The sequence below is a fragment of the Terrapene carolina genome, unplaced genomic scaffold, assembly GCF_002925995.2.
Source record: "Terrapene carolina triunguis isolate 2854851 unplaced genomic scaffold, T_m_triunguis-2.0 Scaffold228, whole genome shotgun sequence".
Taxonomy (NCBI): domain Eukaryota; kingdom Metazoa; phylum Chordata; order Testudines; family Emydidae; genus Terrapene; species Terrapene triunguis.
The window spans coordinates 2,135,708-2,274,694 of record NW_020664579.1 but is presented as its reverse complement, the minus strand read 5'-3'; the positions used below and the strand labels follow the sequence as shown (position 1 = coordinate 2,274,694).

The 138,987-nt window shown below is 44.8% G+C and overlaps 1 protein-coding gene across 2 annotated transcripts; it reads left to right on the top strand.

Annotated features, from left to right (window-relative positions):
* The first annotated feature begins 38,620 nt into the window (after positions 1–38,620).
* Positions 38,621–121,341, top strand: INTS9 (integrator complex subunit 9). 2 transcript variants are annotated; one of them, XM_024203525.2, is made up of 17 exons: positions 38,621–38,687; positions 46,953–47,080; positions 51,940–52,000; positions 54,610–54,672; positions 62,641–62,780; positions 64,482–64,568; positions 70,080–70,200; positions 72,259–72,393; positions 80,221–80,332; positions 86,728–86,908; positions 89,005–89,065; positions 100,911–101,082; positions 103,462–103,586; positions 105,090–105,257; positions 117,270–117,368; positions 119,067–119,204; positions 120,787–121,341. In XM_024203525.2, exons 1-17 carry the CDS (start codon positions 38,679–38,681, stop codon positions 120,961–120,963), a joined length of 1,977 nt encoding a protein of 658 aa, XP_024059293.1. In that variant the 5' UTR covers positions 38,621–38,678; the 3' UTR covers positions 120,964–121,341. The 2 variants fall into 2 exon arrangements, with proteins under 2 accessions (XP_024059293.1, XP_024059294.1); XM_024203526.2 differs by lacking the exon at positions 38,621–38,687 and adding an exon at positions 39,360–39,397.
* Positions 121,342–138,987: the final 17,646 nt, after the last annotated feature.

The following is a 138,987-nucleotide window of genomic DNA, read 5'->3' as shown; positions in this document are numbered from 1 at the left end:
CCAGGGCCGGCGCTTCCATTTAGGCGATCTAGGAGGTCGCCTAGGGCGCCAGGATTTGGGGGGGCGGCATTTTGCCGTCCTTGGCGGCAATTCGGCGGCGGGGGATCCTTCCGCGCTCCGGGTCTTCAGCTGCAATTCGGCGGCGGGTCCTTCACTCGCTCCGGGACCCGCCACCGAAGTGCCCCGAAGACTGGGAGCACGGAAGGACACCCCCCCCGCCGCAGAATTGCCGACGACGACCGGAAGCGTGGAAGGACCCCCGCCTAGGGCGCCAAAAACCCCGGCGCTGCTCCTGCTTCCAACCCTAATATTCTATGATTCTATGATCCAGCAAATTTTATCTAATAAAGATAATAGAAAATAAGTGCAGACTTGTTGCCTCCTGCCCATTCTTGTTCCATAGTTGACTGTACCTGCCCCAAAGTTCTCATTTAAAAACCCCACCACACCCAAAACTGGCAGCTCTTCAACAGGACCTTTTGTACAATGATCTCTAGAGACACTCAATGGCAGAATCTTTAAAAGTGTTTTGTTGTTTTTATTACAGGAACATAATGTCCCCTTTAGTCTAGCATCTGGATTTAAAAATAAAATTGACCAAGTCAGTTCAATTGCAGTCTTAAAAAGGGACATGCGGTGTAACTTTTTGCATGTTTTTTACCTTTGCTGCTAACATATTTTAGAAAACAAAGCTTTAATGATATTTCTCCATGTATAAACTGGCTTACTTGTTGCATTTCCCTCAGCTTGGACATTGAAACTAGACTGAGATCAACATCCACTGAAAGGATAAGTATAAACTAAAAAATTAAGAAATTATTCCTAGTAGGTTTTGCATAGCCTTTACACCCTCTCATTCCCCAAGATACAAACCTGGGGACAAAGTTAGTTGCCAATCCCTTCATGGGTCAACATAAAATCACATTTCAGTGGTATGAATTTATATTGCAAAGTTTGCAAAATACTTTCTTTTAATAAAAATCTTCCTTCACTGATGCTTGTAATCACACTTGGGCTGCTAAAATATTTATACATTGTGCATTCTGCAGTAAACTTTTCATTTAGGTAAAACTACAGCTATATTTACAGCTGACAGTGGCTCTTACAGTGATATCTTCTAGCAAACAAGAAAATACACTGATCAAGCAAACAAGTGTTTACAGGATTCCTCCACCTCATCAGTTGTCCTAATACAGGAGGGGGCCCTTGATCTAAACTGGACTGATGCAGCTTTCATGGCAAGCGGTTTCTCTGCACTGATCACTGAGCAGCAGACTGAAGTGGCAGTTAAGAAAGTTTCTCTTTAATGAAAACAAAGCCCCGACTGCCTTTACCAGAAGAAAACAAAAAGTTGCCTGAAGCCAACTGATCTGTACTTCATGCTCTTTGAAAGTATGATCCTCCCATCAGTGTTCCTTGGGCCACTTCAACCTCCTCTATAAAAGAGGTAGTTTTCTGGTTCACAGATCTCTCTTCATCCCCACCCTCAATAAGCACAATCTTCCCAGTCCTTAGGCTCTTTACTTGAACTCTTTCAAACCACCCTATTACTGCCGCCAGTTCTTCTGTGACACCTTCTAAATTGTTCACTGAATTCTTCCAGGACATTTCTAATCTGAGGCCACGTCTACACTAGAGACCTCACAGCAGCACAGCTGTACCGATGCAGCTGTGAGATTTCCCACGTAGCTGCTCTGTGCTGATGAGAGAGAGCTCTCCCATCCATCGAATTAAACCATGAGCAACAAATGGCGGTAACTATGTCGGCAGGAGAGCGTCCACACTGGCGCTTTTGTCGGTGTAACTTATGTCACTCCGGGGGATTTTTTTTCACACCCCTGAGCAACATAAATTATGCCAACAAAAAGTACTAGTGTAGACATAGTCTTAGTTTCCCTGTGATCTCATTCTACTCCATCATCTATCTTTTCCCCCATCCATAAAAACACATCATAAAAAGTATAACACAGCAATATTTGAGAAGGGGGGAAAAGGGGTGAAAAATGTTAGGGAAAATAATGTCTTACTGAGAACTTGTAAAAGAAATTTAAAAATTAATGAGGGGAGGAATTATCCAGGATTTATATAGTGCTTGACATGTGTAACAATAACAGACTCATGAAAGTGAAAATAGAGTAAAAATTTACACTCTTCACTTAGTATACAAAGAGGAAGATAGAGTGCAAGCTAGATTTTAAAAATGCCAACACTGAGGCAACAATGCGAAGTTAAGAATATAATGGCCATTTTGGTTTAACTATAAAAGTTTTAAGCTTAAAAAAGCCATAACTTCAAGGCTGATAAAGTGTTACGATTACAGATGTAAAGATGCCATTCTGTAAAGCTCTCGGTTGCAATGCTAGCGATGCTTCAGACACTTACATGTGAGAGTAGTCCCATTGGATTCAACATGACTACCCATGCACTTCAATGTTTGCAGGATCAGAGCCTAGAATTGCATCTCTCAGGCAGAAAGGGGGGGGGGGGGGGGGTGGAGAGAAATCAATTCCTTAGGAAGCTTCTAATAAGCCGTAACTCCTCTGATTTAGATTAAAGTCAAATGGTGGAAACCAAAGTGGGGGATTAGAACCAAAACTCTGTTTTCCAACTCAATATACTAAAATGTAAATGATGAATTACACCAAATAATCTATGAATTTATAATTTATTGTTGTTAAACAGAACTGGACAGAGCACGTGCAGGAGCAGGAGAAAAAGACAAACCAAGTAAACCAAATAAAAAACTCGGATCATATTAAATCCACTGTTGGTTTCCTCCAATTCTACTCCTGTTCTTTACTGAATCAAACATCTTGGCCCAAATAAACAGGACATTGTGATGATTTGGGGAACCTGTCTAGGCACAGCTTATGAATTATAGTTTGACATCCTGTATACTGTTAACTGCATTTTGACTGTAAGACTAGTCTGGCTTTTCTGCTACCTTTTTACCTCTATCCTGGGATGGAATTCCAACAGGTGAGGACAGAAGGCTAACAATGGAGGGGCATTAAACTTTGATAGTCTTCTATTCAAATGCATGCCGCCTTGGGCAAAGAAGGTCACCAGACCAAGAAAACCAGTATGGCCAAGTAGGCTGGTAACTAGGGCTATGTCTACACTACGGACCTTACAGTGGTACAGCTGTACCACTGCAGCTGCACCACTGTAAGGTCTCCTGGGTAGCCGCACTATACTGGCAGGAGAGAGTTTTCCCACCGGCATAATTAAACTACCCGCAACGAGCAGTGGTAGCTATGTCGGTGGGAGACACTCTTTTGTCGGTGAAACTTACGTTGGTCAGGGTGTGTGTTTTTTTCCCAACCCTGACTGACAAAAGTTTTGCTCACAAAAGTGCTAGTCTAGACAAAGCCTAAGCAACAGATCATCTAGTGGGGGATTTTGAACACCTGATGAGGCTCACATAAGAAAGGAGACCTCCCTCTCACCTACCTCACCAGCCATTTTTAGAGAGAGAAAGAAACCAGAAGCAGAAGGCAAGGCTGTGCAGGTGGCTCCTACACACTCTGGAAGACTCTGAACTAAGCCCAAAGAACACTCTAGAGTGGTAAGGAAATTGAGGCAGGGAAGGGAGTTGTTGGTGTTTTTTGTTTTTACCTCTATTTGAATAAGTCTTCTGCTATATAAAGAATAGTTTGAAAAACCCCTGTGTGTCATGTACCTCAACTATCATGTGTCCCTGCAGAGATAAACCAGAGATCCTACAAGGTTGGAACTCTGGGAAAGGATGTGCTTACGCTGCAGAGGTGTCCAGGTAGCAGCACTGGTCCTGGGGGCCTAAAGCAGCTGAACCACAAGGTCTCACTTCAGGGAAGGGGTAAGAAACAGAGTCTGTGGCTAGGAAGCATGACAGGGAGACCAGAGAAAGACAGTGCTAGAGTCTTCCCAGCCCAAGGGATGCTTAGGAGCACATGGGTCCAGTGTGGTGGGACCCTGGTGAGTGTCCAGCTGGAAGAGTTTGCCCGACAGCCACATTCTAGATGTAAAACCACTGCAGCAGTCAGTCCTTAAGTATGGCAAATCTCCTTGTCCACAGCAAAGTGCTCAGTTCTCTCTATCAATGAGTATGAACAGGACAGACCCCCTGGGAACATCCATATTCAAGCTTAATTATCCAAGAAAGGAGCTGCTGTTCTTACAATCTTGTTTTCAAATCGTTTCAGCAGAGTTGTTTTAGGGGTAAACAAAACTAATATTCTGAGAGCAGGAAAACTGAGGTAGATGGGACAGTGCAGATCGTTTACTCATCTCTCATGCCTTGAGAAATTCATTCCTCAATATACTTAGGAAACCCAAGCAGCCATAAATCGGAGCCTAGATTTGTTTCAAACAATTTTTTTTCCTCTGAAGCATTATTTTTTTTTGCCACCAATGGGGAAGGAATTGCATTCTGCTCAGTTGCTACGCTTTCAAGATCTGTACCCTGAGTTTTTACTGCCAGAAATGTGGAAAAAACTTTCTACCTTGGCTTCAGTAATGTTCAAAGAATCCCTTACCACATCACAATTTCTATGCACCACGTCCAATTCTGGGGCAACTGCAGACTTTCAAACCGGCAGCCCTACAATCCAGCCAAGATCTACTGTGTCGGCAATAAGGGGATGTAGTGCTGCCATCCTTAGCATGTCCCAGGTGAGGTTTAAAGAAGGAGAAGGTGGTCGGTGTTTAATTTACAAGCTTAAAGTAGCAGGCAGGACCCAGCTGAACACTGTTCGTCTCCTGCCCATGCATGCATGTCCTTCAACAGTATTTCTGAACAGAAAGGATTTAAATAGCTCCTTTCCTAGTAGCTTTCTGCAGTGCTGAATGCCCAGTGGAACCAGAAAATCAAACCATTAAAAATGTGGGTTTTGTGTGCCTGCAAAACAGGCACATTCTACTACTGTCTGCTTGTGAAGTATTCAAATAAAATTTACACAAGGAGTGCATTTTTCAAACAAACAAACAAACAAACAAACAAACAAACAAACAAACAAACAAACAAACAAACAAACAAACAAACAAAATCACATGCACCATGTCTGATCTTTAGGTGCAAATTTTAAAGGCGGGGTATGTTACCAAGTATGCCCAATTGGCGTATGCCTACACCATGATTTCGCAAGGACAGCAACATACGCGCATGTAGCTTGTTGCCTCTAACTATGCGTTTTTACAGCAGAGCGGATAGAAATTAATGTAAAAAAATCAAAATCTGATTAAAATTGGAGTTAAATACTTTTAAAAAAATGAAACTACTTAAAATTAAATATGAAATTATGACAATCTATATTAAGGGCTAAATTTATTATAATCTGTTAATCATTTAAATAAAAAATATTCAAGCAAGAAGTTTGCTGCTCAAGTTTTAAAGTAAGTCAGACGCTGCAAACCACTAAACTGGCAGATGTCACTGGCTAAGCATCAGCAACCAGAGTCTGTTGAACTGCTAATCATCTTTGGAAAGCTGTAGCCTCTTTTGTAGGGGCAGAGAATATTTTCTTCATTTCAGTTTATTCATCTATTGTAGTTCAATGATCTCAGCCTCTCCTTACTTACGAGGAGAGGCTGAGGGAACTGGGCTTATTTAGTCTGCAGAAGAGAAGAGTGAGGAGGGATTTGATAGCAGCCTTCAACTACCTGAAGGGGGGTTCCAAAGAGGATGGAGCTTAGCTGTTCTTAGTGGTGTCAGATGACAGAACAAGAACCAACGGTCCCAAATTGCAGGGGGGGGGTGGAGGGAGGGTGTCAAGGTTGGATATTAGGAAACATTATTTCACTACAAGGGTGGTGAAGCACTGGAATGCGTTACCTAGGGAGGTGGTGGAATCTCCATCCTTAGAGGTTTTTAAGGCCCGGCTTGACAAAGCCCTGGCTGGGATGATTTAGTTGGTGTTGGTCCTGCTTTGAGCAGGGGATTGGACTAAATGACCTCCTGAGGTCTCTTCCAACCCTAATATTCTATGATTCTATGACTGGTTGATTCAAAGCTGAGAAACAAATTGTTTTCCTCTGCCAATCGATCAATAAAAACAGGTGTGTGGAAGAGATCAACTAGTTCTAAAATCTTGAGGAACATGGTGAACAGAAACATTCAATTCACAAACTACAGGAAATACTTCCTTTGTTTAATAAATGAGTTAGTTTTAAATGCAAAACATGTTTTGAAATACTTATTGTTATGTATCCAGCACATTTAAGGCTGTTTTACTGAATAAGAAAACAAATTTTAAAATGCTGTTTTGTGCATTTTAATTTAATTCCAGTTTCCATCAAAATCTACTCAGACACAAATCCCAAGTAAAAAAACAAAATAATCTTGTAAATAAAAAGTGTCATTCACCATTTTCTAACATATTAAAGTAAAAGTTAGGAATCTCCAGGGGCAGGGCACTGCACAGCGCAGTTTCAGCTCTGGAGCTCTGCAGCAGGCTGAAGACATTTGCCTCCTTCCATGGCTCCGGCCCAACTGAGCTACAGAACCTGCCTTTTATACTTCCTCCACGCCAACTCTGCTTCCAGCGTGGGCACAGGCAGGGCTGACTGGGCTCCACCCACCAGGGGAGTGTAGTGGTCCCTTGGGCTCACTACAATGGGCTACCAGCCTGAGTCTAACCAGCACTGGGCTTTTAGACTGTAACCCAGGATGGGCCAGCTATCCGAGGTGTAAGACGCCCCCACACTTGGGTCAAAGATTTGTGTGGATGGGAGCCAGGTTATAGTCAACACCCAAGTAAGTGCCAAGTTCACTCCACACTGAAGACATTCCCTAACCGGCCATACGTACATGTAATGGTCTTCCATAAGGACCAATCTTGTATTCCTTACTCAGGTAGAATGTCCATTATTTTTGACAACAAAGCCTTTTTGACCAGCACAAACATGTTTCACAGAAAAATTTCCTTTTTGTAAAATTTTTCAAATGTTTATGAAAAATGATTAAAATTTCATTTTTCCAGTTCACATTTTGGTTAAAAAAAAAAAAGGCAGTTTTTGAAAACCAAAATTCACTGATCAAAAAAAGTAGAAAGTGTTCATGGGAAATTTAGAAAGATAACCTACTTTTAAAAAAAAAGTTTCCCAAGAAAGTTATTTAGTCTTTTTTTTTTTTTTTTTTGACCAGCTAAACTTCCAAAAGTCTGGATTAAAACTCTTGTGGCAGGGACTGTATTTGCCTCTCTTTTGTAGAGAACTGCGCACAGACTGGGCATTCAGCAAGTAGATGTAAGCAGTTTTGGGCAAACTACCAATTCTGCCCTGGACATTGCAAAACTGGTTGTCCCTATATTGGGAGGAGACAAATGGAACACGTAAGTGGTCTGGCAAAAAGAGCTCCAAGAAGGAGCAGATGTCAATATAAATTGTGTTTCAAATTAACTAATGTTTTAATTAGAATGAAGGGTAAGACAAGACAGTAAACAGTATTTTACATTGCATCTAGTGCTACGTCAGGACAAGAAGAGTAACAGTCAGCATGAATTACTGAAGGTCTTTATGAACCTTAAGCTTCCAAAAACCTACCCAGCAATCATCCAGACAAGCAGAACTAGTCGATGAATAACCTGAACTTTGGCCAAATAGGCAGGCACGCATTTGAGAAAGCGGTTTTAAAACAAATAAAGGGCCAGTGACATGTAGCCATTTCATTCATATGTGGTGTTAAATATAGAGCTGATTATACTGTAAAGTCCTACAGTTTGTACTCATTAGGAGTGAGCCCTGTTTGACAACATGGGACACCCAACCGGTTTTGAAGATGGCTGTCCTGCTGGCATGCACAGGGCCAGTGGCGTTTAGCAGAGCATGTTAATTATACAACAGCACAAGTGTACTTGGGACTCTAAAGAGCAGAGACTATTATAAACTTGTCTACACAACAGTTGCAAGGATTAAACTAAACCAGTTAAACGATTCAGTTCAAATCTGTGCAGCCTTCTGTGAACGCTCTGAAATCACTTTAAGAGCACCTTACCTTGATTTAGCTTAAGATAACTCCTTACTGATTTAATCAAACGTGTCTCCCCCTAGGAAGGTATAGCCCTGATTACGATCAAAGTACAAAGTACTATCTCCCCAGTGTTCCTAGACACTGCAAGGATCATATCCATTCCCAAAGAAATATGCTATTCAGCTAGACCAATTCAGTGCAGTTTCTTTCTGCTTGTATCAGTTTCTTCTCCTCCTCTCTGTCCCCCCACTACACATCCCACCGTCTTCTTGCCTCTCCCCTTCTGTTTGGTTATTGGTGGAGGGAGGAGAAGGGATTTTCTCATCCCCCATCAACTGAAAAACTTTTAGATAAGAATTTGATATGGGATCAAAGTCAACAGAAGGACATATTTAAACATATATATACACACACACACATATATATGTTAATCACTTTCCATCTCCAAAGCACTTTGCAAACACCACTAAGGGTATGTCTACACTACGAGAGTAGTTCGATTTTAGTTAAATCGAATATGTGCAATCGATATTAGAAAGTCGAACGTGTGTGTCTACACTAAGGACAGTAATTCGACTTTGTCAGTCCACACTACCAGGGAAAGCGTCGACATTGGAAGCAGTGCACTGTGGGCAGCTATCCCACAGTTCCCGCAGTCCCCGCTGCCCATTGGAATTCTGGGTCGAGCCCCCAATGCCTTCTGGGTAAAAAAATGTGGCGAGGGTGCTTTTGGGTAACTGTCGTCATCCGTCAGTCACTACCGCCCTGCCTCCCTCCCTGAAAGCGCCGGCGGGAAATCAGTTCGCGCACTTTTTGATCAGTGACAGCGCGGACGCCACAGCACTGCGATCATGGATCCCGCTGCGACCATCGCTGCAGTTGTGGCCGTTCTCAACACCTCGCAGCTTATCATACACCTTTCCCTGAGGCAGATGCAGAGAAATCAGGCGAGGAGGCTACGGCACCGCCGTGAGGGCCTGAAGTCGGAGAGTAGCACAGAGCTGTCAGAAACCACGAGCCCCAGCGCCCAGGACATCACGGTGGCAATGGGGCATGTGGATTTTGTTGAACGGCGATTCTGGGCCCGGGAAACAAGCACGGACTGGTGGGACCGCATAGTGCTTCAGGTCTGGGATGAATCCCAGTGGCTGCGAAACTTTCGCATGCGGAAGGGGACTTTCCTCGAACTTTGTGAGTTGCTGTCCCCTGCCCTGAAGCGCAAGGACACCCGCATGCGAGCAGCCCTGACTGTCCAGAAGCGAGTGGCCATAGCCCTCTGGAAGCTTGCAACGCCGGACAGCTACCGGTCAGTCGCGAACCACTTTGGCGTGGGCAAATCTACCGTGGGGGTTGTTGTCATGCAAGTAGCCAAGGCAATCGTCAAGGTACTGCTGTCAAAGGTAGTGACCCTGGGAAACGCGCAGGCCATCATAGATGGCTTCGCTGCGATGGGATTCCCAAACTGCGGTGGGGCTATAGATGGGACTCACATCCCTATCCTGGGACCGGGCCACCAGGCCAGCCAGTACATCAATAGAAAGGGCTACTTTTCAATGGTGCTGCAAGCACTGGTGGACCATCGGGGACGGTTTACAAACATCTACGTCGGATGGCCGGGCAAGGTTCATGACGCTCGCGTGTTCAGGAACTCTGGTCTGTTTAGACGGCTGCAGGAAGGTATTTACTTCCCGGACCACAAGATAACTGTTGGGGATGTGGAGATGCCTACAGTGATCCTCGGGGACCCAGCCTACCCGCTAATGCCCTGGCTCATGAAGCCCTATACTGGCGCCCTGGACACTGAAAAAGAACTCTTCAACTACCGGCTGAGCAAGTGCAGAATGGTGGTGGAGTGTGCTTTTGGCCGTCTCAAGGGGAGATGGAGAAGCTTACTCACTCGCTGTGATCTCAGCGAAACCAATATCCCCATCGTTATTGCAGCTTGCTGTGTGCTCCACAATCTCTGTGAGAGCAAGGGGGAGACCTTTATGGCGGGGTGGGAGGTTGAGGCAAATAGCCTGGCTGCTGATTACGCCCAGCCAGACAGCCGGGCGATTAGAAGAGCCCAGCGGGACGCGCTGTGCATCCGGGAGGCTTTGAAAGCCAGTTTCAAGGCTGAGCAGGGTACCCAGTGACTTTTAAGTTTGTGGACACAGAGGCAGAACTTGCCCCCCTTTCTTTACCCAGTTGCCGTCGACTATCCTCTCCACTTACATACCCCCTTCACCCCCTTCCCAAAAAATAAAGTCTGTTCTGTTTTGTTAATGGACACCGTTGTCTTTATTACTGTTTTCGCGGGAATGTTTTAAACCTGGGACACAGACTGTGGCGGGGGGCGGGTTTAGGGTTGTGATGCAAATGATGCCTCTAAACTCCAGGAATGACAGGCTCCGCGGTGGTGGACTGGTTGTTTCAACGGAGCCTGCTAGCCCTCCTGGCCGGGACTGCGTGTATGTGTCGGCTATGTGACTGTCTTGCAGGGGGAGGAGGGTTACAGATCCCCTGCTGCGCGGCTCTGTGATCCAGGGTAAGGACCGCTGCATAAGATCTGTAACTGCCCTCCCCCGCCACCAAGTCACAGAGCAACACCACCGCCCCCACCACACAAAACATGAAAACCACCTCCCAGACTGACCAGGATAACTAGTCACTGCACTGTATATGTGCCCTGCTGCTGCACCTGCCCCCTGCTAAAGGTGACTGTCCTGTCCAATGACCAAGCCCCTTCCCCCCCCTTCAGACAGACTCCCCTCCAAAAGAAGAGGATGGAAACAGAAATGAACAGAAACGTATTCTTTATTAACAACCGCACATGGAACGGGGGGGTGAAACTTGGACGGGGTCTTGTGTGAGGCGGGTAGGAAAGGACTTTTCAAATTTTGGGGAATGAGAGCCTTCTAGTGGTAGAGCAGTCCGCAGGGGTGGAGTGAAATTTTTCACGGCCCCTTCCACCCCTCCGTGTTTGGACTTTGGGTGAGGGGGGTATGGGACTTGGTGGCGGGGCAGGGCAGTTACAGAGAGACTGCAGCGGGGCTCTCTCCTCCTGCCTCCGGTCCTGCAGAACATCCACAAGGCGGCGGAGCGTGTCCGTTTGCTCCCTCCTTAGTCCAAGCAGCGTTTGAGTAGCCTGCCTGTCCTCCTGTCGCCACCTCTCCTCCCGTTCAATGTTTGCCCGGTGCATTTGGGACAAGTTCTCCCTCCACTGTGTCTGCTGGGCTGCCTGTGCTCGGGAGCATCCCATTAGTTCAGCAAACATGTCTTCCCGTGTCCTCTTCTTCCTCCTCCTAATGTGCGCTAGCCTCTGGGCAGATGTGGCTGTGGGAATTGGAAAAAGGGAGTGAATTCCTGAGACAGATCAATGTATCTGTGAACAGAGAACATAGTCTTTCTCTGTGAACAAGACCATGCAGAGCACCTATCACACGCGCACTGAGGACAAGGTCGAATTTTCGGCCCTCGCCTACAGTGCCTGCGGTCTTGCTGTGGCGAGCTGAGGAGCAGGGCAGGACACCGGACTTTGTCTAGATGGCAAACATGGTAAGCCGTAGACTTGTGGCCGCTTAAAACTTTAAGAGTGGCACTGGCCTCCTTTCAAATAGAAAGCAATGCGAGTCTCTGCTGGCAGCAATCCTGCAAGCATGAACTCTGCCCCTGTCCCACCCCCTCGCGGCTGTAAACCGCGTGGCTGTAAACCGGCGGTTGCAGTTCTATAAAGGGACGGGCAAGCAGTCCCAATACTAACTTTCCCATACCTAATTCACAGCAGGGAGCCATGCCAGACATCACCCTCCTGAAGGTCTCCGAGAGCCAGAAGGAGAAGATGCTCCGGGACAGCCTGCAGAAACCGGGGCCATTTGCTGCACTGCTGTGCAAGGCCATGATCCCGGAGTACCTGCTGGCGTTGTGGCAGGGAAACGTGTCCTACCACGGGGGGCCTAATAAGCTCTCCCTGCCCAGGAACCTGCTGATGAGGCTGGAAAAACACCTGCAGGAGGTGTATGAGGAGTTCTCCCCGGAGGATCTCGCCTCTATCCCCGGTTACATTGACCAGTTCCTGGCTTAGGTGCCCTTGGAGGGACAAATGACTGCAGGGTTTTGGGCATTATAATCATGAAGCGGACATTGTGCAATTTTTTGAAAATGGTTCGGACTATATATTGAGGCGCCCAAAAAAAGACAAATCATGATACACTTTGCACTGATTCCCCTTTTGTTTGACTTTACTGTTTACATGTTTTGAAGCACTTTACCCACTGTTCATATTTTCAATCTTCCTGTTTTGTTGCAAATAAATGTTTACATGTTTTAAAGCACTTTAGCTAATGTTAATATTTTAAATACGCCAGTTATGTTGTAAATAAATGTTTAGATATTTAAAACACTTACTGCTTGATCCGTCCCCTGAATCTGTGTCTGGGGTAACGGCTGGGGAGGGTTGGTAGGGGATCTCTGTCAGGGTGATGAAGAGCTCCTGGCTGTCGGGCAAATCAGCGTTGTAAGCGCTGTCTACTGCCTCGTCCTCCTCATCTCCTTCCTCCTCTTCCCCGTCCGCTGAGGAACCGGCCGCGGACAATATCCCATCCTCAGAGTCCACGGTCAGGGGTGGGGTGGTGGTGGCGGCCGCACCTAGGATGGAATGCAGTGCCTCGTAGAAACGGGATGTGTGGGGCTGGGATCCAGAGCGTCCGTTTGCCTCTTTGGTCTTCTGGTAGCCTTGTCTCAGCTCCTTGATTTTCACGCGGCACTGCGTTGCATCCCGGCTGTAGCCTCTCTCTGCCATGGCTTTAGAGATCTTCTCATAGATCTTTGCATTCCGTCTTTTGGAGCGCAGCTCCGAAAGCACGGACTCATCGCCCCACACTGCGATGAGATCCAAGACTTCCCGATCCGTCCATGCTGGGGCCCTCTTTCTATTGGATTGCACGGCCATCTCTGCTGGAGAGCTCTGCATCGTTGCCACTGCTGCTGAGCTCACCACGGTGTCCAAACAGAAACTGCGATTCAAACTGCCCAGACAGGAAAAGGAATTCAAATTTTCCCGGGGGAGTGGCTGGTCAGAGCATCCGAGCTCGGACTGCTGTCCAGAGCGTCAACAGAGTGGTGCACTGTGGGATAGCTCCCGGAGCTATTAGCGTCGATTTCCATCCACACCTAGCCTAATTCGACATGGCCATGTCGAATTTAGCGCTACTCCTCTCGTTGGGGAGGATTACAGAAATCGATTTAAAGAGAGCTCTATGTCGAACTAAATGGCTTCCTGGTGTGGACGGGTGCAGGGTTAATTCGATATAACGGCGCTAAATTCGACATAAAAGCCTAGTGTAGACCAGGCCTAAGAGGCAGACAAAATATCTTATAGATGGGGGAGCCTGATGCAGAGAGAGTCAGCTAATTTACAAACTACTCTGGGTGGGGAGAGAGCTGTCCAGGCCTAAAGATCATATACACTGGGGTTCTCAACCTTTTTCTTTCTGAGGCCCCCCCAAACATTCTATAAAAACTCCATGGCCCACCAGTGCCACAATAACTGGTTTTCTGCATATAAAAGCCAGGGCCGGTGTTAAGGGGTAGCAAGCAGGGCAATTGCCCAGTGCCCCATGACACAGGGGGCACCGTGAAGCTAAGTTGCCCAGGCTTCTGCTTCAGCCCTAAGTAGCGGGACTCAGGGTCCCACGCTTCAGCCGCATGCAGTGGGACTTCGGCTTTCTGCCCTGGTCCCCACCAAGTCTAACACTGGTCCTGCTCGCCGCCCCCCAGGGAGCCCCGGACTCCTGGTTGAGAACCACTAATATACACCAGTGTCAGTGTACAAATAAAGTGTCTTGTCCAAGGTTATATAGAGTGTCATGGTCAGAGATGAATTAGATTCCAGGGCTTTCTAATTCCTGGACCTGTGATCTGACCATACCTCCTTAACTCTTGTGTAAATACTTACACAGTTTTCACAGCAGTGAGTTTAACTAGTTTTGCCATCTACACAATGTGTACAGGGCCGGCTTTAGGCCAATTCCCCCGAATCGGGCCCCGCTCCCTAAAGAAGAGTGCCTAACTTAGGCGCCTTTTTAATTTTTACTCACCTGGTGGCGGTCCAGGTCTTCAGCGGCACTTCGGGGGCGGGTCCTTCACTCGCTCCGGGTCTTCGGCAGCATTTCGGCGGCAAGTCCTTCAGTGCCGCGGAAGACCCGGAGCAAGTGAAGGATCCACCGCCGAAGTGCCGCCGAAGACCCGGACCGCCGCTGGGTATTCGAATTGGGCCCTGCACTTCCTAAAGCCGGCCCTGAATATGTATGAAGTCCATTGCATTTACAGTCACGCTTGCTTTGCTTAGGATGGAAACTCCTGCACATGAGTTGGTAAATACAGATAAAGATACATTTAAACAAAGTAATAGATAAGCAATCATGCAATATAAGGCCATCATTCCACTGAGTGAAAAAGCATGAGAGTATCCTCAGGTAATGTAATTATTATAGAGTGTCACAAAAATAGTCTTAGCTTGTGTCCTGACGCTAACACAAAGAGCACAGCCTTACGGAGCTCACAATTTCCCCTGGTGAAACAACTTTACAAGAGGGGAATAAACAGAAAACATACTAATGTGCAGAAACTAATGGTTTTAGTTTCAAGTGATTGGAACTTATCCTTAAACCAGGCTGATTAATCTTTTCTAAGGGCTTGTCTTCACTACCGGGGTAAGTCGACCTAAGTTATGCTACTCCAGCTACGTGAATAACACAGCCGGAGTTGACATAGCTGAGGTCGATTTACCCACGGTGTCTTCACGGCACTGAGTCGATGGGAGACACTCTCCGATCTACTTCCCTTACTCTTCTCGGAGAGCTCGAGTACCAGGGTCAACCGGAGAGCGCTCTGCCATCAATTGAGTGGGTCTTCACTAGGCCCGCTAAATTGATCCCTGCTGCATCGATTGCAGCAGCGTCAATCTCCTTGTAGTGGAGACCAATCCTAACATCTAGCAGATTTTGGGAATGTGTCTGTCTATTTTTTTTCTTTGTGACAGAACGTAACATCAAACCTCAGCATTGTTGGAATGCTCAGCGCTCTATGATAATGAAGTTCCTACCTGAAGGAACTTATGATCCAAGGGCCAAATTATACTTGTATGCACAACTCCTGCCAATTGCAAAGGGAACTGCTCACATATCTGAGGGCAGGAATTGGCCCTTAGTTGGAGAGAGAATACAGTTCAGAAGTGGAATACACAGGATGAACAAGAATTGACAAGTACAACCTGAATCTGCTGCAGATACCTCAATATTGAAACCCCAACCATGCAAAAATCATGAGATTGGCAGGGCTATCTCCCTCCCCCTTGTGTTGGAACAGTTAGGGTTCATATTTTCAAGCTATTCTATGCAACGAGGGCTAGAAACTTTTTTCAAATGAAAGTTGAGATTCTCTGTAATATCCTGAGACTCCAACAGTTGGAGTTTTGAGACCACAAATATCACGTGACTCATGACAAAATCAAAAGTACCTTTACTTTTTTGTTACTGTTTAAGTTTCTTTGGGGAAGGTCAGAGGCTGGGGCCATAATCAAAAAGACTTTATGGGAGAAATTTATCTCTAGGAGAGTTTTGACTAGAGGGGGTTTTAGTGGGTGTTGTGATGAGGGGCCCCATTCAGGGATCAGGGATGTATTGTTCTAGGCACTGAACAAAACGACTGTCCCTTCTCTGGAGAGCTTACAGTCAAAAGCCCTGATCATGGGACTACTCATGGTGGTAAAGTTAAGCACGTGTGTAAGTGTTTGTAGGATTCAGGCCTAAGGTGGCCAATCCTTCAATGCACAAGAAGTGGGAAATCCAGTATATGGGGAAACACAGAAGAACACACAAAGACCAAAATGAAATATAGTTAAGAGAGCTCATAGGATTATAACAAGGAAACAGGTAAGTACTGGACCTCAGGAGGGCTGCTACTTCTCATAAAACTTAGTTCAGAGATAAGGAAAGGCTACAGCAGGCCACACCATTAAAATCAATTTATAAGAACAAAAGCCTGATTTTGCAGGATCTTGGTTCCACCTATACAAAGCAAGAGCCGACCTCTAGTTCCTCAAACAAGAATTCACACACAAGAACATGGAAGCCACAATTTTGTATCCTGCAAAGCCCAATATACATGGTAAAAAATATTTGGGTTTGTTTTTAATCATAAGTTATCCAGCAAGCTACTGATACTACAATGATAGGAAAGAAATCCTTAGACAGAGACATCAGCAATGAACTTGCAGACATGCTATTAGGGATACAGGAAGAGTGGAAAGGACCTACTGGGTCGAGACCAGTCCCCTCTTATCACAGGCAATCCACACATATAATCCTGTTAATAAATTTATTACACTCAATCTTAAAATCTGATAGACTTCTTGCTTCCACTAGTCCTATCAGGAAGTTGTTCCAGAGCCTCACTCCTCTGATGATTAGAAACCTGATTTCCAGCCTAAGTTTATTCATGGCCAGTTTATATCCATTTGTGCCAACACTGTCTTTCAGTTTAGACAGCTCTTCTTCCTTTGCGGTGTTTCTCCCCCACCCCCACCCCTGATATATTTATAAAAAGCAATCATATCCCCTCTTAGCCTCTCTTTTGCGATGCTAAACAAGCCACATTCTTTTAGGGTAAGTCTACAATGCAATTAAAACCTGCAGTGGGCCCATGCCAGTTGACTTGGGCTCAAGAGGCTTGAGCTAAGGGGCTGTCTAACTCCAGTGTAGACATTCAGGCTTGGGCTGAAGTCCAGGCTCTAGGACCCTGCGAGGTGGGAGGGTCCCAGAGCTTGAGTTGCAGTTGGAGCCTGAATTAAGCAGCCCCTTAGCCTGAGCCAGCCGGCATGGGCCAGCCGCAGGTGTCTGATTGCAGTGTACACATACCCACAGTCTCCTCCCATAAAATAGGCCCGGACCATCCTAGTAACCCTTCTCTGCACGTGTTCCAGTTTGAATTCATCTTCCTTGAACATGGGTAACCACAACTGTACACAGTATTCCAGTATTACCCGTGCCTTCAACAATGGTGTTGATGCTTCCCGCTCTACTTGAAATACCTCACCAGATACATTGTAAGAATTCATGTTGTGAAGAAATGCTATTTCTGATGGTCACTTGTTAAAATTGCGGCATATACATCTCCTTGTTAAAGTTAGTGATTTTCCCCATGCAAGTCTATTAGTCATTTAACTTCTCTAGCGTCCCTTTTCCTGCCCTCACCAAAATGGGGGAGGGGGGAAATGGACCATTAGAACTATTTTGGGAGATTCTCTCCTGCTAGAATAGACATTGCTATGTTTAGACACTACTGTTCTCTCTTGTTTATAACCCTCAAAAGGAGGATGTCAATCTTTTTTCTACTGAAACTGTTAAACCAAACGTTAAAAAGACGAATCTCTCTTCCAATCTCTAAAACAGACACACAAAAGCTACCACTTAAAGTGCAAAGGGACAATGAAACCCAAGACTTACAAAAAAGGCAGGAAGCAAGAGAACATCTGGAGGAAAACATTAACCCCTGCATTTTCAGCTGTACAGGAGTCCAGCTGCACAACTCACAGAAGCTTTATTGGAAGAGGTGTGTCCTAATCCCAATATGTGAGTGCCTTATTTACAAGGACCTGCTCATGTGTTTATACAGAAACATCCTACATAAAACAAAGGTTTAGTAATATTGCCATTTGGAAGGGGTGGGAAAGCTCTCCCCAAAATCAAAGACTTTCCAGAGGATAACTAGATATAGAAACCTTGAATTTCAGTGTTCAGAACCTTATGAGAGTTCCATTACTTATAAAGCACCCTTCTGGGGTGGAAAATAATCCCCAAATACAGATATTCACTGGGAGGGAGATAGCTGGAAAGCAGCAGTGCTGACAGAAGCCCAAGGGTGTTAGTGGACAGAAAACTAGATAGCAGCTTGCAGCATGACATGATGTTCAAAAAGAGGGTGAAAAGCCCACATGATTTGGGGCTGCACATGCAGTGCCATTGTTTCACATAATAGGGAGGCAACTGCCCAATACTATGGTGCTAGTGAGAATGCACCAGAAAGACATCAACAAGTTGCACAGACAAGGTGGGTGAGGTAATATCTTTTATTGGCCCAACATCTATTGATGAGAGAAACAAGCTTTTGAGCTTACACAGAGTTCTTCAAGTCTGGGAAATGTACTCAAAATGTCACGGCTAACCTATTACTGAAGCTGACTGGGGCTTTCAGGAAGTTGATGCTAGTGTGGGAGTTTTCTAGAGAGAGTTTACTGGATGGGTGGTTGAATTTGTGATGGAAATCTATGAGGGAGTTTAGGTTGATTGTCCAGAGGATGAAAATATCATTGATGTATCTCAGGTATAGCATTGGTTTCGTGGCTTTGGCTACAACAACACTGCATACAATAAGTTGGATGAAATTTAGAGAAAAGATACAAAAGGTTATTAGGCAGCTGAAGATTCATTTAGGGCCCAATTCTGCCTTCCTTTACAGGCACGCAACTCCCATTATTGTCAGTGGGAGTTGCACTGCTAAATGAGAGCAGAATTGGTCCCTAAATACAGAGAGCTTGGCTAAACAATGACTCAGGAAGCATCTGATAGCCATCTGCAAGTATTTGAAAGATATAAATACACTAAGGAAGGAGAGGAATTATCCATTCAGCCCTTAGCCTGTCTGCTGTGACTGGTGCTAGTTAGTGGCACAAAAAACAAGGCTGAAACAAGGGTTGAAATAAGGACATCAAAAGAAATAATTATAGTGATTTTTTTTGTGAGGCGGACACTTGTTCACTAGAACAGGACTGAGATATTCATTTGCCCTGTAGCAGCAACAACATTCATGCCTTGCCTATTATCAAAATTACACCCATTTAAAGGTGTGATTGTAAACCAATTTAGCTGAAGAGGTACAAAACACAGTGTAGACACTATTCAATTTAAAACAGGCTTGTATCCATATACTTAATTTGGTAAGGAATCCTTTGGGTAAGGAAGCGGATTTTCAAGTGGTCTAAAGTTAAACTATTTCAATTCTGCATACAGGCAAGACCTCTGTGACTACAGGCCAAGGCCCATCTTGGAGCAGTGACTACAGCATGGTCTATACTACAAAGTTAGGTCCACGAAAGTTGCCTTGCGTCAACCTAGCTGTGCATGTGTGTAGTCAGGCACGGACTCACCCCTGCGGCGCCTCCTGCTGCTCGTCTCGGGAATTAGCTCACCAGCATCCGCAGCGCCCTCTGCAGGGCGGGTGTCCCGCCTGTCTTTGGCCCCCATGTCCCTCCCGGACCCCGGTGCCCTTGGCTTAGGTGCTGCCCCCCTGGCAGTACCCCACTCTCCCTCTGGGTCTCCCCACCCAGGGGAACCCCCACCTCCTATCCCAATGTCGCCTCTGTCGTGGCTACTGCCAGTCACCATCTAGCCCCTGTGCCCTGGGGCAGACTGCAGTCTATCAGCCAATCATCACTAGCAACAAGGGGTTTGGACTGGCTGCCTTTACCCACCCTCAGGTTGCCCCTGTGCAACCCCAATACCTATCTGGGCCTAGGACCAGGCCCTGCAGCCTGGGGAGTTGCTGGCCTAGGGCTTCCCAGCCCCCAAGGCCTTTCCCCAGCCCTGCCTCACTCTAGGTCCCCGGTGAGCTCCCTGCAGCCAGGCCTGTCTCTCTCTCCTGTCAGAGGGAGACTCCTCAGCTTCTGGCTGCCCTGGCCTTCTTATGAGGCTGAGTGGCTCAGTTTTTGGCATGGCCCCAGCTGCAGCCACTTCCCCAATCAGCCAGGGTTTTGCTCCTTTACTCAGCCCCAACCCTCTGCAGGGCTTTTCCAACCCCTTCAGGGCTGGAGCGGGCGTTCACCCCGCTACAATGTGTCTACACTTAAATTTGTCTCCCACGAATGTAAATGCCCCGTTATGGTGACACAGTAACTCCACCTCCTCAAGCAGCATTGAGCCATGGTCAATGTACTGAAGTCAACACAGCATGAATGTAGACACTGTTACCTATGTCAACCCTAACAGTCCTCCAGCAGCTGTTCCACAATACCCAACACTGACCACTCTGGTCACAATTGTGAACTCCATTACTCCAGGGTCACAGAGACCGGCAGCATCCCCCAACCCCACTCCCTTAAAACTCCATGTATTTTCCTGATTGTACAGCTCAGCAAACATACTTAGCAGCTCTCCACAGTTGTGTGCAACGGCCAAGCTCATCATGCTGGCTACATGCTCCAGACGCGTTCTGGCCTGGAGTAGACGGGAGATATTGGATTTCCTGGGCCTGTGGGGAGAAGAGGGTGTGCAGGCTCCGCTAGGGACCAGCCACAGAAATCTGGATATCTCTGAGCAGTGGCACGGGGGGTTGCAGGAGAAGGGGCATAACAGGGATCAACAGCAGTACCACAGTAAAAGGGAAGGAACTGCGGCAGGTGTACCAGAAGGCCAGGGGGGGCCAACAATCAATCTAGTGCCGAGCTGCAGACCTGATTTTACAAATAGCTGCATGCCATACTTGGCAGAGACTCCACCATCACCCCCACACACCACTGGAAATACCTCTGAGAAGCCTAAGACACAGACCCATGGTGTGAACAGTGAGGAAAAGGAGGAGCTGAAGGAGGAAGAGGAGGAGGATGGGGGACATGCAACTAGGGGGATCCAGCATGCTGCAAGCCAGGACCTGTTTGAGACTCCACCGCAGTCCAGTCAGTTCCAGCAGTCGAGCACAGGTGAGCCTGATGCAGGGGAAGGAACCTTGGGTAAGTAATTGTATTTCCCATTACAATGATGTACTGACTTAACAGGACAGAGCTACTGACTTTATTAATTTGCCTGTACCAGAAAAGGTAGCAGTACAACAAAGAGAAGTAGCATTGTCATCTGATTTTCATTCCCCTGTAGAGTTAGGCAGGGAGGCCATGCAGAGCAGTTGGTTTATGTACACAGGGATGCTCCTTGAATCCTCCTGAGAGATCTCTATGAAACTTTCACGTAGGTACTCTGCAGTCTTCTCCTGAAGGTTTCTAGGGATGGCAGCCTTATTTCTTCCTCCGTAGTAGGACGCTTTCCCATGCCACTTTAGTGATAACATGGGTAGGCACCATTGCAGTAAACAGGTTAACAGCATACAGGCCTGGGCAGCTTCAGGACACTACCAGCAGCCGTGCTCTCAGTGCCTGTGTTACCTCAGGAGTGAGATATCAGCTAAAAATCACCACCGCCAGTGGGAAATGGTGCCAGCATTCAGTGCCACTGCCCTGTACTCAGTTTCAGGCAACTGAGTAATTCCCTCACTGCAAGTGGGCCATTCTCACCAGGGCCAGTGCTGTGAGTGGCGCTGTGCACAAACACTCTGAAACAGAAGTGACAATAAGCATGTCTTGTTTAAAACTTCGGGAATGCAAGGGAAAGGAGTTCTGAACCTTAACTTCCTCTTTCTGTTGTGACTAGCCTGACAATGGTACCTCTGTATTTTATCTGTAGCTGCTATCATTGCAGCTTTGAAGGGTTCCCCCTCCACACCCACGGAATGCCTGAGCCAGATACGGAGGAGAAAGAGGAGGACTTGGGATGACATGTTCAAGGAGATCCTGCAAGCCAGTGCTGCATCAGATTGTGAATAAGAGGGGCTTATGGGAGAATACTGCAGACTATAGGGAGAAGTGAACAGGAGAATGGGCCAGGAAAAGGAGAGGGAGATGCACCAGGACATAACAGGGCTTCTTCGGCAGCAAACACTGATGCTGCAGACTCTTATGGACATACAGGTTCAACAATCACAGGCTCACCTCCATTTGCAGTCCATGGAGAGCTCCATTTTAGCACCTCCATACACACACACCCATAACATTCCACGTGGCATCAGGGGCCACATCCCTGCCCCTACCACTCCACCCCAGGGGACATTAAGGACATCCACAGCTTCACATACAGCAACCGTGGCTCTCAGAGGTCAGTGTCTGAGTAACCAAAATGGACATGAACGTTCTTTCCCCTTGTTAAGTTCTGTTCCATTAATTTATTATGTTTTTGATGTGTTTACTTTTAAGCTGCACAGATTTTTGTTTTTTAACATTGTTTTGTTACTGAATAAAATTACATTTTTTGGAAAATAATTAATCTGTATTAGCTCCCAACAGAATGCATAGCGGTACTGAAACCACACACTTACTTGTTACTGTACAGCGTGACACGACTCATAGGATCAGTAACGAACAGTATTCTAAACAGAAATGTACAGCAAGCACCACAGAATTAATAAGTGCATTGAAAGTGTTATATTCATAGACATACACCAAGCACCATACAATTCCTAGCAGGCCCCCAAACTGCCGAGCCAGGAAGAGCACCATCCACCACAACACATTACTGTGGGTCACTATTAAAGTACTCTTTCAAGGCCTCCCTTTGCCATATAGCTCCATGTTGAGTTCTTCTAATAGCCCTTGTGTTTGGCTGTTCAAACTCAGCAGACAGCTGCTCTACCTTCACCCAAGTGGCAACTTCTCCCCCTTTGCCTCACAGATATTATGCAGAGAATAGCCGGCAGCTGTAACCATTGGGATATTTTTCTCACAGAGATCCATTCTTGTGAGTGAACAATGACAATCCTGTCATTCACCACCTGCTGAGCAGTAGCTAAATGTTTCCTTGGAGCTGTTGAGGTGTCCAATGTACAGCTTCATAAGTCAGGGGAGCAAGGGTGGATCCCCCAGCATCACTGCTGGCATTTCAACATCATCAATGGTAAACCGCAGGTTGGGAAAGAAAGTCCTTGCTAGCAGCTTTCTGAACAGTCCTGCAAGATCCACTAGTGCTTACATAATCTACTCCTGGGGGAATTCTGCACCCTGCGGGGGGCGCAGAATTCATACCCTCCGCAGATTTCTTGGTTCCCCCGCAGAACAGCCAGCAGCAAAGAGATCACCTGGGGGAGGGGGGAGGAGGAAGGCTGGGTGTGCGAGCGTGTGTCCACGGAGAAACGTTAAAGGGGTGGAGCTGGGCGCCTGCCTGCGTGCAAATGAGTGAGAGAAACTCACTCTCTTTCGTCACTGTTGCTGCACCCTGGCCTTGGAGACGTAGGGCTGTGTGAAGCAGGCTCTGTCTCTGAGGCAGAGCAGAAATTACTCCTGGGGGAATTCTGTGCCACTGCGCATGCGCAGAATTTACATCCCCCGCAGATTTCTTAGCCCCCTGCAGAAAAATTACTTTCTGATGGGGAAGCAAAGGGAATCCACAAGAACAGTCATGCAACCCTCCCCAGCAGTATGTTTCTGGTGCCCAGGACAGCCAGCAGAGAGGTAAAGCACTGTGGGGGCAGGACTGGGGATGACCTGGCTGATGGCTCCTACCCTGCACGGAACTCAGCTGCTAGTTCCAGCTGGGCTGGGGAGGACGGGGCCTCCTCTTTCCCTGCACGGCATCTGGGGCTGCATGGGGAGGGATCCCTGTACAGGGAGCTGCACCCCCATCTGCCCAACCCCCATGCATCCAGACCCCCTCAGACCCAGGCCCTCCCACCGAGCCTCACCCCCCCACCGCTCTCAGAATCCCCCCGATGAGCCCCACTCCCCCTGCACTTGGACCACCCCAATGAGCCACCCGCAACTGGATCCCCACACCAATGAGCCCCAACCAGCTGTACCTGGATCCTCACCCCACTGAACCCCATTCCCCCAGCATCTGGACACCCCACTGAGCCTCCCACACCGAGACCCCCATGATGAGCTCTATCCCCTCCCATACTCAGACACCCTCCCCCCCAAGCCCCAACCACCTTCACCTGGACCCCCTTGCAGAGTCCCATTACTGTTGCACCCAGAACCCCTGCAACAAGCCCCTGTGCATCCAGATCCCCACCCCCTTGCAACTGGATCCCCCACTGAGCTGCCTGCACCCGGATTGCCCCACACAGAACCCTCTCAACACTCACCTGGATCCCCCCACACTAAGCCCCTCCACACATGGATCCTGCCTTGTTGATCCTGTCTGCCCACACCTGGTGCACCTGGCATGGAGGGGCAGGGCCCTGGGGTAGTTTTGGGGCAGGCTCGGTCCTTGCGCTATGTCAGGGATGGGTGCAGCCTCACTGCTGAGTTCATGTCCAGGGGGGTGGGGAGGGAGCTGCACAGTGATCTCCTACCTCTGTGCAACCAGTGGCCTGTGCTCCCCACTGCCATGCTGGAGCCTCCACATTTATTTAACAAATAAAATTTGCAGAATTTTAAAATATTGTGTGCAGAATTTTTAATTTTTTTGGCACAGAATGCCCTCAGGAGTAAGAAATGTAACAACTAAACAGGCAGGCTGCTAATGTTCCCATTGTTAGTTAATTGTTCCCATTCTTAGTCAATTAAGGCTCCTTTACCTTGCCAGAGTGGTTAAGGAGCCTTATTGTAAATGACAGTAACAGAATCCTCAGCTAGGAAGGTCTCTGTGCTTTCTCGCTTTTTTTTCTCCTGTGCCAGAGAAGCACAATGGGGTTAGATTACAGCTCAGGATCCATTTTACTTACCCGTTTTTAAAAAAACGCAGGACAATGATTAGCAAACTGCACGACTTTCTTGTGTGAAAGTCTGAGCAATTTAAAGCAACGTTCTACTTTACAGAACACCAAACATCAAAACAAAAGTAATGTAATTTAAATGAAAATCCAGGATTATAACTGGAATGCAGGGTCTTGGTTACCAAGTGTTTGTAACTTAACTTTCATGTGTTTAGGAAATGCTGAAGAGTGATTGTGATTTTTTTCTCTGTATGGTAGTTTAAATAAATTACCAAAATAAGTGAAACTGGTGTGATTATATTGCATTATTTTGACAAATAAAATAGGCAGATTTTTTCAGAAATTGGCATTTTTTGGCACAGATTTTTGGATTTTTTGGGCGCAGAATTCCCCCAGGAGTAACAATCATAGAAAAGTAGCCCTTTCTGTCAATATACTCTGGGGCAAGGTGCGCCGGTGCCATAATAAGGGTGCCGTCTATTGCTCCACTGCAGTTTGGGAACTCTACTGTTGCAAATCCATTCACTGTGTCTACATAGGTCAGCTACACTGGTATAAGCTAACGTGTTAATTTAAACCGACAGTCATATTGATATAACTTCCCCACGTGGACACACTTATTGCGGAATAATAATGTCCATATAGGGCGTTACACCAGCACTGGTGTATCTGAAAAAAAAAAAAAAAAAAAAAACCTTTCCCATCCAAACAAGACCTTATGGGTTGTGAACAAGATCACAAAATTATGCTTTTATTAGTTTTATTAGTCCACAGTGGGCTTTGTTTTTAAACACACTGCTGAGAGCACAGTCAGGCATGGGGAAGGATTGATGGAATGGAGGTCAGCGTTAGAAGGTTATCAGAAAAGTGTGTTTTAAGTTAGATTTATAAAAAGAGGAAATTAAGGTAGTGCAGCGTACAGGATTTGGGTCTGGAATCCATGCACTGAGGCTGGCATGAGAGAAGGGGTGTGGTCGCTTGTTGGAAAAGAGGGCCAAGAGAGCATCAAGTTGCACCAAGCAGGTAGAGTATTTTATTTTACCGTTATTATTTATTCTTTGTATTGCAGTTGCACCTAGGAGTCTTAGTCGTGGAACAAGACCTCATTTACAAGTGCCCAAGAGGGCACAGTGGCACGTAAAATCCACTGCAGGAGAGTTTCATAGGCTTGTGCAGGAAATACGTTTAGAACTGACACCTCCAGCCCCTTCCCTCTCTCCTCCACATAAAATCATATTTGCAGCTAAACTGTGGTACTGGCCATCAGTTACAACCAAACTAAGGCATTGATCCTGCAGTCCTTACTCAGGTACAATTCTCACTGAAGAAAGACTGGAGGATCAGGCTCTTTATTAATTAGGAACAGAATAACATTTACTATGCTGGTGACTAGCAGGCCAGGTTAGGGGATTTTTGAGAGCGGTGGGGCGGTTTTCAGGGAGGGGAAAATTATTTTCCAGCACCCTCTTTGAAATTAGTAATTTGCTGAACACAAGATACAGCCTTTCTAAACAAGAAGTTGGGTAACAGCACAAGAAGAAGGGACACACAAAGGAAAACCTCTTTACTCTATTACTGCTTTAAAAAAAAAAGTTTAGTAAATTGTTTTGTCAAATAATTGGAGGAAGGGCCAAGGCCTCATGTGAAAGGTGGATTTTAGAAGTCATTCAGATGCAAAAAGAATTAAATAAATTCAATGAAAGGACCTAGAATTCTGTAAGCTACAGGTCACAATAAATAAATAAATAACCTTCTTCATTATGGTCCCAGTCCATCTCCTGTTAAAACAATGGAAAGAACTTCCATTGGCTTTAATGTTAGCAATATCTTGTTCTAAGGGCTTGTTCCTCAGAGGTCTTGAACTTTAATGGGAGTTGCAGGTATTCAGCTCTTCTTGGGATAAGCTCTTGAATACCAAAACTGACTTGAAACATGCAAGAGTCTTCATCTCATGATGCTTCATTTCTTTTGAACACCATACATTGGTACTTGCTGATGCTAGGTAAGTTTTGTAAAGAACATAACTTTTCCATGGTTAAAAATGTGTATTTTTTGGCTTGGAGGTGGTGAAATATCTTATTTTGCATTTTAGGACTAGATTAGCACCTAGCAAGCAATCAACTGAGTTAGGGGCACAGAAAATAGTGAATGATGCATTTATTTCCTGAAGGATAATTAATTTTACACTTCATGATTTGTGTCAAGCTGCATTTAGATGGAAATTGGAATTCAGGTAAAAATGAACAAAAATGGCATTTTAAAATGACTTTTTAATAGTTAAATAAAATACCTTAAATGTGCTGGGTACCTAAGGGGAAAAAAGTTTATCAAAATATCTTTTGCATTTCAAATTCACTGATTTATTAAACAAAGAAAGTATTATCTCTAGTCAGTGAATTGAAGTGATTGATATGGTGACCAGAAACATTCAAGGTTTTAAAACTAGTAGATCTCACACCTAATCTTTATTCATAGATTCGAAAAGGAAAAAAACAAAACAAGTGTTTGTGTTTTTTCAATTCTCAATGGGTTCCTCAACTTTGAATGAACTAGTCATTGAACCGAGCTAGCTGAATAAGCTCAAATTAAGGAAACGTTCTCTCTGCACCTGCAGAAGAGGCTAATGCTGTCAAAAGTTGGTTTAGCACTTCATCAAACCTGGTTCCAGCTGCTTAGCTGCCAGTAACTTCCACCAGTTCAGTGGTTTGACTTTCCTTAAAACTAACAGCAAATAGATACTGCTTGAATGTTTGTTTAATTTAAATAATGTTAAATAGGTTATGGTAAATTGACGCTTTAACATTGGTTGTCAATTTCCAAATAGGCATCTTTTTAAAAAGAAAAATGTATTTAATTTGAATTTTTAAAATCTGCAGGGTTTTTTATATCATTGATTTTATCCATCCTGAGTTCTGCTATGTACCACAGTAGGAGCAGACCCTGTAATTGTAAGGAGTGGATGGAGCTGGTTCCCTTATGAGTTTTCTTATTGGCTAGCTCAACCAACGGGCCATTTTTAATCTCTTTATCAAAGATGATAGAAGTGCATTCATTTGCTATTTAATAGGTGTTTTCGGCAAATTGGATTGCCACAGTCTCCTGGCAAGTTGCCAGCGTGGCCCTCGGTATCGCAGAGCTTGGGTGCTTCTGGCCTTAGTGGGACATGTACAGAGATTTGAATGCCTTCTTGGAGCAGCACTAAGGGGATGTCTACAATACAATACAGGGGCATAGTTTACAGCCCTGAAGTTGTGCTGCTTTAGCTCTGCAGTGTAGCCATTTGCTACAATGATGGAAGGGGGTGTGCCGTTGCTGTAGTTAATCCACACCCTTGAGAAGTGGTAGCTAAGTCGATGGGGTTGCCAACCCTCCAGGATTTTCCTGCAGTCTCCAGGAATACATCCAACAAAATTGGCAACCCTAAGAAAGAAACGTTCCAAGGACCTAGTGGTGTCTATACTGGGGCTTAGGTGGGCTTAACTATGTCTCTCTGGGGTGTTGATTTTTCACACTCCTGAGTGATGTGACTAGTTCAACCTAAGTTTTAGGTGTAGACCAGGCCTTAGCCTTCATTTGCAAAGACAAATACTATTAATCAAGACAGTTTCTTTAGATTGTAAACTCTGTGGGGCAGGGACTCTCTTACTATGTTCTGTTCAGCACCTAGCACAATGGGTCCTGACCGTGGTCAGAGCCTCTAGGCATTATTGGAATACAAACAACAAATATTAGGAATTGCATCTGCAATTTATAATCAAAATATAAACTGAGCATGTGAATACTTGAACCCCAAAAGGGACTGGATCCTGCTTCACAACTTCCCCCACCCCCAAGGCTCATGCATTACCTAAACAGCTGTTTTAGCAGGTGGGATCTCTTTCCTTAGCACTGCAATACTACAGGAAAAAGCCATGTTTAATGTAATCAAGCTCTACATTACAGCCACATGGAAACAGTTTCAGTCAATAAACAACCCCTGCAAGAAGACAGCAGAGCAGCAGAAAAATCAGATACCAATTTAGCCAGGATACAGAAGAGTCCCTGGCGGAGCTCAGAGGCTTTTGTTATAAACGTATTTACATCCTGTGAAACAGCACCTAGTTTTGAGTCTCCACTGCCCCTTTTACTCTTCCATAGCTCAGTGAGCCCAAATTGTGGCAGTGAACCCAGCTCTGCGCCTTCTTCTATGTTATTCTCTCCCATACTTGGAACAGCCTCCCACATTCTGTGCATCAAATGCTGTCCCTTTATTATCTTTAAATCTCTCCTCAAAAACCACTTCTACAAAGTGTTTCTGTCTTAATTGCTGCATCTCGTCCCCTCCCAGAAGAACCACTGTCCCATGCACTGTATCTGCTGAAGTTACATTGTTAGATCTTTGGAGCAAGGACATTGGCTTTATACACATTTGATAAATCACTTCAAACATCTACCTGTTGGTGTTTTAATAAAAAAGAAAAACTGCTTTCCAACAATGGCATCAAAGCCAAGCTCAAGACTGGACTCCAGTTCTCATACATGAGTGTGCACCGGTGGAATGTCTCCAGGGGATAACAGGCTCCATCACTCCTGCAGTGTTTCACTCGAGTCAATTCCTACAGTGGGTGTAGGGTCTAGCAGGAGGAGACGTGGGTGTACTCGCCTGGTCACAGCCATCAACAGGAAGGATTCTGAACCAATAATTGGTTTGGGGTGGGAAAGGGAAGATGCATGGCAAACATACTTTCACTGCAAAATCTGACTCCTCGTATCTGCTGGTGGTAAGAGGTGTATTACTAGGAATAAAACAGAATTTACTTGAGTGTGACCAAGGAGTGACACCAACATTTATCAGAATTATATCCATGAAATGAACTGAAAGATAATTCATGGTCCTCCTCAAAAGCAACTACTTGTAAAGATTAGACTGCATTACACCACAGAATTGGAGACCAATCTGGCAGGAGACATATAACAGAAAGCTTTTTGGACACTTGGAGACTGGGCCATTCCTCTTACTAAGAGGAATACATGACTCAAAGCATGAGCAGCTATAAGAGTTATAAATGCAGATGAGTTTTTATTGGCAGAGGGAACCAGGGTTACTGTGAACTCCAGAAGCATAACGAAGAAACTTATCTATTTTTTATCTTGCCTTCGTAATTTTGATAGGAAGTTCAGCTGGAATTTTTATAAGACCCTTAAAAAACCTGAAGAATTGGTTGATCCTTTTAACATAAGGAAGACCTCTATTCTAGTGCAAAAGAGGAAGTGGTGGTTGCCGTTATAGCCAAAAAATAGGAAACACTGCATTACTGAAGCAGACATTTGTTGGACAAGACATAAAACCAATGTCCTGGTATCTTTTTCATTAAAGATACCCTTGTACTTTGTGGTAGTAGGCGAGGATGAGGAGTGATCTTTGCGCAGGATCTCAAGGCAATTCCGCCTGCACAACCCTCATAATGCAGGGCATAAGTCACCTATTAACTGCCTGACTTTAGGAATAAACTTCCTTTATGGGCAGATTATTACGTAGTTGTCCACTGTGCAGCTTCTTGCAGCTTCCTCTGAAACATATGGTAGTGATCAGCGTCGGAGATGGGACACCGGACTAGACAGGCCATTGGTCTGATCTCATATGGCCACTCTTATTCCAGCTTTACAGATGAGGAAGCTAAAGAGTTGGGAGTAAGCTCATATTGTTCCTGGGTCTCAGTCTGGTGTTCTGACCACTGGGCACACTGCCTTTCTAATAAGCATAATAAATCACTATGCTAAAAGTATACAGTGAATATGGTGAATTACTACTAATTGCAAAGTCTGGGGGCACCACAGCCCCATGCAGCACAGGGGTTAAAGACTGCTGATCGGTTGAGAAATTTGTTGTTCTGATTTCCTCACCTGTGGCATAAGAATCAAATTAGCTTAAGTAACTGGTTCTTGTCTTATGTAAATAAAGTTATGTCATTTATCTCACCAGCCTCGAGATATTTCAATTTTGTTTATAACCATGATATTAACATGCACTTCTAACACATCATTCATCCATGGATCTCAAAGCACTTTACAAACCCGAAGGCTCCTAAAAGCCCTGACACAGAGAGGTTAAGTGACTTGCCCCAGATCACAAAGCAAGTCTGTAACACAGCCAAGAATTAGAATTGTGTCCTTACCACTAGGTACAACTTTCTTCCTCAATATCTGACTATTGTTTACACGTTAGAGCTACTGCATGCTGTGAACGCCACTACCCCAATTATAAAACTCTGCCAATATAGCCAGAAAGAGATTGCTAGCAAAAGGTAGAAGCTGTGATCAGAGAAGCTACCGCTCAGACGTACTATCCTGTAAAGAACTGAATAAATATTCATAGCAGGGGCAGCACTGACAGTTCAAGAATGAGCTAAGTGCCTTCTGCTTGGATTACCATCACAGTACTGCTGGCAAAGCAAGGAGCAGACTCAGTGCTTGCTTCAGAGCTCAAAACAACTGGGCAGCTCAAAATGCAGAAAGTGGCCATGTGCTACACTTCCTAGTTTACAGAATGTAGGCTCTTCAAAGCAACAAAATCAGCTGTTCAGCAGGATTATTTTTAAATCCCCAGAAGAGGACTTTTACTGTTCTGTTTCAAGAGTAATCGTTTTATTTGAGGACACAAAGAAGAATTCACTGAAGTTATGACTCGCATTTCTTTTAAAAAAGAGAAAACAAGGCAGTTTTGCTATTGAATTAACAGTAAATGAACTTTAACCAATTCGAGGGATTCAGAGCAAGGGAGATTCATCCGCTGCACAGTCACGGCCAAGCATAATGGATTTATCTTGTGTACTTGGGTTTTAATTGCATGCACTTCTTCAGCCAGTTGGCAGTTTCAGTGTCACCTCAACAGCACTGGATAGGTTTCATATACATTTCATGTCTCAGCTACAAGAGAAGACGGATGTTATTCCTGGCCACTTCCATGCATGAGGAAATATTAAATAAATAAAACTTAGCCTCTGTAGACTGCAGACAGTAGAGGGCAACGTTAGGATATTTTTGATTAGGTCTGACAACAATATTCCATCCACAAGAGGGCAGTACCTCAGAGGAAGGATTCCCCAACTGCATACACACATGCTCGTAGGTAGGTATGTGGTCAACCATACAACAAACTCAGTGAGAGTGAGATGAATCTAAATCATATCTGATGAACGGCTAAGCCTATTAATAAGTTATTGTCTAGTAATGGCAACAAACCCAGCATAAATCAAGAAAGTAAACATATATACAAAAATCTTATAAGAGAAATGTTTAGGTAACTGACCTTCCATCCATTTTTACTGCATGGACATGGGAAAGATGAATCAGAACACACTTAGTCAAAAGCACTGCACTAAAACAGTTCAGGGTTTTAAGGGCTCTCCACTTTAAGTTTACCTTTACTGTGCAGCCTTGATTAAAAACTAGGGATTGGGGAAATCAGCCCAAAAATGTATTTGAGCAAAATAATCATTGGCTTGTAAATTCTGAAAAAACACTAATTGTTCAAGCTTAGAATATTTGCATTATACAAAAATAATGGAATAAGATGCTGAAATAAAATGCATGGCAACACAAACAAGCACACTCTTGGAGTAGATTTAGAACACAGCACAGGTAAAAACTCCTACTGAAATCAGTAGGAAGAGGGAGATACAGGAAGAGGGAACTGGGCCTTAAGTGGTCATCTGAGAAGTTACACATATGGTGGTTTTGGCATAGTAAGAAAAGGAGAATTTTGACAGACCTGAAAAAGAATGAATTAAAGAGGATTAATGAGGTTGAGAAATGTCAAGCCACCGAAGTCAACAGGAGCAGTAGGTGCTCAGCATCATAAAGGACCAGACCATAAACTCCTTACAGATTTAAAAATAAACATTGACAGACCACAGATGCAAATTAAGCATGGGACAGGTCTAAGAGGACTGGTATTTCCAATTGCCAGTGACAGTGTGTGAACTTGGGCAAGTCCCTTAGCCTCTGAGCCTCAGTTTCTCTGTCTGCAAAGTGCACTTCTGTAAAGTACTTTAAGATCTACAGATAAAAGTGCAAAGAATTATTTTATCATGGAGTGGATAATAAGAAGGACAGTGTCTCAGCAGTAATGAATCAAATATGAAATGTAAGAGCCATACAGTACCAATGCTGCCTACAAGCTATCGCCATAAATCGATCATTCTGATTAGGTTAGGCTTTATGATGCAATAATACCTATAAGAAGCAGTTTCACAACTGTGAAATGAGCACTTTGCTCAGCAGCATATTATGAAGTATGAAGTATGTCTGCATTAACTATGGGATTTTGGTCAACTTGTGATTGAAATTTGTGTTTCAAATGACACGATAAACAAAAAGTATTTCAGCACATCCTCATTTTAAGTCTAGGTATGTTAAAGGCTTCTCAACAATCATTTCTGGCCACAAACTAACCCTGTGTAAATTCCCTTATTGAAAAACCAAACAAGGCTAGATTCAAGAGAGAACAGATTTTCAACCTAGTATATCTCCTTAGCAACTTTTTTTTTTTTTTTTTTTAGCAGTCACAACATAAAAATAAATGTGTCTTTCACAGTTACAAGATGAAATTTTCAGTTGGCCAGATACTAAGGAACTGATTTTCCACTTTTTGTTGTTGTTGTCATAGACGATACGACTGCCTCAATCTGAGAACATTTTATATGCTAACCTGCAACAAAGACCACAATTTGCAACTTTTCTCCAAAAGAGTCTCACTATGTTTAATTTAAATTAAAAGTTCACTTGCTAGAGATTGTTTCCGGTTAGTAACAGGTCAGAGAAGTTCTGTTTGGATGAAGTTTTCCAATCTACTATTTTCAAGACCCAACTGAAAAATAAAAGTAACTGCCACCTTCGGGTTAAAAAGTTTGAAAGAAAGAAAAGAATCTGTAGGCAGTATTTTAAAATTTGGTAGCCAGCCAAGTAACTCAGAAAGCAAGAATCAGTCTGGTGATTAAAGCACTGGAGTGAGACTCTGGAGATCACAGTTCATTTCCCAGTTCTGTCATTGACTCCATGTCTGATCTTGGGCCAGTCACTCTCTTTAGGCCTCACAGTTCACTGTCTGTAAAATGGGAACAACATTTCCTTTTTTACACCCCATCTATCTTGTCTGCTTGGATCCAAAACCTGCAAGCACTTATACACGCACTTAACTTTAAGCATTTGACTAGGCTACTTGCATTCATAAAGTTAAACCTGTTTACAGAATCTAGGCCTTCTAAGCTCTTAGGAGCAGGGGTCATCTCCTAATATGTGCATATGCAGCACCTAGCAATACAGGACCTGATCTCAGCTGGGATTTCTAGGTGCTACTGGAATACAATAGTAAGAATAAGAAGTTATATATAATAGGAACTGGAAAATGTAACGGATTACCAAACAACTTTAGAGAAGTGATTTAAAAAATAAACAATTTTAAAATAACCCCTCCTCGTCACCTTGTAAAACTCCATCCAAAATCATAAGTGTCTCATTAAAAAAAAAAAAATAAAAAAAAATCAGATCCAAGGCATCTGCTATATTTTAAGTGTCAATAAATCACTAATATTATTTAGCATTATTGGTAACATACAAGATTAAAGCAAAAGATCATATTGTCAGCACAGGCCTAAGTAAGGGCCCAGTCTTGAAGAGCTGCAAAGTGGACTCCTGTGCATGACTGAAGCCCCAATAAATCAATGTAAAGTGAAACTGACTTAATTGATTTTAAAGCATCCAAAAAATGTAGAATAAACAAACTGTATAAAGTTATTGATAATAAGGGTAAAGGCCTATGTTCCTTTGTAATAGGGTTTTTAAGTGGACAACATCCCTTAAAATGGTTGACCTCAAATCCTAAACTTCGCAGAAGGTGAAGAATATGCTCATAATAGGTCCTGATCCTGTAATCAGAACCCCGCTGGGCTCAACATAGACACAGGAGCCTGTGTGCATCAATACCATTGCAGGCATGACAAGTTGCTTGGTTTAAATCCAAACCCACTGCCATCCCACACAAGCTACTATTATCTGCCTGTTTGTTGGTGTAGGTGTCATCAGAAATACCTGTTTATGAAAGAGAGGTAATGTTATAAGTTAAACTGATTCCCATATCTTTGAAAATTCCATTCATTTTTGCCTGACTGGAGTCCTTCCCTCTACCCCAGAATCACGCACTGAAGGCCCAAACTACAAAAAACTCCCATGGACTTCAATGGAAGCAGATCGGCCTCAACAGTTCAGAATGGAACAAGTACATTTTACTGCAGACCTTTGCATTTATTCAATGTAAAGAAAAACAAAGCCACAATATTTCCCTAGTTCCTGATCTGAAGGCAGAGAATCTCCAAGTTCCCCCATAAATTTATGAATGTGCCACTTCTTATGACTACAAAATAATACTTCATAAAACACCAACGGCACTTTCAAAACACTGGCCAGACATTTATTCACAACACCCCTCTTTAGGAGACTAGCAAGCATTCCTATTTTACAGATAGGGAAACTGAGACAGAGAGAAGCTGGTTGGGGCAGGCACTGGCTACTCACGCTCTGTACAGTGCGGAGTTCAATGAGATCTCATTCTTGGTTGGCCTCTAGCCCCAAATTATAATAATAGATAGTACAGCGATAGATGTTTTAGAAAGGTCCAACAGATGAAAATGACTTGCCCATAACTGCACAAGAAGTAAATGGCAGAGATAAGAAGGCCTGGTCTAGACAAGATTTTCTGAAATCCTCCCACCGTTCTTCTGGCAACTGTGCAGCCTCTAGCACTACTATAAAACGGCTGGTGGCCTGCACTCCACAATTGTGTCGACCTGCTCTGAACAGAGTTAGAGGACACAGTGGTAAAAATGCTGATGCCTGTTCTGTGCCAGAGGAATACTAGGAATAGACACAGCAGGGTAAAACATAAATTCCTTGTTCCTAGTCCCATGCTCAGCCCACTAATAAATTCTGTCAACCCTACAAAAAGGCTGTGCCTGTCACTCGGAGTTAAAGATGAAGAATCTTTGCATAAGAGAAAATGGACAGTGTTCCCACATGCAAGAACATCAATTTACAGATAGATCAAGTATAATCCTGCCACCTCAGAAATTCCAGCACTCCTAGAACATAGAGAGACGGCAAATAATTTTCACAACCAAAGAGACAAAGTCTGTCTGAACCTAAAGAAGCTCCAGCCGTGTGTATGTAATGTGCTGCCTGTCCCCCAACCCTTTCCTTAGGGATTTAGCTCAGAAACAGATAACCCAGCAAAGAGGGAGTGTCAAAAACCACAAAGAAATGAAGTTTACTGCCTGCTGTTGCAAAATTGTGTCCTAGCATCATCTTAAAACAATGGAAGAAAAAAAAAAACATGTTAGTGAGATGAATTCACATACACTCACTCCCCACTACTCCAGACATTCCTATTGGCATGGCATAGTGGTAAACAAATATAGATGCAGTTCCTCCTAATGAGGCAGGGAACAGCGAGGCCAGAGAAAATTCAATCATCTCAGAGGGGAAAAAAACTGCACAGGACTCCTCCTCTCCCATCCATGGAGGAAATCAGATGCCATCTGCACCATCCCAGGAAGGAAGCAGAGAGAGCCCCCTGCACCTGATGAGCCCTGCAGAAATGAGCTAGTGATCTCATGGTATCCAGACAGGCAGTCCAGGGTTTTGCAAGCTGAGTTGACTGCCTAGCACAAGCCATTTATACAGCACAACTTTCTGTGTAGCATCATTCATGCAAATTGCATCCCTTCCATCAGTTCAGTCTCCTCTATCTATCCCCTCTGATTTCTGAGTCAGGGGCACACAGCCAGTATCTAGCAGACTTGCTCTTCCCAAATCAGTGTCCTAGCCATTAAATTTAAAACCCACCATTTTCAGTCCATATGCATTTAGCACTTGAAGCCACTGCCTCTGTGCTCCCAATGTCACTTGAACTCCAGAATAAACCGAGTACACGGGACTTCACAGACAGGGAAGTGGCAACGCTCATCACACTTCCTCTTTCCCTCCCAGCCCAAAAGGCATCCTTTCCTTCCCCTATTTGAAGGGAGTGGAGGAAATAAGACATATGATCAAAAGATTTTTCAAAGCTAATGCAAAAATTGTTTCCAAAGAGAGCACCCTGCAGACACATTTAGAGGCACTTTTAACCACCCCTTCCCATACACCAAAACCCACCACCCAAAACTGAGGAGCAAGAGCTCAGCTCAGTCCATCTTGCTGTATATATATTTACACCTCAGAGAAAACCATCCTGCCCATTTTTTTCAACTCCACAGCAAGCAAAAACTAAACACAGAATGTACAAGCCTAGCAGAATTCCCGACCGCCTTCTCCAGCCTCACTCTTTTTTAGGCAGTTTTGGGGCCACACACTGGCATTCAAAGGAATGTCCCAGGTACAAATATAAAAGCAATTTTAACACCCTCCCTCCACCTCAAAACCTGAGCCTCTTCTTAAAAGTAAAAACAAAATAAACACTGCACCCATGCTCTTCTCCCATACATTCAAGGAGCCACCTTCCTATGTTTCCCCCCTGCCCTCCAGGGTTAAACACATCAGCTACAACATCCCCTTAGGGTTCTCACCTGTCTCTTCCTCATCATGCATGCTCTCTCCTCTGTATCAAGCAGATTTGTTTTGGTAGCAAGCTCTCACTAGTGTCTTGGACATACAACCATAAAAGCACTGTACCATCCCCCCTACACCCACCCACACCAACCTACCAACACAGAATCTCTCCTCTTAACAAGGACCCTCCCTCTCCCAAGTGATTTCACAGGCACTTTATTTGCTCCAAAGGTATCTTCCCTATCCTCCTCCCCATAGGCAAGTATAAAATTCCCTGGCGAGAAACAACAACCTCCTCTTCTTTCACCATAATTCATACCACACACATTCTGTGTCTCAAGAATATAATCTAGGTTTTACTAGTGCGCCCATCACCGTAGTATCCCAACACTGGACAAGGCGCCTCCCTTCTTCTCTAATCCCCCTCTACCCAGCCTTATGTTCAACTCCCTTGCAAAACTACCACAGCCTGCAGAATACCCCAACACACCCCAGCCCACTGGCAGCAGAAGCTGTCCCCGTCCTCCCATCCCCTATTTCAGGCAGTGCAAGTGGCCACACAAACCTCAGACACCCCAAACCCACCAGAACAGAGTCTAACCTGGTGCAAGCCCCCTCCTTAGACACACCATTGCTCTCACACAGTTTTGTGCTTCAAGCATACAAGGATCCACCATCCCTCCCCATCCCAGCGTCAAACTCCTCAGCAAAACCCAACCCAGCCTAAGGGGATTCCTTCCCCTCATCGCCCATCTACTCTCCCCCGCCCAAAAAACAAAATTAATGTCACTCACAGCTTGTATTTCAAGGACAGCAAGAAGCCCACCCCTGCCCTTAACAAAACCACAGTGTTAAACTCCCCCCAGCAAAAAAACAACCCTGTCTAGGGGACACCTCCCTGCCCCCACTTCAAGGATACAAGGAGCCACCCAGATCCCTTGTATTAAACTCTCCCAGCAAAATCCAGCACAGGCTAACGGGACCTCCCCCTCCACTTCCCCCAAACCCAGCACTGGGCAAGGGGACTCCCCCACCCCCCAATCCATCTCACACAACCTGTGCTCCAGGGGCTCAAGGAAGCTCCCCCGACTACAGGGTTAAACTCCCCCAGCCAGCCCCAGCACAAGCTCAGGGGACCCGCCTCCCGTCCCTCCTGCCCCCCCCCCCCAGCCCCCCCCCCCCCCCCCCCCCCCCCGGCCCCCCCCCGGGGCGTCCCCCCCCCCCCCCCCGCCCTTTTTTTTTTTTTTTGGCTCAATCACACCAGCCTGACTGTCTTTGTCTGTCGGGCAAGCGCCATGTTGATATCAACATCCAAGCTCCCACCTGCCGCCGCTGTGAGACCCTGGGACTTGTAGTTCCCCCCTCCCCTGGGTGAAGGGGAGAGCCGAGGCCCGAGGACTACAACTCCCAGCATGCCCCTCCGGAATGGCACGCCACTGGAGAGCGGGGCTCGGGCGAGGAGGGGACTACAACTCCCAGGATGCCCCTGGGGAAGAGGCGGCTGGGCATGACTTCATCCTGGGCAGAAGAAGGCGGCGGGCGGAGAGGGAAGCGGACTACAAGTCCCATGATGCTCTGGGTGGCAGAGACTGGGCAGGAAGCGGGAGGATGGTTACAGTAAATAGCGCCGGCCGGGTAAAGCATGAAGCTGGTGAGTGTGTATAGTCAGTGTCTGCGTGTGGGGATGGGGGGAAGGGTTCCCCCGCTTCCCCACTCCTCCGACCCGTGCATGGGGGGGAATCCTGCCCCTGGGGTTCAGGCCTGGTCACCATGGCTACCTCTGAGGGTTTACTGAGCATTAGGGGGTTAAACCTCAGCCTTGCCCCTTGCTGGAGCGTGGGGGTCGCCTTCCTTCCTACAGGCGGGGAAACTGAGGCCCTGCGAGGGGCAGGGCTGTGTTCAGCCCTGCCGTGGAAAGCGCTGGGGGACGCTTTCTGTCGTCTGTCTGTGGGGGGAGCATCCAAACCCTGAGCCAGGTCCTGCAGCCCATGGGAAGGCAAAGCGCCCTGCCATGCAGAGCTGCAGCCGAGAGTCCCGCTTCTCTGCTTCTGAAAGGGACGAGAGACTCCCTGTGAAAGGCTGGGGTAGCTGCAGTGGAAGGCAGGAAGGGGCTGATGTTGATGGTAGAGTGGGGGGATACTTCTGAAGGGGTGTCACACAGGCGAAGACCTCTGCATGTGGCCCACCCTGATAATCATCACACACTGCACTTCCTTGTCTGAACGTTGGAAAAGCTGAGTCACCTCCAGGATTTGTGAACCCAAATTCTGAGTTCTTTAACTTGGAGCGATACGGTCCTTAAAAGTGGAACTCTCTGGAAATACTTCGGTTTACTTTGAAGAAGGCTTTGCCATAGGGAAGGTGTGTATAGTAATAGAGCACAGGCTTCTGGGGTGGACCTCCTGGGTTCCGTCTCCATCTCTGGCTTGTTTTGTGACTTTGGGCAAATCGCGTACCTTTGCTATGGCTTAACTTCCCTCTGTAAAATGAGCTTAATAGGTAGGTAGCTTCAGGTTCTGATCCTACAAACAGTTACATATGCATTTACTTCGTCCTGCCTCAGGGCAGGGGCCTGGACTTGATGACTTCTTCTCGAGGCTCTTCCAGCCCTACATTTCTGTGATTCAATATGCTTAACTTTATGTGACTAGTTAGTGGGGGAGGGATAGCTCAGTGGTTTGAGCATTGGTCTGCTAAACCCAGGGTTGTGAGTTCAATCCTTGAGGGGGCCATTTAGGGATCTGGGGAAAAATCTGTCTGGGGATTGGTCTTGCTTTAAGCAGGGGGTTGGACTAGATGACCTCCTGAGGTCCCTTCTAACCTTGATATTCTATGATCAATGGGCCTAGTCATGTAAACTTAAGCACATGTGTTTGGGGGATGGTAGGAAGGATATTAAATCTAAGTGTTTGCAAAATGCACTGAAATCATTAGTTTGTATGTGCATAGTGCTTTTCACCTAACTTACTTTAGTGAGCCAGATGTACTGAGCTGAAAGAACAATTTTGTTGTCAGAAACAAAGACTCCATTGTGGGGGGTAGGAGTGCAAATGGGCTGAAATGAGTACAAAATATTTTGAGGCCAAGGTGGTGGTAGGCTGGTAGCTTAAGGTCCTAGCTCTTTCTCTTGGGTATCTGTCTTGGGTCACAAGTGAAATCCAGGGTTTTTGGCAATTTCATCCTGGTCCCCCATTTATTTGTTTTAAATTTGGAAGAACAAGACCAAAAACAATAGGCACCAGTCCCAAGCAATAGGCTCCTGCTCCAAAGCCTAGTGAAGACAATGGAAAGACGGCCACTGATTTTAATGGGCTTTCATTCAGGCTCTTCCTGCTGCTGACAATTATAAAGGCAAATCCAACAGCAAACTCCACCACATATATACTGCCCATAAGTAGCATGTAACTAACATTAGAGCACTGCTGGTCAATCTGCACTGGTTTCTGTGTGGAACTTGAGCTGTTGGGTTTTAACCTACAAGTCCCTTGAATGGCTTGGGGCCTGGTTACCTGAGAGATTGCCTCTCTCCCATGCCAAGCTGCCACATGTGAAGTCAGCAGCAGAGGCACTCATACTGGAGATACCTCAACGTAAATAAGTAGGAACCTAACAAATTCATGGTCCTCTTTGGTCAATTTCAGAGCCATAGGATTTAAAAAATTGTAAATTTCATGATTTCAGATATTTAAATCTGAAATTTCACATTGTTGTAACTGTAGGGCTCCTGACACAAAAGCAGGTTGTGGGGAGAGGGGGTCACATGGTTTTTGTAGCCAGGTCGTAGTATTGCCACCCTTATTTCTGTGCTGTTGCTGGAGGGACGCTGCCTTCAGAGCTAGGTGCCTGGCCAGCAGCTGCCACTCTCCGGCCATCCAGCTCTAAAAGCAGTGCAGAAGTATGGGTGGCAATACCAAGACCTCCCTACAATAACCTTGCAACCCCCTTTTGGGTCAGGACCTCCAGTTTGAGAACCGCTGGTCTCCCCTGTGAAATATATATAGTACCTGTATAGGGTAAAAATACACAAAAGACCAGATTTCACAGGGGAGACCAGCTTTCACGGTCCATGATGCTTTTTTCATGGCCGTGAATTTGGTAGGGCCCTATAAATAAGACAGTGGAGCATCCCCTGTGAGGAGTCCTTGGATTTGGAACTTGCTCCTTGCCTTGATCTGCCAGAGTCCAGATGTGTTAACTTTCCAGCCGCTTTTCAAAGCCTGTCTCTTTCTTTCTTCTCTAAAGTTGTTGAAGAGATCATGGGCCGAGGTGGATATATTTATGGACAAACTTTGGTTCGTGAGTTATGACCTTCAATTAATGGGACAGACACCAAATGCACTTGGGGTGCCTGTAGTTGTATTTTTAGAAAACTTAAAAAAAGATAAATAGCAAACTGGACCCACCAGTTGGACAGGCCCAAGAACACAACGTTTGGGGTATGTTGCAGGTCTGTTTTAATGAGCTTTAAGCAATAACTGTTATAATCTCATTGGAATAACCGTTTGAATGTCAACACAGTACAACTTAAATTCTTTGAAAGTCATACAGGACATTGAATAAGTCATAAAGGAAAAACACGGGGAGGGGGGGTTTCCATGGATCCAAGAGATTTCAGGGACATCATCATCATGTTCTTATTACACCTCTGGCATTTAGGGCAGTGACAAAGCTCCTCCACTCCTGTCTGTTTCTGGCAAGTCTTTCATTGGTTCCCCAGCTGTGCCCCAGGATTTTCAGCTTGGCTGCCACAGCTCTTCGCCATGTTGCTTTTGGGCAGCCTCTTTTTCGCTCGCCTTCAGGTGTCCATATTAGTGCTACTCTGGTGATGGAATCAGTTTCCATCCGAAGCACATGACCGATCCATCTCCAATGCCTCCTTTCAATGATGGTGCTCAGATCCTCTTGGCTGCACTGTGTCAATAGATCTTGGTTTGAGATGGTTCTGGGCCAAAAGATATGGAGGATTTTTCTGAGGCAGGTTGTATGGAATGAAGACAGTTTGGACATGTCGTACTTTCTCATTCCCCAGCATTCTGCACTATAAAGTAGTGTTGAAAGTACGCAGCTCTGATAAATCTTGAGTTTGGTTTGGTGTTGTATTTTGATGATTTCCAGGCTGTATTTAAGCTCCTGAAGGTGTTCCTGGCTTTATTGATTTTGTTCCGGATGTCCTAGCTTGTTTCACCGTCCTGGCTGATGGTGCTGCCCAAGTACGTGAATGTTTCTACATTGGTGAGAACATAATCCTCTATCCGTACTGGTGATGGTGAGGCAATATTAAAGGTCATGATATCTGTCTTATTGCGGTTGATTTTCAGTCCAATTTGCTGGCTGTGAATGCGTTGAGTCGAGTTGTTTTTTCTTCTATATGGTGTTGGGTATGTGATAGGAGAACGACATCATCTGTGAAGTCCAGGTGTTCAAGGGATGAGAAGAGTGTCCATTTAATGCCTCTTGGCATGTCTTTTGTTGTATGACGCATTACCCAGTCAATGGCAATGTCGAAAAGGATTGCAGACATGATACACCCCTGACGTACTCCTGTTTTGACTTCAAAACTGAGTTCACTGTGATCAACACTGCATGTAAAGTTGAAATAGAAGCTTTTGATGACGTTGATTATATGGAAAGGAATTCCATATGCCCACAGATTGTGCCATAGGCTGGTCCTGTGAATGCTATCAAAAACCTTCTCAAAGTCTATGAAATGTACGTAGAGTTGCCTTTGCCATTCTAAGCACTGTTCTATTATGTTTCGTAGAATGAAGATGTGGTCTGTGCATTCACACCCTTTCTGAAAACCAGCTTGCTCTTTTCTGAGAACGCTATCAACTGCCTCTGATATACGCTGGACTATGATCTTACACAATACCTTGCTTGGCACAGATAAAAGTGTGATACCACGCCAGTTATTACAATCACTAAGAGTTCCTTTCTTTGGTATCTTCACTATAACCCCCATTGGTCCACTCATCTGGCACTTTTTCCCTTTCCCAGACTGATGTATATAGAGGGGCCAGGATAGATGATGCTAATTTAGGCTTTACCTTGAACAATTCTGCATTCAAGTTATCCTTGCCAGGAGCTTTCCCATTTTTTAAGGATTTGATGGCTTGAATGATCTCTTCCTTAGTTGGGGTGTCTGTGTTGATATCAAGATCTTCTTCTGCCTCCTGGATGTTTGCTTTCTCTTTAGGTGGCTCCCTGTTTAGCAGTTCTTTGAAATGCTCTATCCAGTGCATTTCTTGTTCTTTTTCAGTTGTTAGTAGGTGTCCTTGTTTGTTCCTGATGAGTGTTTGTTGGTGTCTGCCGTTTACCACTGATAAGCTGCATCATTTTGTAGACGGTTCCTTGTTCACCACGAGCAGCTGCATCCTCTGCTTGTGTTGCCAGATTATCAATATAATGCCGTTTGTCCGCTCTCACAAGGCGTTTGACCTCCCGGTGTGCCTGGCTATACTGCTCGTGGTATTTGTCCTTTAGCTTCTGGGATTTTGTGTCTAAAACTTTTTTCTTCAGAGCTCGTCTGGATTCTATGGCGTTCCATGTTGTGTGTATAATTCACTTCTTCCTTCTCTTCTGCCTGTAGCCTAGACAGGCTTCACTGCTCTGTTTATAAATTGCTGTTACTTTGTCCCACTTCTGGTTGATCTCCTCATCTGCGTTGCCCTCCTCTTCATCAAGGTCTGCAAGTGCTTGAAACCTGTTCTTTAACTGCAGAACGAAGGCTTTCTGTATTTCAAAGGACGTTAGCTTGTCGATATCATAATGTCTATATCCCTTGTTTGGCGGACCCACACTTCTCAGTTTTAGCTTGATGGAGGCTGTCACAAGGTGGTGGTCACTGCCAACATGTGAACCCCTTCTCACTTTCACATCTGTCAGTGAGCGTCGCCACTTGCCATTGATCATGATATGGTCAATCTGGTTCTTATCTCTGCCATTTGGAGAACACCATGTCAGCTTGTGAATTTCACGATGTTCAAATAGGGTTCCGCAGATGAGAAGGTCATTGATATTACAGCCATCAACAAGCCTTTCTCCGTTTTCATTCATAGTGCCACACCCATGTCTTCCCATTGCTCTGTCATTGTTTGTGTTGTCCTTACCTACCTTGGCGTTCAGGTCTCCCATGACGATAGTTAGGTCATGGCATGGTACTCTCTCTAACTCCACCTGTAGTGTAAGGTTGTCCTTTACTTCTTCATCACTGTCATTTGTCGGAGCATAACACTGAATCAGGGTGATATTAGTATGTTGCCCTTTCAGTCTGGCTCTCATAAGTCTGCGGCTGATGGATTTCCATTCAAGCAGGGAATGCTCCACTCCCTTCTTCATAAGGATGACAACACCCTCATGGTGTTGTCCATCATCCCGTCCAGAAAACAGCAAAGTTTCTCCCGAGACTGTTGTTAATCTTCCTGATCCTGTCCATCTGCTCTCGCTGACACCCAGGATGTGTAAGTTTTAGTGTCTCATCTCTGCTGTGACCTGAGCTAGCTTCCCTGCTTCGTATATTGTCCCCCCGTTCCAAAAACCAAGTTTTGTCTTGGTGTTGAGCCAGGGTGGATTTGATTTAAATCATTAGTCAGGAAGACTCAATTTAGTCATGGTTTTCTACATAAAAGTGCATTCTTGTTGGTTGTTATAACCTTAATACATATTCTTCACAACTCAGAGATAGATGTAGGTTTCATTTTAGAAGGTACACACTATATTTTTTTAAACAGTGATTTACTTTGAATACTTTTCAGATTAGTTTTACAGCTATATCAGAAAATGAATGATTATTTGGTTATTTAATTTACCAAAGTTAATTTAAGCAGATATTTATGAAGTCATTGGGAGGTGAACTATCTCCAGTTCAACAGGTTAATCATTAATATTTGGAGGATTTTCTTGCTGTGCTGTATTAGGAGGAGAACATCACCAGACAAGACATTTAAATTGTTTTATTTAACTAAAACAACAACGTTAAGTATTCTGGATTTTTATCTTCAACAGCAAACATATAATATTTTAACAAAACAAGCATATGTCCCTCACATCTCACGTTTATCTCCAGATTTCTTCTCCTTTTCCAGATCTATTCCACCCCCAACAATCTTCTATTCATTGAACTTTTTGAAACTTTGCACTTTTAGAGAAAGGTAAGGGATTGACTCTGTGTACACAAATTTGCAGAGGGACAATAGAGTTGAGGTCTTATTTCTCACCTCTATATATTATTTATTTATTTAAAAACATTTTTGCTGTTAACAAGAATGTTACCTCTGGATTCACAAATCCACAGTTTGAGAACTGCAAAACTAAGCATCTCTGATGGCATCTTCTAGACTGAACACTGAGTCCCATTGGGTAGATAGAAAGATTAACCTATAAATAATCTATACAGAAGCCTGTGGAATCCCATAAGATTGGGTCCCTAATCCATGAACTATTGGAACTTATTTACAAAACTTTTCTTAAACATTACATGAATATATTCTCATACTATAGAATTAAAATTTATAATCCCTATTCCATGATGAGATACATTATATCTTAGTTATAACTATCTTTAGATAGGTTTTTCCCTCAAAAAGCATTTTATCAAAAAAATCCTATTTAAATAAAAAAAATCCATTTTTTTTATTAAAAAATAAAGTCATTGATTTTTATCCACCCTGTGTTGAGCACTTCAGGGACATAACCCTATTCTAATAACAAGGGAGTTTTGAACACTGAAGGTTGTAGTTTACCCATTTAAAAATACTTAATTGCTGAATTTTTAATACCTTTGTTTGTTTAGGGTCTACAGAAAATTGTCTGTTTTCCCACATCTCCTCCCACTTGCTGGATCTGTGGCAGCAGTTACATACGATTTCAGTAATATAAAGACTTATGCGAGTGCTTAATTTTACACCCGGGAGTAGCTCTGTTGACTTAATGGACATTATTCATATACTATAGGCCCCAAAACTGCAAGGACATCTCTTAAAGCGATGCTGACAGAAGGCAGAATTTAAAGGGATGCTGTTGAATAACTTAGGTTTTGCAATTTAAAATTAAAACTTAAGCAGTTACAAATCTAAGAAGGAAAATGTCTTCATGATTTTTCAAATTTAATTAAAAACATTCTCCTCAGGAGTTTTAACCCAAACATTGTGGGCCTGTGCTAATGTGTGGGATCGGAGCTAGAAAGTAAAATTGACGAATCTACCTTATTCACTAAAGAGAGTAAAATGAAATAAATGATTACAAAATAAACTTAGCTTTTAAAATCAGTTTTTAATCAATTTAGTTTTTTAAATGTCTGTGAAGAGCTTTGAATATATAAAGTGATTATTGTCATACTTAGCATTTAAATAGTGCCGCACGAGTGGCTATGCTACCAGAAGTGATACTTTTGAGATGTAAAAACAAAATCTTGACCACTTGAGGTCATTACAGATCCCAAGTAGGAGAGCAGATGCCCTCATGTCCTGGCTGCATTCTAGTTTGAGCAATTATATTACCCCTCCGGTTTCAATCATATGCCATATTCTTCACTTCATGGCTTATACTGTTCCACAGTGTTGCTATGCATTTTCAAATATTTGCCACTTTCCATACCAGAGGTGCCTGCTTCTCAGCTGAAACTGAAGTGACCTCTCTGATATGTAATTTATGTCTTGGCTTGTTACGTGTGCAAAGCATTTAGGATTCTTCATGATAGAGGAGGTTATATAAATGTAATTTGTGCTGTCCATCTCTGGTGTCTTTGTTCAGAAGCAGGCGGCACACCCAGAGCTGCTGCTTATGCAGGCTGCATTTATACAACTTTTCCCTTGCAGGGTTGTTTGCCAAGAAGCCTCATGTGGCCCCTTAGGGGCCCCTTTTCAGCTTGTCCTTTGTTATAGTTGATTCTTTACTAATTCTAGTTTTCTTCTTTCAGTACTGTTTGTCGGGGCATCCAACCTTGCCATGCAACGTGCTCAAGTTCAAATCCACCACTATCATGTTAGACTGCGGACTGGATATGACATCTACCCTCAATTTCCTCCCGCTGCCACTGGTTCAGAGGTATGGTCGGTCTGCAGCCTGAAAGCTCTCTAGCCCAGCTCTTCCTGGGCTGCACTTGGAGTGCTTTTCTTAAGATGGCACCTGGAGCGAGAAAGGGTACAAATAAGCATTATCGTCTGATATCCTATATAGACCTGCTCACTTAAAAGTTCCCTTTATCAAAATAATGTCCTTTGGCTCAGTAGACAAAAGACGTTTTATCAATTTATTGATTGGCTTTTCCAGATAATTTATTCTAAGCTTCAGTAAAGTATTGCTGCAACTGCTTAGTGCAAGTGAGGTCGCATATCTGTCATCTTTCTGGCTTCTTCATGCAAGATGAGATAAATGGGTAACTGATCTGGAGTGCATGGAATCCCAGCAAACGCTGTTTAACCACCTTCTTCTCCAGCTCTTCTTCAGAGTCTGAACTAATGCAAATAAAAATAACACTTAGCGCTTTTCACCTGTAGATTTGAAAGCATAAGCATTATTATCCTAATTTTTTAACAGGTGGGGCTAGAAATGGATTAACGATGGGGTAATGTGACTTGTCCAGGATCCCACCATGAGTGATGAGCCAAAAACGTAATTTAGATCTCCAGACTCCCACTTCTGTGCTCTACCCCCTGACTAGACCACGCTTCCTCATGGTAGAAATGAAATTAGGCCCCTTGCTAGGGTGGCTTACTTCTTTTGTAAGGTTGAACAAGTTGCCAGAATGGTAGGTGGGGAGGAAAGGGATATGTTTAACTCTATGGTGACTAGAGGCTAATAAGAGTTTTAATTAAAATTATATAGGCCCCTTCAAATGCCTTGGCCCACAACCTTAGTCGCTGTGGCAGGTGGATGCTGTAGTTTTGACTCTGGTCTAATACCCTCAGGGGTCCAGGGGCTGGACTGGAGGTTATCATGGGGGTGGGAGAGCAATCTCATTGATTAAATGGAGTAGAGCAACTGCCCAACATGGAGGGGAAAAAACAGAACCACATAAGCATCGTTCTGCCAGGGCCTGCAGCTGAACCTCTGCTTTATGGAAGGCAATTGATATGAACTAAAAGAATCAGCATGGATACCTGAGCTTTGTCCAGCACCAAAATGAGATGAGCGCTATCTACATACCATGCAGAGGGCCACAACTAGATTTTTTTTAAAAGGATCTATGAAGTCTGAGGACTCCAGTTCCACACCTGCTTTCCAAAAACTTCCCCCAAACAGGAAACTTAGAGCAGTAATTGACATTATCTGTGCCAAGAAGTAACTTCTTCAGCAAAGGCCTAACAGTTGCTTTAGGCATGCTGGCATCAGTGCTCCTTGAGGTGATGGTGACGACCTCCACCAATAGCAGATCCAGTGCCTCCTTGTTCGATTTAACCTGTCATGAGTGACTACATTGCAGGTCATAGCCCCAAATTCCCCAAGAATCTCCAGAACTTCTGAACAAAACTGACTCAATTACAATAAAGAAAGATGTCAGATTTGACCCTCGCCTGACCCAACAGAACCAACTAATCAGATTCAGAGACAGTCTTGTCTGTAAGGTGACTGAAAAGTCATTACAGCAAGAAATGTACCGAGCGTGTGCATTTGAAGGGCTCGGCCAGCTTTGGGGAGATAACTAATCTCCTCAGCGCTCTGTGAAAGGGATGAGTTGTGGCAGTGAAAGTCAGGATCTTGAGAGGGGCTGGATCTGAGGAGTCCTGTTCTATCTATGGTATTTATAGGGTCCCAGTTAACGCAGTATCTGAGCGCCTCCCAGTTTTTAATATATTTATCATCACCACATCCCTGTGAGATAGGGCAGGGCTATTATCTGTACCATGGGGGTGGGGAACTGAGGCACGAAGGGTACAGCTATGTAGTAGCTGGGGGGAGCAAATGGCAGCTCATGTAGATGTACCCTTGTTAGCTGTACTCTAGCTAGCTTGCTAAAAATAGAAGTGAATTTGAACCCAGGTTTCCCAAGTTCTAGGTTTGTGCCCTAACCACTAGGCCATCTTTCCTCTTTTCCTTGGACTCTGCTAAAATGAGGCACGCCTCATACCTTTGCTTTAGACTTCCAATGAGGGAAGCCCTGTCTTGTTTCGCCCAATGAAAAGTGTGAAGAACATTCTTCACACCTTTCTGTTCTATCACAAAGCTGTTTAGACTCCATCTAGTCCTGCAAAGGCCTTCCTTGCTGTCAGCAGCCTGATACACCACCATTCGTGCACATAGCATGCGTTTGATGAGTTGGCTAAAGAACATTCTTTCGTGCCATCCATACACTGGAAACAGGTGTATCAGCTGAAGTTCTCTCTCTTACAACAAAGTCAAATGCGAAGAGCTAAAAGTGAACACAGAGAAGGCGCTTAACCTTTCCTTTCTAGCAGAGTGATACGCTTGCTCACATTATTTATGTGACAGTTCTAACTAGTTTGGATTAATCAATCACTCCATCACAATGTCAAGAGTGGTGTAGGAGGGAATTGTGCTACTTTTTGGCTTCTAGGAAAGAGTCCTCTTTGCCCCATGTCTCTAAATCCACTACCACTCAAACCCAAGACCTCGCTTTTAATTTTGCTACCAAAGCCAAATGTCTTGGTATCCTCTTTGACTCCAGACGCTCCGTCTCATCTCTCCCTTGTTTAAATTTTTTCACCTCTAGCGTATCACATACACTTGTTCTTGCTTCATTCCTGCCTTTCCCTTAGTTTTTTTAACCCCATCTCACTTTCTCAAAGCGAGCTTCTTTGAATTCCTGCGTCTCTAGATTGCTATGTTATTCCAGGAAACGGGCTCATTTCACCTCCGCGCACTCACTGGCTGCTTGTACATTTCCAAACTAATTCAACTTTACCCTCCCAGTTTTCAAAATGGGATTGACTTCACCTGGCATCACCCTCTTATGCCACAGCTCTAATCTTATCTTATCCCCAGTCTTCACTCCTCCAGTCTTAATCTCCTCTGTGTCCCACTCCTTGTGATGTTCCGTAGTGTGTGCTGGGGTCGTTTGCAATTTTGCTTGTGCTGCTCTACATAAGAATGGCCGTACTGGGTCAGACCAATGGTCCATCTAGCCCAGTATCCTGTCTTCCGACAGTGGCCAATGCCAGGTGCCCCAGAGGGAATGAACAGAACAGGTAATCATCAAGCGATCCATCCCCTGTCACCCATTCCCAGCTTCTGGCAAACAGAGGCTAGGGACACCATCTCTGCCCATCCTGGCTAATAGCCATTGATGGACCTATCCTCCATTAATTAATCTAGTTCTTTTTTGGGCCCTGTTATAGTCTTGGCCTTCACAACATCCTCTGGCAAAGAGTTCCACAGGTTGACTGTGCTCTGTGTGAAGAAATACTTCCTTTTGTTTGTGTTAAACCTGCTGCCTGTTAATTTCATTTGGTGACCCCTAGTTCTTGTGTTATGAGAAGGAGTAAATAACACTTATTTACTTTCTCCACACCAGTCATGATTTTATAGACCTCTATCATACCCCCCCTTAGCCGTCTCTTTTCCAAGCTGAAAAGTCCCAGTCTTATTAATCTCTCCTCATATGGCAGCTCTGTAAGCTTGGAACTCCTTCCTCCCTCTGAGCCATTGAATCAGTTTCTCTTCTGAGGTACTGAGCACCTGTGAATCTCTCTGCAGTCAATGGAATTTGCAGGAGCTGCTCGCCTCTCAGGATCTCTCCCAGAATCTGAAGTTAACACAGCCCCGGTACACTGTTGCTGCAATGTCCAGTCACAGGAGAGCTGAATAACCTTCCCCCTGTCAGGGCCAGCTCTAGGTACCAGCAAAGCAAGCTGGTGTTTGGGGCGGCACATTTTTAGGGGTGGCATGGCCGGCGCCAGAATTCCGCCCCTAAAAATGTGCCCCGGCCGCCCTAGCTCACCTCCGCTGCTGCTGCCGCTCGCGTGCCACGGCGCGCGAAACAGCCGATTCGCGTGCCGCTACTTGCCCTCCCTCCCAGGCTCTCAAGCCTGGGAGGGAGGGGGAGAAGCGGCGCCCACGCCGCGGCCACTCGGAGTCTCCCCCTCCCTCCCAGGCTCTCAAACCTGGGAGGGAGGGGGAGATCCCGAGCGGCCGCGGCATGCGAAACATTTGTTTCGCGCGCCGCTGCTCCCCCTCCCTCCCAGGCTTGAGAGCCTGGGGGGAGGAGGCAGGGCTGGGGATTTGGGGAAGGGGCGGAGTTGAGGCGGGGCCGGGGGTGGGGTAATTAAAAAAACGGGGGCGGAGGGGCGGCCAAAATTGTTTTTGCTTTGGGCGGCAAAAATCCTAGAGCCGGCCCTGCCCCCTGTTTCTGGGTTTGTGAGAGTTTGCAGTTACAAGTCCTCAGAAGATGATACACTGGAGGTTTTGATAATCTCTTAACCATAGTAGCACAGCGAGTGCTGCTCTCATGCTTCCTCTAAACACTTTGTTGGGATGTCATCCTCAAGGATTGTTTATCAGTCTTAAAAATAAAATCACACCCACAAGTGTAGCTTGGTAGTATCTGAGCTTCCAATCTGAAACATGGGTTCAAATACCAGCAGGGTTGACTCGCACCTTCTTGCTTCCGACACAGGGAAATATGTTGCTATACATTTATATTTTGTGTGGCTCTTTGGGTGAGACCTAAAACAAGGTTTAATTTCTTTGTGGATATAAAGATTCTTTGGCACGCTCCCCTCCCTCCTCTCAGCTTCAAATGTGTGCCATAATTATGATATTTTTTAAAGTAATTCCTGTGATTACTTACATGATTTCCTATTGAACTTGTTAGTTCCTTGAGTCAGGGTTTGTCTATTTCCTGTACAGCACCAAGTATAAGGTCAGTGCTTAACCAAAAAATGAAGTGAATTATACCATTATTAATGATGACTTAATACTTTGCAAATTGTTTTTTCCCCCTGCAGTCCCAGGCTGTCCAAACTCCCTGGCTGGGTTTTAAAAGATGGAAACACTTTCCTAGACAAGGTAACTTACGGAGCTTTTGAATTTCTTTGCCGTGCAAGAAGTCACCTGATGTGTCTGGAGCTGTAGTACTGTAACGATATTTCTGTGCTGCTTCCTTGCATATATTTATGTGCATGTCATTAGCAAAATGTTTTGTTGCAATATCTGAACAGTGGCTCTGTGGTTTTCAGTCTTTGGAGGTAACAGTTTTTACGGGTCATTTTAAAGTGCAGAAGTAGTGTGTGTGAGACTGTTTTTTTTGTCTTATTTCATGGGGTTTCATATTTTGGACCTTGTCATTCTGTTGTGCCTTCTATCAGAGAACGTCAAAGCTCTTTACTAACACTAATGAATTAAGCCTCGTAACCCACTTGTGATGTAGATGAGTATTATTATCCCTGTTTTTAGATGGGGAACTAGAGAAGCTAAATGATTTGCCCATGGTCACATCGGAAGTCTGTGGCAGGGTAGAGACTAGACTCAAGGGGTGAAATCTTGACTGTGTTGAAGTCAATGAGAGTTTGCCATTAAACTAAGTGAGGCGGGATTTGAATTCAGTGGGGCAGGATTTCACTCCTGGACTCCTCTAATTCCAAGGCCTGGAATTTACCCAATTTACCCTGACTCTACTTGAGAAATGTGATCTTTTTGCCTCTTGCATCCTTACCCTGTACAAAAATTTCACAATCGGAATTCAGATCTGTTGATCTGAGGCACCGCAGAATCCAGCTTACTCTCCCACAGCTGAAACAGGCATAAACTTGTTTAATGTTTGTAAAATAGGCAGATGCAGGTTAAATACCCATGGGCACACTTTTAATTGTTCCTTTTTCTGACTTCATGCATACCTTAAATCAGAACCTTAATAATAGGCACGTAGAATTGTAGAGGTGGAAAAAGATTGATGGGGAAATGAAACTCACAGATTAAGGGTCTGATTTTCTTCTGTTTGAAGTCAATGGGAGCTGTGGATGCTCAGTACCTCTGTAAATAAGAGCCTAAGTAACTTGTGCACAATGAGTTGGGAGAACTGGGAGTAGACCCATTTCTCCTAATTCCTAGCTTTGTGTCCTGGACCACACTGCCTTCCAGAACAAATGCCCATCTGAATGTCTATCAGAACCAACTCCTCACGCATCTCTTCTTTACCATAGATACTGTATCCTGTCCAAAGAATCCACAGACCTGATATGACATCAGTGTCTTGTACAGTGTATGATTTGCTGTAGTTCCATTCACACGGTATTTGTTCAAAAGATTCTTCAAACCAATGCAGTGTCAGAGCGGGGTCACATTTTATTAATTCAAAGGCAGCATCTCCTACCTTTGCATTGACCACTGTAACTGCTTTGAATGACTAATACTCTTACTGATGCTGGAAAAGAAGGGAGTGAGGGTCAAAGGACGGTATTTTGTCATGTAAGGTGGACATATACCCTCTTGTAGCATTATTCTGGATGCAGTTATAAAACCTATTTAAGTCCAGGAGAGACATTGAAATTCACCCTGATCTAGTTTTAATCACTCTTAACTCCTTCAAGATGAGGTTAGGAGACTTCTGTTATTAGATGTAATTGCTCATTTTTTATTAGTTTTCAAGTGCACCATAACTATTAAGAATTAGAACTGAAGACTGAATCTCATTCCAAAGCTGGCTGAAACCGTTCGTTTTGGGACAATAAACAGAGGTGTTTTAAGAGGAGGTGGTCTGTGGATGACTTGCAAGATGTTACTAGGATCAAGTTTGAGGTCACTTTTGTTTACCTTTCACATGCATAACCTTGAAGCTTGTGATTTTTCATTTGACTAAACTTTCAGATGTTGCTGTCTTGGACTGGTGGGGAGAACAGGAAAAATAGAGCAATAGAGATAAAAGGGGATGAAATCTAACAGGAAATGCAACACAAAGCTTAGATCAAGAAAAGATGTTGGATAAAATGCTTCAAACCTATGAGCTAAAGGCCAGATCCTGTTTCCATTAATGCCAGACTGGGGTCCAAATCTGTAAAATGTTTTAATGGGCTTGTAAGCTGGTAAGCAGCCTTTCCAGCCACACAAGGAAAAACAAATCCCAACAAGAAGTCGCTTCACATCCTGTTCTTTGGGGCTTGCTTTATTTCCAAATGACAAAACTCAAAACCAGAGTAAACCTGACTTGTACTGCTAGGAAATACCCACCCAAGGCATTTCCAGCTTCAGCTCGTTGAAAAGGAAGAGGACTCCCTGCTATGATAGCTTCCTTTGCACCCCCTTTCCCTCTCCTTTCATAACCCCAGCCATGTGATTAGCAATGAACCCCTTACATGCTGGAGCTCCTTTAGTGTTTGTTACAGTGCCCTACCTGCTCATTCAAACCAACATATTCTAATCCCCTGAAGTACTGAACAGCCTCATCTCCCATTGAAAGCAACCCTAGCAAAACCCTCTTTCCAGAAAAGAGTGGTTAGAACTGAAAAGAAACGATTAAAGTAATAAAAAGCTGGAAGTTAGCTGTTGTAATGGAAAGCCGGCAATGGATCTGAAGAGTAAAATCCACCATGTTAGAGGGAAGTCTTCATTTGTATAGCTTTGAGTTTTAAAAGCTGCTTTATGTCATCTCTTCTTGCCTATTAATATCCTTTTCCTTATAGGAACTAAAGGAATGTTCTGGCCATGTGTTTGTAGACTCTGTACCTGAATTCTGTTTGCCAGAGGTGAGTTTCATTGGAACCTTAATGCAGAAATAGTATTCCATTCAAGTATCCCGTGACACTTTTTTTTTTTAAACTTCCGAGATAATAAGACACCTCTGATATTTGTGACACTGCAGAAAGGATAGAAACAGCCCTACTAGACCATTATTTTAGGAGATTGGTGCAAGATAACTCGAGAGAATTAACATCTGACAGTCGGATACTAAGACACTTACAGAAGCTACATTGGCATTTGAAGCCTCATAAAAAAGGGCAATAGGATATGGCAAACCTGTATATGACAATGGATACATGTTCAGACATACATAACTGTGACTGAAGCACAGAGAAGTTACTTGTCTCTGACCATAGAGGCTTTCATGACGTGCCTAACTGAACTCTTTTGGGTAGCCTGCAGTCTGGTTAAGCCTCACTCTTGTTCCATTAGAAGTTCCTTCACTTGATTTAAGTTTCCTGTGTTCTTGAAGTATAAAGATAGGATTACCTCTGGGCTGACTTTTCCAGGCCTTTTGACTGTGAGAGCCCTGGTCTCCAAACAGACTACTTCAACTTGCTTGGGTCATCTTCCGCTTTTTGACATCAATGTCCCTGGTCTACTGATTCCCTGAAGTGCACCCCTTGCAGCTTCTGACGCTTCAATTGCTAAAAGCAAGTTGGTGGTTGGTGCAGTTTTTGACAAGCCATGTCATCAACTTTGTGTGGGGACGCTGCTTGCTACTTCAAACATGCAGGAACATGCCCCCACTTCAAGGACCAGAATGCTTGGCAGTTACTGTCCCCCCCCCCCCCTTTTTTTTTTTTTTTAACACCCAAACAAACCTTCTTATGGATGGTGATGCAGAAGGCAGTGTCTGTTCAACTCCAGGTGCCCTTGGCACCAATGTCCTAGGTAGACTAGTTTGGAGTTGAGACCATACTTGTCAGGGTCACAAATGATCAGCTGCTCATTTTAGATGTAGGTCAGCTGGCTTTTCTGATGATACTGCTGGACTGGAATAAACCTGGCTCTGCAGCTGTCTGGTGACTGACAGGGAGTTGTAGCTTTGGTGAGTGAGTGCTGTTGCCAGTGAATCCGATGCTCCTTAGTCATAAGTGGAAGACGACAGTGACACCATTTTAGGGATTTTATAGGCAGCTTCCGTTGAGATGCTCCACTGTCTCTCAAGGTTCTCAACAAGTATGAAGCCTTACTGATGTAATGCTGGCGATACACAACTATATATCTCTTGCCTTGCAAACTCTCCCCTTTGGTAGAATGCTTGGGTGATATTGCCAGCTGAACGTATCAAGCTATGACATCCTTGGTCCCAGTAAAGCAGAAGTCCTGCTTGTGGTTAGATCACAAGAGGAAGCTCTCTCTCCTTCCACGCTCTCACTTTTGAGGGGACTTCTGCAGAGGCAGCAAGTTTAAGGTATCGCTTCTGCTTACCACTTCCGACAGCCTTGTGTTGGCTGTGGAACAAAAGCGTTCACTCTCCTAGTGAAGTCTGTGCCTTTATTTTGTCCCACAGTGACCAATCTGACCACAGGAATATCCTTTTTGTGAGACTGCTCATGCTTGCTTTGTTGGTTTGCCCAACCATGATTGCATTATGTGCACCTGTAACAGGACTCAACCCCCGCTAGGGCACCGTCGGCAGTGATACAGGAATATTCTGTGTCTGTTTCCTCTACATTCCCCAGAGCCGATCAACCTGCTCATCTCCCCCACAGATCAAACCGACAGCCATCTCACCCACACAGAAATAGAATAATGATATTCCTCAGGGCAGTTCAAGCCTTGCTTCTGGGCATAATCTATTAATACTGTACAGTTTCAGACTTCTGCAAATTCTCTCAAAACACCCAAAATATGAAAAGTTAAAATGCAGCAATCCTCCATCCGTACACCATGGTGGCCTTCTCCACCTGACAGTCAACATGCACTCTGTTCCCTAGTTCCTCTGCGGCCCTGTCTGAGGTCCTCCACCTCTGGTAATTCTCTGTGCTGCTTGCAACTCTTCTTCTGCAGCCTATGACTCAGGTTTTCTGTGCGAGGGCACCCTGCAATGTTTTGCTCCCCAGGCCCTTCGCCTGTGAGTCCTACCCCTGCTCATTGCAGTGGGGGAGGTTTAGGTTGGATATTAGGAAAAACCTATTCACTAGGAGGGTGGTGAAGCACTGGAATGGGTTCCCTAGGGAGGTGATGGAATCTCCTTCCTTAGAGGTTTTTAAGGTCAGGCTTGACAAAGCCCTGGCTGGGATGATTTAGTTGGGAATTGGTCCTGCTTTGAGCAGGGGGTTGGACTAGATGACCTCCTGAGGTCCCTTCCAACCCTGATATTCTATGATTCATTGGAACCTCCCTCCAGGATCAAGCCTTTTGTTTCTGGGCGCAGCCTGCTCTGACTCAGCTGGTTCTCCCACATTACCTAGGGCAGTGGTTCTCAAACTTTTTTTTTTTTTTTTTTCCCACAGACCACTTGAAAATTGCTGAGGGTCTTGGCGGACCACTTAATGATCTTTCCAAATGTTGTTTGTACTGTTAGCTAATGATTGTAAAGCGCTTTGGATAAAAATGCTATATTAAAAAAAAATCTTAATAATAATAAAGGATTTTTTGTTCTACAAATCATAGAATCATAGAATATCAGGGTTGGAAGGGACCTCAGGAGGTCATCTAGTCCAACCCCCTGCTCAAAGCAGGACCAATTACCAACTAAATCATCCCAGCCAGGGCTTTGTCAAGCCGGGCCTTAAAAACCTCCAAGGAAGGAGATTCCACTACCTCCCTAGGTAACCCATTCCAGTGCTTCACCACCCTCCTAGTGAAAAAGTTTTTCCTAATATCCAACCTAAACCTCCCCCACTGCAACTTGAGACCATTACTCCTTGTTCTGTCATCAGGTATCACTGAGAACAGTCTAGATCCATCCTCTTTGGAACCCCCTTTCAGGTAGTTGAAAGCAGCTATCAAATCCCCCCCCATTCTTCTCTTCTGCAGACTAAACAATCCCAGTTCCCTCAGCCTCTCCTCATAAGTCATGTGCTCCAGCCCCCTAATCATTTTTGTTGCCCTCCGCTGGACTCTTTCCAATTTTTCCACATCCTTCTTGTAGTGTGGGGCCCAAAACTGGACACAGTACTCCAGATGAGGCCCCACCAATGTCGAATAGAGGGGAATGATCACGTCCCTCGATCTGCTGGCAATGCCCCTACTTATACAGCCCAAAATGCCATTAGCCTTCTTGGCAACAAGGGCACACTGTCGACTCATATCCAGCTTCTCGTCCACTGTAACCCCTACATAGCACACAACTCATATTTTAATATCAGTAGTCACTCCCCCGCCGTGGCAGCCACCGAGCTGGGCTAGGAAGGAGGGGGGTGTTTCTCCCCCACCGTGGCAGCCACTGGGCTGGGAAGAAGGGGGGCTTTCTCCCTCTCTCCCCCGCCGTGGCAGCCCCTGGGCTGGGGCTGCAAAGGAGGGGGTTCTCTCCCCAGCAGCCGCAGCCATTGAGCTGAAGAAAGTTGCCTCTTTCTCTGTCCACCGCAGCCCTGCATGTCCCAAATTCCCCCTACTCCCTCTTCTCACCCTCCTGCCCCCCGCACCTCCTATTTCCCCGAAGGCCACCACCTCACCTTACATGTGCATCTTCTCCAGGGTCCAGGCACCTAAATAGTGGAGCCAACCCTGCGCAGCTCCTCTAATCAGGTGGGCGACCCTTCATTCTCTCGTGTGCGGCTGCCCAAGCACGCACCTTAGAAGGAACTATCCGTGGACAACCTGAATGGAGCTCGTGGACCACAGTTTGAGAACCTCTGACCTAGGGGTCTCTGCACAAGCCTTCTGCTTGGCAGGTTTCTCAGTTCTGGCTAGTTCTCTCCATTTGTGCTCATCTCATTTGTTCTCTTTCTGCCCCAGCAGCTCTCACCTACTGCTCTCTCAGATCTCGTGCAGCTCTCCCTGAGCAACTCACCAGATTCCTGCTTCTCCTTTTCTCAACCGGGCCCTGTGTCTTTATAGAGGGCATCTGCTCTCTATCAGGCCCTGTTGGGAGCCAACTAACTATTCACAGGTGAACTAGACCCATTTCCCCCTTAAAGGGGCCAGTCTCCCTGTGACAGCACTCTACATTCTTTGACTAGCTACATATTAAATGATTCATTGACTTTCATCTTGGCCAGTTGATTAATCTCAGTTAACTCACGCGATTAACTCAAAAAAATTAATCGCAATTAATCACACTGTTAAACAATAGAATACCAATTGAAATTGATTAAATATTTTTGGATGTTTTTCTACATTTTCAAATATATCAATTTCAATTACAACACAGAATACCAAGTGTACAGCACTCACTTTATATTTTTTATTACAAATATTTGCACTGTAAAAATGATAAAAGAAATAGTATTTTTCAATTCGCCTCATATAAGTACTGTAGTGCAACCACTTTGTCATGAAAGTGCAACTTACAAATGTAGGGTTTTTTTGTTACATAACTGCTTTCAAAAATAAAACGATGTAAAACTTTAGAGCCTACAAGTCCACTCAGTCCTACTTCTTGTTCAGCCAGTTGCTAAAAGAAACAAGTTTGTTTACATTTATGGGAGATAATGCTGCCCACTTCTTAATTACAATGTCACCTGAAAGTGAGAACAGGTGTTCGCATGGCACTGTTATACCTGGTATCACAAGATATTTACGTGCCAGATGCGCTAAAGATTCATATGCCACTACATGCTTCAGCCATCGTTCCAGAGGACATACTTCCATGCTGATGACGCTCATTTAAAAAATAATGCATTAATTAAATTTGTGACTGAACTCCTTGGGGAAGAATTGTATGTCTCCTGCTCTGTTTTACCCGCATTCTGCCATATATTTCATGTTATAGCTGTCTCGGATGATGACCAGCACATGTTGTTTGTTAAGAACACTTTCACTGCAAATTTGACAAAATGCAAAGACGATACCAATGTGAAATTTCTAAAGATAGCTACAGAACTCATCCCAAGATTTAAGAATCTTAAGTGCCTTCCAAAATCTGAGAGGGATGAGGTGTGGAGCATGCTTTCAGAAGTCTTAAAAGAGCAACACTCTGATGCGGAAACTACAGAACTCAAACCACCAAAAAAGAAAATCAACCTTCTGCTGGTGGCATCTGACTCAGATGATGAAAATGAACATGCGTCGGTCTGCGCTGCTTTGGATCATTATCGAGCAGAACCCATCATCAGCATGGACGCATGTCCCCTGGAATGATGATTGAAGCATGAAGGGACATATGAATCTTTAGTGCATCTGGCACATAAATATTTTGTGATGCCGGCTACAACAGTGCCATGCAAACGCTTGTGCTCACTTCCAGGTGACACTGTAAACAAGATGCAGGCAGCATTATCTTTTGCAAATGTAAACAATCTTGTTTGCAGTTATGTAACAAAAAAAAATCTACATTTGTAAGTTGCACTTTCATGACAAAGAGATTGCACTACAGTACTTGTATTAGGTGAATTGAAAAATACGATTTCTTTTGTTTTTTACAGTGTAAATATTTGTAATCAAAAATAAATATAAAGTGAATATTTTACACTTTGTATTCTGTGTTGTAATTGAAATCAATATTTGAAAATGTAGAAAACATCCAAAAATATTTAAATGGTATTCTATTATTCTACAGCGCGATTAATCACAATTAATTTTTTTAATCGCTTGACAGCCCTATTTTAAAGCCTTTAATTTTGTATAAGCTGTATATATATTTGAGGCCTCTTTATTGGACTGGATCTCTGCACTCAGACACTTCCTACCTTTTAAGAATCACACACTAACGACTTGGCAGGAGACCAGGCTTTTACTATTGTGGGCCATAGGGTACAACACTCACTCCCCTTGGGCAACTGTCTGAGTCTCTCCCACATTTAAAAAACAACTTTGTATTTCATAGGTGTTTTTTTTAACAGGAGCTCCATAGTGCATGCTTTCTCCCCCTTTGCATTTGTTTTCTTTGTTGCACTCCTTTGATTTATATACAGAATATTCCTAATGTGGTGAGCAGTTGAAGCACTGGGGCTCTACGGTTGGTCCTTTAGGTTCCCCATCTTCCTCATCCTTTCTGATGAGTCTCCAGGTTGGATCCATGTGCAGCACTGAAGTTCACCTCCCATTCAGTTTTGTATGATCTAAACTGCCATTGAGCTTGGGCTCCCTCGCACAAGACAGGGTTTGAGAAAAGCCCAAAATCCATGGAGGATTAGATTCATAGAAGAAACAGGCCCTCGATGCTGCAGTAGAAGCCTTAGTTAGGCATAGTGGTATTTAATTGGCACTGGTGAGGTCTCAGTTGGAGTGCTGTGTCCAGTTCTGGGTGCCACCCTATGGGAAAGATGTGGACAAATTGGAGAGACTCCAGAGGAGATCAACAAAAATGGTAAACAGTTTGAAAAACCTGACCTATGCGGAAAGGTTTAAAAAAAACAGGCATGTTTCATCTTGAGAGAAGATGACCTGAGGTGGGACCTGATAAGCCTTCAGTTATATTAAGGACTGTTACAAAGAGGACTGTTATCAATTGTTCTCCATGTCCATGAAGGTAGGACAAGAAGTAATGGGCTTAATCTGCAGCAAGGGAGATTTAGGTTAGATATTAGGGGAAAACTTTCTAACTCTAATGGTAGTTTTTAGTTCCAGAGTTAAGCTCTGGAATAGGCTTCCAAGGGAGGTTGTGGAGATTAAGTACAGGTTGGACAAACACCTGTCAGGGATGTTCTAGGTTTACATGGCCCTGCCTCAGCACAGGGGACTGGACTTGATGACCTTCTTTAGCTCCCTTCCGACCCTACATTTTTATGATTCTGTCCAGCAAGGTTAGAAAGATAAATGGATCATGTGTGTTTTGTATCCCGAGATGGTTCTTCCTGCTTTTATTCCCTCTGCCCATTCTTTGCCTCATTGAGTTGCACTTTGAAGATACGCCTGCAACTTCACGCATGATCATGGGCTGAAAACATGAGAACTAGAGATCTGAGATCAGAAATTTGTCACTAGAACACTAGGGTCAGGCTTCTGGAAAGTTGTGACCTACTTTTCTGCCATTTTATTCAGATCGATGGACCAAGACTTGTAATGGGATAATCTGTGCTTGATAACTGTTGAATCCCATTAGCTGCTCTATAATAACTGAGTTAGAGGTCAAATGTCTTGTAAATTTCTGACTTGACACCATTTGTATTCTAGCATTACCAGTAAATAGCTCTAATTAAAATTCCTGCATGTGTTAAATTTTCTCCTTTGCCTCCTTTGAACCATTACTGTAGCTGTCACATAAAAACAAATTGGACTCTACCTCTGTTTCTTAGTATCTAATGAAGTGTCACAATCTCATACTCTGATTCTCTGATGGAAAACATTGTGACCGATAAAGATGTTAAATAATGCAATGTTTAGTGTGTGAAGTTTAGGAATGTAGGATTGTCATTGCTAGATAGACTGGTGTTCATCTAGTCTACTATGCTGTTTCCAGCAGTGGGCAATGCCAACCAGCTGCTGGAGGGGAAGATGCAAGAAACCCCATAATAAGTGGCTGTGGGATAGTCCTATGGTGATTGGGTGAAATGTTCACTCATGTTGATGGATACGTACTAATTGTATAATGAGAAGTAATATTACATGTGCATTTATTGCAACCATTAATTCTCAAGGGTCTGTGCTAACCGTCAATTTCAACGTCTAAGACAGACAAATCAAAGACTGGATGTCCTGAGCAACCCAAAGGAGGGGGTAACTTAGAGGTTTTTAAAAAATATTAACTCATGGAAAATCTTAACTGTCCCCACAGACATTATGTGCCCCTGTTTTAATGGTTAAATGTTCATCAGGTTACAATGAAAAGTGTGTAAATACTTGAAAAACAATTTTGCTTTAGTTTCCCAAACCAGGTGTGCAAAGATTACAGGTCACTTGTCGTTCCCTTCTATTTTCAGACTGAGCTGCTAGACCTGTCTACGGTAGATGTCATCCTGATCTCAAACTATCACTGTATGATGGCATTGCCCTACATCACAGAATATACTGGATTCACTGGAACGGTGTATGCCACTGAGCCCACTGTTCAGATTGGCAGGTAAAAAGCCCTTTAATATTCTCTAATCCTTTCCCTTCACTACTAAGGAAAAGGTGTAAAGGACAGTGTGGGTAGAGGTGTGGCATCTTCTGTTCCTAAGAGGCTTTCAGGCAATAGTTGAAAGTTCACCAAGTCTTTACAGCTGAAAATGTATTGACTCAGCGTTTTCCAAACTCTGTGGCTGGCCCTGCTGTGAGTGCTGTGTGTGGACTCAGGGCAATAGTGCACCCAAAACAGCGCAGCTCCAGTAGACCCATTGTGACTTGCAGCAGTGTAAATCCAGTATTGCTGACCTCAAGCCTTCAAAAATCATGATGTTTAGACTTTGAAAATCATGAGATTTTTAAAAACCCAATAAACTGGAGGGTTTTTCATTTGCCTCCTGGTTTTTGGGCCTTTGGATGTCACATTTGCAAGTTTTGCTCCACAGCCTTGAGGGTAAGAAACTTGCTTATTTTAAAATGAAAACTCAGATTCTCCCATAATCACATGACTCCAGTTGCTGAGGCTTTAAGGGGGAAAAAGTCAAATATTATGAGACTCAGGATAAAATTGCAAGACTTGGCAACACTGTAAAGGTTATTGCAGAGCCCAGTCTTGCAGCCCTTACTTACCCCAGTAATCTTGTTCACTTCACTGGACTCATCCATGCAAGTAAAGGTTGCAGGATTGAAACTGTTTAATGTATGCAGTGTAGTTGTAGCTGTGTTGTTCCCAGAATATTTGTGAGACATGAAGGGTGAGGTAATATCTTTTATTGGACCAACTTCTCTTGGTGAGAGAGGCAAGCTTTGGAGTCACACAGAGCTCTTCTTAAGGTCTGGGAAAGATGCTCACAGCAAAATGCAAAGTGGCACAGATTAGCGTAACTAACTATTACTAAATAATCTGTTCCAACCCTGGTGTTTGCTGAGCCCTGAATGGAAATAAGATGGCAAATATTAAAAAGTAACAGGCTGCAGTCTTCTCCAGCCTGTCGTCATGTAAAATATATATGTATATTCTGGGAAACATCCTCCTACAGCTTTTCTTCATAAAGGAAGGCATATATAAATTTTTGAGATCTGAATGGTTAGTTCAAATGTAGTATCACTCTAATACCTGATACAGCCTCTATCTTGAAGACTGCATCGTGAAGTTGCAGGGGATAAGACTTAACGCTAACATTGCACTTGACCTCTTCAAAGTGCTGGGCAGATATCAGCTAATGGGTCTTTTCCATCTCTAACTTGTATGATCGTATGATGAACGTGTTGTAACACTAGCCTGTGTTCTAGAACACGTCACCCAACCCTAACCCTATATGATCGTCATGGTCCCTTCTGACCTTAACATCTATGAGTCTAACGGGAGAGAAATATGGTAATGTCCATTGTCATTCCATTTTTTTAGATGAGCCAGAAGTCTGTGGGCAGGTCCTCAGCTGGCATAATCTAGCGTTGTTCCATTGACTTCAATGAAGCAATATTGATTTATACAATCTGAAATTCTGACCCTGGAAGTCTGGAATGGTGTGGCTTTTTTCTTGTTTTAGCCTATGAGGAAGAGAGGATTTAAAAAAAAAAAATACCCCATCCCATGAATTTTTATGCAGTATGTTAGTAGCTAATGCAGTGACTGTCATTGTAATGAAATATCCTAATTTCATGCAATGAGAATTTGTGGTGTTTTTGTTTAATGCTAGTTATGGTTCCTTTGCAGACTTCTCATGGAAGAGCTGGTGAATTTTATTGAACGTGTGCCAAAGGCTCAGTCTGCCTCCTTGTGGAAGAATAAGGAAGTGCAGCGGTAAGGAACAACTTGTTTTTTAACTACAGTGGATGTCAAAAGTTCACTGGAATGATGATTCAGTTGCTGGACTTGCAGCCCTTAATATAACCCGAAAAAGAATCCTCAAACAAATATGGATATTGTTTCTCTTCTGATATTTTGCATGCTGGTGTCTTTTTCCAAACAGCTAGCCAAATTAATTCTTAGGAAAATGTGTGCCTAATACACGAAGGCCTGACTCTGCTCTCACACTAGTTTAATTCGACTGACTTTACAGAAGTGACTCCTGATGTAAACTGGTGTAAATGAGAGTAGGTTTGAACTGTTATCCTTGCATCTCTAATGTGCCCTTCACCCTAGTATCCAGATTTTGTATGAATAGTTAAGAGTAGCATCATTTCTGTCAGGGCTGGCAATTTCTGGTGGAAAAACTAGTTTAGGATAGGGCACAGGTAAATTCAGATTTAAACCAGGAAACTGGGCAAAATAATAGCATCAGGGTTCAGGAAGCGTAGAACAAATCTTTTCAAACTTTGCATACATCTATTCAGAAGTGAGGAACACGCTCTGTCTAACTACACCTCTACCTCGATATAATGCTGTCCTCGGGAGCCAAAAAATCTTACCGTGTTATAGGTGAAACCATGTTATATCGAACTTGCTTTGATCCACCGGAGTGCCCCGGAGCACTGCTTTACCACGTTATATCCGAATTTGTGTTATATCAGGTCGCGTTATATTGAGGTAGAGGTGTACTGCATCAAAGTTGGTCTTCTACAGAATGCTGCATGACCAAATGGACCTGGGGACTGGCAGTCTGCAACTCTGCGTGCTTCTGGTTGCTTAATGCTTCAACCCTACAACTCCACATGAGGGTTGTTTTCATATAATCAAATAGGTTTTTTTCCTTTTGTTTATATAATATTGAAAACTGAAATGAGTCGTGACGTATAACTTCCTTGGTGTTGTCTGTATACATTTTAGTTTGAGAAATATCCATGTTCAGTATGATAATTACATATTAGTATTACACCTACTGCAGTTTTCCTTTATTTGTACAAGCCTAAGTTAGTCCACTGCCTTATGTAACCACAATTTGAATATGTAACTAAAATCAAATGTAATGTGGTGTACTTTAATGAAACAGTTTTAAAAATAGCCCCAATTTAAAGCATTTCTTAACTAGCTTTTCCCAGGGCAATAAAAGCCATGATTTTACCTAGTAAAAACCACCTTTGGTAAATACCATGCCATCTTTGATTTTAGAAGTTCAGTTCTATAGCAGGATCATTCTTGGTGGTCATATTCCAGGAGAAATGCTGTCTACCCATCTGCAGTAGCAGTCATCTATTTCAGAAAGGCCTACACCAAGAGATGAGCCTTGCATTGTTCCCGAAGGGCCTGACCCAACACCCGTAGACGCCAATGGGTCTTTTAATTGGTTTTGTTGGAGTTGGAACAGGCCCTAAAGAGGGCAAGATGTGGGTTCATTCTGCTCTCCACTGTTTCAGCCTGGGAACTGTCTGCCATGGTCTCTCTGTCAGCTACACCTGTTGTAGCGGGATGCTGATGGGGATGGAGATGGAGCAAGAGGCAGTCCCTGAGCTAGGTAGGACCTAGCCTATTGAACTGGCTAGAGAACCTGTGTACAGCATGGAATACAGTGTGATGAGCTGTAGTCAAGAGTCTTAACTAGAAGACAAGCTGCTGCTAATTCCTGCAGCCTCCAAAGGGACGATGTCTAAAGCTTATATCATGCCCAAATACTTTGTAGGGGAGGGCAGAGGAAATGGGTAGAATAGCCTTCTACCAGCATGGTATTGAAGAGTAACTAGTAAATAAAAAATCAAATTCTGCTGAGTTTTTTTTTTTAAATAATTTTGATAGATTATATTTGATTTTTTTTAAGCTTTTTTCCCCCTGTTTTTATCAATTTAAATTTTCATAGTTGTGGGAAATGATGGGGAGTCAGACAAGAATTATTTAATGATAGTAAACATTGAGATTCAGAAAGTTAAAGCTCTATGACCGTTAAAACACAAATTGTCAACATCACGGGTCAAAATATAGTAAGTAAATAGCCTTAAATGCTAGTAAGAGCTCAAGCAGCATTTTTCTTTCTTTGCCTATCTGTAAATTTCAGTTATTATAAGATATTTGTGTGCGCGCACAGGTATGGTGAAATTGATATTTACAGATAAAAATCTAATCCTTCCAAGCCTACCAGTAACCTTACAATGCATCAGTAGCAGTATAAGTGATCACTACTCTATGACTAGCCTGATGGGTCAGTGTTGTCTGGTACTTAATTAGAATGCGGGACTGAGACCAACAATTCTGGGTTCTATTCCTGGCTCTTTCAGTCACTGACTGGTGCTGGGCAAGCCTCTTAGCTCAATTTTACAGAGGCAGAGAGAGGTTAATCACCTTCTAAGGGTGTTGTGGGCTTAATTAATGTTTGCAAAGTGCTTTGAGATTTCAGGTGACAAGTGTCATGTAAGTGTAAATGGAACTGATTATTATAGCATTTGAGCTAACATCCATTAGTCCACAAATTAATACCTGATTAATAATACGCTCAGGGTAAAAATGGCATCAGTTATTTAAGAGGATCCTATCCTTGTTGTTGAATTTCAAAGTTTTAAAAGTACTTGGTGGCTGCTACTGGAACAGAATACTTATTACTTTCAAGTCTGTAACTTTTTAAAAAATTTCACCCTGATCAATCACCATTATTACTTTACAGCTCAGCTCATTTCACTCTGAATAGTTAGTATGAAACACAAAGTATTATCTTCATTAAAGCGCTGAAGCAATTTTAATGCCAATACTGTAAAAAATAAGTGCCTTATAGTGGGTGGCACTTTTCCATTACCAGATTCAGCATGAACTAATTACTTAGCAAGTTTTATTACCAGTAGTTTTGATTTTAACTGAATCGGTGTTTGAAGATTCTATAGAAGTTCAACCTTCATATTGACTCTGATCCCACTAAGTCCTTGTATTGTGGGTGCTCAACATGCCTATTTTCCAATGCAGGCATTAGTAGAGGCTAGGCACAATTCACTTCTGGAACTCATTGTGGCAAGATATGATTGAAGCTAAGAGCTGAGCAGGATTCAGGAAAGTATCATTTTATGTAATGAGAACATCCAGATTTGCATTTGTAATGAGTTAATGAACCCAAACATCTGGAAGCAATATAGACTCTCCCACTTCAGGGAATCTACCTCTAATTAAGGGGGATAAGAACCTTTCCCTAAAGGCAGGTTATTCCACAATTACCCATTTAATAGTTTCCTCTAAAGTACCTGGATCTGGCCATTGTCAGAATAAAGGACATTGGCAAGTCCTCCCTTCCTCCAGCTGGAAACAAGTCAGGTAAACATTAGGTATGGTCCTCTGCACTGAGCAGGATTAAGTCATATTTTACAGATGCAGGAAGCTGAGGCACAGGCATTACGTTAGTTGCCCAAGGCTATGCCAGGGCAAAGTTGAGAACAAATTCCAGAAGTTCAGATGCCAGAGTTCTCATAAGAACCATTAGAGCAGGGGTCGGCAACCTGCTCCGCTTCTTGCCGCCCCCATTGGCCCAGGATGGTGAACCGCAGCGAGTGGGGGCCGCGATCGGCCGAACCTGCCACGTCAGCAGGTAAATAAACTGGCCCGGCCCGCCAGGGTGCTTACCCTGGCGAGCCGCGTGCCAAACGTTGCCGACCCCTGCATTAGAGCATGCTACCTCCCATTACCTTGGTCTTATCTGCACTGAGTTTTTACCAACTGCCCCTTCATCCACCCAAATATGTCTGACAGCCATGAGAGGGGCCCACAGTGGCGTGACCGTGAGGAATGCATAGAGCTGAATGCCATCAGCATATAAGTAGTGTTTCAGCCCATAACCCTTACAGTTTCTTCTGGCAACCTCATACGCAAGCTGAAAAACAGGGTAGTAGTCTAAAACTGCAGAATCCTGTCAGGGGGACTTCTGAAGAGCAAATGCCCATCACCGCCTTAACATGTCATTCTAGGAGTGAACTTGACCCCTGAAGAGTGGTTCTGCCCTTCCTGCTGGGGATTTTAACATAGTTGATCTTCAGAGACTGAGAATTATGTCCAAGGATGCTAGAAACTTACCTTTGTCAGCAAGGACAGATCCCCACTTTGTCCATTGCAAGGAGACCATTCTGGGAAGAATAGGCATGTTGTGGCATTCAACAGTAAATAGCTTCTTATGGCGGGTACAAGACACTTCATTGAAACTATTGCCTATAGATCTTGGTCTCCTATCTGCATTGTCTCGCCCCCTGTTGTTTTATGATTTCCCAAAAGAGGCCTCGGACGCTTCATTTGCCTCCTTAACCCTTTTCCTTTCTGCCAGCGTGCACTGGAATTGCAGTCATTGCAGTAGGCATGCATGATGGTCCTGGCAAGAGCTGGCCTTAATCCTTTCTTCAGTATGTTAAATTATGGAGAAGTTCTCTGAACTAGTAGACATAACAATAAATTAAATTCCTTTAAGCAAATTGATCAAAGAAACTTGACCAATTTTCATAAATCATGGGAAACTGGTTTGAATTAGCCTTTGATTTAGCATTAGTTTAATATACCAAAAAACCTATTCTTCTTCTGAGTTTTGGCAGCCTCTGCCTTGGTTCATGTTGCTAAAGAAGATTTATTTCCCTGAAGCTAGCCACCCCTCTTACAGGCTGTGACACTACAGTTCACGTCTTCCCCTGACAATGCTGGCCGACTAACTTGCAAAAAAAAAATATATCTGCAATGTATGAAAAATAGAATGGATGAAGTTTTCTGTGGTGTGAAAACTCAATACTTCCGTCCATGGATGTCAAAGTGCTTTGCAACATCAATGAATTTATCCTTGCAAATTCCCTCTGGATAAAAGTATTGTTTCCATCTTACTAATGGGGAAACATGTGACCTAGGGCCTCTGAGTGCCAAAATTTGCAGCAGAGCTGGGAATAGGCGTAGGGTCCCCAGATTCTGGGTCCTGTGCTTTACTCACAAGACCATACTCCCTCTTTCTCTCCCCCCCCCCCCGTCTGTGTTCAGATTCATAGCTTCAGAGGTGGGTGTGTTGCAGGCAAATTCAAAATACCTGCTGTCCCTCAAACCCAAATTCTAGCAGTGCCTTTTGCTATAAACACAGCCTATCTGCAGTTCAGATCTGCTACTATTTCTAATCCATGGTAAAAATGATGCTGCAACCCACCTTTCCTCCTACTCTTCCCTGACTGTCCCCTGCAGCTCCCATTGGGGACCATCAGCAGAGAAAGCTGGAGGAAGTGTTTTCTGGGGCAAGGTGGCAGTGGCCCATTCCTGCGTCTCATTAGCCAGGAAAACCTCCCAGCTCAACCTTCCCTTCATCCTTGGAACTGGCCGGTCCCCAGAGTGAGAAACAACATGGAATGAGTTCTAGGAGCTAAAACCCTACAAAGACCAATAGAAATAAAAGTCTAGGAGCCCAACAGGAAGTCCTGAGAATGCCTAGATCCCATTTGATCTTTACAGGCTGCTGCCTGCCCCTCTGAAAGATGCAGTGGAGGTGTCTACGTGGAGGAGGTGTTACACCATGCCCGAAGTGAACTCTGCACTCAGCAAGATCCAGCTGGTGGGGTATTCTCAGAAAATTGTGAGTATCGATACAGCTAATGTCAGGCAAACAAGAGCAACCTTTTTTCCCCTTCTCTTTTGTCTTTGTAGGAATCTTGGGGAGCCCTCATTTTCCTATGCTCGGCACCCATTCTAGATGCTGTGTGGGGGCTAGTCACACTAGCCTGGAGGGTGGGACAGGATTCCATTCAGTGCCCTACATCACGACCCCACCTGCCTTGTGAGGAAGATTCCCCTTTGGTGGAGACAAAGCAGCTCTCTGGATTCCTCAGGGGAGGCTAGTTTTAACATAAACCTGAGATACATAAAATTAAAGCTGGCCCAGTGGTAGGTGGGAGTGTTTTCATGTCCCCTCCCCAGCCAGTACATCTCACTTCTGGGGATCTGCTGAATGTCTCTGCCTTCACTTTTCCACCTCCTCCCATCCCCAAGTTAACTGGAGTTTGTGAGCACTTTGCACTGGTGCAACCCACCCTCTCTGCACACTTCTCCTTTGGGGCCCTCTGCTGGGGTGCTCTGGGCCATAAGCAAGTGAACATCCTAGAATGAATTAACCCAACAACTCAATAGCCTACCTTTAGGATAAGGCAGTGGTCACCAACTGGTAGATCGCGATTGACTAATCGATCGTGGAGCCTCTGCCAGTTGATTGCAGTCTCCAGCCTAGGGTGACCAGATGTCCCGATATTCCTATGTTTGGTTGGGATGCAATTTGTCCCAATATTTCGCACTCCTGGGGTTTTTTGGGGTTTTTTTTTTTGCTCCGCCGGTGGGACTCCCCCCCGCCTCCCCCTCATGTGTCCCGATATTTTCTTCATCCCATCTGGTCACCCTACTCCAGCCACTAAAAGTCCAGTGGCACAGCAGGGCTAAGGCAGGTTCCCTGCCTGCCCTGGCCCCATGCCACTCCCGCATGCAGCCCGCACGTCCCTGCTTGTGGGGGGGGGGGTGTCTCCATGCATTGCTCCTGCTTGTAGGCACAGCCCCCGCAGCTCCCATTGGCCGGGAGCATTGTATAGCAACTAGTAGGAGGGCTTAGATTTTAATCAGTAAACATTAATAGTAATTCACCATTATTTTGACTCCTACAATCACAAATGTTGAATCAATCATTTACTTTATTCATTTTATGTGCCTGTGAATCTGAGGCCCTGGATTGTAAACTGTTTGGCAGAGGGACCATGTCTTTACCTCTTTTGTGAGGCATCTAGTATGTGTTTGGATGCTTAAAAATATATATATTGCAAGATTCATCCTCTTGTTCTCTTAGCTTTGTAGCCACAAGGTAAATCATGGTGGTCATAACTGCCTATTTTCCCAGTAACGCATCACTGCATACAGACAAAAAACATAAGCTTTGTAGAACAAGAGTAAAGGAAACAACTAGATAAAAGAGCATTGCTAAGTAGCTTACACTCAGGGTATGTCTACACTTACTGGGGATTGACGCTGCAGCGATTGATCTACTGGGGGTCGATTTAGCGGGTCTAGTGAAGACCTGCTAAATCAACCGCAGATCGTTTTCCCATCGACTCCGGTTCTCCACCAGAACGAGAAGCATAAGGTAAGTCGACGGCTCCAGCGCGGTGTAGACACCACAATAAGTCAACCTAAGCTACGTTGACTCCAGCTACATTATTCACGTAGCTGGAGTTGCGTAACTTAGGTCGACTTAACCCCGTAGTGTAGACCTGCCCTCAGAATTCAGGCTGTTTTTGCTTGTTTGTAGAAGGAGAGGCTGTTCCAAAACCATCTATGGATAATAGTTTCAATAGAAATAGTCTTGTGGGGGGAGGGGAGGAGTGAGTTTGTCTTTAAACGTAAAACCTTCTCCTGCTATCTTCCCCATCCAAATAGAAGTCTTGCACTAGTGCAGGAGGGGGTGAAATTGTTTCACCTGGGCACTAAAGAAAGTAAAACTCTAAATAATTAAGAGATTTTTTTTAAATGCCTCTAATCATCTAATCGCTAACCACAATGTTGTTGATAATTATTTATAATAAAATCTCATCCGTGCTCTAATTTGTCTCTGTGTTTGTTCTCTTCAGTTTATTTCTCTCAACCCATTTTTTTCCAGGAGCTGTTTGGTGCTGTGCAGGTTACTCCTCTCAGTTCCGGCTATGCACTTGGAAGCTCCAACTGGATTATACAATCACATTATGAAAAGGTGTCCTATGTTTCGGGGTCCTCGCTGCTCACAACACACCCGCAGGTACAAACACTCTGTTGAAATTTGATAGAACGATTCCATTTTCGGAGGTGGGGAAATGAATTTGAGGCTCAATAAACAGGGGCCCTCACCTCACTGGGGTCAGGTCTGATGCCAGCAGGCACCTTGTAAAAGTTTCCCCATCTAAGCTGTACTAATGCCCTGCAGTTGTGATCGGCCAGACGTCCTGGTCAGCATTAAGCAAAGACTGCCACTCTGGTAAGCGGATCAGCATCCTCTAGGTAGTAAGGTGAGACAACTAAACTCTTTGTTACCAGTGATCAAATTTTAACCCAATCTCCAGAAGTAAAAGTCTGCTGCTCTAATTTAAAGGGCCATGTTAACTCTAGAACTTTCCTGTTTAAAGCAATACAGCATTGCTTAAAAAAAACCTGTATAGTCTCTAAAGACAGTTCACAGGCTGCTTCTGTATCACTTCTGAAAGGTCCTTGCTTTGAAGGGATGATGGCTAACTGGGTGCCAGCCTTTCCTCCCTGCTCTGCTAAGGGTAAAGTCTTTATAGTGCTGTACGTGCAATTTCCAGTAAATTTATTCTCTCAGAATCCATAAATTTTTAGTGGAAAGAATGGCTGGGAGTTCACAGTACTAAGTTGTCACTTACAATAGTTAAAAGAGAAGTATTAGCAGGAGGTTTTAATAAAATAATTTTAAAAGGTTAGGTTCATTATCAGTAAGTAACCTTGTCCCAAGGAGAGTATCCTCTATACTCCCTGCTGTTGAGTATTGTGCATGCAAAAGCTTGACAGGTAATTTTCATGGTCCCTTTATAATGCAGCTGTATTTACAATAGATAACATATTGGGGTCTCTAAATCCCCATCCTTTTTCTCCAGTCTGTCTTGGGTTATGATCTTTCTTGTTTTCAAAGTGAGGCAGGGTTGATTCTTGACATGTTGAAGATCTCCATGGGAAAATCTTGGTGCTGTAGGAAGTAGTTTGGGTAATTCAGTAGGTGTTGCTCTTCTTTCTTAAAAAAAAAACTAGGAGTACTTGTGGCACCTTAGAGACTAACAAATTTATTTGGGCATAAGCTTTTGTGGGCTAAAACTCACTTCATCGGCTGCATGCAGTGGAAAATACAGTAGGAAGATATATATACACAGAGAACATGAAAAAATGGGTGTTGCCATACCAACTGTAACGAGACTAATCAATTAAGGTGCTGATTATCCTGCTGAGAATAGCCCACCGTAATTGATTAGTCTCGTTATAGTTGGTATGGCAACACCCATTTTTTCATGTTCTCTGTGTATATATATCTTCCTACTGTATTTTCCACTGCATGTATCTGATGAAGTGGGTTTTAGCCCACGAAAGCTTATGCTCAAATAAATTTGTTAGTCTCTAAGTGCCACAAGTACTCCTGTTCTTTTTGCTGATACAGACTAACACGGCTACCACTCTGAAACCTGTCTTCTTTCTCAGTTAGTACTGAACTAACACCCAGTAGTGTCTGGGGGCACAGTGCTGCTACAAGCACCATCTATTAAGCTATAACCTTCCATGCTTCATTTCTATCCGAAGGTATGTTCTCGTTTTGTTGGAAACTTTGGGCAAAATCTCTTAATCTGTTCTTGAATTCTGAGTGTGTGTTTGGGGAGGAGGTGGCAGCGTGTGAGAAAGCGTGAAGGTGCCTGTTTTGAAAATATAACAAGTGGGCAATGAAGGCTGGCTTTACTGACTGACTGGAGGCAGGAGTTGATATCTTGATAATGAATGAGAGACGATAGGTAGGGTGTGGGAAGGCCATGGAGGGCCTTGAAAGTGAAGAAAACTAACTTATATTTGATGTGGTAGAGAAGGAGGGTTGCACTGGTCAAAAGTGATAGAGTAGGAAATAGATTTTTGCAGCAGCATTCTGAATTGATATGAATGGGGCAAGATTGTATCTTTCAAGGCCAGAAAAAAGGATGCTGTCATAGGGGAGACATGAGATGAGAGTCTTAGTTGTGTGGATGGAGTGGAAAGGCTGTACCTTAGAAATGTTATGCAAAAAAAAAAAATTGCAAAGACTTAGACATAGCCTGGGTGTGAGGAACTAGAGGGAAGTCTTCGTTGAAGAGGAAGCCCAGGTTGTGGGCTTGAGTGACAGATGGGATAATGGTGTTGTATGCAGTGGTCGAGAAAGGAGGTAGCATGAGGGCAGGAGAGAAGATGAGCTTGAACTGACCACTATCCCCACATGAAGAGATGTCGCAGAGATTTTAGTTTGGACAGAAGAGACTGGACTAGCGAGGTAGATCTGTGATCACCTGCATAGAGGTGATAGTTGGATTTATTTGTGGATGAGATTGCCCAGAGATAAAGTGGAAAGGGAGTGTGAGCAGGATGCTCCCCTGGTTTTGGAATTAGTCTGCAGAATTCACTTGTCATTTCACTGGATAGGGAGTGAGACCAAAGCCAATTTCTGACTCCCTTGTCCTACACTTTTTATGTTTTCTCTTAAACACACACCTCTCACATTAATGTTTAAGCTTATTCAGCTAAGATTTAAAACAGTGGTTCCCAAACTAACAACCTGTGAACCCCTTTCACTAAAATGTCAAGTCTCGCAAACCCCCTCCTAAAAATGAATATTTCCAGGGATTATCTGCTTTACCTGAGTATAATTCATAAAAGCAGTGATCTTGGAAATATAAAAAGCAACAGAGGGTCCTGTGGCACCTTTAAGACTAACAGATGTATTGGAGCATAAGCTTTCGTGGGTGAATGCCCACTTCGTCGGATGCATGCTTTTTACAGATCCAGACTAACACGGCTACCCCTCTGATACTTGGAAATATAAAATTTGTTTTTATGACATGCTTATTACACACTATTTATTATTATTTATCATGACAGTATTTTTATTACATTATGAAAACGGCAACACTCTTCCAAGATCTCACTTTCGTAGCTTGTATCACTTTGAATAAGCCTGTTATAAGACAAGGCCCCTATGTTTCATCAAGGAGTATCAGATGTGAAACAGCATGACGGTATTTAAGAAGCCAACACAAAGAGTTCCTCCTACACAAGCATTCAGGTCTTGAGCAGTCCAGGCAAACAACGCATTTTACAACAAAGCTTAAACTTGTTCTTCATAATAATTTAAAAACAACACTAGCAGCCTATTTAATATTAAAAACAGCAAAAAATATCCACCTCCCTTTCCATTACTTATAAGGAGCCTTGAAGTTTAAATCTCAGTGTGATAGAGATGCTTGCTTTGATCTGCTTAGCTCTTGGAAGTCCAGAGACTCCAGGCTGCTGGCCCCGTGCTGCCCAGGGTCCCTAGGGACAGCTCTGTCCGCCATTAGGGAATTTTTTCCTCAGAACCCCATGAAACATTTCGTGAACCCCATTTTGGGAACCACTGATTTAAAACAAATCAAGAAAACAATGTTAAGAGCCGTGTTGCATGTCCTATGTATTTGTGGTGTTTATTTAGCAGGGAAGACGTATTATTTTCTTTTTCAGTCTTTCTTGCTGTAACTGTGTACCACAAATATACGGGATGTGTAATATGCCCAGATTAACATTGCTGTTGGACTAGTAACCCTTTCACTTCCTAATTCCTTTCAGTTGTGCAACCTTAACATTCCATCAGGAGTCTTTGTCTTTGTTTTTTATATTCCCCTTTAAAATTTACCTGATTTACAACATTATTGACATAGCAGCAGCCAGTGATCTCCATTCTTGACCACTGTTCCATTGAGTTAATAGTGTTTGTGTTCGTGGATGTTGCTCCTTTCATGGATTAAAATATCGCTGTTTTTCCTTCACCCTGTTAAGCCGTGATCTTCCTTAGTATTGGGCGGAGTATAGCCAGGGCCGGTGCTACCATTAAGATGAACTAGGCGGTTGCCTAGGGAACCAAGATTTGGGGGGCGCCAAAAAGCGATGCCCCCAATTTTTTTTTTTTTTTTTTTTTACAGCGTTCCTCCCCGAGCGCGCGATAGCCGCTCCACTTCTCCCTCCTCCCAGGCTTGCAGCGCCAATCAGCTGTTTGGCGCCACAAGCCTGAGAGGGGAGGAGAATTAGAGCGGGGGCAGTGTGCTCGGAGAGGAGGCGGAGCAGAGGTTAGCTGGGGTGGGGAGCTGCCACACGTCTCCCCAGGGGGGGGAAGCTGCCGCGGGGGGGCGCCTCAGGGCGGAGGGGGAGCGGGGAGCTGCCGCAGGGCTGGGGGGGGGGGGCACAAGGTGGAAGTTTTGCCTAGGGTGCGAAACTTCCTTGCACCGGCCCTGAGTATAGCACACTTGACTTCCTTACAGAACATAAGGGCGTTGATGAAGAGAAACTGCAACGAGCAAGTCAGGTTGAAATATAGTACAGTAATGCAAGTAAATCTGTTGTCTAGCCAAGTTAACTGAACATTCTGTGGATATATCGTGGTTTTCGTGCAGGCTGCTGGGTAGTATTACAAGTGTCTTCTGTGCACGTAATCAGTCTTTCAAGAGTTATCCTTGATCCATTTTGCCTTGTACATTTGCCTCTGCCTCTCTTAGGAGCGTATCCTTCTCAGGTCACTGTAGCTTTTTGACTGGTTCCTTTTGTATATAGCGCTTGTAGGCCAGATAGAGTAGGAGGTCTTATATGAGGTACTTAAAGCACTTCCTTGGGAAATGTACGTCGGTGGTCAGCTAGATTCCATTCGTGACTGCTCCATATATAGCTGCAAAGTTTAAAAGGATTTATTTGATGAGCTCTGCGCCAAACACACACTATGGCTTTTGCTCTTTGCTCTTAAGTTCTGACAGAGGGTTCCCATTGAAGACATTGCCTAGATGCCTGTTGGCCCCAGAAACATATGGAATTGCCTACTGGCGCCAAAGTGGAGACCTGGAGGTGACAGTGTGGATAAGAGTGTCACTAAAAGCCTTTTAAAGACCGATTGTTTACATTAACCTGAAGAATCAATGCAAGCCCTCTCCGTGCAGTCGAAGCTGAAATTGCGGGTATCTAATCTGGCATAATCATTATGTACATTATCACTGGCAGACTCAATATTATTTTACCGCATTATTGGCGCTTCTGTGTATGTGCATTACATTTGGCGCAGGCATACAACGCATATTCATGGACTCAGAGATGGTCGTCTATGAGCCTGGCCCTGTGAGGTGCTGAGCACCCTCAACTCCCATTGAAGACAATGGACGAAATTCATCGGTGGGATCAAGGGCTGGTGTGAAGCTCTTTGCACTGCCTCCACGCTACGCCGGGAACATGGGAATTGTGCCAGGGTCCTTTAGTTTCTCAGAAGGAGTCTCTGCATCAGCCTTGCCTAGGCTGGTGCAAAAATCTGTGCTGGGGGTAGGCCAGGGGAGAAGCCAGGGATCCACGTGTGAGAATCCATGGCCCTAAAACACCAGACAAGAGGTGCACAGGGGCTGCAGCTGCTACTCCATGCTAAAAGCTTCAATGTTAGCTGTGAGGGGATTGCAATGCGGTCCCCCAGGCTGGGGCTAGAGTTCCTTTCTCTAGCCCAACTATACCATAGCTGCAGCGTGTCCAATTGCTCAGCCCTGGGGGGAGAAGTGAATTTCTCCCAGTCAGAAGTTTACCATTTCAATTTGTGTATTGGGAATACATGTATTCCATACTAGCACCCATTAAATATAATCTCTGATCTTAGACTCTGTATAATTAATGTGAGGGTGTTGGGGGAAGAGAGTTTATTGCCATCCCAATTTAATTTAATGCTTCTGAAATGTCAGATTATTAGCCCTAGAGCAGTGGTTCCCAAACTAGGGGCGTCGCTTGTTCAGGGAAAGCCCCTGGCAGGCTGGGCTGGTTTGTTTACCTGCTGCGCCCGCAGGTCCGGACGATCGCAGCTCCTAGTGGCCGCAGTTCGCTGCCCCAGGCCAATGGGGGCTGCGGGAAGTGGCAGCCAGCACGTCCCTCGGCCCTCGCCGCTTCCTGCAGCTCCCATTGGCCAAGAACGGCAAACCACGCCCACTGGGAGCTGCGATCAGCCGAACCTGCGGACGCGGCAGGTAAACAAACCAGCCCAGCCCGCCAGGGGCTTTCCCTGAACAAGCGGCGCCCCTAGTTTGGGAACCACTGCTCTAGAGAATGAAGTTCTGTAAGCACAGCACAATGCAAACTGTCCTTACGCAGTCCTACCAATGTGTCTCAACCCTGACCTAGAGGGACTGCCTCTACAGATGGAAGTTTCCACTCCATTTTCATGGCCCATTTGGTCTTTGGCGCCTCTGGTGAGCCAGCAAAGGGGCTGATTGTGATGGTGATTGTGTAAGCCTCTGTCCATTAGGAGCTGGACATAGCATGGCTTATGTATGGACAAGATGTCACCTGCAACTGCAGCCAGTAGGACCAGACACCTGCCTGCTTTAGCCAAGCATAGTGGATCCAGTTTGATTTGTACTTTGTGGTTGTACGGGATCAGTGCAATGCTTTGCACACAATGAATCAGGACGGCACGCCACTTTGAAGACACCCATTACATTGAAGCCATCTTTTATTTTAAGCCTCTAGCACAAGCTGCAAAGACACATGAATTAAGAATGGAGATCCTATAACACTATTTTGATTGAATCATGGGAGGGGGTTTAATGTTGAAAGGAGTGGCGATGTAGAGGGTAGTTTTCTTCATTAGTTTGACTGTAGTCTTGCACCGCAGATGCTGTAGTTAAGTTTGTGATGCGGTTTCTGTACAACTCTTCATCATTTAGTTTTATTTTGTCAACTGTATGTAACTTTGGGGTTTAAATGTAATTTTTTTGATTGACATTTAATTTTTTTGAATGTACCAGTCACAGCTTTCTAGGTGCATTAATAAAAATACTAATGGATCACAAAAACCCATGATAATCATCCCGTCCTACATCCCTCTCCCTCCCCCACCTCTACAAAGGCCTGGACAAGTAAATGAGTCTAAAAGTGTGTCTTGAAATTGGCTAGCTCTAGCTCTGCCACTGGGGCAGTGGAGCTGGGTCTAGATTTAAGGACCCTCTACTGAGAATACCCTGACTCCAGCTCCCCCATGTAAGAAATCTGCAGCTTCTATCTCAAGGATCCCAGGAGAGAAGAAGGTTCCCAAGACTCAAGCAATATGTGTTTTTATAGATCAAAGCTAACACCTTGAATTGCACTTGAAACCTAGTTGGAAGCCAGTGCAGTCTATGGAGCTCAGGGGTAATACGCTTCCTGCATTACATCTTCAGAAATTTCTAGTGTTAACATTTCAGCCATGCTGTCAGCTCCTAAGCCGCAAGATGATTCATCTGTTCCAACTCAATAATATGACTTTTCTTGGAAGATACAGACATGGCTATACAAGAGTGAGGGGGAATTTGATAGCAGCCTTCAACTACCTGAAGAGGGGTTCCAAAGAGGATGGAGCTTGGCTGTTCTCCGTGGTGGCAGATGACAGAACAAGAAGCAATGGTCTCAAGTTGCAGTGCGGGAGGTCTAGGTTGGATATTAGGAAACACTATTTCACTAGGAGGGTAGTGAAGCACTGGAATGGGTTACCTAGGGAGGTGGTGGAATCTCCATCCTTAGAGGTTTTTAAGGCCCGGCTTGACAAAGCCCTGGCTGGGATGATTTAGTTGGTGTTGGTCCTGCTTTGAGCAGGGGATTGGACTAGATGACCTCCTGAGGTCCCTTCCAACCCTAATCTATGATTCTAAGCTTCTGGCTAGCTTTTGTTGCATCTCCACAGATGCAGGATGGTCGGAAGTTAAATTGTTCCATGATCTCTGCACTGCTGTGTTGTTACTTTATTACCAATCCTTCTCTTACTGTAAAACAGGGAAAACCTGTGCTGTGGCTGTTACTGAATTTACTTCACTTCATTCTTTTTCAGGCCATGGACCAGGCTTCTCTTAAAAACAGCGATGTTCTCATTCTGACAGGGCTTACCCAGATTCCCACCGCTAACCCAGACGGCATGGTGGGGGAGTTCTGCAGTAACCTGGGTAGGTCGCTATTGTAAGAAGCACTTTGCTTATTTTATAATCTTATTCATTGCTTTTGGTGGGAAATAATTCGGTGATTCCCGGAACTGAGTAAGTTGCCTGACTATATCTTCTGGCATAAAACTAGCTGTTTAGATTTTACGATGTGCTCCTGATGTCATTAATAAAGTGCCTTTAGAGACACAGGTTGTACCTGAAATGTTTTGGAATGGAACAGGCTTAATGAGATTTAATCATCTGCTGCTCTTGGTTTGCTAAGTATGCAGCCTCGCTGCCAACCGACTACGTGTTGCCTAGGTTTTGAATAGACACCCCAGCTGAAATATTGCTGTTTCCTTCCTTTCCTTCCTTCCTTGCACACCATTTTTGTGCCTTTCTGTTTCTTTTCTTACACCTGGCTTACAAATATATCAGATGCAAACAGTACAATCTGCTTTATTTTTTATTTTATATATATTTATAGACCACAGAAATATAAAACCTAATCACAAGCTTTCACAGCTGCAAAAGCTGCTAATTGCAAGCTGTAACATCAGAGTGTGAGTTGCAGCATTTCCCAGCCTGTTTCGAATGTGACATCTAACTTTTTTCCCCCTCTCTTCTCCTCCCAATCCCGTTCCTTCCTGTGGTTACTCCTCTGTCCTCATGGTTTCTCCTCACAGATGTTCTGCTGCTTCTGCCTGTTCTTCTAACAAACACCTTTATTGTAAACTATATATTTTGAAGGAGGTCAGGATTGTAACAAAAATCACAACTTCACTCTTGTATAGTGAGGAACTCACAGGGCTAGAAACGTAAATAAACTAAGCCTCACGTCACCATAGTTAGGTAAACAAGTATTATTAGCCCCATTTTACAGTTGGGGAATCCTGAGGCACATATATTAGGTGACTTGCCCAAGGTCACAAAGGAAGCCTGTGGCAGAGTTGGGAACGGAACCCAGGAATCTTGGCTCCTGCTTGCCAACTCCTTCTGACAAAAGCAGTAGATTGTAAATTCTCACCCATGCATAAATTCAAGCACAAAATCACTAGATGGATGTTCCCTCCCACTTTAAAGATTCTCTTTGAATCCCAATGTGGGGATATAATTCTAGTTAGAGGGCAAATTGTTGACCAAGGGATTTGCTGGATTCTCCACCACTTGAAGATTTTACATCAAGAGCGGATGTCTTTCTAAAAGATATCTATGCTGCCATTCAACTACAGGACATTGGCCTTGCTATTACTGGATGAAATTCTATGGTTTATGTTACACAGGGGGTCAAATTAGATGATCATAATGGTCACTGAGCATTAAAATCTGTGAATTGCTTGCATTTTGTTATGCGACAAAGCAGACACACATTTTATTCCTTTTCCAATATCCTAAAATAACGGCATGTTTGTGACTATTAACATGTAGCTAAGATCAGGAGTGTAACCGCAAAAGCTTCACCTTCAGCTCAGTTTTCATTTTCATCACAGCACTCTGTGGCTTAGACACCCAACTCCCATTATTAGGGTCACATGCACGATTCCCCACCCTGAGCTTGTTTTCCAAGTCAGATTAGTTTACTGACAAACCACTTTTTACAGTGCTCAGCGCTGCTGCACCAATACACTGCAGCTATGAAAGATGGACTTGTATTTGCATTGCCTTGGGCATCATCAGCAAAATTTCCAGACTCTGTCTGTGGGTGTGTTTTTATTCAGATGCCAGTTTGACCTTGTACCAACAGCTGTTGGAAATTCAAGTATCTTGTTTTGAGTTGTAAATTGAACCAACTTATTATGGAGTTACTGAACAAGATTAAATTTGAAATGCCAAGATTATAATACTATATTAAATTTTGAGTACATCATCAAGATAAATTGGGCTCAAAACTCTGCTTTCAGATACACACCTTGACATCTGTAGAAGTCACCCTGGTGTATCTGAGAGTAGATTTGTGTGTTACGGAGAGTCATGGATTAGGGTCCAGTTCTGTAGGCATGTAACTGACACTGGGCAAACAAAGGATGTGTTGAACCAACATCTGGATAGAAAGAACCAACAATGTTTATGCAAATCACTGCAGGGTCCACAGCTAACATGTTTAATTATCTGTCATGCCCTCTACATCTCATCATGTAATATTCAAAGAGATGCAACTCAAAGACAGCGGTCTGGTCTGGCACAGTTTTTTGACTGAAGTTTTTCGTAGGAAAATGCCAGTTTGTCACAAACTGAAATTTTTCATGGGAACGTATCTGGGTTGATGACACTTTCAGGAAGGTTTCTTGAGTGCAGGATGAAATTCCAAAGAGCTTCACCCTAGAATAACCAGTAGCTATGTGGGCGTCCCAGGGTCAAGTCCCTGCTCTGCCAGATTTGGAATAGGAACTTGAACCTGGGTCTCTCACATCCCAGGAGAGGGCTCTAATTCCTGGGCTTTTGGCTATTCTGGGGTGGGGATGTCTTGCTGTTTTTGCAAAAAATGCCCAAAATTCTTGGTTTCCTCCCAGTGTGAAATGGGAAACTTTTTTAAATCTTAAATTTGTTGTGGGATGAGAAAAATGTTTCCTGTCCAGCTGTAGTGTGTACAGAACAAAGCATTTGTGAAGACTTTCAGGTGGTCTGAATGCCCCAGTTTTATAGGTGCTGGGGTTCACTCTTAATATTTCATTTATGGTAGCACTTTAGAACCCCAGTCATGGATTAGGATCGAGTTGTGCTAGGTACTATATAGGCAAGTAAGTGACACTGCGCAAACAAGTGATATCTGTTGAACCAACATCTGGATAGGCAGAACCAACAATGTTTATGCAAAACACTGCAAGTCTACAGCTCACGTGTTTAATTATCTGTCATGCCCTCTACATCTCATGAACAATGTAATATTCAGAGAGATATAACTCAATGAAAGCAGTTAGGCACAATTAACCAAAATGGGGAGAAACTTCTACAAAAGGAAAAGGAGAAATCCAAGTGAGGCAGCGAATTTCCCGTCAGCCCCACTTTCAGCTGTCACGTCAGCCAGACATGTAGCTTATAGCCATAAGATATTTTCTAGGAATAAACGTAAGACTTAAAACACTGAGCCGTGAATAAGATAGAGCTATGCACATGAACTGTATTTAAAAGAAGGGATTGTTAAAATTGTGCTGTAGCTCAACCTGTCTGAGGAAGGAATGAGAGCAGACTAGATCTGAGCAGATGTTATAACTGGAAGAGATTCTTGCCATAGCCTGTAAACGCTGAGACTGTGAAGGAGCAAACTACCCCTTTAAGGGACAGACTGGAGTCTATGGCCGAAATAGCCTGGGGTGTAATCCAGGAGGCCCTGCCTGCCCTAGCGCTGGGCTCTTTGAACAGGAAGGCGAGCCAAAGAGGGGAGTAGAAGCCACGCAGGCTGCAGTGGGATGCGGTTTGTGTCTCAGGCCTGGCTACACCACACAGCGAGATTGACATAAGCTGCCTTGCATCGGCCTAGCTGTGTGGAAGGATCTTCACTTAAATTTGGCTCCCACTGACGTCAGAGTGTCTCTGCACCGATTTAGTAACACCACCTCGGTGAGCCGTGTCGACTCACAGTCGATGTAATTAGGTCAACACAGTGTCAGTGTAGACACCGCATTGCTTACGTCGACTGTTACTGGCCTCCAGGAGCTATCTCACAATGCCCCACACTGACAATACACGTGCTCCTCCTGACAACGTGCACCGCTGACACAAGGAGCCAAGCGTGCACGCACACAAGCGACTTAATAACTGTAGTGGCTGTTTGCCGACGTAAGTTAGATCAACATCATTCTGTAGTGTAGACGTGGCCTCCGGCTCCAGGAGACCAGCCCAACCAGACAAGAGACTTGGTTTTGTGGTATTGGGAGCTCTGCACCAGGGTCCTGATGTGAGGACTTTCTGAACAGGTTATTGTAACGGCTCTTGACTTAAAATGGGACGTGCTATTTTGTTAATGGGGGGGGGGGGGATTCTCCTTACCCTGGTCTGTTAAAGCAAACCTGTTGCCACCCCAGTCAGGGGATGCAAAGGCGGGACACACTGACAGTGCCATGCCAGCCCACAGGGGCATTATCCGCACCTTTTTACAGAGCCCGTTAAGCTTCTTCGAAAGCTTCTGCCAAATCCTGGCATAATCCTGTCCCTGGTTGAAATCCCTCCTCAAGCTGAGGGTGCCATTGTCCTCCCTGTTTAAGTTGGGAAGAATGGAAGGCCGTGTCATCCAATCCTGATGTCAAGGGCTAGGTGTGAGGAGTTCTGGGCTCTGTTCCTGGCTCCAGCACTTCTTGCCTATAGTCACCCAGTTCCTTAGGCTGAGATTGCATTTCTACAACCTCATCCCGCAGGAGGTCAAGGCACTTTCTAACATTTAAGTCTCACAACGCTCCTGTGAGGCAGACAAGTATAAATTCCTCACCTGGAAAATGGGCATAGCGGGAGGTACAGGGAGTTAAGATTTTCAAAGCCAGCTGGGGGGAAATTTAAGATTAAATCCTCTAGCGGGTTTTAAAAACAAAGGACGATTATTTTTATTCATCGTTATCAAAATGAAGTATTAGACTTTGCATGTGACCCAGGAGAGGACCAGGGCCGCCCAGAGGATTCAGGGGGCCTGGGGCAAAGCAATTTCGGGGGCCCCTTCCATAAAAAAAAGTTGCAATACTATATTTTTTACATTTCCAAATACATGATACTAACCAGTGAAATACATTCAAAAATTATTTTTTAATAATTTGAAAATACACAAAATACATTATTTAAAAACGTTAAATGCTTTAATGGTATGTATACATTTGCACTTACATAATGGGCTATCGCTCGGTGATGGTGATGGTTGGTGCCAGTGGGCTGTCGCTGCCTGGGGGTGATGCTGTTGCTGCCCAGGGCTGGGTGGGGAGCTGGGCTCTGGGTTGGGGGATGCCCGGTTCACAGGGGCTGGGCTCAGAGTTGGGGGTCAGGGCTGCGGGGAGGGGTCAGGGGGGTGTCCGGCTCAGAGGGGCTGGGCTCAGAGCTCAGGCCCCAGGGGAGCCACACCGCTTTAGTTCTGTCCCAGGCTGTTCCTGGACGCGGCGCGCTGAGGCGCCAGGGGTGTGGGAAGGCGGAGGCGGGGGGGAGCCTCCGACATTCTCGTGGGGGCCCCTGAGGGGTCTGGGGCCTGAGGCAAATTGCCCCACTTGCCCCCCCCCTCTGGGCGGCCCTGGAGAGGACAGTAACCCCAGTCCTCTTCCTGACCTTCACTGATGTGTAATACAGCTCTGATAAATACCAGAAAAGGCCTCTCTGACCCATTGTCGAAAAAAGTATGTAGTAAGCGCAACTCCTATTTGAAGTTGGGCACCTAGGCACGTAGTGGCATTTTCAAAAGCTCCCATATACTTCTTTAGGCACCTAAATACCCCTAAAGTGCTAGATCTTTGCCCATCTGAGTTTGTCAACAAATTGAAGTCACAGACATAATTACAGCAAGATTTAATATATGCATTTCCAGCTCTTTCACAGGTTTTTGTTTAATGCTTTGATGCATAATATTACTGCTGCTGCATTTCAATTAACATCAGTAGATGGGCTTTGCCCCATGCCCACGGAAGAAATCCCAGTTCGGCAACAATTTCTAATGGAGATTGACAAGGGAGAAATGCTTTGTCATAAGGTGCTACAGCAGTTGTGTAGCTGCATGCAGCCGGAGAAATAAAATGTTTCTCCTGGGCCATACTCAGATCTATCTAGATTGCACAGGAAAATAATTATTTTCCACTTGTTCTCTGCCTGCCCATGACTGATACAGCTGACACCTTTTGCAGCTGCTCCTGTTGTGTTGAAGGAATTTAGAAGCATTTGCAACTTTAGAAAAGAAAATCCCTTCATGTTTGGGGTGGCTGGATCAGGTTTGAAAGAACTAGACTTTCTAACCACAAATTAAAATCCTCAGCCATTTATCTGAAATAGCAAAATTGAGTACACAACAATTTACAAAGTATGGGATCTTTCAGATGAGCCCAAAGAACAGCTGTTCTGCATGGACACGAGTAGATTTATAGAGTGTTTTTTATGTCAGGAGTGTCTTTGGTCAGTTTCCTCAGTCAAAATTTCTCCTCTTGTGTACCGGCGCAGCACTGCCCTCTACTGGATGGAGTGTCAGACAGGCTCAAGTGTGTATCATAGGTCCCAAAGCTAACAGAAGCTCCTTTTGCTCAAAGCTGTGCTTTCGCAGGAGGAGGGTCTGATTTTTGTCTCACTTAAGGCTGTGAAATCTTGAGGGGTCAGAAATCTGTCTACACACATTGCTCACTCTGTTAAGCAACATGTTGTGCACCAGTTATCTAGATAGCTGCTTTCCTGTGCCCCGTAGAGCTTTTTGGGATGAAAAGCACTTTTTGAAACCTGTTAATTCTCCCTTCTCTTTCTCCCTCAAGCTATGACTGTCCGGAATGGAGGAAACGTCCTGGTTCCATGTTATCCTTCTGGAGTGATATATGACCTGCTGGAGTGTCTATATCAGTACATCGACTCTGCAGGACTCTCCAATGTCCCCTTTTACTTCATCTCACCTGTTGCCAACAGCTCCCTGGAGTTCTCCCAGATCTTTGCCGAGTGGTAGGTGTTAGTGGGCTACTCTGTCAGACTGGATTCCAAAGTACACATTACAGTAAAGGTGTGCAGAGTGAGCGCTGATAGCTGCCGATTCTGTCTACTTGGAACATTCCGGATATACACAACATAGGAATTATGTACATGCCTTTTCAGTTACAGGAATAGGTGTGCATAGGTGTTCTGTCATTAGAGTGGCATTAGGTACAGTAGTATGTATGCTGAATCTGTTTAAAAACCACAGATATGTTTGGCACTGGCCCTCAGAGCCAGTGAGTAAATGATGCACTTGGTCAGAGTGACTTTCAGATGCATTTTTCTTGCCTATTGTGAGTCTCACTCAATGCTCCAAGGAGCATACACAGTCCAACTACATAAGCTGGTGAGGTTTTTTTATATTCCTAATTCAGATGAGCCATAGAACTGCGGGCCACTTGTGATGATTATGTATTTGTTAAGCAATAATAAGATCCTGTACGACACAAATAAGCTAATCCATGCCTCAGAGATCTTTTGATCTGGAAGACAGAAAAACAAGGTGTGCTGGGAGAAACTGAGATGAGTGAATTCTTCTGGAAGTATTTGGATAAGGAAAGGATAAGATCTGATGGATTAAGAGGCCATGCTACTTTAAGCAAGAGTAGGGGAATCTAGTTTTTGGGCCCTAACCAAATTTCAGTGTAGGTATTCGAAATTATACCCATTGAATAGTACTGCAGTTAAACAGCTGCTGTATTTTATTTGAGTGGTGGCTGTACTTTAATAGTGAATTAAGTGATTCCTGTATACGTAGTTTGAATCAAGGTGTTATAAAATTGCAAGACTGGTTAGCACTTTTTATTTTTAACAAGTACAGTGGTGTGGCAGCACAAAGCATAGCAGGCAAGTGGAAATCGTATTTTGTCAATTACATCTAGTTTGCAGAATTCAGACGCTTAATAGTTTACTGAAATTCTAGAATATTTATTATTCGAGACCAGTTTAAAACATACTTTAATCCTACTTGTACGGTAATTTATCTTCAAAAGTCAGTAGAGACGCTACTAATCCTCAGACATTCTTAATAGGTAAAATATTTACCTTGTTCACAGAAAACCGAGGCAGAGGTTGTGACTTTTCTAAAACCACAGATAGATTTGGGGTTAGAACTGAGGAATTCTTGTCTGACAATCCCATGATAGTCTGCTAGACCAAGGGCTTTGTCCACACTTTGACCTAGGTCAAAACACTCTACAGTGTGTGGCTGGCTAGTGCACATTACATCCATCTGGACAAGCCCCAAACTGCTTAATTTTTTGGTGCAGTGGGAATTTTTCTCAGAGTTATTTAGACCTAGTTTTGTTGCTATATAATAAAAATTAAGAAATGTATCATGCTGGTAGGATTCCTTTGCTGGATTTCCTAGGACAAGTCACCAAGATAATGTTACTATATTATACAATTGCATCATCACCTAGACCACTGCCAGATCTGCTCTTTTATTCTATCTCCCAAGACTAAATGAATCGAATGATCTTGCTGAAGTCAGTCAATAGCTTTTACTATCTAATTTGTGAAAGGAATGCTTGACGCAAAATAGCCGATGACAGTGAACATCATGGAGGGATGAGAGAAGCAGTTTGCTAGCCTTATACCCACAATAATGAAATGTATACAGGGGGACTAGTTTACAGCAAATGGAAGGGTGAAATCTTTGAGAAAACAGTTGAATCCTTTGAATAGGTTTTTTTGTGAGGGTTATTGGGGTTTGCAGGATATTGAATGAGAATCGGTGAGGTCCTACTATATGTAAGATGTTATTCAGCATTCACTGACATATCCATTTTCACAGGCAAGAGGACTCTATTTATTATCAAACGGTTCTAAAGCAATTTCAGCCCTGTACTGACGTACACCTTCTTTAGCTCATAATACCCACCCACCCAGGCATCTTCTCTTTCTTTTGTTGTTTCCAGTCCCCCCTGTTAAAGTGGGAGGCTTTGTGCTGCAGGTCACGGAAGTGGGATGACTGTCCAGAAAATCTTAACAGTAGATGGCAGCAGATACTGCAGTATGTTTTTCTGCATGTCTCTAACCCAGGTTTTTTCCCCTCCTTTTTAAAGGCTGTGTCATAATAAACAGACGAAGGTGTATCTCCCGGAACCTCCCTTTCCTCATGCTGAGGTAAGCCAATACAGAGGCACCAGGTGTGATCAGTGCCAAGATTTAGGTGGCTTCCTAAAAGCCAGAGCTCCATGAGCCCATTCTCTTTCTGTGACTAATTCTTTTGGATCTGTGAAATAGTCCTTTTGACCGTTGGTCACACAATTTGGCTTTCATTCCATTATTTATAAAAATCATTTTTGGGGAGGAAGATGTCAGAATGTACCATTAACCCTGCCATTATTATCGTAAGCCTGATGAAAATGTTACTACGCAATATCCACTCCTCCATTTTACCTGCCTTTGTGGAAAGGGGTCCGATATCAACATGTTTGTTTTCCCTTATTGAACTCTGAGTAGAAATATGCTCTTTGTTCAAACCAAGCTACTCATTTCAAAGTGCATAGAGACTAAACCTTGCTGTTGGGGATGAAGCTACCTTCCTAATTGAAATGGGCACTCATGTTGTCTAGAGTTAAGAAACTATTAATCTCTATTTCAAGATGCCTTTATCAATATACAAGGAGCTTAAATCATAAGTGCTCAGTGTTGTCTGCTATTTGCAAAGGAGTGTCCTGGGTGAGCATGTTGCTGAAGCAAGTAAGATTGCTTGACTGCTGGCCCTTTGGGGTCCTTGCAGAATCAAGGTGTGCATCTCGGGAGCAAAACTTAAATAGATGTGACACAACTTCTGCCTTCAAAGAGACTTTTATATAGAATCCATGTATTGATGGGAACCAATATATCTCCACTTAGAGTAAACGGGAGGCACGGGGTGAGGACTGAGGAGTGTAGATAGAGGTGACTTTCTGAGAGAAGAAGGCTACATTTTCAGAGGAGCCTCTATCTTGTATCAGAGATGGAGCAATTTTGCGCATGCATATTTTGTAGGCTGGCTTGTGTGTATAAATTCCATCATTTGTGCTCAAAAACCATGTGTAAATACTTTCATGTGCATAGCTGCAGTCACATAGGTGGAGGCCTCAGATTAAATGCCTTGACCAACACCACCGTCTTTTGCTCTGAGGGGTTTGACCAGTGACCCATCCTTGGAGATGGGTTGGAAATCTCCACTGTCTACCACCTGTATACCTTGCTTTGAGGGCCTGGGGGGTTCCTGTGACATGGATATTGATCTTAACGGTGTTTATAAACTCTTTCACTGTCCGATATTAGGTAGGTTCAGAGTTATTTTAAACAAGGGCCTTGGTTTTACTTGGTTACTTGGCAAATCACAAAAACATTTATTCAAATTAAAAGTTTAGTGATTAAACACAAGAAGGAACAAGAAATTAAAGCAGACCTTTATATTGAAGCTGTGATGCAGTGATTATGCAAAACAAATGTAGACTTTAATCATGATTTTGACTTTCTTCTTTTGGAGGCAAAATATCAGTCTTATTTTCAGAACAACCTTTCTTTGATGAAAAAGAAAGGATTACTTTTTGATGTGTAGAGAGCATTTACTTATCCTGTTCTTAACAGACACAAGGTGGAGAAGAGACAATAGAAAAGATGGGTGAAATATGGCTTTTGATGATGGTTTTTGAAACGCTGGACTGCTGGTTAGCGATGAGTGAACGCTTTTGGCTGGCAAGTTGGCCACAACACTTGCTGCTTGGATCCTGGCTTATGATCTGGTCAGGGAGTCATCAGATTGAATCTTTTCTTAAACAAGGCAGGCTTGGATGAATACAGTATAGTTGACTTCGGGATTCGATGAAAAGCCAAGAGAGTGAGAGAGAGGCTAAAAGGAATTAAAAGGGGGCAGAAAATAACACAACAAGGGCAGGGAAAATGATGCAGGATCTTATGTGCCTCTGCAGTGCTGGCAGTCGCAGATCCCCACTGATGGGCTGAGGATTGAATGTCATGATAATGTGATGACTTTCAGCACTCACAGGTGAAAACAAAATTAAGGCCAGCCCGCCAGCCTTGCTCTCAGAAAGAAAGTCCTTTACATGAGCCAAAATGAGTGGCAGTTCAGAGGGATGGGCTGGGATGGGATGCAAGGTGGGTCGGGAGATGAGTGGGAGAACTGATCTGAAAAAGTCTTTGCCAAAGTCTCTCTTTAAGAAACCCAAAAGGGGGAAAAGTGGGCATCCTTGTTCATTGCCCACATTATTTTGTCCAACAATTAGGCCTCAAAGCTGTCACACCAATTCTGGTCTATTAACTTCCGATTCCACATCTATTTTTTTTAACCAAGCTTAATTTCAACAGTCCTTGGATTATATCAATGTGGCCTTCTTGGTTTAAACCAGGGGTTCTCAAACCTGGGGTCGTGAGGTTATTATCTGGGGGATCGTGAGCTGTCAGCCTCCACCCCAAACCCCGCTTCACCTCCAGCATTTATAATAGTGTTAAATTTAAAAAAAAAAGTGTTTTTAATTTATAAGGGGAGGTCGCACTCAGAGGCTTGCTGTGTGAAAGGGGTCACCACTAGAAAAGTTTGAGAACCACTGGTTTAAACTAATCCGGCTTCTTTGTCTGATTCTCTTGCACTTGTTACAACATTGTGTTGTAAATAACTTGACCTGTTTTTCTTGGTTATTGTATCATCTTATGAACTTTTACATACTTTTTATATTTGAGTTCGCAATAGGGCTACGCTTTGTAGGCCCAATAGTCACAACGTTCCCATTGAAGAGGAGTAGGATCTGGTCCCTAGTGTTCATTCTTTCCAGGTGCTGAACTATATTTCAAACAGGGTATGCAGTGAATCAAGAATAATGGAAACGTCCACAGCTAACACCCACACACTGTTCTTAAAAACTTACCCTCGTAAATCAAGTTCCAAAGCCTATTCTCAGAGTGCAAGACATTCTAGCAATACTTCCTGCTTTACCCTGCATCTCTCTGCTTTCCAAAGTGTCCTTGTTGGTCCATAGCATGTCTCTGAAGTGCCTTCTGTTTCTCTGTATGCTCCCTTCCTACCGCCTACCAAAGGTTTTAAGGCTTCACAACTTTTTTTCCCCAACACCCAATAAACTGCTTGGTGAAAAAATATCCACCATCAAAGGGTGGATTAATTAAGCAGTCTGTCATGAGGAGTGCGTGTGTTTATGCTGTGTTAACTGCATCCTCTTATTTTAGTGGTGCGTCTTTAATTCCCTGGGCGGCCTGTTGATAATCAGATACCTCCAAACTATTTTACTGCTGTTAAAAAATTTGTCAGCTCCATGTGTAGATTAAGTTAATTACTCTGATATCTAAAAATTGTGAGATACAATTAGAATATTTCCAGCGTTAAGATTAGAGATTGATCTATCCCCGTAAGAAATTTCCTGTGGTCTAAGACCTCTCAAAACCCATATGAACCATGGAGCTGAGCTAAAAATTCTTTGGCTGCAGCCTAGACTGTCAGTTTCACTGGCTTTTAATATAAAATACCTTTCTCCCCTCACCCACAGAAGAAGCAGTAAAATCACCCTGGGGACAGTGGTGAGGATCTGTTACAGCTAAAACAGCGTCTTTATTCCAGGAATTACTATAAACAGCAACAATTGAATTCCAAACTGTTATATTAACACCACAATGTATAAAGATGCTGTAGCACTATCTAGTAAAATCTCAGGTAATTCACTTCAACACAGTATGATTATGGAGGTGGGAATAATTTATACCCCTGATCCAGTCCATTTAAGTCAATAGAAAGATTTACTACAGTGGGCTTTGGATCAGGCTTCTGATGGGAAATGAGGGAATGACCTGACTGGGACTGTTACGGGTATAGACAGGCCATTGTTTTGTTCTGTGCCTACCACTCTGGGATCCTGGTCCATGACTACGGCTCCTAGGCACTATGGTAATACACATAATTGATAAGGACAAATAGTATAGCGAGTGTTGCTGATTCCACAGTAATGCCCTCTAACACAAATGAGGGGTTTGTAGCTACAACTGGTGTGTGCACTGGGGATTTGAACTGTCCTCTGCTGGCTCCTGGTGATGGAATCAAGGCTCTAATGGGTCTCTTCATTGCTAATTCCTGTCGTTTACTAACCACTTTGCAAATTCAGGTTTTATAGTGGTGACAAGTGCTCAGGCACATTGAAAACTTGCCCCATATTAAAAAGTGCATGATGAGTCTGCTAATCCATCTAGGGCAGAGGTTTTCAACCTGTGAGGCGTGCTCCCCTTCATGCGAGTGAGCAGCAGTGCCAGGCAACTTGGGCCAGCCTCACGCCACCTCCACCCCCTGACTCACCTCTTTTTATCTGGGGTGGGGGGCGGGGCAACCAAAAATTGTAACTCAAGGGGGGGAGAAGGGGGAGCTCAGCTCAAAAAGTTTGAAAACCGCTGATCTAGGGCTTCTGGTAAGGTCATAAATTACAGGAGTGAGGTGCACTTCAGGAGAACACAGAGATCAGATTTATAGCCCCCAAGTTTGCTTCCTTTTATTTTATAAAATACATGGATCCAACTTTATTAAAAAAAGCGGTAAACACCTACAACCCACCCCCCAAAGCACTACCACATCCCTGTGCCAGGCTCCAGTGCTCTCCACTATGCATTTGTTTACTCTTAGCATTTGGGTAGCTTTCAGGGAGGCAATTATCTGCTATTACCCTGATTGGTTCCCTGAGCTGCAACGCAATCCTTCTTATTGTGCTCCCATATCCACTGATGGTTTAATATTACCATGCTGTGTAAAAGGGGTGGAGGTGCATCTGGTTTGGTTTTGGTTTTTTTCCTTTTGGGAAATGTAGAAGCTAGACTGAAAAATATAAACAAAGGAAAAAACTCTGGTAATTGAGGCAGTGTGTGAGTATCTGCAAGGTATTTATATGGCCTCTGTGAGATAGGAAAGTACTAGTGTTCCCATTGTACAGAGGGGGAAATCAGAGGCTAAGTGACTTGCCCAAGGTCATACAGGCAGTACCTGTGGTGGAGCAGGGACTTGAACCCAGTTCTCCCAAGTTCTAGGTTAGAGTCCTAACCATTAGACCAGGGGTAGGCAACCTATGGCACACGTGCCGAAGGCGGCACGTGAGCTGATTTTCAGTGGCACTCTCACTGCCCAGGTCCTGGCCACCGCTCCGGGGGCCTCTGCATTTTAATTTAATTTTAAATTAAGTTTCTTAAACATTTTAAAAACCTTACTTACTTTCCATACAACAATAGTTTAGTTATATATTATAGACTTATAGAACGAGACCTTCTAAAAACGTTAAAATGTTTTACTGGCACGCAAAACCTTAAATCAGAGTGAATAAATGAAGACTCGGCACGCCACTTCTGAAAGGTTGCTGACTCCTGCATTAGACCATCCTGTCTGTGTGTGTGTGTGTGTGTGTGTGTGTGTGTGTGTGTGCGCGCGCGTGTGCGCAGATACATAATTTCTTTTTAAATCCATGAATCAATCATTTCATGGGAAGGGGACTGTTCAATGGGAATTCAAGGGCACTGTTAATGAGTATCAGAAACATGAATTAAATTATCACTTGTATGGAAACAGCATTTAGACAGGACTCTTTCTGATAGAATAATTGTATGGCGCTTTTTTCAATGGTAGGTTTATCGCATTTGAACAGAGATCAGCTGATGAGCTCAGAGCATCTTTGGGAAAATGGAGTAAGAGAAATTACTCAGAGGCGCATGTTAGTTATTTAGATGAGCAGTAGCAATGTGCTTGGTGCTGTATGCCAGTGGAGGAGGGCAGTCCTGGAAACTGAGGCCCTCTATCCACAAAACAAATACAGTATAGGCAGCAGAGTCCAGTCTGCTCCTGAAACTGGAAGTTCCCATTACCCAGATAAATGTCCAGTTCTTTTTTTGTTTTTTTGTCATTCTAAGCTTCTATCTTTGGGGCAATACCTTGGGAGCAATGAGTTACCCAGGTGGGTAACCATTACTCTTATTATATGAGAAGGTAAATAGAAGTACCTGACTTGCCTTCTCTACCATTCATACACCTCGGCCCTATCGCCTCTTCTGTCTCCTCTCTAAACTAAACCTTTTCAATCTGCTCAGTCTCTCCAAGCCTCTAACTCTCGTCACTGGTCTCTGAACCCCCTTATTTCTGCTATATCTTTTGCGAGATGGGATGACATAAAATGGACATGGAATTCTACCCCTCAGAGCACCCTAAACACTTCCTCTCCCTCCTTGTTGTTTATGCCTTTCACCTAATTGTAGATATATTGCATGTCTCCTCCCTTTGATCATTACATAGCATTCATTGTTCTCCTGGAAGGTGCTGTTTCCTAATGTCACTGAATTGATTGTATAGGGAATCCTACTCTCCCACTATTGCAGGCAAGAAACCTAGGCTAAGATTTTCAAAGCGACCTAGTAATAAAGTTAATGGAAATTGGATGCTCAAATGCCTTGAGCAGCTTTGAAAATTTCTGCTGTTTTTCTTTTACTGGAGCAGCAGTTAAATGGGAAAGTTTTTCAAGTGAGTTTCTCCATAATGGCTGGGCCTGCAAGTCTCTGCGGCAAGAAAGTTAGTATCTGCCAGTAGGATTTTAGTGGACACTGCAGCCAGTAATTTCTCAAGAGGAAGAGCAGAGGTATGGGAAGAACAATATGATGGGGAAAATATTCAAAAATGGATGACCAATATCTGGACAGTTCTCACCTCTGTTCATACAGCTGCACCAGTTCTGTTTTCACAAGCAGTTTTTGTGACTGGAAGGGCTAAGAGCTTGTACTGAGGCAACTTTAGAAGCGTCTACCAAGTTAAAAAACAAAATGAAACAAATATTTTGAGTTTAGGGGATTAGGAAAGAGAGATGGATGGAGTCTTTTACCTCTAGGACGCTGCTTTGACTCTAGTCCAGAGACAAAATTTTCAAATGTGACTAAGGGCTTGACTACACGTGAAAATTAACCTGGAATAAGGTAGGGTATGAGTTTAAAGCAGATGAATCATTCTTGCTTTAACTTCGTGTGTGGATGCTCTTATTCTGAAATAAGAGTGCCTTATTCCAAACTAGCTTAATTCACTGCCAAGGAGAAATGGCTAGAAAATAGGCTATTGTTTTTCGACTGCAAGTAGCTGGGGTGGAAGTAATTTGGATTGTTTGCTATGGAAAAACTAGCACTCTTTAGCTCGATCTTTGTTTCCTTCCTTCATATACTGGCTCCAGCTCACCATATTCAAAGCAATAAATACCAGGAATTAAGTGACGCTTCTACAGCAAAAGGCCTCTGTTAGAGGTGGCCTGTAGAGGGGACAAGGAAGGTGAAGTAACACATGCATCACTCCCTCCCTCCTTCCTTGATAAAATAGAGGCATAGCTATCCGAATTTTTGGATGCAGAACGCACACAAAATAAATGGCAATAAATTTTGGCTTTGCTGAACAAAGGGTACACAATGGTTACATAGATTTATCCAGGTTATAGTAGCCGTTACTGACCCCGTAAATCATGTCAACTGCTTTAAAGGGAAACATAGCCATTTGGGGTTTTAAAAAAAAACACACAACAAAAAACTCCCCATAGTTTAGGTTCAATACACTTTACTGTCTCTTATCTCTGAAGCTTTCAGTCAATAAAGAATCTTTCCACAGAAAGAGGAGTCCTAAATGTTTCATGTTTCTGAAAGCTAAAGCTTCAAGACACAGTTTTGGAGATACAGATTGGATAAGCACCAGCCAATGCTGCTGACCCTGGCTTGTTGCAGATGGTGCCGTTTTTAACATGGTTTGGTAATCATTGTTATGCTTCTCTATATTAAAGAGACAAGGTGGGTGAGGTAATATCTTTTTATTAGACCGACTTTTGTTGGAGAGAGAGAGACAAGCTTTCAAGCTTACAGGAGCTCTTCCGTGTAAGTGAAAAAGCTTGTCTCTTTCACCAACTGAAGTTGGTCCAAAAAAAGATATTAACTCACTCACCTTCTCTCTCTAATATCCTGGGACTAACATGGCTAGAAGTGCACTGCAAACAATTCTCTTCTCTTAGACGTTTTCAAATGTGTTCATGTAGCCCATTTCCTCTTCAGATCTCAAAGACGTTTACAAATTTTCACCAATTAAATCCCCCTAATACACTGGTGAGGTAGAGAAGTATTGGTTGTTAGGCCCATTTTACAGATTTAATTTTTTTTTTTGAGTAACTAGAATGGATCATTCCAGACATTATCAAGCAACCAGGTGTTTCTCATGTGTGCGAGGTCTCTAATGTTTTTATGTATGGCCGGCAGTCATACTACCTCAGGCCGTGGCTTCATCAGATATCACAACTTGGAGCAGTCCTGATCAATAACTTTTTGGGACCTCCATGAAACACATCATGCTGCAAGGAATAGTGGTGGGGATTCAGTAAGTAGCATCTTCTTGAATCAGTCCTGAATGCCCCCATACTTGATGATGACCTGTTCTGTTCATTCCCTGAGGGCACCTGACATTGACCACTGTCAGAAGAAAGGATACTAGGCTAGATGGACCTTTGGTCTGATCCAGTATGGCCGTTCTTATGTACTGTGCTGGAGCATACAGTGCTGCTGGAGATATAAAACCAAGGCCCAAGACATTTGTGATCGTTTAAAGAATCTCTGGCTCTCATGATAAGCACAAGAAGCTGCTCAGAGGCTTGGAAGGTGGATTAGTGAGCAGGGTGCAGGTGAGATGGCCAGAGTTGCACAACAAATTAAATGATCACGTGATCTTGGACAATCTAGAACTTGCGTACGTTTATAAAGATACATTTTACAGTGCATCACCTGTGTATGAATCTAAACATATGCAGATAAAATAAGTCAGGTCTTTGATAATCTTCTGACTTAATGGTTCCCCCATTGCTTAGCAAAGGTTTGAGTGCTTTGTGTAAAAAGAATGGGAGATTGTGGATCTGTGTACTAGTAGAGTGATTTGGGATCTTTGGAAGAAAGGTATTATATAATTGCCAGTCATAGGAATGTCAGTAATTATTACAATTTTCCGGGAGCCTTTCCCTGGTTCTGTGGCATATCACACATCCACTTTGGTTTCCAGAATATAAATTCCCCACGTACTCCACTGAAACCAGATTTACAACTTCAGGTTTAGGATTTTGACATAGCTCTGACATGTGCTGCAGTTAGCTTTTGGAACTGTTTCCCTTCTAGGATCTATTCGATTCCAGTCATTTACAGGATCAAACTTGTTTTGCCTATTGTCTGCTAAGCCACTCTGCAGCCAGCTCTTATTACTGGAGACAACATTTAGATTCTAAATATTGCACTCCAGATGCTTCAATCAGAAATCTTTACCAGCCTTAATTATAGGAGTGTTTGCAAGACTGAGTGCATATTAACTTCCACAGCAGTCATTGGATGCATATTTAAATTTTCCATTTAAAAGCTGAATTAGAATTTGATATTATTGTCAAGTTGCAGGAGGTGGGGTGCCTCAGACTTCCATATTGCAAAGACGTAGAGAAAATCATAAGCCCTTTCTCTGTGATGTTGTGGTTGATTCTCTGTGATCCAAGAGCCCACGTGGCAAATCTGATGGAATGGGCCTGCATGAAGTTTCCATCCTGTACATCAGACCCCAAAGGTAGTGCTGCCAATCAAACCCTGCTTGTGATCCATTTCTGTGCTGGAGTGTAGTTTTACGTTGCCTGTGCAGCAGCAGGCAGGCAAACCAACGGCCAAACACATCAAAGACAAAATGGTGCCAGAAAGCCCTTTTAGAAGAAGCTGAAAAGGAGGGAAGGTGGAAGTGAGAGAAGAGGAGAAAGTACTTATTTGTCCAACGTGTAGCAGGGCTTCTTTCATAACCTGGAATTGAGTGCAAGTTTCTGTGTTGCATATTCCAGTGTCAGTATTGCATTGACTACAGCGGGGGTAGGCAACCTATGGCACGCGTGCCGAAGGCGGCACGGGAGCTGATTTTCGGTGGCACTCACACTGCCCGGGTCCTGGCCACCGGTCCGGGGGGCTCTGCATTTTAATTTAATTTTAAATGAAGCTTCTTAAACGTTTTAAAAACCTTATTTACTTTACATACAACAGTAGTTTAGTTATATATTATAGACTTATAGAAAGAGACCTTCTAAAAACGTTAAAATGTATAACTGGCACGCGAAACCTTAAATCAGAGTGAATAAATGAAGACTCGGCACACCACTTCTGAAAGGTTGCCAACCCCTGGACTACAGAGACCGCTAGTGGTTTAGCCTGACCAATTGCAAACAGTGTTCATTGCTGCTGAACTTGAGTAACAACCTGCATATACAGTACCTCCAGAACTTGTAGGTGGATGGTGGTTTTTATTTCTTGTTCAGATATTGTGTACCCAATAAACGTTGCTGTTTTACAGCAGAGGCATTCATGTTGCTTAGCAGTACAGAAAAGTGATCAGTGCTGCCCCAAGTTGCATCCGAAGAAGTGGGCTGTAGCCCACGAAAGCTTATGCTCAAATAAATTTGTTAGTTTCTAAGGTGCCACAAGTACTCCTGTTCTTTTTCCAAGAAACTTCGAGTCTGAGTTAAACATAACACGGCAAGAGATGATAGATAAATAAAAGGGAGCCGAGCTCTGGAAAGGCAAGAGTTACAGCAGTGAAAGACCACGAGGTGCTTATTCCTCTTGGTTTGTCTTCTAAAATTGAATGTAGTACAATGAAGAATGAAGGTCTCTGGCTGCAAGTCATGGTATGCACGTTGGTGTGTACAGTGCCATTCACTCACAAGCAGGATTGTACAGGGTTTCTGTCAAACTGCACAGATGCTTTTGGAAGCACATTGCATGAGCCTGTGTTGCAAATTCCTGCAGCCTGAATGACTGCTACACTTGGCAGCAGACAGCACTGTGTGTTCGGGGGGGTTTAAATTAAGAGCCCCAATTCTTTTATATACCGACTAGCTGGGAAAGAAAAATCACTCCAACGTTTCCTTTGACTTTACTGATTTATTTAAAATGTTTCATTTTCTCAATTTCTTAAACCATTGTTCCATATGTAGTCCATCTATTCAGATAGCAGTTTCCTCAATTCAGAAAGTCAAGGTGTTCAGAGACTATGGCGATGGAGCATATAAGTACTGAGAGAATCTAATCCGATTGTGTCCGGAGGATACATTTTTTTTTTTTTATTAAATCCAGGCTCCTCCCAACACTCTGGGCAAGTTGGATCCTCATTTTACAGATGGAGAAACCAGAGGCAGAGGAAATAAAGCAAAGCTCTACTCTGAAAAGTGGCTTCATAAACTTTGCACCATCTTACTAAGGGGATCTGCCCCCTCTGTGTATTCAGTCATAGTTGGCTGACCTTAGGGGAAAAAAGTAATTTTTACTGCATTTCTTTTAGTCTGGCAGAGCCAACCTAGGTAAGAGAGGGCAAGCTGGAGTCTGTTCCTTCTTGTGGCTCATCAGAAGAGGGTTCCTGTGATTTGAATCTGTTACATCTAAATCCAGTAGTGACAGATGTTGCTGAGGGCAGAATTTCTCAGCATTAACATGACCTGCAAAGAACCCACGTTAACTCTCGGATCCCATAGTGTGTTCGGTGAGACTGCAGCTAGAAAGAGCAGCTTTTTACCAGTAAACTGAGGATACTTTACTCTGGAAATCATTGAGAAGCACTACATGGGGAACCTCTGCAGAGCCACCTTTCAGAATAGTATTACAGGAAGTCAGGAGCATAACTCTGAAAGTTCCCAGGTCCAGTCCTGTGCTCAGCTCTCCAGACCACACCTCCCTCCGAATGTTTACTGCAACAGTGACTCAGTGAGCTCAAGTCTTATGGAATATGTGGGAGTGAGCCATGTAATATGTTATAAATAACCAGCTATATATTGGGGTTGGGGGGGGTGTGTGTTTGTTTGTGTGTATGTATATGCACAAACACACAGACATACACAATAATATAATAATAGCCGAGCATAGATGTGCGAAAAGTTGGTAAAGTCTCATTATTATTTTATTTCAGCTCATTCAGACAAACAAACTGAAGCACTATCCCAGTATCCATGGAGATTTCAGCAATGATTTCAAACAGCCATGCGTTGTGTTCACTGGACATCCCTCCCTCAGGTTTGGGGATGTGGTGCACTTTATGGAGCTGTGGGGAAAATCTAGCCTTAACACTGTTATATTTACGGGTAAGTGAAGTGTGCTGTTCAAGTACAGAACTGGTAATGTGTCATATGTTCTTGTTGGACCAGATTCCCAGGGCCTCCCTTGTTCCCGGGTTTGATGACTTCAGTAGGAGTTTGTTCAAGTGAGGCTCTCAGGATTGACATCAGTGACAAATAATTTATACTGCATTTCATTCCTGTTAGCCCTGCGGAGTTGATTCTTGCCCTGCATAGCCAGTCCTTGGCTTTTGTAAGCAAGATCTTTGTATGTACTGCAGTAAAATGCCTACAAGAGATCAGCTCTTGGATGAAGAGCAGTTGGCTCAAGCTGAGCCCTGCCAAGACAGAAGCGATGCCGATTGGAAAAAGGAAATGCTTTGATAAGCTGGCCAAGCCTTTGTCTCCAACTTCCATCAAAAGCATACAGCCCTTATTCATCAAAGTGGTACAAAATCTCAGGGTCCTCTTAGACTTCTTGCTACTCTGGGATGACCAGGTAGACTCAGTTTCCAAAATGCCTCCCTTTACCTCCAGCTTGCTAGGAAACTTCATTCCTACCTTCTGGCCGGGGACCTAGCCACAGTGACCTATGAGTTGTCACCTCCAGGCTGGATTACTTTAGCTGACTGTATCTGAAGCTGAATGTGAAGATGATACACAGGTTCCAGCTGATCCAGAACGGGGCAGCCTACTGTCTCCCTGGCTCAGGCACTGAGAGCAAGCCTGTGCTCAAGTCCCTCCACATTCCCCCAGTCAGCTCCCGATGCCAGTTTAAGGCCTTGGTCCTAATTTTCAAAGCAATTAATGGATCAAGCTCCTGCCGTGTCAAAGGCGGATTGTGATCTATGAACGACTGGGACAGGTGCATTCCTCTGTGACAATGCAGATCCCAAAGCCCAGGAGAAAGCCCATGAGAGCTGGGAAGGAAACCTCCTCTAAGGAGAACAATCTTCCAGAGGTGATCAGAGTTTGACCGTCGTTAGGAAATGTTGCAAAGCCTTCCGCCCTGAGAAAGCCTTTCCACCATCCCTGCCCCAAGCAGAGTTCTGGCCCTGTACTGGGAAAAGTGCTAGAGACTCTGCTTTTTTCTCTGGAAGGTGCCCTGATACTATGGTGAGGAGACAGCTCCGTAGACAGTCACGTGCATCCCCATTGAAAAACCAGGATATAGTCCCCCTATTAAACAGACACTACATTTTGTCACTAATGAAAGCCAGAAGAGGCCTATTTGCAAAGCATGAGCCCTCCTGAGTGACTGGTTATGGATTTTTGTACCATACTCAGTGTTATCTGGGTAGTCACTCCATCATTAGCTGCTTTAGCTCTGATTCCAATAACTGGCAACGCTGCCATATAGCAGCATACCGCTTTGGAAATACCGAACCTCACGCCTATTCCGGACTCCTTAATTTAGGGCCAGGTTCTGATGTCCTCATGTTGATTAGTACCTTACTCCACAAGTAGTCCCATGGAAATTAATGTAACTACTCGTGCAGTAAGGTATTACCCAACATGAGCAAGGGTAGCAGAATCTGGCCCTTACTGAGAAGGTGTTTCATTCTGAGCCTTCCTGCAAGGAGAAACAAGTGTCCTATCAGATACTAAAATGTACTCATTTTGAGATCTGAAGAAATAGAGCAGGTTCTCTTATTTATATAGCTGCTTCACAATGCTATTAGGAGACCCTAAAGCTGGTGGCCAAAGCTTAGCGCGTGAGTGAGCATTGGCACTGACCCAGCCTATGTGAGGCCTCCTGAATGCACTGGTAGCATGGAGGTAAAAAAGGTGAATATCCTATTCTATTGTGTGCTGTCCAGTTCTCTACAGATCCACTAGGATTATGGTAGAATATTTGTTGAATAGTTCCTTATTCTTCCATGAGTCTAATACTGACACCTAGCCTAAACTAAAAGGAGTAATTATGAGGAAAATGGTGAAAATGTATTTGCTGAAGGTGACACTTATGCAAAATCATCTTGAAATATGAAGTGTTTGTGTTGGATTTTTGTCAGGCTGAGAAACCAGGCCACTCAGGTGGGTTTGTGATACTGAAAAATGGTAAATTGTGGTGGTGTTTTTGTTTTTTTTGTTTTTTTGGGTCTGATTAAAACTAAGAGATGCTGTTTTTGTCTTGATTAAATTTGTTATAGAAAAATCAGGCAATAATGCTTTCAGATGAAATGGTGCTGCTCTGTTGCTTGATTGAGCTAAGACTAATTGTGGGCATAATTTTCATCAAATTAACTGAAAATAACTAGGGGGGAAAAAGAGAAATCCATAAGTGAATTAACATTGCCAAACGACAGCTTGTCTAGACTAGGACATGGTAATAGGGAGAGGAATTGGGCAATCTTTGTTCCTGAGACATCAAATATCTTCTGCATTTTTTTTTTCCTCTCCCAGAGCCTGACTTTTCTTATCTGGAGGCACTGGCTCCTTATCAACCTCTGGCTATGAAATGCGTTTACTGCCCCATCGACACGAGACTGAATTTTATTCAGGTGTCCAAGTTACTCAAAGAAGTCCAGGTAATGAAATCTCTCTTGCTTTCCCTTTATATTTATACACTTACACCCACCCACCCAAAGGATACTTTCACTGTGGATGATCTTTATATTAAAGAAATGACTCTTTGTGTTTTCTTGTTTTGCCAAGTCTCTATAAGAGAACACACAGCATATGCCTCCTCTTCTAATGGCCTGCACTGAAATATGTACAAAATGGCCACCAGTCTCCAGACAGTGGACTTTAAACATTTAACGGCTCACTCTGCAAAGTAGCAGTAGGTATGTAGCATAAAACATCACACATTTCCAAGATTGAGCCTCTTAGCAGTTTATAAACGCAATCATTTTTCCTTTTGAATCTTTCCTACTTGTTTAAATATGCCCTGGATGTGTGTGATAAGTATTTATGTCCCAAACGTGCAAAGTGTGCTGGGTTCCCTCAGCTTCATCAACTTCAGTTAACTCCACCATCGCCTGGTCCCTCAGGCCTATAATCACAGCCTCCTCTTTGATACGGACACTGCACTTTCTGGGCCTTCACATCCAGGCCATATTCAAATCCTGTTGCTTCCTTTTTTCTCTCCGGCCAGACTGCCAGAGCTCTTCTTCAAACTGACATCTCCCACCTTGGCTACCACAGTATCCTCTTCAGTCTTCCCGGCATCCACCTCACCTCACCCCACCCCTTTCTATTCAAAACGTTGCTGCTAAAATTTTCTTCCTGGCTCATCCCTTCAATCATGTTACCCCCCCCCACCCCTCCTCCTGTTGGGTTCTTCTATTGTCTCCCTCTTCAACACATCCAACACACGTGATAGTGTGAGGGGCTGTGAAAGAACAACCTAGCCAATCATCTCTTCACATTGTGAGCTTCCCCTTCACTCCGTGAATGATGGCCGATTCCATTGTTTGCTTCTTCCATGTTGCCCTCCTCTGATCAGTTCTCACAGACGCTGCCTTGTCCATCAGACCCACGCCTCTACCATGACCCCTCTAGTAAACAGCCTATTAGTGATCTGGTAATATAGCTAGTTTTAAAAAAATCTATGAAGCCTCCAAATGGTCCGTTTGGCTAATATATGCAACCATATATTCCTCCTCCTGTCACCTTTGTCTTCCCACCCTCCACTCCCTTGTATTCTACACCCACCTGTGGCATTTTTTCCCTATTTCGAGTGAAAGCTTTTTGGGACTGTCTTCAGTTTTGTTTGTACAGCACCTGGCATAACTATTGACATTTATTTGTATTCAAGTGCTGCCTCGGGACACCAGTCAGGGTCTGTTGTGCTAGGCACTATACAACACATAACATAACAGACTGTCCCGGTCCTGAACCGCTTACTCCAATCCTGATTAAGGGCGTCTGGATGCTACTGGAACACAACTAAGGTTCATTGCTAATGTACAACCATGTTACAAACCTTATAATTGCAGTGTCAGTACTTGCATTATATACACCTTCTAGGGCAGTGCACATTGACAGTTGGACATCTATCTTCACCACCGTCTTCTCTTTTCTTCTAGCCTCTCCATGTGGTTTGTCCAGAGCAGTACACCCAGCCTCCACCCACCCAGTCCCATCGCACAGACCTGATGATAGACTGCCAGCCGCCGGCAATGTCCTACCGCCGAGCAGAGGTGCTGACTCTCCCGTTCAAGCGGCGCTACGAGAAGATTGAAATCATGCCAGAAGTGAGTGACAAAAGGAAAACAGCATGGTGGCCCCTTGCTGTCTAACACCACATTGGTCCTGATGCTGTGTGTGTCTGTAGTCTCTTTAGACAGAAAGGTGTTGCACATATGACTTATATTGTGTATGACGGTGCAAAGCACTTCCCACTAAGCAGAAGGCTAGAATGAGAGGTACTCCTGAGAGGGTGTTCACAGAGTGAATATATTAAGGTTGACGGAATCACTGTGGGAAAGCTAAAAATGTTGATTATCCTTTGCAAGCACGTCACACTTCAAAGCACATCACACATATGTTAATCCTCTGTCAACACCGGTGAGGTTGCCAAATACAATCCCCATTTAAAAGATGGGTAAACTGAGGCACTGAGAAGCCGAATGATTTGCCCAAGGTCTCACAGTGAGTCCGAGAGAGAGCTGGGAATTGACAGTCAGGGCTACTGGCTTCTGTCTCCTGCACCACTTGCTAGAAAAACCCTCTCCTTCTCTTGTGAAACCATGTTAAGGCACGCTAGCAAATGGCTTAAAATCATAGAATATCAGGGTTGGAAGGGACCTCAGGAGATCATCTAGTCCAACCCCCTGCTCAAAGCAGGACAAATCCCCTTATTTAATGTTAACAAATGATGATTCAGTAAATGGCCTTAGAGTCCAATAAGTGAATTGGTTGATTGTAACCATCTAACATAGGCTCATAGACTTTAAGGCCAGAAGGGATCATCATGATCATCTAGTCTGATCACCTGCACAACGCAGGCCACAAAACCTCACCCACCCACTCCTGTAATAGGCCCATATCCTCTGGCAGAGTTACTGAAATCCTCAAATCGTGATTTAAAGCCTTCAAGTTACAGAGAATCCACCATTTACTCTAGTTCAAACTGGCAGGTGACTCGTGCCCCACGCTAGAGGAAGGCAGCCCCCTCTGCCCCCGGACTCCAAGGTCTCTGTGAATCTGACCTGGGTGAAAATTCCTTGCTGACCTCAATTATGGCAATCAGTTAGACCCTGAGCATGTGGGCAAGACCCAGCAGCCAGAAGAATTCTCTGTAGAGCCCTCCCAATCAGTGATCCATTTCCCCTGTTGAAGATATTTGCTAATACCAGTCCCAGATGGGCCATATGCCATTGTAAGGTAATCTCATCAGACCATTCCCTCCATAAACTTATCCAGATCAGTCTTGAGACAAGGTAGGTTTTTTCCCCTCCATTACTACCCTGGGGAGACTGTTCCAGAACTTCACTCTTCTGATGGTTAGAAACCTTTGTCTAATTTCAAGCCTACATTTATTGAGGGCCAGTTTGTTCTTATGCCAACATTGGCCCTTAACTTAAATAGCTCCTCTCCCTCCCTGGTGTTTATCCCTCTGCTGTACTTATTGAGAGCAATCATATCTCCCCTCGTCATTTGTTTTGTTAGGCTAAACAAGCCAAGCTCTTTAAGCTTCCTCTTGTAAGGACAAACACAAAGTACTACACTTAGGAAGGGAATAATCTGTTGCACAAATACAAAATGGGAAATGACTGCCTAGAAAGGAATACTGCAGAAAAGGATCTGGCGGTTATAGTAGATCACAAACTAAATGCGAGTCAATGAAATACAGTTGGAAAAACAGTGAACATCATTCTGGGATGTTTTAGCAGAAGTGTTGTTAGCAAAGCATGAGAAGTAATTCTTCCGCTCTACTCATCACTGATAAGGCCTCAGTTGGAGCACTGTGTCCCGTTCTGGGCACCATGCTTCGGGAAAGATTGGACAAATTGGAGAAAGTCCAGAGGACAGCAACAGAAATGATTAAAGGTCTAGACAACGTGACCTACGAGGAAAGAATGAAAAAATTGGGTTTGTTTACTGTGGAGAAGAGAAGAGCGAGGGGGGACATAAGTCTTCAAGTATGTCAAAGTTTGTTATCCTCCTCTTCTTTATAAATTATTCTCCTTATCCAATGAGGATAGGACAAGGAGTAACAGGCTCAAATAGCAGCAAGATAGATTTAAGTTAGACATTAGGAAAAACTTACTAACTGTCAGGGTAGTTAAGCACTGGAACAAATTACCTAAGGAGGTTGTGGAATCTCTGTGATTGGAGGTTTTTAAGAACAGGTTAGACAAACACTTTGTCAGAGATGGTCTAAATAATATTAGTCCTGTCTCAGTGCAGGGGACTGGAATAGATGATCTATCGAGGGTCCCTTCCAGTCCGACATTTCTGTGAGTCTCCATTCCTCTGATCATCCTAGAAGCCCTTCTCTGCAACTGTTGCATTTGAAGTTATCTTTCGTAAATAGGGGAGACCAGACCTGCACACACAGTATTCCAGATGAATACTACTTATGCCTGTCACATTGATTAATAATGTATTAATCCTATAAACTATGCACAAATGTTCTCTTAATATTAAGTGACCTGTATTCTAACAGACATGATGTTAAAATATTTTGACAATACAATCAGCACAGATGTGTCTGTGGATCAAAGGTGAGGCTGTTTACAAGCAGACTATATAGCCCCATGGAAACGGATAAAAAAAAATCTGTTTTTCATTGGAGGAAAAACAATACCCTTAGTGTTAACACAGGATACAGAGCTACATGAGGAACTGTACCTGAGTAACAAACCGCAATAAGCCAAGCTCCTACCACCACCATATCATCTGTATCCAATTCAGTTTTGTGAGTACGCCAGCACCTGCGGAGGTTATCCCTGGAGTTGAGGATGGGTTTTTAATTGAAAAATATACTCTCAGATGCAACGTCACTGTGGCATGTGTATTTGTTGGAGCCATTTGCATATTTATTGGATCCTGTTAAAGCTAGGGCTAGTAAAATGTGACGTATGTTCAGGGTTGTGACCAAAACAAATCTTGTGTTAGCAGGGTGATATTCACCCCCTATGCAGAGAGCCAGGTCAAGACCTAGGGAGCATTTAAATTCTACTGTCAAGTCCTGGGGCTTTCCTTCAAGCCTGAGGGTTTGAGTGGTACCTATTCCTTGGCCTGGCTCTGCTCCAGGGGCAATATCACCTGTCTCTGAAAACAGCGAGGCTAACAGCAGAGTAAATCCTGCAAAAAAACGTTATTCAGACATTCTTGTATTTTAAATACATTCCTTTCAGAAAGAGGAAGGATGGCCCACTGGTTAGGGCACTGGTACTTGGGAGACAAACACTGAAGTCCCTGCTCTACCACAGACTTCCTGGGTCAACTTGGGCAAGTCACTTAGTCTCTCTGTGCCTCAGTTCCCCCTCTGTACAATGTGGGTAATAGCACTGCACTCCCTAACAGGAATGTTGGGAAGATGAATACTTGTGAGGCTCTCAAATACTCTGCTGCTGGAGTCCAGATGACTCTGTGAGAGAGAAAGAGATGCCAGCTGTGTTTGTTTTCCTCGAATATGCTGGCCCACAGGCTTATTGGCAAGAATATTTGCAGAAACCGCCATTTTTCTTTTCCAGCAAATACCACTAGCTATAAAACTTCCAGTCACACCAGAAACCTAATTCAAAGCTATTTGTCCATTCAGGGCATGGAAACGTCCTCCATGACCCATTGGAACCCCCTGAGTTTTAAAGCATGGCTGCCAAATGCTTGAAGCCAACTCCTCATGAGCAGTGCTGAGGCTAAAATAGGTTCATGTGAAACATCTGTCGTCGTTTTGAAGCCCGCCTGGCTTCTGGGAAGCGTGATTCTTTGCAGAATATTTGTCAACAGAAAAGAGCCAATGGGATGGATAAATTGGTCTTTATGAATAGTTCACCCAGTCTGGGGTCCAAATAGGAACCCAGAAGATAGTTCTGGAAAGGACCTCCTAGAGCGTCTAGTCTGTTACCTGGCACTTGTGTGGTACCACAGCCTGTGCACTATTTCTCACACAGTGCAGCTGAACTCCCTGAGAAGGATCCAGCCTCTTCAGTGAGACTCTCCGACCAGCCATGGGGAAAATAGTGAGGAGAGGAAGAAGGGGAGTTGAAATGATTGAGCTAGTGTCACACAAAGTACCAACAAAACTCCCCCCCTTTTTGGTGGCCTCAACAGAGACCAAGAAACTGAATGGGCCATGGAGACTGAATTCCCAACATATCCCTAGAGCTGGTCCCTCCAGGTCAGGTCGGAAGTACACTCGGGGTGGGCTGTGACGAAGCTTGCTCTGTTGACCGTTAACCAGTGGAGAGAGGGCTTCAGTCTCCAGAGGAAGGATCGCCTATGGGCTTAGGTGCTACTTGGGAATTGGGAGATCTGGCGTCTATACCTCCCGCTGCCACAGCTTGGGGCTTTCTGTGCAGTTTTTGTACTGCTTTAACTGTATCTGTTTAGAAATTAGTATAGTTTGAGGTACCACTGTAAAAGTGCTTTTACTGGTATAGCTGTGTCCACATGAGGGAAGGAGGGGGGATGAGAGAGAGAGATTTAACTATATTGGTATAAAATCACAGCCCGGGATACCACAGTGGTGAACTCAATAGAAAACCCTACTAATAAAGGGCTGTCAATAGGGCATCCTTCACCAGCACTGAAATGTTAAGAGAAAATGTCATAGAAAAGATTTTGTTCATTCTCTAAATGAACGTAATGCTGGTGAAAGGTGCTGAATTGGCCGTGCTAAAGACTGAATCCTCTGGCCACCCACACAACAAGTGCCTCTGCTGAAGGGGTTAACTTTCTCCCCCTGCACTGCCAACATACCTCCAGGACGACCCAGCACAACCACATGGGAATCGAATTCTGTCTTCCTGGTCCATGCAGTCTTTGACCTTTGATTCTCACAATAAGGATGGATGCCAGTTGGCGCTAACCACAACTCAGTCAGGCTATGCAAATCCCTGACATCTCTAAGAGTGTAATCTCTCCTTCTCCCTATTATCAGCCATGCCCTCTAGTACAACTGATCTTTAAAAGGATCATTCTAATCTTCAAAGACCTGAGAGGAGGGGAAATTGCATTCTATGGCATGTATTTGTTTCACCCCCACTCCTCCCCCCACGTCACTTAACATCCCAGAGAACTGCCCCCACTCCACCTTTCGGGAGTTGTCATAGCCCCCTGCCGTTCTGATCCTGGAGAAAAGACCAGTGTGTTGCTCCTTTGTTCTGCAGAGGAGCCATTAGTGAGTTGGTTTGGAAAGGTTTTCCCCTTGCACAGATGAATTATCTATTTCAGCCAGGGTTTATGCCGGCTTCCCAGCCATGTGGAAGATTTCAGTGTCAGAAGATGCCTGCAACATCCCCATCTGCAGGGAGGGCCATTCGGGGCCAAAATCACACCAACAGTGGTCCCTGTATGGTGGAAAATCTCAAGCGACGGTGTAAGTGGCAACACCACGTGCTTGTCTGGTGGTGAATACCACCACCCCGTGTTGTGGGGGGGCTGGGCTGCCACAGGAAGGGGTATTTTACAGCTCTCTGCATCAACATTGTGAACCCAGCCTGTTATCTTTCAAAACACAACTTAAACCAAAGAACAAACGCTAAAACCTGCTCCGGAAAACACCAAATGTCTGTCAGCCCTTTCCCTTTCTCTCTGGTACATTAACTTCCATAGACTTTCAAACTGTACAAAGAGGTGTGTCCAGATTTGTCTCCTGATTCCTTAACTCTCTTGTTAAAAGTGAAAAACCCATGAGTCATTGTGGTCCCAGTAGCAACAGAATGGCTTCACTGTTGTGTGCGATGAAAGGCGGCTTTCTGTTAAAACCGCTTTCCTCCACATCCCCACCCAAAACAATCTTGGCGAACCTTTCTAGGGTCAGATTCTGGTCTCTTACACAGGTGTGAATCCATGGCGGTCAGTGGAGTCACTGTGCATTGAGATCACTGTACCAGAGAGGAAAATCTTGCCCAGTAAGACTTTTAGATGTTAATGAGATTTACACTTAGTACAGCCTTTGTTCAGTGAGTTTTTGACTCTCCAGTGGCACAAGGCTAGGGCTGGCTCTCCAGAGTATTATGGAAGCATTTTCACTTTGTTTAATTAATCTGTTCCTTTGAGCGTCTGCATGTCACTTTAAAAAGGCAGCTTACTGGAAATTGGTTAGGCATTGTCTGTTCACAGGAGAGTATGGGGGATGGAAAACATCTTCTGGAGCAAACAGATAAATTTGAACAGTAGCCTTTGAGCAAACAGTGTGACTCCAGTTTAATTACAATTTGAACAATGATGCCTATCACATGACTTCAGCAGCAGGCTGTGAAATTGAATGAGGGCTGTTTTGTTTTTAAAATATTCTTCTATTGTAAAAGCTCATTGGGGAAAGGACCAGTGCTACTGGATGTGTGTGCGTCTTCTAGCACAATGGGGCCCTGGCCTTGGTTGGGGGACCTCTAGCAGTGCCCCACCCCTAGATGAACTCCCCTTCCTGGGGACTCACCAGGCTGCCGTGCGGTCCCACCACACTGGACCCGTTTGCTCTGAAGTGTCTCTTGGTCTGGGTGGCTCAAGCTGTACTCTTCCTTGGTTCCCTTTTCCTTCGGAAAGAGAGAGTGGGATCAGTAAGGTGCGGCCTGTCTCAGACCTTGCTCCATTGAATCTTATCCCTTCTGGGTAAACCTTCCTGCGTGCTCTCTTGTTTAGACCAAGACCTGTTCCACTTGCAGAAGATGGGATAAAAGGGGAAGGTACTGGATTGAAATTCACCACTCTCACTAATCTAACAAATCTTTTTATAGAGGGAAAACACTAGGAAGTAATGATCAGTTTCTCACAAGTGGGAAGCACCTCAGGACGCTTTCACTGCAGTCCCCTCCAGCACTGGACAATAGACAGCTTCAGCTGATAACTTTTTGTTCTCTCTCTTTATACCTATGCATTAGTCTTTCATTTCTGTTAACTCTCCTCCCCAGTCAGTCCAGGTTTTCTGCTCATCCAAACCAGTTTCTTCTAGCTTTGTGATTACTTGAATCATGTTTGTGGGGAAGACAAAAGCTAATCTGTGATGTCTTACACGTGACTTTATGCTGTGCTGTAAAACTTTTAAATCACAGAAGACTTCTGTCAGGCCTAACCAAACCTTCACTATCAACCAAACCTTCACTATCAACAAAACTGGGAGGAGTGATAGATACGCTGGAGGGTAGGGATAGGATACAGAGGGACCTAGACAAATTAGAGGATTGGGCCAAAAGAAACCTGATGAGGTTCAACAAGGACAAGTGCAGAGTCCTGCACTTAGGACAGAAGAATCCCATGCACTGCTACAGACTAGGGACCAAATGGCTAGGAAGCAGTTCTGCAGAAAAGGACCTAGGGGTTACAGTGGACGAGAAGCTGGATATGAGTCAACAGTGTGCCCTTGTTGCCAAGAACACTAACGGCATTTTGGGCTGTATAAGTAGGGGCATTGCCAGCAGATCGAGGGACATGATCATTCCCCTCTATTAGACATTGGTGAGGACTCATCTGGAGTACTGTGTCCTGTTTTGGGCCCCACACTACAAGAAGGATGTGGAAAAATTGGAAAGAGTCCAGCGGAGGGCAACAAAAATGATTAGGAGGCTGGAGCACATGACTTATGAGGAGAGGCTGAGGGAACTGGGATTGTTTAGTCTGCAGAAGAGAAGAATGAGGTGGGATTTGATAGCTGCTTTCAACTACCTGAAAGGGGGGTTCCAAAGAGGATGGAGCTCGTCTGTTCTCAGTGGTGGCAGATGACAGAACAAGGAGCAATGGTCTCAAGTTGCAGTGGGGGAGCTCTAGGTTGGATATTAGGAAAAACTTTTTCACTAGGAGGATGGTGAAGCACTGGAATGCGTTACCTAGGGAGGTGGTGGAATCTCCTTCCTTAGAGGTTTTTAAGGTCAGGCTTGACAAAGCCCTGGCTGGGATGATTTAGTTGGGAATTGGTCCTGCTTTGAGCAGGGGGTTGGACTAGATGACCTCCTGAGGTCCCTTCCAACCCTGATATTCTGTGATTCTAAGTGAAGTTGCCTATAAGTGTAGGCATAACCAATTAGGGAGGATGCTAGCTTTATATGGATGCAACTTCTAGGTTAAAAGGCTGTGTGAAGCATGTCTTGTGCACGGACTGGCCCTGGGGAGTATCTTGGCCCTGTGCTTATCTGAACTCAGGAACTACAGTTCTGGCACTTGATGGGTGGGTGGGGAAGTGGAAATGATTGGCCAGTAACTAGCCTCAAAATTTACTACAAAAGGCTCATTTTATCCTCAATCATTGTGCAGCCTCTCGTTGCATTCAGTGGGATTCTGCCTGTGAACTGAAGGTAGTGCATGGCCTGAACTGAATTCCAATGACCATTTTACCTGAGAAAGGACTAGTTAAAGATTTAGGATTTGACCCTCAGCCTGCATGTACCTTTATCTTCCATGCCAACAACTGTAGCTGGCCATCAGCAGTGTTTGGTATGCCAGATCCTGTTCAGTGGTGGAAAATACAATCCCAAGTGAGAGATTCGGCAGCAGTGTTTGCTAAGAAGTTACTTACGCAAAAATCACAGTAGTGACACTTCCAAAAACAAACCTCTCTGCAATTCTCCTAGTTCGCGGGGCTGCACTCGGGCAAAACGCTGGCAACTTTACTCTTTTATGGGGTTGATTCTTTTTGGTAAAAATTAAAATGGAAACAGACCAAAACAGAAAAGTAAAGAGTGTGAAACTAAAACAGCCGCAAGCCAAACTCAAACCTGCCACCTCCCAATCTAAAGGTTGATGACATTAATCCCCATTGCTACACTAGTATTGATTCTTCCCGGGCCTCCAGCAATATGAACATGGAAGGAAATCAGAACACTACCAATGTTTTCATGTTAGTAACACCACGCAAGTGCTCTTCTGTGTGTAGGGGGCTGATCAGTGTAATGCTAGTCCTCAGGTGTTTGTGTGTGTTTTTCCATGGCGTAGCATTCCACAATGCTAGCCCATGGCACTAGGGTTGAAGTAATGACTGGGAGGTAGAACTTTCCTTCTTGTTGCATGGCTGGATGTGACGTAATAACCTTTGGTTTGGGTCACTGAGCTTCCATACTAAGAATCAGCCAACTCTCGATCAATGGAAGATGAGCCGGTATCGTAGAGAAAGTAAAAGTGAATGCCTGCTGCAGAGCGTTGTTGACTGTTAATGGCTCAAGTGTTGCGATTTACTGTTCCTGCGTGGTTAATACTCAATAGAGCGGAATAGCAGAGTGCTTCAGTGACAGAAGAGGCACTCTTCGAACTTTCATACAAGGCAGCTCCTTTGATTTAAGACTCTCTTCCTTTACAATAGTTGTCGCCTTTCATTGTGTTCTTTGTTCGAGCCAGTTCTGTATTGATTCCACAGTGCAAAGGGGCAGGGAGAGAAAGTGCCTTCGATCGCTGCAAGCATAGCTATTTTTAGCTCTGAGGCCAAATCTGAAGCTGTGACTGCCAACATATCGCTTTTCTTTTACATTTTGCTACTGAGGCCTCTATGAGTGTCTATTATTTTCCAGTGGAAAACATCAATCGGTCCCTTTTTAAGCCGGTGTTCTCAAATTTCTTCATAGGATGGGTCGCCTCTTAATAGTGACACTGGGTAAGATTTTCAGAAATGTTTAACGTTGGCCTAAATGCTTCCATTGAAGCCAGTGGTGAAACTCCCATTGCTTCACTGGGAGTGGGGTCAGGCCAATGCCGAGTGCTTTTGGAAATCCCACGCATCGCTTCTGTTCAATATTGTATGGATCATGGCCTCTACCACTTGCAATCACATAACATCCTTGCAGCAAGTGCTTCCATAGGAAAGTATATAGTACCCACCTCCTTGCACTGTGGGGAGGTGGCATGGTATAGTGGTTTAAGACAGTCCCCTGCTCTTATTCCAAACTCTGCCATGGACTTGCTGTGTGATCTCTAGCAAGGCATTGATTAACCCCTCTGGGCCTGGACTGGGAATAATCCCCATCTCTGTGAAATGCATGGAGCTCCTCCTCCTGTTTTTCATGCATGTGAACAGCGTGTGGCAGCGGCAAGACCGCTTGTGTTCCCTTGCTAGCAGTGTACCAGAGATGCTTAGCTATAGAGGCCCGACTTTCTAACAAGCTCTGTTCCCAGGTAGGCATGGAAATGAGTGGCTGGAGTTTCAAGGGAGCTCGGCACCCTAGATGCTAAATCCTTCTCAAAATCTGGCCCCAGTCATGGATGCCAAGCAGAGGACTAGGCTCAGATGAGAGAAATCTAGTGGAGGTTCTGTCCACGGGCGGCTGACGTGATATCGCGTGGGGTATGGGGGTTACTACTATGGGGAAATAGTGAAGTCGATCCCTGCCCCTTCCTAACATGGTTGTGCTTACCTTTTGTTACCTCTCTTCACCATCTGGAGTCCCAACAGCTTCTGAATCCTGAGATCACTACTAGCCATCTTGGGCTGGCTAGGATTTGCAGCCTTTTCCATCAGATTCAGGAGTTCCCATCCATGCCTTTGGTACCTCCACATTGGATAACTGCAGTGTCCTCTGCTGGGGCTGGCCTTGAACACTAAGTGGAAAAGTCAGCGGATGCAATATAGAAATACTCATTCACTTCATGCTGTTTGTGGCAGGGACCCTATAATATCTGTGCTCCAAGGACGGCATTGGCTTCCAGTTCACTGGTGCAGGTCAAGGTGTTTAGTTCTGACCTCTTTTTCTCTGCCTGGCTCACCAGCATGTGACAGTCGAGATGCTTGTGCTCACGGGTCCTGGATTTGTATGTTTAGAGGCTGCTGGCCAATCCCCCAACTCAGGAATTGGTTTCCCCAACCACCTTGGTCTGGCACGTTCTGAGTCTGCCTGCGCACTCTGCAAGGCCTGTCAGTTTGCTCAGAGTTCCCCTGCAGAGACGTACTGGGGGGGGAGAGGGGAGGGAGTTTTAGATGGCATGGGGACCTCTCTTTATACAGTGACAGTAAGTTTTATATGGATATCAATATGTAGGTGCTTTATAAAGTTGCACCTGGGGCCAGACACATGTTGATCATAAGGAGGAGGGAGAAAACTTGTTCACCTTAGCCTCTAAGGATAGAACAAGAAGCAATGGGCTTAAACTGCAGCAAGGGGGAGGTCTAGGTTGGACATTAGGAAAAAGTTCCTAACTGTCAGGGTGGTTAAATGCTGGAATAAATTGCCTAGGGAGGTTGTGGAATCTCCATCTCTGGAGATATTTAAGAGTAGGTTAGATAAATGTCTATCAGGGATGGTCTAGACAGTATTTGGTCCTGCCATGAGGGCAGGGGACTGGACTCGATGACCTCTCGAGGTCCCTTCCAGTCCTAGAATCTATGAATCTATGAATCTATATTTAAAAAATTGCTATTTACCATGAACGAGAAAGTTTAACAGTCTGCGACTAAAGAGAAAGGCCGGCGGGAGGCTAGAGTGGGTGACTGAAATTTGCTCCCCATGTCACTTCCTAGTTGCCCACCTTCTGCAAACCTCCGCATCCACAATGCTGACCATGGAGCATTTACTGCCACATCCTCCCTCCAAAAACGAGTGGGCAATGCGTATTCAAAAGGGCTGCCGTTGACTGAAATTCAGACCCAAATCTAGAGGTTGAGTGAAAACAAAAAGCAGCAGAAGCACTTACGTGAGCTTCAACAAGCTGGTGCCAAACAAATTCAGCTTCCCCTCCATACTTTGCCGTCCAGACACTAAAAACCTGAATGTGAAATTGATTCTGTTTTGTTTTTGTAGTGTCCAAGATGTAAATAAACAGCACGAACAATGGGAAATTAGACTTGGAGTGCTAATAATCAAAGGTGTCAGTAACGTAGCTAATGCTTTTTAAAATTAGGTGTCTCTTTAACTGTCCATTTCATAAAAGTTGCCCCTGGATACCGAAAACTCACTTCTGAGAGCGATACAAAAGTCAATAGCACTGAGACAGGGAAAGAGAGAGAGACGAGGAAGGGGGATGCCAGGTAGGAGGAGTGCTCTGTCACTGCTCCCTGGTCTGTGTTTACAGTTCATTCGTTGGTGTTAAAAACATCAGGCTGCCAATTTAAATCGCAGCTGGCTTGGTGGGAATTTAGAGATTATCACTTGCTAAACAAAATCCTTTGTTTGCTTCAGCTTGCAGATTCACTGGTGCCCTTGGAGATTAAACCTGGCATTTCCTTAGCAACCGTTTCTGCTCTGCTGCATACTAAAGACAACAAGCATGTGCTTCAGGTACGGTATGATGGGGATTGGAGGAAACTCTCCATACACAGGGCAGCCCTGGCATCTGGGTCCCAGCTCTTCCCATGTGGCAACCCCTTCAACTAGCACCTGTGCCCACACTGCAGCAGATGTGGTCAGACGCTGTCTCCTAGTGCGCATGAGCGAGGCTGGACTCCTAGATGAGTCAGATGTGGAACTGAAAGTGGGCTGCTTCTAAATCTCTGTGCGCCCAGCTGAGATAAAAGGAGGAGAGGGATTATTCATAAGGAAAGGCCACAAATCACATTAGTGTCTGTGCCTAGTGCAAGTATTGGTATCATTCAGTCTTTCACCGTGGACGGTCATGGAGTAGAAGGTAGACAGCCTTAAAACACTGCAGGGGGGACCCCAGTCCCCTAAGCGAATGAAATGCTCTGTTCTCCTGGGGCAGATCATGGGGTTAGACCAGGGGTAGGCAACCTATGGCACGCGTGCCGAAGGCAGCATGCAAGCTGATTTTCAGTGGCACTCACACTGCCTGGGTCCTGGCCACCAGTCCGGGGGGTTCTGCATTTGAATTTAATTTTAAATGAAGCTTCTTAAACGTTTTAAAAACCTTATTTACTTTACATACAACAATAGTTTAGTTATATATTATAGACTTACAGAAAGAACCTTCTAAAAACGTTAACATGTATTACTGGCACGCGAAACCTTAAATCAGAGTGAATAAATGAAGACTCGGCACATCACTTCTGAAAGGTTGCCGACCCCTGGGTTAGACTGTGAACTGAGGTTCTCCAATGGTCAGCTGGGGAGAGAATCCTTCCCCATTCCGGCTTACGAGAGTAGTAGTTCTGCAGCTACCACAGCACTGCTTTGTAGAGGGAGGCAATGTCTAAATCAATGAAAGCCAGGCCTAGCTCTTCGCAGAGAACCTTTGCTGCCCTCCTGAGCTCCTCCTGCTCATAAAGGAGCTGGGGCTTGTGGGCCGCTCTTCTCCCCCCTCCGAGCCTGAGAAAAGATCAGCTCAGGGGCTACCCTGCTCCCTCCTCCTCCGTTCCTGGGAAAGGGGCAGTGGCATTTGGGCTGCTCTGCTCCCTTCCTCCCCTCCAGAGAAGGAGCCGGAAGCTTCCCAGCATGACTCGGCGTACTTCCCTGGGCAAACTTTTGAACTGCTCCAGAGAATGCTTTTCCAGGGCCTGCCTATGCAAAATCCCTCCCTGTAGGTTGGCTTTTGTGATGTCAATGAGAAGCGAGTTACTGACCCCGTTAACACCCAGAACCCCCAACAACTAGTTCCTCGCTCGGGATTTGCCAGTGCAGCCTGACTTGTGTGTGTGACTTCTGAGTTCGTCAGGGTGGGCACGGCCTCATTTTGTCTTGTACAGCCCTGAGACTGTTACAGGTGCTAAATCAATAATAATGGGCTAAACTGTGAGGCCTGAATCTGCAAGAGCAAGTGCTCAGCACGCTCCTTTAAGGTGTCTCAAGATGGGCACCCAAACCTGCTAATTGCTTTTGAAGATCCTGGCCTGCCGGTGATGACGGGCAGGGGAATCCAGGGTCAGCTTCCTTGTCTTCCCTTCAGAGCTGCAACACCCCCTCTCAGCAGTGAGGGGCAGAGCGTCTGCCCCTCCCCACCACCTCTTACGTGCGTGCACCCCAGGTTACTAACGCTGTAATAAGCTTTTCAGCTGGTCTGTTCCTGTGCATTCTTGCCTTTAGCCCCCTCCAAAACCCGCACAGCCCCCAGCCAGCAAGAAGAGAAAGCGGGTGAGTGACGACGCCCCCGAATGCAAACCTTTAAAGCCGTTGCTGAGTGGCTCCATTCCCATGGACCAGTTTGTACAGACCCTGGAGAAGGTAAGAACATATGTTTCCTGTAGCATGGAGGTTCAAGTGGACTTTCCCAGAGCCCAGAAAGCCAGTGTAGAGCAGGAAAGGGGATTATCTACGGTGGTCCAAAGGGATATAAACAGACTGAACAGGGTGAAAAGATAATAGATACCCTGAATATGGGGGTGGGGGTTCTGCTGGCTATGAAGTATCTTCCCAAGGAAAGTGATGGAAGCCCCATTTTATCCGTCATTTTAAAACTAGGTTGGACAAATTACTGCCGGATGCCACTGCGAGGAGCCATCCTGCTCTCTCATGGGTGGGGAGGCTGGATGGCCTGTCGGGTCTCGTTTTGCTCTTCTCTCACTGTACAAATACCTTTGCCCCCCACCACAATGTAAAACGTTTCTGAACTCTGGCTTTGTGCTCCGGACACCTCAGTAATGGTGTCTAGCCATGGGACTTCGGCGTAGCGTCACGTAGCTCCAGAAGGGATCCCCGCTAACGCAGTGCTCTTTAAACGGACAGCCTTAAATAATGCGGGAAGCCTCACGGCAAATTAACCTTCCTTCCTCCCTCTTTCTCCGTCGCAATGCGTGTTCTAGATCATCCACTGGTTTCTGAGGTGTGGAAGGGGAAAAAAACTATCAAATGGACTAAGGAGCAATTAAAGTTACTGCATTGGTGGAGCACTTCATGTCCTCCTTGGCTCCACTCCTGAAAGAGCCAGGTGTTTAGCTGGTGGAGGAGGGGAGAGGTTGTTTAGGGTGAGAACAGAACAGAGCTGTACTGGTAGGGAAGGGAGCAATGTCTAGGGGTTAGCACAGAGTACTAGAAGTCAGAGTTTTATTCCTACCCCTGCCGCTGACCTGGTGTGTGATCCGAAGCGAGTCACTTCAGCCAAAAGTTTCAAAAGGGCCGATTAACTTTGGGTGCCTCTGTTTTTGGAGGATGTCTTGCGATACCTAGAGGGCCTGATTCCCCCTGCTGGAGGTGCTGAGCTCCCACAACTGCATTTGAAGTCAAGGAAGCAACATGTCCTCAGCACCGCTGAAGATCAAGCCCCAGCTGTCTACAGTTGGGCACCCAAAATGAGTTGTCACTTCTGCACATTTTGGCTTTAACCTCCCTGTACCACAGTTTCCCCATCTATATAATGGGGATAATACTAAGCCTATAGCTACACTGCGCTTTCATCGATAAAATTGTTGTCAGTCGGGTGTGAAAAAAAACTCCCTGACCAACAAAAGTTTTACTGACTAAAAGCACCGGTGTGGACGGCGCTTTGTCAGTGGGAGACGCTGTCCTGCCAACAAAGCTACCGCCCCTTCTTGGAGGTGGTTTGATTTTGTCAGCAGGAGGTGGCACAGCTGGGCCGCTGTAAGGTGCACAGCGTAGACCCAGCCTCAGTGTTTATCAGAGAAATTTCAGTAGGCTTATAACTAATGCTTACAAAGCAGTTTGCTACTTACGGTAGCTTTCAATCCCACTTCTTCTAGGTATTAAAGAGTTTGAGTGCAGAGCTGTGTCTTTTATGGCCCTTAAACCCTCCCACCCCCAAATATTTCATTCTAAATGTGAGTACTTTCTCCCCAATCCCCATGTGCAGCATGGTTTCAGCGATGTGAAGGTGGAGGACACAGCAAAGGGACACATTGTGCTCTTGCAAGAGGCAGAAACCCTCATTCAGATAGAAGAGGATTCAACGCACATCATCTGCGACAACGACGAAACGCTCCGGGTCAAGTTGCGGGACCTGGTTCTCAAATTCCTTCAGAAATTCTAGCGCTTCCCCGACGGAGATCCGGCCAGCCTCTCCTGAACGAGGAGAGCAAAGCAGGCCTGTGAGATGACAAAACTCCAGAGAAAAATGGAACCGCTTCCCCTGGGGGAGACGCAGAGAGCACCTCTCTGATTTCATAAAGAGCCAGAAAACGTCTCCCGCGTGAGGAAAAGGGGGGAGTATTTTATAGATAATTAATTTTAACCAACTTTTTGCAACCTTTCAAACCAATTCCCTTGCTGTAAATTTGGGTTTAGAGCCCCTCGGTAAGAATTGCAAAATAAAACATATGCTGTATGTTTTCACCCAGGTGAAAATGCTACCTAGAAACACACAGCTGGCCTGGGTTACACTTAACACCCTGATCGTCTGCCTGAAAAAGCTCATTGCAGAAGTCTGCCCATGTGGCGCTCATTACTGGATGGGGGGCGGGAGGGGAAGGGTGTAGGTTATTTACTTTTTACCATCTGTGCTGTCTATTTCCTTTTGCTCTGATTGGCCAGTAAAACCAGTCCGTTTTATTTTCTGATCCTTTCTGCATTTGCACCATGCTGCAGTCACGTTTTCATTCCCCGCACTGGGGTGGGGCGGGGGGATATTTATCATCACTTGAGGCCAAATTTTTTTTTTTTTTAAAGATGGATGCCTAAAACTAGTCTCTTGCGTTTGAAGTTAGGCCCTTAAAAAAGTCCCCTGATTTCCCCTCTGCCCTTAAAAGGTCAGTGCCCCCAGCAGCTCATGTTGAAGTTGCTGGTAGTTCAGAGAAGTTGAGCTCCTTTGACCATCAAGGTACTTATTTGGGTGCCTAAATATGGACTTAACAGCATAACTTTAGAGGGAGTTAGGACTCCGCTCCCATTGTGCTTAACTCTTGTTTGATCCTTCTCAAAACCTCCCCCGTGAGCCTTAATTTTCAGAAATCTTGGCCTGAAATTTTAACAATCATGTGACCAATTCCATTCATATGAGGGTTTATAGAACTTTTCCCTCCTGCGTGTGGGGGTCTAAACTCAATTAATAGTGCCACGTTTGAAAGCAGCCAGTTTATCAAATTTCACACCATTGTTTCCGAATGGGATTTTTGTAGTTATTTGGAGTTCAAAAAACCATAGTAAGAATGCCAAAGCAGGGGCAGATTCTGTGGTTTGTCAAAGCACGTGCTTGTCCATGCCACATTTTGTGTGCATGTACGTATGTACGTACACTTGGAAAATACATTCACTTTATGGCCTGTAGGAGATTAAAGCAGTACAAGAGCAGCTCCCTAATAAAAAGTATTTATTTATGCTAGTGCAGCTTCCAAATTGCATTTTCTACACTTTAGATTCATGTTTGATGGGCTGGAGAGGCTCCCGCAGCTACACCTTTGCTGAGTGCATGTCATGGCATGTGACAAATAGTGTTATTAAGGTGATAAAAACTGGTTCCGGTAACATTAATCCTAATAAGAGTTTACAACATTTGCAGTAGTTCTGCTTCTTTATCATCCCTCTAAAATGGGATAAAAGAATTGGACATATTTCACCTTGTAATTAAATCTCCAAAAAGATTATTCTTAACACACAAAGGCTGTGTGATAAACTCATCGGAGTCGGGGAGGAAAGGGAGGGAGGGAGAGTGTGTGGGGAATACGTGAGTCCTTGAAAATGTCTGTCATCTGGGTAACTAAACTGTCTCCAGGGTTGAGCCCGAGGTCCACAGTGTTATGTTTGAGGCCACTAATTTGCATTGATAATAGCAGGAGAATTTACCTGAGACTTTAAGGAGCTGGATTCTCAAAGCTGAAACTTTGCATTAGTGCTTGTTGAGTCAGCCTTGCGGGAGTGTCCCCAAATCAACTGCCAGCCAGCAGACAGGCCAGCCAGATATTAGTTTCCCCTTGTCACTGCCTATACTGTGAGTGATTTAGTATCAGGAAATTAAAATCAAGGTCCTGCCACTTAATCCCTCAAGGAAACGCCTGGGACTTCAGGAGCAACAGCAGAGCGCAGTAATTAGCAATACGGGGATGTTATTTTGGGTCCTACTGTCACCATGACTAAGTGCAAGCGGTGAAGGAAATTGGTTTGCTGGGTGACGTAGATCTTAAAAATCCTGCTCAGTGTTGTGCTGGCAGCCCCTGGAGAAGCGGAAGTCAATTCACTGACTAGAATGGACACTGCGTGCTGTGAAATTCTTCAGTGTGTCTTTAATTACAGCCGTGTCATGCTTTGCTCCGGAACTGGGCTCCAATCCCCATTTTAGGAGCTAGTAGGGTAGGGCGCATGCTGGGGGGAAGGAGAGGGTCTATTCCTGATGCTTCCACACACTTGCCAAGTGAGCTGAGGGCTGATTAGCAGAGTCTGGGTACTTGCAACGCCCACTGACCTCAGTTAGAGCTCTGGGTGCTCAGTTACTTTGACTTTTCTTGTGCATCCATTTCACCACCTGCAACTCGGGGATCACGATACCCAGCTTTTGGTAAAGCGCTTTGAGCACTTTGGATTCAAGGTGGGGTTGGTTCACGGTGTTCTCCTTCTCCTGTTGTATAATGAGGGGAAGGGAAGTCTTGTTTGCTGAAACATAGGACTGGGATCTGGCTAATCTTGCAGACTGGGGGGAAATAGTTCCCTAATCAAGTCATCTGCTTGAGGAAATTGTATGGCCTTCGTTATGCAAAACATCAGCCTCCATCCCCGTGGACACTTCTGGCCTTAAAGTCTACAACTCTGGGGGCAGTTCCAGACTCTGACCCAGAGTGGGCGATGTTGTCCTGCAAGGTCCCAGGGATCCTTCCCCCCCCTCACTCCCCCACCCTGGCTCCTTGCTTAAGGCGTGAAAACTGCATCATATGTCTCCAAACAGAAGAGCCTGCTATTAAAGTAGACCAGGGATTGGGAAATCAGCTGTATCCACCATGGAGCTCAATTTCCCTTCAGACTCCCAAGTGTTCTTAAAAACAACGAGGAGTCCTTGTGGCACCTTAGAGCAGGGGTCCCCAACGCAGTGCCCGTGTACTGGCCGGTGGACAAGCAGCCGCCAAAATGCCGCCGAATTTCGGCGGCATTTCGGCTGCGACGCCTCTGGATTACGCTGCTTGTTGGCGGCATTTCAGCAGATGCTCGTCCGCCGCCACGGTCCTCCGTGGCTCATCGTCTGGTGCTCACCAGATGAAAAAGGTTGGGGACCACTGCCTTAGAGACTAACACGTTTATTTGGGCATAAGCTTTCGTGGGCTACAGCCCACTTCATCAGATGCATGGAATGGAAAATACAGGAAGGAGGTATAAATATACAGCACATGAAAAGATGAGAGTTGCCTTACCAAGTGGGGGGTCAGTGCTAACGAGGCCAATTCAATAGGGTGGATGTGGTCCATTCCCAACAGTTGACAAGAAGGTACCAATTCAGATATTTCTTGGGGGGGGGGGGCAAATGCTGGTGTGTGTGTGTGTCCCCCTCAAAAGGGACCCCCATTCCAGTTCCCACTAGTTCCCCTCCTCTTCCCACTCAGGGACTCCAGAGCTTCCTCAGCCGGGGAGTTGCCCCTCACTCTTACCACACAGTGCAGGAGCTGGTGCTGCCAGGAGCTGAGTTCTTGGCAGACTCCCCTGCACTCTGCCATAGAAGAACAGATTCCCCATGAGCCAGGTTGCAGCCGCATCTGGCCCAGCTGCATTTCCATCTGGCTGGAAGGACAGGCACCAGAGCCACATTAGAGGGGTTAAGACCCTGTGTACACGGTCTGTACGGAGGGGCAGCCAGGTCAAATGTCAGTGGTATTGTGACCACGCAGCCGGAGCAATGCTCCGGGCAGCCATACTGATTTAGTACAGGACAGCGGCTCAAAAGTGGCTGGGCCATGCCCCCCCACCCGCAGCTCTGCAGCTGATTGAGCCAGTGCAAAAGCCTTGAGGGTGGAGGGTTCTTCCTTCCCATAATTGGCACCACTGCTGACCAGTACATTACTACTCAGGCAAGAGTGCTTTGGCCATCTTCTGCCACCAGCTGTAACAGTTGCTTATAGATGTCAAAGGCATGATCGGAACAGTGCAAGTAACAGCCCAGCACACTCAGGCAGGACTTAACTCCCACCTAGACAACATTACGGTACCTTTGTGACTCTGGCCATTACTGATTCATAGAATATCAGGGTTGGAAGGGCCCTCAGGAGGTCATCTAGTCCAACCCCCTGCTCAAAGCAGGACCAATTCCCAGACAGATTTTTACCCCAGATCCCTAAGTGGCCCCCTCAAGGATTGAACTCACAACCGTGGGTTTAGCAGGCCAATGCTCAAACCACTGAGCTATCCCTCCCCCCATCACTTTAAATAGCAAAAAAAAGAAAGAAAGAAGAGGCAGAAAGAGGGGGTGTGTGGGTACTTTAACAGCACAGGTAATTGGTTTATAGTTCCCAGAAGATGAAAAATCCTCGCCTTGGTTGCAGCATGTGTGGTGGTCTGTCTACGCTGCACCTTGTGCCGGTCACTGGAAACACTTAGGCACCCTGAAAAGGCTAGTGGGATGCAGACATGTTGCATGGGCCCGAATGGCTCCACCACCACTTTTCAGAGCCACGTCAGACAGCTCCTGTTCTGTCTCTACCAAGCAGCGCTTGAGAATGAAACGCAAACGTAGCCACTGTTCCACGCTGGATCCTTTTCAAACAGCCAATTTGCAGGGCTGCACCTTGCAACCTCACAAGCGATTCATTTCCAGTACTCCCCTGGTCCTGCGCTCACCAGAGAGCCTTCAGTGCAAACCATCAGATGGGCCACTGGGTCAGAAACTAATGAATAAAAAGTTTAAATGAGCTTTTTGCACTTGAGCAGGCTTTATGAGGGAGATGATCATGGATGGGTAGAACAATATTATGGTGGCTTTCCATTTATCTTAGCCTTAAAGAACAGCCGGACCAATTCATTCACTTTCATTTTTCTTAACTCGTACACGGTACTGCCAGAGAGTTCTCCTGCTTCCCCTCCAGGCCCTGAGAGAGAGAGACAGTCAGCAGTGACTGTGTTACAAACGAAGTAGAAAAAGCAGAATGCAGCGAGAATTTCAGGGGGAATCAAGAGCTCCTAAAGTTGTGTGGGGAAAGTAAAATACTTGAGTGGAAACAGATCCCTTCACAGATGGGGGGGGGGGGATACGAAATTAATGACTACTCAAAAACAGCAGCAAGGCTGATCTCTTCTGAGCTCTGGCTGTACCAAGAAACATTAAGTCAATCACAGACGTAATTAAGATTCATTAAGTAGTTACTGATAACGAGCAGGTAAGGGCAGAGTTGAAAAATGTGAATATCCAGGAAGGTGCAGCATCATTAAGGGAGCTCTATAACCAGGGCCGGCTCCAGCTTTTTTGCTGCCCCAAGTGGCGAAGAAGAAAAAAAAAAAGATAAAGCCGCGATCGGCGGCAATTCGGCGGCAGCTCTACCGCGCCGCTTCGTTCTTCGGCGGCAATTCGGCGGGCGGTCCTTCCCTCCGAGTGGGACTGAGGGACCCGCCGCCGAATTGCCGCTGAAGACCCGGATGTGCCGCCCCAAGCACCTGCTTCCTGCGCTGGTGCCTGGAGCCGGCCCTGTCTATAACCAATGTAGGGTGCCACTGAATGAATTGTGAAGGCCTCACTCAGAACCAGAACACTCAAGGAAAAACCACAGTTGTCCACAGGGCTGCGCCGAATGACAGCGCCCAGACAGACACCCACAGGAGAGCGTTCCCTGGAACGGGCCTGCAGCTGTGGAATTCACAGCTAATGCAGCTCAGGGCCCGGTTAGCCACTGGGCCCAATCAAGTAGCAACATACAGCTGTCTATTCTCAACAAGGCCTCCCTTCCCCTAGCAGATCCACCCCCTATCCCTCCTACTCCCCAAATTGCAGTCTGTTGCAGAACTGTTGGCTTCACAGGAACCAGGCTCTGGTTTTTCATGAGAACACCCCTGCTCCCCTGAGATGTCTCCTCAGTGAAAGGATGCACAGTGCCTCTCCCCATTCTGTGTTATATTGAAACTGTCTTTTGTCATTATTCATAGGGCAGGGTGATCCCTGTCTGTTGTAATGCTCTTGTATTCCCTCCAAGCTGTTTTGATTGTTGTCTCTGATGGCTTTCCATTGATAGTCTTGGCATGGAGCAAGAGTGGACAATTGAGCCTGGCATTACTTCTCCTGCTAAACAGGGAGGGGTGACAACTCCCTCCTACCTGAATGGGCCATCACCAAGACATATTATTCCCAGACAACTAACGTTTACACCAAGTTCATAAAGCAGACTTTCAATATAAATACATTATTCCTATCCTTACACATTACCTGTACATACATCTGGCAATGATTATGACTCTTGACCAGTTACGAGCTTTCTGTAGATCCCTTCAGGCTATGCTTTATGGATAAATAGCCTGCACGATATGTTTGGTCAGGGCCGGCTCCAGGCACCAGCTCAGCAAGCAGGTGCTTGGGGCGGCCAAGGGAAAGGGGCGGCAGGTCGGGCTCTTCGGCGGCGGGTCCCTCTGTCCCTCTCAGAGGGAAGGACGTGCCGCCAAATTGCCGCCAAAGAATGAAGCGGTGGCGGTAGAGCCGCCGCTGAAGTGCCGCCGATCACGGGTTTTTTTGTTTTTGTTTTTTCCCCCCGCCGCTTGGGGCGGCAAAACCACTGGAGCCGGTCCTGGCTGGAGAGGGGCAGGTCAACTGTTGTCTAGGATTCTTTGGGCAGTGGCCCGCACTGTGACATTTCCCAAGGTACAGCGTGGACCGTTGAACAGCGGCGTCCCCTTAACTCTCTCGTCTGGGGTGCCTTTTACACTGCTTTGCTGTCAGAACAGCCACACCTGGCCGGCTCACACAGCCTTCAGCATGTAAATTCACCCCCAGTTAATTACATGAGCACGCTGACCAGTCACTCATGCATTACATTCAGGACAAATTACATACTCGCAAATTCTTAGTCCCAGCCTTGTTCCTCCAGCAATCTGTCCAGCACACTACTGAACAGTGCAAGCTCACAGGAAGTCCGTCCTTTCATCAAAGGAAATGATACATGCACCAGACTTGTTATCCTAAATGGAGTTCCCACACCTGCTAATCCAAACACACCGGTTAAGCTGAAACAATAAATAGGGCTGTCAATTAATCGCAGTTAACACATGCGATTAACACAAAACAAATTCACTTTTTTTTTAAAACGAGCATTAATCGCACACCTCAGCAGACAGGATTCGGCAGAGGCCGGATGGGGTGGGAGGCACCGGCTGCGACAGTAAGCGGGAGGAGGCCGGGGACAAGAGACTCCATAATATCCAGACGAGATGCGTAGATTACTGAAATGTCTCCAGACTCCTCGGAGCCGGTCTCTCACCCTCTTTCCCCCGCAATACTCTATTGATTTGTTTTACATGATGAGAGGAGTAAGGGCAATCACCAGCAGCCGTGAGGATGCAAAGCAGGTAAAGGACGCTTCGGAGCTGCCACTGCCAGACCCCACCCTCCTGGTGTCTCTACCCCCGACCCCCCGCACTGCACTAATCAATCATGACCCTGTCCCATAGTCTGTAAATAAGCAGGAAGCATTATCTCCCATTAATGTAAACAAGGTTTTTGTCTTAGGGCTGGTCTACACTACCGGCCCAATCAACGCGGTCGATTTATTTAGAAGGAGGGGTGGGGACCCAGAGAGACAAAAGATTCCTGCTGCAGTCATGAGAAATCCCCTAGCTATCACCTGAGCTGGAACAAGGACTGTACCAGGGGAAAGGATTGGGCCCAGATTAGGAAGAAGTCCAGTCTGTGAAAGAAGCTTATTGGAACATCTCTGAGGGTGAGATTTTATCTGAAATCAGTTTCTTAATGTATTGGGCTTAGACTTGCGTGTTTTGCTTTATTTTACTTGGTAACTTACTTTGTTCTGTCTGTTATTACTTGAAACCACTTAAATCCTACTTGTTATACATAATAAAATCACTTTTCCTTAATAATTAACCCAGAGTAAGTAATCAGTACCTGGGGGAGCAAACAGCTGTGCAGATCTCTCTATCAGCGTTATAGAGGGCGGACAATTTATGAGTTTACCCTGTATAAGCTTTATACAGAGTAAAACAGATTTATTTGGAGTTTGGATCCCATTGGGAACTGGGTATCTGGTGCTAGAGACAGGAGCACTTTCTAAGCCATTTTCAGTTAGGTCTACAGCTTTGGGGGCGTGGGTCAGACTCTGTGTCTTGTTGGAGCAGATTAGTGTATCTGGCTCAACAAGACAGAGTTCTGAAGTCCCAAACTGGCAGAGAGAATGGGCTCAGAGGTAGTCTCAGCACATCAGGTGACAGTCCCAAGGGGGTTCCTGTGACCCAACCCGTCACAATCGTGTCTACTATAGATGCGATAAATCAACCGCCAATCGCTCTAACATTGACTCCGGTACTCCACCTCAACGAGAAGCGCAAGGGGAATCGACGAGAGAGTGTCTCCCATCGACACACCGGAATGAAGACACTGCGGTAAGTAGATATAAGTACGTCGACTTCAGCTACGTTATTCACGTAGCTGAAGTTGCGTAACTTAGATCACTCCCCTGTAGTGTAGACCAGCCCTTAGTGATTGGCTGAACAAGTAGGACTGAGTGGACTTGTAGGCTCTAAAATTTTATATTGTTTTATTTTTGAATGCAGTTATGTAAAAAATAATAATTCTACATTTGTAAATTGCACTTTCACGATAAAGAGATTGCACTACAGTATTTGTATGAGGTGAATTGAAAAATACTATTTTTATCTTTTTTACAGTGCAAATATTTGTAATCAAAATAATATAAAGTGAGCACTGTACACTTTGTATTCTGTATTGTAATTGAAATCAATATATTTGAAAATGTAAAAAACATGCAAAAATATTTAAATAAATTGTATTCTATTATTGTTTAACAGTGTGATTAAAACTGATTAATCACAACTATTTTTTAATGTTGCGATTAGTCACGATTAATTTTTTTAATCTTTTGACAGCCCTAACAATAAGATACATTTATTAACTACAAAAAGATAGATATTAAGTGATTACAAGTATTGAGGTATAAAAGTCAGGACTGGTTGCAAAATAAAAGAGTAATACGCAAGCTAATACCTAACTTAACAAGCTAAGTGAACTTAAAAGCAAAGGTTTTGTTTCACCATACGCTGTTGTAAATTTCACAGGCTGGGTCTCCTTCCAGCCTAGGACCCCTCCCTCTTTGTTCAGTTCTTTGAGAGCCATTGATATAATGAGCAGAGAGATGAGGGGAGGAGAGGTGAAGTCAAGAGTTTTCCTCCCTTTTTATAATATGATCTCTTGTACTAGAAACATCCTTGCTGAGTCCTGGTGACATGCAGTCTGTTGCGCATGTGCAATTTGAACCATCCCTGTGATGCAATGTTTCTTGTTTACCCCTTCCTGTTGCTGCAGAATGGCTGCTTAAGCCAGTGATGGCCCTTTAACACCTGTCTAAGGGTGCTAGTGTGTCTTTGTTTCCAGGGGTGGCTCTAGCTTTTTTGCCGCCCCAAGCACGGCAGGCAGGCTGCCTTTGGTGGCATGCCTGCGGGAGGTCCCCGGTCCCGCGGATTCAGCGGCATGCCTGCGGGAGGTCCGCCGGTCCCACGGCTTCGGCGTACCCGCCGCCGAATTGCTGCCAAATCCGCGGGACCAGCGGACCTCCCGCAGGTATGGCGCCAAAGGCTGCCTGACTGCTGCCCTCTCAGGGACCAACAGGGCGCGCCCCAGGCACGCTCTTGGAGCGCTGGTGCCTGGAGCCGCCACTGTTTGTCTCTTAAAAACTGGTCTGTGCCTGACTTTCTAACTCTGGAACATGTTACAGCAATGTTATACAGTAAAAACTTATAACTTTACATACCATGTTGATATACATATTTTACCAGCACAATAATGTTCAGCAGATTTTGAGTTTTACAATGATACCTCACAAGGCATACTTTGTACAAAATTTAGGATAGTTTTGTAAAAGTGGTGACCATAATAGTGTAGACCATCACACTTACCCACTCTCATCTTCATTAGGATTTGGCATCCCTAACCCCAGCTGAGCAACTGAGGGTCAGCTGTGGGTGACCCCCTCAATCCAGGCATGCTAAGTACAGTTTTGCTTGGACAACAAGGGAAACAACATTTCATGACCCCTGCATTCAAATTTTAAATTTTTATTAAAGCTAATGTTAAAAAAAATTATATAATACATAGTTTGAGAAAAAGGTGTCTGTACATCTGGGTATAGTGCTTAGATTATCTACAAATACAAAGTTTGTTTTTAAAGTCATAAGATACATATAGTGCATAATCAGCGATAACCCTCATTTAGGTGAATGAATTTAAGAATATAGTTCAGATATTTAGCAGCCATGCATTTGGGTGCAATACTCATGAAAAAAGTTATACAGAGAGTTGGTGGCGGAAAGCAAAATATATCAATGAGTGAAGATTGTCCCTCAGTCATTGAGAATTTAGGATAGCTTGTCCACTTAGAGAAAAAAACAGTCCATCAGGAAAGTATCTGAGTTACTTTCCCGACTGCGCCTCTCATCAGCACTCCAGCTCATGCCTCCTGGTATTGCCGATGTCCGGTGATGTGTTCTATGTAGATGTCCCTCCACCACCTGACGGCGTCTGACACCCTGAGTGGCCGCTAGAGTGAAGTGTAATAACCCCAAACCAGCCAAAACTGATCATTTTGGCAAAGCAGTTCCATCTGCTGCACACCTGGGCAGAATAGGCGTGTCTATGCAAACACAGTCTGCTCCTGAAATCTCTGCCCCCAGCTCATCACTAGAAATCAGGGGAACTCACTCAGACCCTGCTTGCACAAGAATTAACATTTTATAAGAAAGCCGTTCGATAATTTAATCAGGGCCGCCTGGGGGGGGGGAAGTGGGGCAATTTGCCCCAGGCCCTGGGCCCCACAGGGGCCCCCACGAGAATATAGTATTCTAAAGTATTGCAACTTTTTTTATGGAAGGGGCCCCCGAAATTGCTTTGCCCCAGGCCCCCTGAATCCTCTGGGCAGCCCTGAATTTAAAACCCAAATACTTACTACGGCAGTTTTCCTTTCACTCACTCCCCCGCGACACACCCCCAAATTGTGCTGTGTGTGTCTTCATTCTCCATGATGGCTGAAATACTTGGATCATATTTAAGAAGGCTCTTCTGCCTGGCTAGGTATTCACTGCGGCCCCTGCATGGGAAGGGAAGGGCTTGAGACAGTCTCCATAAGAAGAACTCAATGAATTCTGGCATTTGATCTAATTTTTTTTATTACTATTATTACATTTCTTAGTGGATTAAAATGAATGTTCACAATTGTCTTTACCTCGTAGGCACAACAGTGAGTTCTGTCTTTTATTAATTGCCTGGCTAATAAGCATTCATTTCCCGCTGACTGCTCTTAATATTTACTATTTCCAGCTTATAAATTACAGTAAGTTGCTGTCAGCCTCACGGGGTGGCTGCATTCCAGCAGGTTCATTCCAGCCGTCAGCACTGATCGTTTTGCTTTTCTAATTTCCGTTTTACCTCTTTGGTGCCATTCGGTTTAACCAGAGGGTAAAAACCTGCATTGCCCCGGTGTTTTTTATGAGACGACGAGAGGCGTTTCGTGCAAGTATTATTGGTTATTTGTACTGATTAGAACCCAGGAACCTGCGTCATGGACCAGGACCCCATTGCGCTAACACAGAACAAAGATGCTCCCTGCCCCAAGCGGTTTACAATCTAAGCAAATGATTGATCGGTTGCAGCTGGCCATTCTTTGCTGCAGGAAGTGGGGATCTAAGGTTGCTATGGAGGCAGAGGAACTCTTGAAGAATTTTACACATGTTGTAATTTACATGGTCCTTTAAGCAGCACGGTGCGTTCGGGAGCTAACGCGCACCACTGAGCTCTTGAAGGAAGTGGGGGTGTCCCTATGTACTGAGGAAAGCAGAAGAGCAAGAGGGGGCATTTGAGGAACATTCCCTCCCAACCCAAGTACTGGGCTAGCTCTTAGGGTTTTCTATAGGACCCATCACTGCTAGCACGTAAGCATCGGGGCTGGCAATAGCACATTTGCTGTGGGGGGTCCTAGAACAAGCTTCTGCCCTTGGTCTGACATAGCCAGGGGTTGCTGATCGTCAGGCAATAGTGCAAGTAAGGCGGTACAGTACGCTGTACCAGCAAGATATCTATAGCTGGTCCGATGTACCGGAAAGAGGAGCAGCAGAACGTGGGGCCGCTGGGTGGCCCCACGCCGGCAGCTCCTCTGGCGCAGCTGTACCGCCCCCAGCCTGGCCCCCAGCCCTTCCACGCAGAGTCTCCTCCCTCTGCACAGCAGCCCCGCTGGAGGACAGGGCTGGGGGCGGTACAGCCGCCGGAGGAGCTGCCGGCATTCTGCTCCTTTCACCGCTGCCCCTCCTGGCAGGCCTGCTGTACAGACAGAAGAGACCCTGCATGCAAGGGCTGGGGCTATACAGCTGCGCCGGAGGAGCTGCTGGCGTGGGGTTGCTGGGCGGCCCCACGTTCTGCTCCTTTCGCTGCTGCGGTTCCGAAGGTGCAGCAGGAAGAGGACAGAGCCCCTCCATCCCCAGGTAAGGGGGGGTGGATCATGGGGAGGGGACGGGCAAACCGTGGGGGCCCTGGGCTGGGGGTGGGGCGGGGAGGAGTCACGTGGAAGGTCACGTGAGGAGGTCACGTGTCCCATCCCCTCCCCCGTGGGGCTCCCCATACCAGTAAGAAATGGATTCCACTTGCCCCACTGTCTTCAGTGCACAGCAACAAGGCTTTAGCAAACTCAGGGAGTTGGTAGGTAAGATCCCATGGGAAGCAAGTGTGAGGGGAAAAACAGTTCAAGAGAGTTGGCAGTTTTTCCAAGAGACATTATTAAGGGTACAAGAGCAAACTATCCCACCGTGTAGGAAAGATAGGAAGTATGGCAAGAGACCACCCTGGCTTAACCAGGAGATCTTCAGTGATCTGAGCCTACAAAAAGTGGAAGCTGGGTCAAATTACAAAAGATGAATATAAACAAATAACACAAGTAAGTAGGGACAAAATTTGAAAGGCCAAGGCACCAAACGAGATTAAACTAGCTAGAGACATAAAGGGTACCATGAAAACATTCTACAAATACATTAGAAGCAAGGGAAAGACCAAGGACAGGGTAGGCCCATCACTCAATGAAGGGGGGGAAACAATAACAGAAAATGTGGAAATGGCAGAAGTGCTAAATGACTTCTTTGTTTCAGATTTCACCAAAAAGGTTGGTAGCCTACTACATCTGGTAATTTATTCCAATGGTTAATCACCGTCACTGTTACAAATGTGTGCCTAGAGGGTCACGTGGTACCTGTGAGAACGATGGAAGCCTAGTCCCAGACCGCTTCTCTCCCCAAATATTAATTCATCTCTAATAATTACTTTCCTAGCAAATGGACAATATGTTTTTGTCATAAAAGTTTAAATTAATTCTCTGAATAAACTTCCAACTATTGAATATGGATTGCAGTGGGGGGGGGGAATGAGAGGCCTAAAACCAGCCATCTAAGCAGCTGAAGGGGGAGCCCACCAGGCCACAGCAGAGCCTCGCCCAGAATATCACGGCGCTGAAAGAGTTCCTCCCAGACAGATTAGATTCTAGCTCAAAAGATATTTGTGGCCTCTCTAAAGACATATGTGATATAAAACCCTGAATGATCCACTTTGGGAAACAAGCTACAAACGGCTGCCATTGAAACCAGTGACATTTAAGAAGAAACTGCCTCCTTAAAACTTAAAGTAGACAAACTGGAAGAAAAACAAGATAACTTAGAAAATGGATCTCAACGAAACCACCTTTGCCTTTTGGATACTGCTGAGGGTCTAAAGGAGAAGAATATTATCAGCTTTCTCCAGAAGATGCTTCCTGATGTATTTGAATGGGATCCCCAGTTTCCCCCATTTCATACTGACAGAGCTCATCGAATGCCTGATGCTAGAAGGCGGGAGTCTGACAAGTCCAGACTTCTTATTGTCTTCAAGTTGCTGAAGTTCAATGATAAAATAATGTTCATGAATGTTAATGAATGCTGCCAGAAAAGCTGAAACCCTGATGTACAAAGGCCATAAAATTTCTTTTTCCTGACTGTACCATAGAATCTCTATGGCTAGAAATTTCATGCTTGACTAATAAGAGTAGAGCAGGAAGACTATACTATCGACCGCCTGACCAGGATGGTGATTATAGCAGAACCACTCAGAAATAGTGACCATAATGTAATTACATTTCACATCCTTCTGGTGGGGAAACTACCAAAGAAGCCCACCACAGTAGCATTTAACTTCAAAAAAGGGGAAATACACAAAAATGAGGAAGCTCGTTAAACAGAAATGAAAAGGAACAGTCAACAAGGGTGACATGCCTGTAAGCTGGATAGAAACTATTTTAAAGCACCACAAGAGAGGTTCAAACTAAATGTATACCCCAAACAGAATAAAACAGGAGGAGGACCAAAAAATGCCACGATGGCTAAACACCGTAAAAGAGGCGGTTGGAGGTAAAAAGGCGGTCTCTAATCATTGGCAGTCAAATCCTACTGAAGAAAATAGAAAGGAACAGAAACTCTGGCAAGCTGCAAATATCCCCTTTCTTTCCGTTGGCGTGGTTAAAGACTAAATCAAGAATTGCATCTCCCTGGGTGGGTTGCAAGACAAACTGCTCCCCAATCTTGCTGTGCTTAGACACCTCTCCCATAGCTCCAAAGCGGTGGTGGCGGCAAAGGGAAAACTTCCCTGATCAGGAATTGAACTCAGGCTGGGGCAAGGAGAGCACTGAATGCTGACCGCTAAACCACCAGGGGGAGGGCGGCCAAAAGTGCCCTCTGCGTGCAGGCTTGAGACCAGCTAAGCACATGTTGTCAGGGTGGCAGGGTGAGGAGTCACCAGAGGACAGTTTAAAGGCCCTTTCAGACCAGGCCCTGGAGGATGGAGTTTGAAAGGAAGGGAGGGAGAAGGAGAAAAGAAAGAGACACTTGAAAAAGAGAAACAAGAAACTCAAATACACTGGCCACAGCACAGAAGCAACCTCCAGGAACCAGCCTTTTCTGACCAGGAATCAAACCCAGCCGCAGTGCTGAAAATGCCCAAACTTGACCACTACACCCTCAGGGAGAAGCCACAGGACAACAGCAGGCAGCTTCTGCTCCCACGTGTGGTCCTGCTCCCAAGCAGACAAGCCTTGCAAACCTCAGCAGAGGAACCTCTGCACTCCAGCTAACTGCAGGGAATGGTCAGCCAGAAGGGGCAAGGGCCATGGCAAAAAGTCCCAGTTGGCCTTCTCTGAGGTTCAAATTCAGGACCTCCAGATTATGAGTGACGCGCTGCCTGCTGCGCTAAGAAAGCCCCTTGGCAAAGCCCTCGCCACTGCAAGCTCCCTTCTCACTGCCACCGCACAGCGCACTTCACTTCAGCTGCAGGACGGCCTGTGACATCACCTGCCTGAAGGCACAAACAGCCCACCTGGGTATCCCGGAGCTGGCCCCTCAAGGGAACGGCCAAACTGGCTCAGAGCGGTGCCCCTCCTGCTGCAGGAACCTCTCTTCTGACAGTGGCCTTTGCCAGAGCCGCCCCATGGAACGAAGAGAAAAGGGCAATTTTGACTGAGTCGTCCCCTGTCGTCCACTGGAGGTCTCGGGACCCACAAAGCATGGCCTCGCGGCCCTGACCGTCTTCACTAACAGCCTTTGATGGACTGGTCCTCCATGAGCTTCTCTCCCTCTTTTTGGAACACACGTATGCTGAACTGCCCCAGGCTTTTGAATCTCTCCTCCTGTGGAAGCTGCTCCACCCCCCTCATCGCTTGTGTGGCTCTTCTCCCTCCCTTTTCCAGCTGTAATCTGTGTTGTGGGAGACGGGGCCACCAGAACGGCATTCACGCTTCGGGCACACCAGGGATCGACTTACGATTGTCTCTCTATTATCTGTCCTTGTCCGAATACTTCCGAACATTCTCTTAGCTGTTTCCACAGCTGCTGCTCATCGAGCAGATGTTTTCAGAGAAGTAGTCACCATGACTCCAAAATCTCTTCCTTGAGTGGGAACAGCTAATTTGGACCCCATTATTAACTGGGAGGTGTGCCAGAACTCTCGCTTCAGCCCTTTCAGAGGCACGCTGGTACTCATGGCTTCTGTCCCACGCAGGGGCAAGAGACTTCACTCCCGACATGCCTCCCACATGGTTGAACCCTGAGTCTTGGCGAGGCTGAAGCCCCGAGTCCTGGCGCGCCCTGCGTCCTGTTGGCGCCATTTATCTGTAATTTAGTTCATTGTTGCCCTCACCTATTCCAGGGTTTACTGTTCATATTACAGGCCCCAGCTGAGATCAGAGCCCTAGTGGGCCAGGTGCACACAGCCAGTCTCTGCCCCGAAGAGCTCATAACCTACACAGACAAGGCAGACACAGAAGTGAAGTGACCTGCTGAAGGTTACCCAGCCGATCAATGGCAGAGCCAGGAACGGAACCCAGGCCCCCTGACTCCCACGTCCTCTCCTCTGGAAACGCTGTCTCTCAATGCTTCCATCACCTCTTTGGGGAGACCAGGCCAAAGGCCTAGTCAGAAAGGAAGAACGGATGTTCGGTGAAGGCGCTGCACTGGGACTCAAAAGGTCTGGGATCCCTTCCTGGTTTGGCTATCGGCTTCCCTGGCCTTGAGCAAGTCACTTAGGCCCAGATACTCAAAAGATAGTTAGGCTCCTGACTTCCACTGAAATCAGTGGGAGTTAGGAGCCTAAATACCCTCATAGACTTAGGCCCTAGTGGGTTTTTCAAAAGCATCTATTTCCCACTGAAATCCCAGTAGGGGCCTATCTGCATCTGTAGGCACCAAAATACATTAAAAAAACCTCCCCTTAGTCTCTTAGTGCCTCCGATGGGTGAGGCAGGCTGGTACCATTGGTGGAATGGCATCAATGTCCCAATAGCAGGCCTCAGAACCTGACTAGGAAAGGAGAACAGGGACCATCTCTTACAAGATTTAAGCACCATCTGTACAGCTCCTGGCACAATGGGAGCCGCTATCTGGGTTGGGACCGCTGGGTGTTCCTGTAATGCAGATAATAAATCAGCCTCATGATTCTCACGGACGGGAAGGGTTTCCTGGTATCCCACCTGTATTTTCCTTTTCTTAATTTCACAGCCCTCGCAGGCCACCTTCGGATTTTTAGACCTAAAACTATAACACTTTCCCCCCGTGTGCACTGAAATTCCAGCTGCCCCTTCAAAGGAGAATCCCCCGGTGTATTTACAGCTCACCCAAGATGCCCCAGTGCCACCTGACAATACCTCGAGGGTGGACGTCATCAGACAAATTGTTGCAATGCTCCGGGCGCAGCCCTGAACTAGCTCATTAACAGAGCGGAAAAGCCACGGCCTGATTTCCAACACCAGAGGGACACCGCTCGTGCAACCGCTTCACTGGGACCTGTTGCCATCAACAGTGACCTTTTGTTTCAGCCCATTTAATTTAATCAATTTGCTATCCAATTTATAGACCTGCCACAAAAGAAGCGGAGCTTGTTACAGGAAGATTAGCAAGTGGCTGAAGTCCCCAAGGAGCTCCTGCTTCCATTGTGGAGAATTTCCTAAATGTAAATGCTGTTCTAGTTCTCTCTCCCTAAGGATACCGTCTACCTTACGCTGTAATACAGGGGTTCTCAAACTGCGGGTTGGGACCCCTCAGGGGGTCACGAGGTTATTACATGGGGGGTTGCGAGCTGTCAACCTCCACCCCAAATCCCGCTTTGCCTCCAGCATTTATAATGGTGTTAAATCTATTAAAATGTGGTTTTAATTTATAAAGGGGGTCGCACTCAGAGGTTTACTATGTGAAAGGGGTCACCAATACAAAAGTTTGCGAGCCACTGCTGTAATAGGCTTTGTCTGGATCACAAGCATGCTTTGGGTCCTTGGAAAGATAACAAGGTGGGGTTTGTTTGTTTGTTTTAAATTTAAACTTTTCACAAGGTTAGTTTTACGACATTAACTGTCAGAAACACAAGGAACAA

Coding starts and splice junctions, on each gene's coding strand:
- INTS9 (XM_024203525.2), top strand. Junction 86,909..89,004: donor TCCCAGATCTTTGCCGAGTG/GTAGGTGTTAGT, acceptor TCCTTTTTAAAG/GCTGTGTCATAATAAACAGA. Junction 103,587..105,089: donor AGTTACTCAAAGAAGTCCAG/GTAATGAAATCT, acceptor CTTTTCTTCTAG/CCTCTCCATGTGGTTTGTCC.